Below are 110278 nucleotides of genomic sequence, written 5' to 3'. Positions count from 1 at the left end.
GATTAAAACTTTCATTGCTAGGCCGAATAGCTGCCATCAAGATGAATGTATTGCCAAAAATGTTATTTTTGTTTCAGACACTGCAGATTGTAGACAAGACAGAGTGTTTCCGGAAGTGGCAGAAAGATATCTCTAAATTTGTCTGGCAGGGCAAAAAGCCCAGAATCAAATTTAAAATATTAACAGATGCGAAAGAAAGAGGGGGCTTTGCCCTGCCAGACTTAAAGTTGTATTATGAAGCTGCAGCTTTCTGCTGGTTAAAAGATTGGTTACTTCTTGAAGATACGGATGTCTTGGATTTGGAAGGTTTTAATAATGCGTTTGGATGGCATGCATATTTATGGTATGATAAAGCTAAGATAAATAAGGCCTTCAAGAACCATATTGTCAGAAAATCAGTTTTTAATGTCTGGACAAAATATAAAGACTTACTGGAGAATAAAACTCCGAGGTGGCTGTCACCCCTGGAGGCTAAGGCTCGGAAAAGAGCCAATATGGAGGCCAATTGGCCAAAATATTGGGAGATAATAGAAAAGGATGGTGATAACTGGAAATTGCAGAGTTTAGAAAAGATGAGAGACAAAGTGCGAGACTGGTTACACTATGCTCAGATTAAAGAAGTGTTTAAAAACGACAAAAAGTTAGGATTCCAAGTGGAAAAGTCAAAGTTAGAAACTGAACTGTTAGAACCTAAGACTAAGGTACTTTCAAGAATGTATAACTTGCTGCTGAAATGGAACACACATGACGAAATGGTAAAATCAACAATGATAAAATGGGCGCAGGATATTGGGTATAATATTATGTTTGAAGATTGGGAAAGGTTGTGGACCTCTGGGCTGAACTTCACTGCATGTAATGCGTTGAAGGAAAATGTGATGAAAATGATGTATAGATGGTACATGACCCCTGTCAAACTGGCTAAAATATACCATTCGTCTGATAGCAAATGTTGGAAGTGTAAGGAAAATGAAGGAACATTTTTTCACCTCTGGTGGACCTGCCCTAGAGTGAAGGCCTTTTGGGAGAAAATATATAACGAATTAAAAAAGGTGTTTAAATACACCTTTACTAAGAAAGCAGAGGCCTTTCTCCTGGGTATTGTCGGCCAGAGTGTGTTAAAAGAGGACAGAACATTCTTTTTGTACGCAACAACAGCAGCAAGAATATTAATTGCCAAGAATTGGAAAACTCAGGAGCTACCCACTGTGGAAGAATGGCAGATGCAACTGATGGACTATATGCAACTAGCCGAGATGACCGGCAGAATTCGAGACCAGGGAGAAGAAAGGATGGAAGAAGACTGGAGGAAATTTAAGACTTATTTACAAAAATATTGTAATCTGGCTGAGTGCTGAATAGGATGCCAGTGCAGACAATTGTCTACCATTAAAATAGATTTAAAGTCGAATTATATGTCAAACCAAATTAAGATTATTAATTAAGATGAGTTAAATGATAATTTGCTTGAAAATAATTTAATAATGATGTAAGTGTATGCGGGAGGTGTGGGGGAGTCCCATGTAACAATTGAAAGATGTTAAATGGACAACGATAAGTGCTTATTTGATATATGTTTTATTTGAAAACTTTAATAAATATATTATAAAAAAAAAAAAAAACAAAACTATAACTAATGGCAATGGTCAGAGGGAAAAAGAAGAATTTACCCACATTGCATCTCATTGGTTTGGCCAACGATGTTATGGTAACACTCTGCACTGTGGAGTGATGGAGCAGACTGTTGGGATTGCCATTTCTTCTCTGGTTAGTGAGCGTGTTAGGTATTAAGCAAGAGCATTCAGTGGTAGTGTAGCAGAACTGGGGGGAAATGGACTAAGTGGACATGTTGCCTGGGTATGATGTCCTCAAACAAATCTGGGAACCAGGTTGGAAAATTGAATTCACCTAATAACAGGGATGGACAAATCTGCCAGTTTCTCATTTGTCTAACCTTAAATTCAGTTCACCACATTTTGCATCAGTTTGTGATTATTTTTAAAAGCACTAACAAAATTTTATCAGCACTTTAATGTGTTTTTCTTCTTATATATATGTTTTTACATGCAGTTTTGTGTATATACATATTTTTGCAAGCAGTGTGCATTTTTGTATGCTATTTTCCCCAATATATGGATTTCAATGCACATTTTCTTTTAATAAACATATTTGGTGTGGAAAAAAAAAAAAAAAAAAAAAAAAAAAAAACAAAATAATTTCCCTTGATATCTCTAGTTTTTATCCAACGTCCCTTCTTCTTGGTATCGGGTCATGTCAGTCCTTTCTGTCCATTACATCGAGTCCATCAATCTGGTGTTCTTATGTCCGAGGCCCTTAAGTCTCTTCTTGGCCCCCTCTGCACATTTTCTTGTCCTTGTTTGTGCTTGCACACTTCTTTGTCTATTGTTAGCTTCTTGGGGGTTTTATTAGTTGTAGATGCAGGAAATTTCCAACTTTAAAGCAGTTTTCCAGGCTGGTAGTTTGCAAGGTCTTTGCTTCAGTCTATATACAAAAAGCGGGAGGCAGACTTCCTGTTTAAACCTTCCCGCTTGTGCCTAATTCATAAATTTTCTTGATCCAATTCTCCGTTTTTACTCACGGGTACTTGATTTAGAGTCCAAATCTCATCAGGAAAAAGTCAGCACTCTCCGGCGATGGCTGCGCGGCTTCCCTCCATGGAAATAGCGATCGGTTCGCAGCACCGCGCTGCTCACCCCACTTCACTCCGGAGCCCCGAAAAGGGGTTTCCTCGTGAGTAGGGGAGGCGCTCTTGGTGCTCTGCCGAACCCCACGTTCCCAGGCTTCTCCGCTTGGGATTTCTAGCGGGCCCCCGCCTTCGCCGCGGCGGGAAGACCCAATTTCCACGGAGCCCGTTCCTCCGATCGGAGGAACTCCGCCATTCGTTGTTTGCGCTGACCCGGAAGCCTATATGATGTTTCATTTCCACCCATGTGTTCCCAGACGGAAACCCTATTTAACTTAGTGGATTTACTGGTGATGAAGCATGCTGAGGACATTTCCAGTTCAGGGGATTTTGACCTACTGAGGCTTACCGCATGTTGCCTTCTCATAGTTCATGCCACATTAATGTGAATGTATATCAGTGCTAGAACATAGTTTAAATACAAGATGTGTCTCTACACAATTGTGTGCACCCACAAATATTGGGGGGGGGGAGTAAGGGTTCTGTATTTGCAAGAGTGCCGGCAGAAAATATGGAGGTCATCATGGCATGTGTATGGGGTGTTCACAGGTGTTTCTATGGGCGAGTGAGAACTTACCTGTGTGCCAAAGGTATTTACGCACAATCTCTGTGTTAAGCATGCATAGCCTGCACATTGCACTGCACACAAAACCCCATAAGACACAGTTCAAACCCAGCTTGGGGGGAGGGTGCACAACCTCCAGCAAAATATAAGAAGAGATGTTGCTGAAATTGCCCCAGATTTGGAAGTCCCTCGGTTGTGTTTTTGTGATGTCTTTGATTGTTTTAAAATAAAAGGAGTCTGGTGTAGACCAAGACATCATAATCATCATCACTAAAATTTGGATACAGTGGTACCTCTGGTTATGTACTTAATTCGTTCTGGAGGTCCATTCTTAACCTGAAACTGTTCTTAACCTGAAGCACCACTTTAGCTAATGGGGCCTCCCGCTGACGCTGCGCTGCTGGTGCGCGTTTTCTGTTCTCATCCTGAAGCAAAGTTCTTAACCCAAGGTACTATTTCTGAGTTAGTGGAGTCTGTAATCTGAAGCATCTGTAACCCGAGGTTCCACTGTACTGTACTGCCCTTCATCCAAAGATCCCAGGGCGGTTCACAACATAGAAGTACAAAATGAGAATACACAATACATAATGAAACAAAAACAAACCAATAACCCTCTCCAATACATTTTAAAAGCCAGAGAATGCTAATCAACCAAAGGCCTGGCTGAAGAGGTACTATTTCGCTTGGCGTCTAAAGGTATCTAATGAAGGCACCAGGCAAACCTCTGTGGAGAGAGCATTTCACAAACAGGGAGCCACTGCAGAAAAGGCCCCATTCTCAAGTTGCCACCCTCCAGACCTCTCATGGGGGGGACACATGAAGATGGGCCTCAGATGATGAACACAGAGTTGGTTCATATGGGGATGCCTTGAGGCATTGCAGTCCTGAGCCACTTAAGGCTTATAGGTCAAAATCAGCACTTTGAATTGGGCCCAGAAACTATTTGGCAGCCAATGCAGTCGCACCAGGATCGGTGTAATATTCTCAAACCATCTTGTCTTGGTGAGCAACCTGACTGCCGAACTTTGCACTAGCTGAAGTTTCTGAACCATCTTCAGAGACAGCCCTATGCATAATGTGTTGAAGTACAGTAATCTAACCTAGTTACTGGAGCATAGATGGCAGTCTATCCCCGTCCAGATAGGGATGCAACAGGGCCATCAACTGAAATAGATGGAAGGCACTCGGTGCCACAGCCTCAAAAGCAACAACAAAGGATCCAGAATTACCTCCAAGCTACCTACCTTCTCTTTCAGAGGAGGCATTATTATATTTCCATATGGGAATTTTTCTCCCTTTGGATGTTGTGTGCAGCAGTGGTACTGCCTTAGTGAAAAGCACACATACCTCACTATACAAGGTCCCCATTTCCCTCCTGTATATAAAATCCTTGAAAATGGGTTGAGCTGTGCCTCTAATGGGATTACAGCACCCCCTGGTGCCCATGGGAGAAAGTGTCCCATTGCAGCACGTTTTAGTAATCCAATACTTTCACCAGTCACGTTGTTTTAAGCGACTTTCTACCATCTTAAGTTGGGAATAAAATACCTGACACTGGAGGGCCATGAACTCTATCCCCAGCTCTTTATGAGGAAGAAGGCAACACCTGTGAATCCAACTCTTTTACTGTGAACTATGATTTGGGTAAACTAGTTATCCAGACTCAGAATGCACTGGTTAAATCTTCAGAGTCAGACTCTCGTCAAGCCATTATGCATTATGTAAGCCAAGCAGCCCAAAGACAGAGAAACAGCAGCCACGGAATTAACACAGCAAACAGATGAGAGAGTTCCTGTTCATGTCCATATAGAATCCTTTACTACAGCTTGCTAACTTGTGGCCTGAGTTGTAGGTGGACTACAAGTCTGATCACTCCAGATCATTGGCCAAGCTGGCGAGTGTTATCCCAAGAGCCATAATTCTTTAGCTCTGCACCTCCTGCCCATATGAAGCTCTCTATGCCCATCCTCTCTCTCCCCCCTTCTCAGTCGCTTTTCCCCTTTCCTGCATTTTGTCCATGACAGAGACCCTACTGTCTGCTTCTCCTCTCTGTGACATTGCTGCAGCTCAGCCAATCAGTGTGAAGATGCTTCATAATCACCACCAACTACTCTCTGGGTGCAGCATAAATATAAATAACTTATTTTGGAAGTTGTCATTGCCTGGAAGCAACATGGCAACCAGGAAAAGTGAGGAAACACTAATGGCAATTCTTTAGTGACTGTTAGGATTCCAGGTCAAAAAGAACAGAAATGAGGGAAGATAGCTATACTTAGTCAAGGTGTAGCTTGATATTCACAATCACCCTCCAACTTGTAAAGATGGGCGTTACATGTGTTGTGTTTATTACACCAATACTTTTTGTTGTAAGTTTGTCTTGCGCCCTAGAATTGCAGTTATGTGAGAATTATGGAACACATTCCACCCTCTTGAAAGGAAAGCCTTACAGAAATCCAGTTATAAGATTTGCATGTGGGTTTTAAGTGTGATTTTGTAGTGCTGGCAGCCACGTTGGGTGGCGGGTGGGGAGTGCAGAGTCAAAAAGTGGGTTCAAAGTGAAGCAAGTAAATGACCCCTTGTGCCTTTAACAGAGTTTGAATATATAAAGTAGATACAGCTTCAGTAAGGCTTGAACACTGGTGCTTGCATGGTTGTCTGGGGTGAACAAGAACTGTTTGCAGGTAACTAGGAATGGAAACTATTATAAATTAGAAAGGAGTTTGTTCTGCCCCCACACCTTCCTTTTATATGTCAATATGTCTCTTTAACTGTTATTAGTATTTTTTGTATATTATTATTGTAGTTTTCTTCATTCTTTCCTCTTTAATTATTATTATTATTATTAATCTTTAATCTATATTTAATCTTTTTCTCCCTTGTTGAATTAAAAACAGATCAATACAACTCTGATGAGGGTGAGGCAATATATTTTCAGGCTAGCATCTTTTGTTACTTATTTTGCATCTTGGCCGTCAGTAGCATGAACCACTTGTTAGAGAAAATGAGAAATCAACTGACCAGGCCTGCATTAGAACCCACCCAGAGTCTGAAAGCAGATTCCAGCACTATCCCATGGCTCAAATGAAGTTTTGATCCGGCAGATTTGGCAGCCCTTGGCCACAAGTGGTACAACACAACACTTCATGTTTAGGTGAGGAAAAGTTTATTTCACCAAAGGCTGATACAGTTAGGGGTGAAGGTGCAGCTGCAGAGGTTGGAGGGCTGGAGTGGGATAAAGGAGAGATGCTGCAGCAGCTTCAGGAAGGCAGCCACGTATCACACCAAGAGAGGATCAGCAGCTTCATCTGTCCCTCAGCGGATCTGTGGGAAGGAAGAAGAGGGTGGGAGTTGTTCCAGTACCATGCTGCAGAAGTTTTGCCAGGAAGCACTGGGCACCGCTTGTAAAAACCACATGAACTGGGGCACCACTCCATAGCTAGGTCAGGTACCACAGTGGCATCTCTTTGCGCTTAGGGTGACTACAGAACAGCAGTGCCTCGTTCATTTACAACGGAATAATGCTAATGACCTCACAGACCACAGTGATAAACCACGAGTGAGGAAATTTGATGATGCAAAGGACAAGGCCATGGCCTTGTGGGTTAAGAATCATCATTTCTGCTAGCTGCTGGGAAAGCAACATGGCAGGAAACAGATTGTGTACGAGTCATCAATTGGATGAATCTGCAAGAGGAGGAGCTTGAATTTTAAGAATCTTTAATGCAAATATGACATCCACACACTAAAAAGAGGATGTTAAAGAGCACCAATCAGCTCGCAGTCTCCTCTATTCTTTGGGTACAGGCAAATTAATGTTGTTTATCATCCCTTCTTGATGTTATCTTAGTACTTGCCATGCTATATTCTCCTTTAAAATTATTTGCTTGTTTGTTAATTAAATTTACATACTGCCCTTCATCCGACAATCTCAGGGCGGTTCGCACAATGGGGTGATCAAACCTGATCGCTTTGCAGATGTGCTAAATAACTGCAGCACAGGGTGCTCAAGATTCTGGAATGAAGGAGTGAGCAATTCGAATGGAGGACACTAGGCCAAGCTACGCATTACACACATTGCAGCTGGTGAACCTGTGGGCCCTTCAGATGTTGGTGGACTCCCAATTCCCATTATCCCTGACCATTTACTGACTGGGGCTTATGGGAGTTTCAACAACAACTTCTTAAGGTCCACAGGTTCCCATCTCTGCTCTAAAGGCACTGAAACATTCTCCCCTCCTGCTTCTTCAAAACTTGAGGTGACTTACGATTATTAAAACACAATAAACAGCCCAGGCCCAACAAAAACCATGTCACAGCTATAAAAGACTGCTGCCAAAATGCCTCAAGGAATGGTGAGTTTAAAACGTCTACAACCACAAAGCAATTGCTCAGAAAACTACAACTAATCGAGAATGTGGCAGCTAAACTGATGACTGGGAGTGGCTGCTGTGACCATAGAAGACTGGTCCTAAAGGATCTACACTGACTTCCCGTACATTTCCAAGCACAATTCAAGGTGTTGGTGCTGACCCTAAACAGCTTCAACCCAATATATCTGAAAGAGTGCCTCCACCTCCATTGTCCAGCCTGGACACTGACGTTCACCTCTGTGGGCTTTCTGGTAGTTCCCTCACTGCGAGAAGTGGGGTTACAAAGAACCAGGCAGAGAGCCTTCTCGCCCTCCCAAAAGATGTCAAACAGGTGACTTTTTAGAGCCTTCCAGAGTGGCTGGGGCAACCCAGTCAGTTAGGCAGAATAGAAATAATAAAAGTTGTTATTGTTGTGGTTGTCACCATCATCATCAAGCAAAACCTCACAGGTTCAGTTAGACAGAGAAGATGAAGCAGAAGATAGAGAGCACCATCAGTAATTCCTTGGCAAGAGAGTTCCAGCAAGGGAGAATTTGTGAAGACAGACTGTTGAGTACTGTGATTGTTAAGGGAATGGAGTCATGAGCTAGAACAGTCCCAGTTCAAATCTGACCTCAGCTATATAAACTTGCTGCAAAGGTTTATGCAAGCCATTATCTCTCAATGATCCATTAGTAATAGGGATACTGATCGATCTTGGCCTACCTTACAGGGCAAGACATCACAGACATAGCATTTAGAGTACTCTGAAAAAAGCCCAATATAATTTCACAGGGATATACTCATACTGCCATAAATTCGCAAGGCAAGTCATTTGACACTCCCAGTATTTGAGACGCCTCTCCCCTGCTGAACGCTCCTTCCTTCAGAGCTCCCCCATCCTTATCACACCCTTTCCCCCAGCTCCCCCCACTCCCTACCGTGTACTTGTCCCACTTCTTCTCGGGGTCGTAGGGCTCCCACCGGCTTGCAGGGAAAATATGCTTGTTCTTTTCATACCAACTGCGAAGCACCACTTTGCCGGCGTGGGACTGGAGAGGGCGGACAAGAGGGGAATTGGGGTGGGGGAAACTATGGTCAGAAAAGCCCAACCAGCTCAGAATGGGGGTGGAAGCTTTATCTGAAGACAAGGATTGTTTGAGCACGTCCCCTCCTTCCCCAATGCAGACAGCAGAGTTGGTGGGAAGGGGTTCTTTGCATCAGCCATTCCCCAGTCAAGTGTTGTCCATGTTTTCTGGAGTGAAATGTACTCTATGCGGTGCTTCCCTTGCACTTGATCCAGAAGGAGCAGCAGGATTTCCCTTAGCTTTGGACCAGTTTACCTACAAGATAGCCTGTCCTCGCATGAGCCCACCAGACTACATCAATCAGCAGAATTGGTACTACTATAGAGGGAAAGGGACACCTGACCATTAGGTCCAGTTGTGGCCGACTCTGGGGTTGTGGCGCTCATCTCACTTTATTGGCCGAGGGAGCCGGCGTACAGCTTCCGGGTCATGTGGCCAGCATGACTAAGCCGCTTCTGGCGAACCAGAGCAGCGCATGGAAACGCTGTTTACCTTCCCGCCAGAGCGGTACCTATTTATCTACTTGCACTTTGATGTGCTTTTGGACTGCTAGGTTGGCAGGAGCAGGGACTGAGCAACGGGAGCTCACCCTGTCGCGGGGATTCAAACCGCCAACCTTCTGATCGGCAAGTCCTAGGCTTTGTGGTTTAACCCACAGCGCCACCCACGTCCCTGGCACTACTATAGGTGCCACCTAATACAGAACTTGATCATTCAGCATGGCAGTGGCTACACTTTGGAACTCCCTGCCTATTGAGACTAAGCAGGCGCCTTCACTGTGTTCTTTTCGGCGCTTGCTAAAAACATCCCTGTTTAGGCAAGCCAACTGTGATGTTTAGGAAGCTGGGGTAAATTAAATCTGTCTTAGTATTTTACATTTTGTTTGTTTTAAAGTATGGCAGTGAATTTCTTCTGATTTTACTGTTTTATCTTTTGTAAACTGCTTTGACTGTTTTTTTGCAACCAAGCAGTGCATAAATGCTATGAAATAAATAGCTCCCATCAGCCCCAGCAGGCATGGGAGGATGCTGGGAGCTGGAAGACCATCAGCATCTGGAGGGGGCTGGGCTGGGGAAAGGAAGGAGGGGTGGGGTGGGCTGCTGTGCAGGAAGATGAGTGCCTGCGGCAAGAGACAACCATGCTGGCTCTTATGTCAGGTGGAAGGATTTCTCAGTTGGGAGGCCTGTAAAGACCATGGACTTGGCAGCGCTGGGCCAGGTTCCCTCCTCCTCCTCCTCCTCACCTCATCTTTTTCCACCGTTGCATCACTCAGAAGCCGAACATCATCGTGTACATCAAAATTGAAGAGCGGCCCTGGATTGGGGAGCATCCCAAGGGAGAGAGAAACGGCTCATCCTGGAGCTTATCACTCCTACCCCCACAGCCCAAACCCCTCTCTTGAACCTTCAACCTCAGCCAAGTACTTTTATAACCCACAGGAAAGTCTGCATCCCCTTTTCAGCCTCTCCCTTTCCACCAATGCTTCAGTTGCTACCCCTTTGATTGTCGCCATGTCACAGGGGACAGTCTCATTGTGATTTGCCCATTGCTTCTCTGTTTATGCCCCTTTGCCTTTTCTCTTAGCCCAAGCAACCTTCTCTCTGCCAACATGCAACTGCAGCCCAATCTGACTCTGAACACCACTGTGTCTGTGCCACAGTAACTAGAACAGAACCCGCCCCCCGCATTACTTCCCCAGGTAGACTCAGAATGGAGGAAGGGCAGAAAAAACTCACCGCTTTTCCCCCGGGCCTTGGTGACGATGAAGTCATAGAAGCTGTGGTGCTAGACAGGCAGGAAGAAATGGGTTCAGGAAGGGATGTCTCAAAAATATTCCCAGCCCACACAGAGGAACGCAGCCAATGGACTTACTTACTTTATTTGTGGCAGAACTGGGACGGAAACAAAGGGCAGTGTTCCCCACAAAAAGAAAGTGTTAACTGGGGTTTGTTTCAGTGTTTGAAGAAGAATGGGGTGCCACCCCACTCAGACAGACCTAGAGCTATTCCACTTCTTTCCAGGGGGGACTTAATTGAATCTGGCTTAACCATCCCGCTTCACATGCTGATTGAGTCAAAGGAAGATCCTATGGGACTATTGGGGGAGATGAAGTTGGGGTCTCTTTAAATATTTCTCAAAGCAGGAAGTGGACTTCCCTAAAAGCAAGCACTGGCAGTCCCTGTGCACAACAAGTCAAGTGTTTTCTCCTAGTTTTGTTTGAACTTTTGTTGGGGACGGGAGGGAGGGAGAATCCTGCTTCACACACCCCTCTAATGCTCTGGAAAGTCTAAGTAAGGAAGTTCAGATCTTCTGGCTTTTAGATCACTAGGACAAGGATGAATTAGGTACAATTTGGATGCCTTCGCCCCATGCATAAAGGGGGCAGGGTGCTGAAAAGCAGAACAGGCTGGCCCAGGGCCATCCACTCACATGTGGGATGATCAGATCCTCCTTGATGTACATAAGTTGCTCCACACCAGCTGACCTGCAAGGGGAGCGAAGGAGAGACATACTCAAAGTCTAAACCCAACATCTTCCTCTGCCCAATAAGCCTCATACCCTCAGCAGCCAGTAACTCTGACTGAAACATGCTCCAGAAAAACATCCACTTTTCTCCTGCACTCTGCTTGCCTTGTGTTTGTGTACATGTAGTATGATGGCTGCATTACAAAGTCTGTGCTGTCAGCTCCTACTGTGACTTTGCATATTAATGAATCATCCTCATTTTACAGATGAAGATCTATGGCCAAGAGGTAGGGACTTTTAACTCACATCTACCACGGCCAGATCTTACACTCCCTACTAGACCACGATGACTTGGACTCTATGATCTTTCTCTTACGCTTTGGCCGTACCATTCCCGCCACCCTGGGTGAGCTACCTCAACTCTGCCAAGTCCTTTACCGGAGTTCACTGAAGTCCTTACGCAAGATCTCCAGGGCCTTTTGCAGGAACTGCTGGATGGTGTTGCCCTTCTTCATCTGCACTGCGGGGAAATGAAAGTCAGTCTGGAATGGATCTTCCTCATTTATATACCCCAGCCCAAAAATATAACCTGCAGAATCCTCAAAGGATACACACACGGCTAGTATGTGTGTGTGGGGGGGGGGTATTTATTACATTTACATCTTGTTATTCCTTCAAGGAGCTCAAGTTTCTCTATGCTTTTGTCCTCACCACAATCCTGTACAGCTAGGTTGAGAGAGGGACTGGTTCAAAGTCACTCAGCAAGTAAGCTTCATGGCTGAGTGGGGATTTTAACCAAATACATACACTGAAGCTCTAAACACTACAGCACACTGATGCACACCCTCTCTCACACTCAGTCACTCCACTGTGTGTGTGTGAATATGAATGAGAGAGGATTACCGAATTTTTCGCTCCATAGGACGCACCGCCCTATAGGACGCACCTAGTTTTTTTTTGGGGGGGGGGGGAAATAAAGAAAAAGAATTTATTTCCCCCCCAGGCACGGGGCTGGCGCGGGGGAAGCCCGAGCTTCCCCCGACCCCAGCCCCCAGAAGAGCCTGCTACCTGCAAGCCTAGGGAGCCGCGCCGGTCTCCCCAGGCTTGCGGACAGCTGTGCGAAGCCTGGGCGCGCTGAGGCTTCCTAATGCAGGCAGCTCTGCACAACCCTCTGGAGCCCGTCGTGGCTTGGTGCCGGGCTCCAGAGGGTCACGCAGAGCTGTGCGGACCCTGGGAGGGCAGGCAGCTCTGCGCGACCCTCCGGAGACTGGCGCGGCTTGGCGCCAGGCTCCGGAGGAATGCGCAGAGCTGCACGGAGCCCGGGAGGGCAGGCATCTCTGCGCATCGCTCCGGAGCCCAGCGCCAAGGCGCGCCGGGCTCCGGAGGGTCATGCAGAGCTGCGTGGAGCCCAGGAGGGCAGGCAGCTCTGCGCGACCCTCCGGAGGCCGGCGCGCCTTGGCGCCGGGCTCCGGAGCGATGCGCAGAGCTGCATGGAGCCTGGGAGGGCAGACAGCTCTCCGCGACCCTCCGGAGGCCGGCGCGGCTTAGCGCTGGGCTCCGGAGGGATGCACAGAGCTGCACGGACCCCGGGAGGGCAGGCAGCTCTGCGCAACCCTCCGGAAGCCGGTGCGGCTTGGCGCCAGACTCCGGAGGGTCGCGCAGAGCTGCGCGGACCCCGGGAGGGCAGGCAGCTCTGCGCAACCCTCCGGAAGCCGGTGCGGCTTGGCGCCAGACTCCGGAGGGTCGCGCAGAGCTGCGCGGACCCCGGGAGGGCAGGCAGCTCTGTGCGACCGTCCGGAGCCCAGCGCGGCTTGGTGCCGGGCTCCGGAGGGTTGCGCAGAGCTTCCTGAAGCCTGGAGAGCGAAAGCCTCTCGCTCTCCAGGCTTCAGCGAAAGCCTGTATTCGCCCCATAGGACTCACCCACATTTCCCCTTCATTTTTGGAGGGGAAAAAGTGCGTCCTATAGGGTGAAAAATACGGTATTTTACATACAAGATTAATGGCTTCAGGCCTTAATTGGTAGATTAGTAAACTAAAGCTGTGGATATTTTGGTGCAAGTAGCTATTAATTCATGGGGTAGAGAGCTAAGAGCAACGTTATCAGTCCATAGGTGGTCATATACTGGGGGTTTGTGCTCTGCAGGGGTTAGGATCCTCCAGCCTGTGTGCCAGCCTTTGCCTGCCAGGGGGTTCAATGTGGCCCCCAAGGGCAATTTCCCCAAACCGTGCTCACCCACCCATCAGCTGACATCACTGTTGACAGCAGCTGATGGGCAGGAGGACAGGGTTTAATCCTGTATTTGTTGTGTGTCCTGTTCCCATTTGGGGTGTTAGCTGACAGGCAGGTGCCCCCAGCCCTAGTCAGATTTGGCATGCAGGACAAAAAGGTTCACCACCGCTGGTGCACTGAATGGAAAAAGCCAACCATCTGGGCTCCTACCACCCCACACGCTAAGCCACCAACTCCTTTTCCAAAGCTAAGAACTGAGCCTAATGTCTCATGGAGCAAAGCTCACCTTGACAGTCCGGCGGTGCCCAGAGCCATCCCAGTAGCTGAAGGTGATTTCTATTTCTTCACCTGGTGGGAGAGGAAAATCGCAGAGGAGTCAAGAGAAGAGCAGAATAAAAACCTCTCTCATCAGAAGAAATATGAAAACCTCCAGCATCTTCCTGTAAACAATACCCCTCCCCTGCTATGACCACATGACAGGCTCTGATAACCAGTGGTCAAGGCCAGGCCACTGACACCACATTCCGTCACTCACTCTTTATTTTCTCCTGTTTGGCTTCCCACTCCTGGCGAAGTTCTTCTCGCAGGCGATTTTCTTCCTCCTGGAAACCGGAGGAGGAGAGGGCAAAAGCTGTCAAGGTGATGCCTTGGTGGGGCTGGGGAAACCCAGCACCTTCCCGATGTTTTTGGACTCCAACTCCCATCAGCCTCCAGCCAACATGGCCAGTGGGTCAGGGATGATGGGAGCTGGAGTCAGTCCAGTAACTTCAGGAGAGGCCACAGGATCCTTGCTCCTGCCTTAGCGCAGAAAGGAACAATCCACAGAGGGAAAGATGGGAGCAAAGTGCCTTACAAGATACAGCTGGCAAGGAGCATTGGGGACCCCTCCAGGGCACTTGAGGATGGAGCTGGGTGGGCGCCACAGAAGGCAGATAAGCAGCGTACCTCACGGTCACGGTCAGGCAGGAAGCTGGTGTCCACATCTGGGTTCTTCCCCAGTTTCTTCTTTTTGGGGGCCAGCTCTGAGGGAGGTGGTGCAATCAGACAAGAGTGAGGAGCTACCCTTGAAACTTCACAGCCATCCCTTCACAGCCCCACCTTGCTTCCAGCATCACCACTATCCAGGCCCACCTGGGCTTCCCTCTCCACCTGGGAGCCCCCAGCCTTCCAGTCCTCACCTTCCCGCTCCAGCTCTGCCTCTTCCTCTTCCTCCTCGATGCCATCATCTTCCTCCTCCTCATCCAGGGTGAAGGACAAGCTTGAGATCTTGCGCTTCTGCTCCTGCTTGCGTTCCCGCTCCCGCATGCGCTCCAGCTTCCTATGAGGAACAAGCCAACATCAGCTTCACAGGGCATGTCCCCTCACGGGGAGAGGGAAACAAAGCATTCCAAAGATGGTGGAGGAAAGCAGAGAGTTGAAAAGCAGCAAGTGACCTGAAGGGGAAAGAGGGGTTGATGTTAGAGTATCCCCAGACTGGTCATACTTCTCAGATTAGGGAGATGGGCAGGAAGGGAACTTAAGAGTCACAAAGCTGCTACACTAGAGGGAAGTGAGTAACAACATGTCCTTATTTATTTAGGATTATTTATATTCTGCCTTTCTTTTATCTTGGAACTTAAAGCAACTTTCATGGGGTTGTCAGGCAGCCTCCCATCCAGATCAGACCCAGACCCAGTGAGTGGCTGCATCTGTCAGGGAACTGTCATCTGAGACGAAGGAGGTGAAAGGGCTCATGGAGGGGGAGAGAGACCACTCAGCGGAGGAGGGGACCAGCAGGGGGAGAAGTGGAGTTACAAGGGAAAGTGAGTCGGAGGGAGGGCTCAGAGATACTTCAAGCGAGAACAGTGGAGAGGTTTCAGGACCTCCCGTAGGGACACCCACTCCTCGGCGGAAACTGTCACGCCGAGAGTCCAGAAGACGCGTTTCCGTTAAGGAGCTTTTATGCTGGAAGAAGTTCCGTAAACGCCCACTGTCCGATACAACGAGCGATTGATGGAGCCATGCTTAAGGAGCTCCATCACAGACAGAGGTTTGGGAACTTAGCCAAACTCTGAGGGATCAGGATTTTACGCACAACAGCTCACCATCCCATCACAGCAATCGGACAGTCCCTGAAAGCAGCTTGTGCAGAGAGGCATCATGAGCAACCCAGCCGGAGCCGAAGGAGCAGCAGGAGCTGGAGAAGGTCCAACTCTGGAAGAAAGGTACAGAGTTTTGGAACTCCAGCTAGCAATGCAAACGGCGAGGCTAGAAGAAAGGAGGGCACAGGATGCAGAAAAGGCAAAAGGCGCTACACTAGCAAGAAAGATGCCAGGAATGGTGCAGAAGTTTGGGGGGGACCCCAGGAACTACCAAGCCTTTAGGACAGAGATGCAGTATGCTCTTGAACTGCAGTTTAACGACTTTCCCGATGAGGCATCGCGAGTGGCGTTTGTGATTGGCCATCTCGAAGGGGGGGCGAGAGACTGGGTCCGGCCCCTGATGGCAGGGAATAGTGACATGCTGAAGGACGCGAGGAAGTTTTTTCGCGCCATGGATTTGATGTTTTCCAGCGAGATTGAACAGGGACTGGTGCGCAGACAATTGATGGCTTGCAAACAGGGGAGCCGATCGGTTCGTGAGTACTGGACTGAGTTTACAATGTTGATACATAAATTGGGGTGGGACCTATCGGCGGAACCCATTCAAATGCTCTTTGAAGAGGGGCTTTCTTCGGCGGTGAAAGACGAACTTTCCCGGGCGCCCAGGGCGGAGTCTATGGACCAGCTGACCAAATCAGCGCTGACCATTGGAGCGCGCCAGGAGGCAAGAGCCTTGGAGAAGCGGGAGGGGAAAGGAGAGCGTTGGAGGGATTTCCGCATTCCAGAGATTCCAGAACCCAGTTTCCCGCCCGGAGAGCCGATGGAAGTTGGAACAGCGCGCGCGCGCGCAGTTTCAAATCCCAGTGAAGGGAGGAAGAAGGAGGGAAAGAGCGCCAAGAAATGTTACCTCTGCCAGCAGCCAGGTCACTTTGCCAGAGTCTGCCCGCAAAGAAAGGAATGGCAAGGGATGGCGGGAGCTGTTGGGGGGAAGGAGGAGGAAGTCCAGGAGCCAGTAAAAGCCAACGCCTGTCTGCCACTGTCAGGGCACTGCAGACAGGCCAAGGAGCAGTAAAAGTGCCCACTCCGGAACCTCCAAGACCAGCTCTAGTAATAGAGGTGCTGCTAGAGCTGGCAAACGGATACCCACTAAAGACCAAGGCGCTGTTGGACTCAGGCAGCTCCTGTAATTTTATGAGCAAGGAGTTTGCAGCTGAACACCAGATACAGACACTCCCTTTAAGCAACCCCCTGCAGGTCACCACGATCGATGGGAGGGAGCTGTTGGGGGGAGAAGTTAGCCTACAGACCGTCCCAATGGTTATGAGGGTGGCAAGGCATACTGAAAGGATAGCGTTCAATGTAGCCACCCTGGGAGGGGCGCCAGTCATTTTGGGAATGAGCTGGCTAGCGTTGCATGACCCGCTAGTGGGCTGGCATCAGAGAGTGGTCTCCTTTGGGTCAGCACATTGCCTGGAACACTGCAAAGAGGGAAAGGTGCCAGAAGGGGCAAAAGCCTCCCTAGCAGGGATGGAAGTGGCTGACAAAGGGAAGGTGCCCAAACAATACGCTGACCTGAGCAAGGTCTTCAGCGAAAGGGAAGCAGATAAACTACCACCGCATAGAGACTTTGACTGCCAAATTAACCTGGTCCCTGGGGCCCAGCTGCCCGTGGGGAAGCTGTACGCCATGTCAGACAGGGAAATGCAGGAGTTGAGGGAGTTTATTGACAAAAACCTGAAGAGAGGTTTCATCAGAGAGTCCAGAGCGGTGGGGGGCAGCCCAGTGTTTTTTGTGGACAAAAAAAACACGGATAAACCGAGATTGATCGTGGACTACCGGCGGCTAAATGCCGTGTCAGAACCAGTGACTTTCCCCATGCCCAGGATTGATGACATTTTGACCAGGGTGAGGAAGGGAAAGATATTCACGAAACTGGACCTGAGAGGAGCGTACAACCTGATACGAATAAAGAAGGGGGATGAATGGAAGACAACGATGTTCACCCCCCTAGGGGCTTTCGAATATCTCGTTATGCCCTTTGGATTACAAGCAGGCTCCGCCTGTTTTCAATCGCTCATGAACCATGTACTGGGACCTTTGCTCTACAAGAATTGCGTGGCCTTCCTCGATGACGTGCTGATATATTCAGAGAATGAGGAGCAGCATGTAAAGGATGTCAGGGAAGTGCTGAGCCGGCTGCAAGCAAACCAGTTGTGGGTGAAATTGGAGAAGTGTCAGTTCCACGCCAAGGAGGTGGAATTCCTGGGGTACCGCTTATCAGACAAGGGATTAGCCATGGATCCAGGCAAGGTACAGGCGGTGCTGGAATGGAAGACACCGAAAACGAAAAAAGATGTGCAAAGGTTCTTAGGGTTTGGGAACTTTTACCGTAAATTCAACAAGAACTTTGCCCACTTAACGGCTCCCATCACGGACTGTCTAAGCAGCAAGAAGAAATTCGTTTGGATGGCGGAGGCGGAGCACGCTTTTGAGGAATTGAAAAAGGCATTCGCTTCGGAAGAACAGCTCCTGCATGTGGATTTACAAAAACCCATGAGAGTGGAAACTGATGCCTCAGACCGGGCGGTGGGGGCGGTGCTGCTTCAGCCAGGGAGCAATAAGTCGGAATGGAGACCGTGTGCCTTCTTTTCGCGTAAGCTGAACAAATCCGAGAGGAATTACACGGTATATGACCGAGAACTACTCGGCATTCACGAAGCGTTCCGGAGATGGAGACACTTACTAATTGGCGCACAGCATAAGGTGCAAGTGTGTACGGACCACAAAAATTTGGAGTATTGGAGAACGGCACGAGTGCTCAACCAACGACAAGTGAGATGGGCCCAGGAGTTCTCCAAATTCCATTTTGAAATCTGCTATGTGCCAGGTCCAGAAAACATCAGAGCGGACGCTCTCTCTCGCAAACCTGAATATTTAGAGGGGGAGGGAGCGCCAGAAGAGAGACATATTATCCCAGAGGACCACTGGGTGTGTGGTGCGGCCTGGGTGGGGCAAAGAGAACTGGTAGAGGGAACGGTAAATGATGAGTACGCCCAGGAGAAGCTCAGAGGTTTAAGGAGAGAGGGAGAAGACCCCGGAGGTTTTGAAGAAAGAAACGGGGCATTGTATTACAAAGGGGCGTTATATATACCCGAAGGGGAATTGAGGGGGAGAGTACTCAAACAGCTGCACGACAATCCCACAGCGGGGCATTTTGGGCAACACAAGACCATGTGGTTGGTGACCAGGGAGTTTTGGTGGCCCAAGGTGAGGGAGGATGTACGGGAGTATGTAAGAAGGTGTGACCAATGCCAGAGAGCCAAAGGAGAAAGGCGGGCACCAGCGGGGTTATTAGAACCGTTACCCACACCAGAACGACCGTGGGAGGCGGTGTCGATAGATTTTATGACTGATCTGCCCAAATCCCAGGGGAAAACCGCCATACTAGTCGTAGTAGACCAGTTAACTAAGATGGGTCACTTTGTAGCTTGCTCACATGCAGTCACGGCGGAAGAGACAGCAAAATTGTTTGTAGAACATATTTTTAGGCTGCATGGCGCCCCCTTGAGGCTGGTTTCCGACAGAGGGAAACAGTTCACGTCCAGATTCTGGAGGAAGCTTATGAGCTTGTTGCACGTAGAGGTCAACTTTTCGACTGCCAGGCACCCTGAGACCAATGGGCAGGCGGAGAGGGCAAACGGTATCCTTCAACAATACCTGAGGTGTTATGTCAATGACAGAGAAAACGATTGGGTCGAAAAGTTGGCACTAGCGGAATTTGCTTACAATAATGCAGAGAATGTGTCCACAGGGATGAGCCCCTTTTTGGCTAATTATGGGTGCCACCCCAGGGCGTTTCCAGGGGAAGGAGGAGAGAGATGGAGTGTTCCGGCCGCTGAACTTTTTGTAGAAGAAATGGAAGCGATCCATCGTCAACTCCAACACAACTTAGAAAGGGCCAAAGAAGAATATAAGAGGCAGGCAGACAAGAGCAGAAGGGAAGGTGAAACAATTAGGGTGGGGAGTCGGGTCTGGCTATCAACCCAAGGGTTGCCGTTCAAGGGGAGTTGCAAGAAATTGAGACCCAAAAGATTGGGACCATTTGAGGTCATCCAACAGGTCAACCCAGTGGCTTTCAGACTCCGGTTACCGAACCACATGAAACTGCACCCAGTATTCCACAGGTCATTACTGTCACCATACAGGGGGGAAGGTGAAGGGGTGTCCACACGGGGGCCAGCCATAGAAGAAAGGGAAAGCCGCAACTATGTGGCGGAAATCATCGACTCCAGGTGGAAGGGTAATCAGGTGGAGTATTTGGTCGCGTGGGAAGGGGAACCGGAGTCGGAAAACACCTGGGTGAAGGCAGAGGAGGTCCATGACGAGGTCTTGATCGAAACGTTCCACCAAAGGTTCCCCAGGAAACCTCAGACAGTAGCGAGGTTCCGGAGGGAGTACTTTGGCACCACCGACGATGAGGAGGAACTGGAGGGATTCAGGGAATCGGAGTTGGAAGGGGGTACAGACTCCGAGGAGGAGGAGTACTTGGAAACCGGGAACAGCAAAAGGTGGAGGGAAGTGTTCGAAACTTCGGAAGATGAGGGAGGTTCCTTCAGGGGTTTTGCTCCCTCGCCTCCCGCAGAGGAGGGGAGGGAAGGGGGTGAAGGGGGCCCTAGAGGGGAGGTGGATGTCAGGGAACTGTCATCTGAGACGAAGGAGGTGAAAGGGCTCATGGAGGGGGAGAGAGACCACTCAGCGGAGGAGGGGACCAGCAGGGGGAGAAGTGGAGTTACAAGGGAAAGTGAGTCGGAGGGAGGGCTCAGAGATACTTCAAGCGAGAACAGTGGAGAGGTTTCAGGACCTCCCGTAGGGACACCCACTCCTCGGCGGAAACTGTCACGCCGAGAGTCCAGAAGACGCGTTTCCGTTAAGGAGCTTTTATGCTGGAAGAAGTTCCGTAAACGCCCACTGTCCGATACAACGAGCGATTGATGGAGCCATGCTTAAGGAGCTCCATCACAGACAGAGGTTTGGGAACTTAGCCAAACTCTGAGGGATCAGGATTTTACGCACAAGCAGCTCACCATCCCATCACAGCATCATAAGCCTTCAGGCAATACCTGTGCTTAACAATGCTCAAAGTGTTTCACAAGCATTACTGCAGTAATCTTCACAACAACCTTGTAAGTTTGGCCAGTATTGTGCTGCCTGTACTGCAGGAGGAGGCACCAAGGCTGAGAGAAAATAGTGGCTTGCTCAAGGCCCTGCTGGATCAGATCAAGCACCCACACAGCCCAGCACCCTTGCTTCCAACCGTAGCCAGCGGTTGCCTTGGGAAGCTCATGAGAAAGGCATGAAGGCAATATTCTTCCTTGGTTTAGCTCCAGTTTTTTTCTTAATTTTGTGCAGATATAATGCCTCTGGACATAGAAGTTCCATTCTTCCATTTGGTTAGTGGACAGGCTAATTAACAGACAACAGATTTATCCCTTTTTTAAACTCACAAAGGCTTAGTGGATTTCAAAATTAGGCAATGCATGAAGAAGCACCTTGTTCTGCCTCACCTGAACATGACTGACTGCATGTCTTAGTGTTCTATAGTTTAAAACGGGGTGCTCTCACTGCACAGCCTACATCTGAATAGCCACCCACCAGGGATGCTGAAGGTACATTGTGCCAGATGAACTCCATGGCCCATCCAACTCTATGGTCTTAACCATATCGGTACTCCAGATCTTATACACCACCCTATAGTACAGGGGGAACATTCATGAAGGAAAGGAAAAAATTTCCTCATCCCAGTCTACCCAGAACACCCACAACTCACAGCTGCAGCTCTTTGGACTGCTCCTTCTTTGCCAGCTGCTTCTCCCGCTCCTTTACGAGAGCCTCTTGCTTGGCCTTCATGTCGTTGAGGGTCACCAGACCTATCAGAAGAAAATGTGCTGGGAATCAGGCCTCCCATGTGATGATTACCCAGCTCTGTGCAGGGAAGTAGAGTCTATTCATCCATTCAAGTCAAAGAATGGAGACTAGGACCCCGCAGCCTCATTCCCCAGCAGTGGGCTCCCTTCCCACACTCACCAACAGTGCTGGATTTCAGCTCAGCTTCCACTGCATCATAGTGAGCTGAGAATTTCTTGTCAATGTTTGACTTCATGATGTTCTCCTGCCATGGGAAAGAGGAGATCAAGTTTGCTGCTGCAAGAAGCTAGAGACTCAGCGATATTCCAGTTACTACTTCCAGCCCACCTTCTTAGACTAAATCTACAAAGATGTACAACTACCCCAAGAGGAGGAGGAACACAGATTAGGGGACATCAACCCATGTGCTGTTTGGGGTCAGGGCAGCCATAGGAAAACCTCACATGCCCTTAGTGTTCTCATCTCATCCTGCCCTTGGTTAAGATAAGCACTCACACTCTGTATCCCAACTATTTTAGATTCATAGCCTACCTTAATCCAAAGACTTGGGACGGATTATGTACATGTTCTACTGATTTTGATTGAAAGAAGTAAAGAAAAAGAGGAAAATCCTTTTCACCAAGGAAAGAAGTCAAGTTGGGGATGGAAAGGTCCTCAACCAAAATGTTTTGCTTCACAGGCAGTGCTGCCAGGAGGAATTCCATGTCTTCAAGGCTGAGAAGTCGGGCTCCACAAGAAAGGGCCAACACCCCAAACCGTATTTGTTTTATCAACATTGCCATTGCCTTGTCAATCCAATAAGTGATCTACAGCACACCCACCCTCTGGTATCCCCCAGATGTTTTGAACTCCAGCTCCCACCTGTCCCAGCCAGCATGGCCAATGGTCAAGAGTGACGGCAACTGTAATTCAAAACATCTGAAAAGTACCACACTGGGAAGGCTGATCTAAATGGTTGGGAGATGTGAGCCCAGAGAACAAAGTCCAAGGATCTGTAATCATTTTTGGAAGGAACAAGTGCCCTGCAGAAGCACAGGAAGGTCCAAGGCAAGAAGAGAGCTCATTTTCAAGCACACAGCATTTTTGTATACTAAGAGGGAACCCAGGGGAAGCAAGCAAGGTGAGCTAAACATTGTCAGAAGCAGTGGTACTGTTGGCAAGACTTGTTGGGGAAAGCTCTCAAGACTGAAGTGTCATTATTATTCAGGGGGTATAGCTTGTTATAAAAACACAGGGAAAGGGGGAAAGTAGTCTATAAACTCAATGCATTGCAGAAAAAGTATACGGTCACCCAGGTCCAAGATGAAGGGAATGGCAATACCTGTGAATGTATCTGGATGAAGGAAAAAGATAACACTGTGAATGTCTGCTTAGAGACCCGCAAAATCCATCAGAGTCGTTGAATGAGGAATTCTCTAATAAAGAATTAAATTGTTCTCTGGCACTAAATACACACTGCACAATCTAAGCTCTCCTGTTTCTAGTGAAACACCTTTCTGTTTGGTGAGCTTACCACTACAGAAAAAAGCAGTGTTGCAGCCCAGGCACTTCATACAAAACTTTGAATCTCCTAATAAAGCAGAAGAAAAGGAAGTTGTGTCTGCTCCCTCACTGGTCCTGTCATCCACTGCCCCCCTCAGGTACGACACACTTAGGATTCTTGCTTGTGACAGCAGGTAGAGGGAGGGAGATGCCAAGACTGGAGTAGGTAGAAGCAGCTGTGTTATGCCCTACTGCTCGGGGGATAGGGAGATTTCAAAGGCATGTGCTTGGTGTTCAAGTTGCAAAGCAGCAAACCAATATTCAAGATCAGGTGTTTGGCCCTCCGAATGCTGCTGAACTACAACTACCAACATCCTTCGCCATTTGCCATACTGATGGGAATTGCAGTTCACTGACATCTGGAGGCCCCAGTGCTTCCCACACCTGTTCAATATAATAAGGAACTAACTCAGAACTGGAAATATTTCATGTTTTGAGGCACATTTCTAAGCACCTATAATTTTTCTAAATTTGCTGCAATTACCATATTTGTTGGAGACAGAACCTATTTACGTACCGTATTTTTCGTCCCATAGGACGCTCCGTCCCATAGGACGCACCTAGTTTTTTGGGGGGGAAATAAAGGAAAAAATTTTTCCTTTATTCCCCCCCCCAAAAGCAGGTCGGGGAAACTGAACTAAGTTGAGGAACAGCGGGATGGCGGTGCTGCGCCTCCCTGCTGTCCCTTGAGCTTGTGGGGCTGGCCGATGTCTGCCTGGCGTGAGGGGCACTCTGCTTCAGGGCGCCCCGCCCACCAGACGGCAGGCTGCTATCCGCAGCGTGGGGAGCCCTGCGGGGAACTCCTGCAGGGCTCCCCACGCTGCGGATGTCTGTCCGGCGCGCGGGGCGCTCTGCTTCAGGGCGCCCCGCCCGCCGGGCGGCAGGCTGCTATCCGCAGCGTGGGGAGCCCTGCGGACAACTCCCGCAGGGCTCCCCACGCTGTGGATGTGTTCCTGGAGCGCCGGGCGCCCTAAAAGCAGAGCACCTGACGCTCCGGGAAGCAGGCTGCTATCCACAGCCTAGACAGCCCTGCGGGGCCTCCCGCAGGGCTGCCTAGGCTGCGGATGTCTTCCTGAAGCCTAGAGAGCGAGAGGGGTCGGTGCGCACCGACCCCTCTCGCTCTCCAAGCTTCAGCGAAAGCCTGCATTCGCCCCATAGGACGCACCCAGATTTCCCCTTCATTTTTGGAGGGGAAAAAAGTGCGTCCTATAGGGCGAAAAATACGGTAACTATGCAAGGGACCTTACATGCATTTGAGATTATTATTTTCTCTTTCAGCAGGTTAATAAAATGGTCAGAATCTCAATTCATTTAAATCTTAGTTCACTTTGACAGAGCAATACTAACAGACAATGTGATGGTGATGATCCTAACATGAAAGATGTGATTAGTCAAATAAAAGGAAAGAGAAAGGATAACAAAGTCCAAGTTTTAAAAGAGGTGGGGTGGAGGGAACATACTTCACTATACTCAGACAGTTAGAAAAGTATTTTGGAAAGATACGTTATGTGACAGACAAGTTGAGGAAGATGGGCAATTTCTGACAGTAATAAAAGAAGAAAACTGCAAACCATAGTCATGCAGGAAAACAAATATTCACAAAAAGGGATACAACCACACAGGAATTTTTTAATCTGGTAGCCAAAACTTACAAGAGGTGGGATGGACAAGTGACTGAAAAGGAGACGAGAATATACAGAATACATCAAGCCAGAAGAATAAAAACCTCTAAGAGAAATCTGGTGATAGAGAGATGGGGAACCTGTGACCCTCCAGTTGCTTTTGGACTACGACTCCTGTCATCCCTGATCATTGGCTATCCTAGTTAGGCTGATGGGAGCTGAAGGTCAACATTTGGAAGAACAGAGGTTCTCCATCCCTATGGTAAAACAACAAGTTGTGAAATCTTCCTAGAGAGGTTTGCAAGGAAAAACATTTAAGGTTGCTTAGGGCAGAGATTGAACTAACCCATTGTACACCTTCAACTCTATAATGGAAGAGAGTAGTGAGGTTAAAGAAAAAACAAAAAACCATGCCAAGGGCCAATTGAAATGTAGTGGGGGGGGGGGAAGGAATCATGAGGAAACTATCCACAACTATTGCCAAAAGATAGATACGTTGGTTTAAAGTATTTTTACTCAGCATGCTCAGCTTCACCATGGGCTAGGGGGTTGTATTACCTGCAACCATAATTTGAATACACTGTTAAATATTTATTAGAACATCTGCTTGATTTTTAAATGCCTCAGTTTGGTTTCTTATACTGTATGAACACTACAGATTGCAGAAAAATGGCTTAAAGGTGCATTTGAAAAGCATCACATATGAAAAGCATTGCAACTTTTTAGATGACTCTCGTGGTCCCTTCCAACTCTACAAAATTCTATGATCATTTTGAAAACACCTTTCTGTAGTTTGCACTGGCTCTTCCTGACAACCTGGCAACAAAGGACAGACAATTCCATGCTGCTCCCTTCTTTCCCATTCCCTGCATTCAGAGTCCTCCAATGCTTCTGCACCACACCCTCATGGTAATACCTCTCTCAGCAACCAAATACCACCCCCCTCATCTTGCCCCTTAGGACCTTCTGCTTCCTTTCACCTCAGCAATCCGTTGCCTCATCTGTTCCATATGTTCCCGCTGCCTCTCCCTCTTCTTCATCAGTTGGAGTGCCCGGCCAGCCTCGCTGGCAGCTCCTTTGTATTGCGCCATGGCTGTAGATGGACCTGTGAGGCAAAAATAAAAATCCCCACAGAGACATGAATGTATGAAGCAGCAGCTTTATAACAAGCAACCATTGGCCCGTCTGGCTCAGTTCTGTCTGCTCTTGACTATTTACGGTATTTATTATTTATTCATTTCGTAAGATTTATACACCGCTTGCTTATAAAACAAAAACAAAACAACAACCACCTCAAAGCGGTTTACAGGAAGACAAAACAATAAAATTAAGAAAAATTTACAACACTACTTTAAAACCTACATAAGTTGAAATAGCAAGAGATTAAAGCTACTTTAGCCTGGCTCTCCTTCCTTGAAGGTTTTTAAACAGAGGTTGGTTAGCCCTCTGTCATGGATGCTTTAGCTGAGATTCCTGCATTGCAGGGGGTTGGAATAGAATCAGGGGTGGCCAACTCCCAAGAGACAGCGATCTACTCACAGAGTTAAAAACTGGCAGTGATCCACCCCCTTTTGGGGAGTTCAGGTCAAAGTTGTTGAGCTTTTTTAGGGAGCCAAAGTTGTTGAGGTTCTTTGGGGGAAGCCAGTGATCTACCACAGACGTCCAGTGATCTACCAGTAGATCACAATCTACCTGTTGAACGTGCCTGGACTAGATGATGGTCCCTTCTAACTCTCTATGGATAGCTCAGTTGGTTAGAGCCTGGAGCTGATAACGCCAAGGTTGCAGGTTCGATCCCCGTCTGGGACAGCTGCACAGGAGGCTGGACTAGATGCTACTGTCTACAATATGATTCTGCTGCAACTTTCTAACCATCTGGGCAGGGTTAGGGAATGTTTCTAAGCAGGCGCCGAAGAGAGTACAGCGAAGACGCCTGCTTGATCAATAATAATAATAATACAATTTTATTTATACCCCACCCTCCCCAGCTAAGACTGGGCTCAGGGCGGCTAACAACCAATAATAAAAACAAATTGATTAAAATACAATTTAAAAGATTAAGATACAACATTAAAACATTAAGATGCAGCCTCTTCATAGGAGGAGAAAGGAAAAAGAAAGAGGGGGAGGGAACCAAACTGATTCTAAGCCAAAGGCCAGATGGAACAACTCTGTCTTACAGGCCCTGTGGAAAGAAATCAGATCCCGCAGGGCCCTGGTCTCATGAAACAGAGCATTCCACCAGGTCGGAGCCGGTGTTGAGAAGGCCCTGGCTCTGGTTGAGGCTAATCTAACTTCCTTAGGACCCGGAACCACTAGGGTGTTGCTATTTATGGACATTAAGGTCCTCCGTGGGGAATACTGGGAGAGGCGGTACGAGGGTCCTAGGCTGTGAAGGGCTTTAAAGGTCAAAACCAGCACCTTAAATCTGACCCTGTACTCCACCGGGAGCCAGTGCAGTTGGAAAAGCACTGGGTGAATATGCTCCCATGGCAGAGACCCCGTGAGGAGCCTCGCTGCAGCATTCTGCACCTGCTGGAGTTTCTGGGACAGCTTCAAGGGCAGCCCCGCGTTGAGCGAATTACAGTAGTCAAGCCTGGAGATGACCGTTGCATGGATCACTGTGGCCAGGTCAGGGCGAGAAAGGGAAGGGACCAACTGCTTGATGCGGCGAAGGTGGAAAAATGTCGCCTTGGCTATTGCTGTAAGCTGCGCCTCCATGGAAAGGGAGGCGTCAAGGATTACACCCAAACTCTTAAGGGAAGGCAATGGCACTAATTGGGCCCCCGCAAGAGAAGGGAGTTGGTCCCTCATCCCCATGCCATCCCGACCTAGCCATAGGACCTCTGTCTTCAAAGGATTTAGTTTCAATCGGCAGGGAGTTCCAAAGTGCGGGCTCTGCCCGCACTAACCGGCCGGGATGTTGCGCCTGCGGGCTCACAGCGTCCCTAAAGAGATTTCCCGGCCTCATTAGCCAGAATCCTCCCAAGCGGGCTCGTGTCGGGGCTTGTGGGGCTGGCTCTACCACAGACCCCCCAGCTCGGCCCCTCAAAGGCTGCTGCCCGGAGAGCAGGAGCAGACGAGGGGGAAGAACCTGGACGGCTGAGGGCCTCGGATCCGGCCGGGGAAACAGGGGCGCGCAAATGGACGGGCCCGGTGTGAGGAAGCTCTGCGGCCTTGCCTGGTCAGGCGAAGGAGCACCCGCTGATTTCGCCTCTCCTCTCTCCAGCCGCAGATCCCACCAGCTGCCTTACCTACGTCGCTCGCGAGCGGAACTTCCGGCAGGGGGAAAAACCGGAGCCGCCCGCTATTGGCTAAGTTCCGCTCTGGCCCGCGGCATCACTATGGTGGAAGCCCTGTCGCGGTGAAGCGTCTTCCGGAAACTCGCTCAGGGAGGAGTCAGTGCGCAGGACCCATTTCCGGTTCCGCGATTGGCGACGACGCCGAGTCAGCGCCCCCTAGAGGGCCGCCGCCGAGCGGACGGAAACAAACGTGGGTTATTGATCCCTTGCGTCTCTGGAGGACTCGGAGGAACGCGCTTGAAACGAAGGCGTGCAGTGCGAGCCTGTAAACACATCTACTCAGAAGTAAGCCCCATTGAACTCAGTGAGGCTTATCCCAGGTGTATAAGATCGTAGCCTGTATAGTCTTTCCCCCATTGTCCTCCCCCCATCATCCCTGATCACTGGTCCTGCTGGCTAGGGGTGAGAGAAGTTGGAGTCCAACAACAGCTGGAACATCCTCCCTCCCCAAGGTTGGGAAAGGCTGGTTTAGGCAGTCAGCCTGCAGAAAGCTCCGTTTTCTTTTGTAGTTTGCAGGGGGAAACAAAGCATCCCTTATTGCATCTTTGTCCACACTAGCTGCAGTTATTTTATGCCCTTCAGATTTGTCACACATATCTGTTAATCGCTTTTCTTGCAAAGATGGAAGTGACAAATATAAAAATCAATGAAAATCAATAATAAAAACACAACTTGGGACAAGCTTTTTGGGGCGTGGGGGAAGGCAACATGATGCTTCCAGTTCTTCCAGAGTGCTACAGGAAAGAAGACTTGCAAATCCTGTGCCCTCAAAACTTATTACATGGTGTAGAAATTAAACAAGTTAAATCTTTCCCTGCGCATCTCAAGTCTGTTGAATTTTTGTCTTTTAAAGGTACAGACATCCCAACAGAAAAGGGATTTGAACCTTGCAGGATCTGTTATCTTACCTTAATTTAAAAACAAAAAACAAAAAATAGAATGTACTTTTCAGAGTATTGCAATGAAAACGTCAACCTTCTCTATACCTGGAAACTATACCCTTCAGAGACTTACAATTTCCAGCACCCTTAAACTTCTCAGGATTCTTTCAGGGAAGCCATGTGCTTTAAATGGATGGTGTAGATGTGACCAGTTTTATTTAAATGTTCTGACTGCATTTACAGTGATTCCTGCGTACTTCTACCACACTTGCCCAGATGTGGAGAATTCTGCAATTGGCAGCTGAGAGTGAGACCTGTGTGGATATCCTTTTTAAAAGATCCTAGTTTGAAACCTCTTCTGTTTAGAATTTCCCACCTTTCTAAATATTGTAAACAATATTTTCATTCTACTTAAGTTGGCTCTGCAGCTCAACAGGAAATAAGTGGTGCCCTCTAAATTCTTCAATATGTAAATTTCACAGTATCTGCCCAAAAGGTTTATCCATATATGAACTGACCCAGACCCTGCAATCCTCATCTGAGGCTCTTCTTCATGTCCCTACTCCACAAGAGTCAGAGATTTCTTCTAGAGCCTTTTAATGATCATTGCTCTAGTATGGCAGAAGCACTGTGCCAGAGGGAGAATAAAAACCAGCACTCTTACTGTAAAGAGAGGCTCCCTGAGCGCAGAATTGCAGAGAAGGCCTAAGAACTCTTCACCAGTTCTCCCCTGCAAGTACTGCTCCTGTCCCCATATTATCTTGGCAAACAGGGTTTCTGCTCCAAGAGGAAAGGGTCATAAACTAACTGGGCCAAAAGGTCTTAGCTCAAGGTAGATGAGAGGTAAATGCATAAGTTTGAATAATCTGATCAATTCCAACAGTTGGCTCCCTAAAACAGCCATTCTTCATTTCCTTGCTTAACTCTAAATTCTTGAAAAAATGACACTGAGCAGTAAAAAAAAAGCAGATGAGATGGAAGTCTGTAACCAGAGTTAAGCTGTACAGGTTAAAACAAAATTCAAGTTTCATGGTTCACATGGCGCTGGGCTCTACATTGGAATTCCTTTCCAAAAAGATTAAGCCACAAAGGCAAGGCTGTGGGACTTCTCCAACATTCTCCTTATGCCATGTCTCACATGAGATTTTTCATCCATCTCCTGAGTTTAACGTGGTCTTTCTCTACAAAAAGCCTCCCTTCTCTACTTAGGAGACGGCCTAAACGTGACCTGCCCTCCCCTCTCATTCCCGCGGTGGTGGTACCAGACAAGAGCCAGAGCTAGACTAAGTGAATTTATTACTTTGAGACAATTGAGCAGCTGTGGGGTGGAGGGAGGTGACCCCTCATATCCCACTAGAGTTACAGACAGATTGTTAACCATAAAGCCAGCTTTGGCAGGAAGGAAGCCTCTGACACAAAACAGACCCCAGGCCTTTTTGCTCATGCCAGGGCCTAACCGCCCCCATCCAAACCTCGTTAATTATCAGGTGTGTCAACAAAAGTTTGACCTGCTTCATTAATAAGTTACAATAAGTTACAGCAGGTGGCAGCAAGTGGAAGGGGACAGAACCACCACCCTGTCCCTATGTCCAGCACACGAGAGACACATACACACACACGCACGCACACACAAATCTTCCCCCACTGTAGGCTAAAGTAACTAAGAGGGAATTGAGGGGACAAAATGGACACAAGACAAACAAAGAGGCCTGTGAGAACCTGAAGTGGCAAGGTGGGGGAGGGGAGGGACTGGCCAGAGGGACAGCATGTGTGGAAAGAGGCGGTTCAGAGGGGCTCTTCACGCCCCCCCCCCCCCCAAATCCTGTAGTGCTAGTCATTCCAGCCTCTTCTCAGCATACAGAAATGAAGATTCACACCATGATCATGATAAATATGGGAAGGAAGGAGGGCTGCGTTATATGTAAGCGAGGGGAGGAATGTCTGTCACAAGTGAAGCAAGCAAGCCAATTCACTGGGATCAGAACTGGAAAGGGGGGGAGGATTGTGAGGCACAGAAAATAACATGGGAGCTGAGAGGAGAGAGGAGGGCAAAGTGGAAGAGATGAGGAAAGTTTGAGATTAGCAGCAGGAACAAAGGCCAAACTGCATGCTCCATGGAATTACATGCCTTTAAACCCCTGGTGTCTGCTGCTTCTAGGAACAGGTTTGTGATGGGGCAACTTGAAGTGGAAAAGTGACTAGTGTGCTTACTTCTGCCCGCTTTCAGATGTGTGTTTATCCTTACAAACATGCAGAGGGAAGGAGCTGCGGCAGAAGAGTGTGCCAAATCACCCAAGCCTGCTTTTTCCTAGAAGTTGGTAGCCAGCAGAGGTTAAATGCATGCAATTGAATACAATACAAATCCCTGTTCTGTAAGAGAATGGGTCCCCAAAGAATTTCAGCTGCACCAACTCTGATGCAATCTCAGTTGTTGGGAGGGGGGGAGGGATCTTTCTCTTGTGAGCAGAAAGATACGAGATGGAGTGTAAAAATAAACTAGGAATGTCTTTTCTCCCTGCAGATTAAGGGGAATGGTCACAATTAAGAGAAATCAATCATAGCTGAATGAATATCTGGAAGAGCTAGTCTCAGATGAGGTGTGGGGTAAAGCCAGTCCCTAGTGGGAGTATGGTCCCTTGCATGGGGAAAACCCAGGGGGAGGGAGGATGGGGAGGGGAGGGGAGAGAAAGAGAAGGTGAGTAGTCACTGCTCATCCTCGCCGAAGACATCATTCTGGCGCCGTTTCATGCTCTCAAAGTCAAAGGGAGCCCCTGCCATGCGCCGGTAAATGTCTTTGATGTCGTCGCATGTTGTCTCAAAGTGGGTAGTGGCATCATATGACCGTGAGCAGAATACCTGCAGGGGAAACAGAGGCAAGAAAAACCACAGATGCATGAGATGGGCAATGGAAGATAAAGACGCCAGGATCTTTTTTAAAGCCAGCTATGGGCCATGCAGTAATCCTCTCCCTTCTCTAAACACTTCGGAACACCAAATACATTGCAGAATCTCACCTGACTTTCAGTTCCATCATCGGTAGGCTCATATATGTCACTGATGGCCACAAACCTATTAAAAAGGAAAGATGCTTATGAAAGCCTGAAGGGTTTGAAATATGTTTGAGACAGGCTTCACGCCCCACACACTGCTTTTGCCATTTCTGGCCAAACAGGCTTTGAAAGTTTTTGAAATAATAAGAGAGTAACCTGCAAACTCTGTTTACCACAGGCAAAAATGAGATTCACACACACCAGCAGCAATCCCTCTCTCAAAGCCGTTTCTCTGTTCCTTGCTACTGAGTTTCTGACTCAACCCTGCAGCTTGAAGAGCCATGAACGGGAGGGCCTCGCTAGCCCAAAGTCTCTAGCCCCAAAGGCTTTGTTTCCACGGTCTCAGCATCCTTCAGCAGGCTCTCTTCTATTAATTTATCTGAGCTTTTATCAGATCCAGCATAAACCTGTTTTAAACTTTCTATGTAATCTTGCATCTCCCTGCCCCTTGTTTCCTTCTATCTCATTATAGCCTCATTTATTTTTCTTTTGTTAAACTGTTTTCTTATTCTATTCAGAGGCCTGATTGTGCCACTTCAGACTGCAAGTAGGGCTTGCATGAGGGAACATGCCCACGCATCGAAAACTAGCATGTTAGGGAGTGACTAGGCTAGAATCTTCCTGCCATCATTTTTAAAAATATGGAACAGCAGCCACTCACTCACAGTCCAGATATTAGTGATTGCTGCATCTCTTGTCCTTGGATGATCCTTCTTTACCCTATGTGGAAAATCTCCTAGAAATTACCATCTTTAGCTACCTTGAATGAAATGCAGCTGTGCCCAAGTATTGGAAGGCCCTTGTTATATATGTCCCCATTCCCTATCCTTTTAGGTTGTGAACTGTAGGCAGGAAGTTCTGTGTCCTAAAGCAGAAATTGTGTCCTACGGCAATCATATCAACATCATAATCCTAGAGACTAGTTCTGTTCCTCATGTTTTCCCCTGGCCCACTCACTTTTGGTCGACAGGCTCAAGAAGTTCCAGGGCTGGCTGCACTTCATTCTCAGGAGAGTCCGTCTCCACAGTAGTGCTGGCAATCGCAATGTACTTGCCCTGCGCAGCCACATTGTGGGCGGAGGAGATCAGGCAGACATAGATATCTGGGTAGGGAGGCAAACAAAAGGGTCACAAGTCTGGTGGAAAATAGCCCAAGCGAAGCAGCCCCCACCCCAACACATACGTCGTACCGACATTATCTTATACAGGATGCCAGAGGGTAAATGTGTGTGTTTTTGTAACGAAGGAAAGGACGGTAGCTCAGTGGCTGTAAAGTCCCCTGCCTGAAACCCTGGAGAGTTAGCCCTAGTCATTGTTGAAATCCCGAGCCCACCATGAAGTTCACTTGGGCCATCCTAGTCCACAGAATTGTTATAAGATACAGAACTGGAAAAAATGTGAGCATTATAATGCCCTTGGTACACTTCATATTGGGGATAGGGCAGGGGTTGGCAAACTAAGGCCCACGGGCCATATCCGGCCCAATTGCCATCAGGATCTGGCCTGCAAACAGTTCTGCAATCACCACTTGGATCAGCGCAATCACTATTTTTCCCCAGGTACCACTCTTTTGGTTTTTCCCCCTCCCTCCCTCCCTCCCCGCAGCTGCGTCTCCTCCCTCCTCCCTCCCTCTTCCTGGCTTCTCCCTGCCCTGTGGAGGAAGGGGGCTGGGCTTTGATAGGAAGCCTCGCTGCCCGCCTGCCGGCCTCTCCCTATGGCCATGCTGTGAGCTGGAGCTTGGCGCACCTGCTGGCCCCGCGCCTGGGAAAGCTGGCCCGAAAAGGAGAGGCGTCACCACTGCCACCGGCTCCCAACCACAGGCAGAGCGGCAGAGGAGGTAGGCAGGAGGAGGGGAGGGGCTGGGGGAGAGAGGGGGAGAGAGAGAAGCCCCCTCTAGCGCGTGTGTGCTCCCCCGCACACAGTCTGGCCCGTCACTAGGTCTGGGGGACGGTGAACTGGCCCCCTCCCAAAAAAGTCTGCTGACCCCTGGGATGTTGCTGGACTCCCCACTCCCATCCATCCCAATGGTCAGGGATGATGGGCCACTGGTCCTGAAGAGCCACTGGTCCCCTGTGCCAGCTGTATATGATACTGTGGAAGAAGCCCCCAAACATTAAATCCTGCTTCCCCTTCCCCCAACTCTACCCAGAGCCCCATCTCCACCTGTACTCACCAGATTTGCGCCCCACTTGGTTCTGGGGGATGATGATTTGACAGGAGTTAGAGTCATTGGTGCCACGGATAGGGTGGCTCAGGATGCAGATGACACGCACCACCTTCCCTGCAGGGCGCACCCGATCTGGCACATAGCTGGGGTCGCAGATCAACTGCTTGCAGCGTGCCACCTGGAGTGGGGGAGTAAACATTATGTAGAGGGACACTGGCAGACTTCCTTGGATGTTACTCCATGCAGTTAAAGGTTCGAAAGGCCCAAGCATGTAACTAAGAAGCTTGGCAGAAAGATGGCATATAAATTCCAAACAAATAAATAAAACAGAACAAAATGCTCCCTCCCCAAAGTATGCTCCTGAAATGAAAGGGGGTGGGGAACTTGAGAAGCCAGAATCGGATTTTGGTATGAAATGACTTTAAGATCACTTCTGATGCTGAAAATAAATTCCAAAGTGCTCAGAGGCATCTTGTTCTATTCTAACACTACGCTCACCTCTGAGGCACTGTTTTGCACTGCTAGCTCTGTTTGGTGGACCTCTGGGATTTTAGTAATCTTCCTTATGTTTTCCCATCTCTGACCTTGCCCATATCGCTTGTCCTGGTTCGAGCCGGCAAAGTATGCAGCAGAAGTGCCATGCAGCACAAGTGCTTGCTAGGCTGTGCTGCCTTAGACTGCATTGGGAGGAATCACTTGTTTGAATTTGTCCCCATATCAAAAGCAACCAGCCAAAGATAAGGCTAGACTAGGTTCATCTCATAAGCCACATACTCAGGCAGGAGAAAGGATGATGATTTCCCATTCCAATTGCTGCCAATTCACATGGAATAACAGAATCAGCTTGCAGGCAGAGAAGGTGGGGGGAAAGTGGACCCTGGATGCAGATGAACAACGGTAACTCAAGCCTCTTGAAACAGGTAGTACCTCTTTAAAAGCCAGGTACTTCACTTACGGAACAGTCTTCCAAACACCATTGCTCCCAGGATGTAACTTGAGACATCCCTTCCCAGCCTTTCTACCATAGGGGGTGAAAGGTCAGCTTCCCATTCTCACCTCGCCTTCAGATTTGACCCCGATGACCTTGCCACCTTCCATGACAATCTCATCCACTGGCTTGTTGAGCATGTAGGTGCCACCATAGATGGCGCTGAGCCTGAGGACATGAGATGGGTGGGTGGTGAAGGGCACTGATCAAAACAGACCTCAACCCTAACACACACCTCATGCAGTTCAGCTACAAGGGCAGAACTACTTTGCCAAAAGATGTAAGCAATCCTTTCCCCATTACTTTCATCCCTCTGTTAATTAACAAGTCAAACACTAATATCAGAATTGCTTGTTTTCTGTGACTGTGATAAAATATAATTGAGTTTCTTTAAAATCTTTACATTTTTAAGGTATTACATAGTCCCTTATGCTTGTGAAAGCATGCAGATGGGATCTATGAAAAAGCGATCCAGGGGTTCAAGTTTCTGTGCTCCTCACATGCATTTGTTTCTCTCTTAGAGTAACATTCATGTTTCCTTGTACAGAATGTAAATGTGTCCATCACCCCAGAAAACCAGAGAACTCTGCAAAATCTTAGATACCAAGTTCAGAATAAAGCATACACATTTCTGCAGATTTTGCATATAACCTATTTGAAAGCTCACATGTAAAAGTTCAGAGTCTCAATATCCTGGAACAGAACTGGGTGGTGGTGATGGTGGAAATAGTAACTGTGACTGGACTCAATGCCCTTTCTTTCTACTAGTCTAAGGACCAAGGCAGGAGTTGCCCCATGTACTTGGAGCCCTAGGAGATGGCATACCTGGCAAAGCCCTGGGGTAGTTCACCCAGACCATAAAGTGGGTAGAGATAGGGACTCTTCCCATAGCGGGCTAGGGATTCACTGTACAGCTTGATGCGATTGATGGTCTCCAAGCAGGGCTGATCCAAGTAGCTGTGAAAAGAGAAAACAGCCTGCCTCAGTCCCACCAAGAATGAACAACAGGAAGCAGAGGACAAGACAATTGGGAGTTTCCTAAGGGAAAGGTCAGGGCTGTCTTGTGGGCCTGAGGGAGCCAATGACCAATTTCCCCTTTTTGCAGAGAAGGGGGAGTCCATAATTTTTCATAGGCGTTTTCCTTGGGCATCTCCCCCTGCCCACCCTGTTTCTAACAAGCCAACGTTGGACATCAGACTGTCCTCCCGGTCACTCTCAGCTGACAAGGAGCTACTAAAATAACCACAGGATGTGGCACAGCTACATAGCCAGGGGACATAGAAAAAGCTGCACTCCCTGTTAGAAGGAGGGTTTAGGATCAGCTACTCACTCATCGGTGCGGTAGAGTGCCAGCGCATGACCTGTGAAGTCAATGACATCCTGGCCCAGGTCAAAGCGTCGATAGACCTCGCGCATTGTGGTGCCGTGAGGATCCACCCCTTCCAATGTCTTCGAGTCGTTCTCATCAAAGTTTGCCACAAACACCAGGAACTTACGGAAGCGCCGCTTCTCAAACATGCCCATGAGATCTAAAGGAGGAAGATGGGTTGGACTAGAGACAGCACACTGGAGAGTCACATTGAATTACCAGGGCCCTGGCTCAATGGAAGAGCATGTTTTGCACTAGGAAGGTACCAAGTTGAAATGCTTTGTCTGCTTCCTTGAGATTCCATTATCTACTATATATTTTGAAAAGTTGTTTGTCAGTTTGCTATGTGTTTAGATATCTCTTATGGTATTGTAACTAAATTTTGCATGATGGTTCCTGAGATCAAGGAGCACGTTCTTGTTTGTGTTTGAATACAACTGGATGCCACTTTTAATCAAGATGGTGGAATGAGGTTTTCCAAACTACACTGATCCTTTAGTTTCTTAAATTTCTGAGCAGTATTAGCAATGAGGCTGCTAGTTGCATTATAAAGCAGGAAATTTATTTTAAAGTAAAATTAATGCAGGTAAGTATAGATATGAAGGTAAATACAACAAACACTGAGGATCTGAGTTTGTTTGTTAATGAATGTTTTGTTGCACATTACTTTTTTGTACATCAGTAATATATATTTGCCACAAAAGGAATACAAAGGTCCCTGTGAGCCAGACACAGTACAGTTTTGCAAGAAATAGGCTTACTGGATGCCAGAGCCTCTGTCTCGGTTGACGGCACTTTGTAGATCTTTCCTGCCTTGTAGACAAAACTGCCTTCCACCACTTTGAAGTCTAGATAGCGTGTCACTTCCGTATACAGCAGCATTTTCACCAGCTGTCCTGCGTGGGGGAAGGAAAACCTCATTTAGAGCCCTTCTACCTGGCACCATAGATAAGGAGTGCATTATATAGAGAGCCAGGATGAAGGTACGTGAGACCTGCCACTTTCTTGACGGTAAAGAGGTTTGGGTCTGACCAGTGTTTGGACAGGCGACCTCTGAGAAGCATTTGTATACCACCTTAGGTTCCATAAAGAAAGAAATCCAGGATAGAAAAGTAAAGTAAATAAAATGCACCCAGTACAAAGGTTAACAGCAAATGATAGGTGAATAAGAGGGGAAATGCTTGCCAGATAAATGTGTGTAGCGCATACAGGTAGAGCTGTGAGGTGTGAGGGACAGAGCTCCATCAACTGCAGAGGGCCACTTTTGGCTGCTTGTTCTTCAGTGCCCGCCAATGATATGCAAAGTCCTGCCCCACTTCAATGAGCCAAGACGTCTCACGATACTATTATGTGGGCCTGTCCTGTGCCATTACAGACTGTCCTTCTAAAGTGATTCTTCAAGCTCATCTCACCCCTTTTTGAGTAAAACGAATGAAATCTCTGGCAAATAGACCAAGGGACAACAAGGGCATGGACTTACCATTGGCCATGAGGAATTTGGGGATAAGGTCAACATTCCAGTCCCGGCCACGCCCCATAGATTCAGGGGGGCCATCACCAATCTCAAAGCGCTTGTAGAGCTGGTAGTTGAGGAAAAACAGTACATCACACACACTCATTCAGACAGGGCACTTCAATTAGAATATACACATTAGCCTAATACAAATATATCAGTGCAACCAAAATGCAGGAGGAGAATCTATCTCAGCTGTATCAGTCAGAGAAGCGTCAATTCAAAAAGGAGACCAGGATACTGCAGGAAGCAGCCCATCACCCCAAACCACTTCTCCTATCTTCCAGGCTCCCTGGTGCAAGTTATCTATGAAACACTAGAACCAGCATGCAAACATTTACTTTGCCGTTTCACGCAGCTGAAAGGTGTATAGCTGGAAAGATTCTGGGAAGTGAAAAGATGCTGAATAGGATATTTATATGCTTTTCCTGAGCATTGTTCAGGGTGGATTTGATTTAAACCAGGCATAGGCAAACTTGGCCCTCCAGATGTTTTGGGACTACAACTCCCATCATCCCTGACCACTGGTCCTGTTAGCTAGGGATAATGGGAGTTGTAGTTCCAAAACACTAGGAGGGCCAAGTTTGCCTATACCTGATTTAAATCAAATCGATTTAAATCACAACTTAAACAACAATTTAAATCACTAGGCAGTAAGACTTGATTTAATCATTATTTTTTATAGAAAGACTCATTCTTACTGGTACAATCTTTATATTTACAACCAATTTCATTTTTGGAATAATAAATTTTCAGAATAGTTTTTATAGTTATATAAAAAATGACCAATTTGGTTACACTATTAGAAATACATTGACAGATAATTATGAAATTACGCTGAGGTTCAATAAGTTAACTGTTTATATTTGGACAACTTTTCTGCTGTACTTTATTGGAAGGAGAAAAATAATCATTTCCTTAATAGCAATTTAAACATTTTATTTAACTAAAACAATAACATTATAGCATATGTACCCATGTTTGTTAACTGATGTGGTTTAACAATTTTTTTTAAAAAAACAACTTGAATCCTTATTTCCTGATGAATAGCCTTTGGACTATAATGTAAGTTAAACAGAAAACTATCTTTATAAAGATTTTTCCTCCAAAAGCATTTTATTTTAAAAATCCAATTTAAATAATTTTTTTTTGATTTTTTTATATTTTAAAAAATAAATCATTGATTTTTATCCACCCTGGCATTGTTCAAAGCACTTTGCATACATTATCACAGAAAACCTTACAAGAATGGGTGAATTACACCCTTATCACAGGTAAGGGAGTGGGATCAACAGGGAATGCCTTGGCTCAAGCCAACTATTGAGTTCAGGGCTGAGGTGAGATTTTAAATGGGAGATTTCCCACCTTAGCCATCAGAGCACACTTTCTCTTAGATCTAATCCAACAGAGATATAAACACGCCCTATGTTCCTGGTTCCTTACCTCTTCCAGGGGGGTAATTGATGAGCTCTCGCCCCCGTAGTACGGATTCCGGTCCATGTGCAGGACCTTCTTGCCGTTCACAGACATGATGCCAGAAAGGATACATTCCTAGGACAGAAGGTGAGCAGGGTTATGGATGCCCTACAACATGATTAGTTCAAAGTATGTCCCCACAGCGGATGCGGGTGGTGCTGTGGGTTAAACCACAGAGCTTAGGGCTTGTCGATCAGAAGGTCGGCGGTTCGAATCCCCACAACGACAGGTTGAGCTCCCGTTGATCGGTCCCTGCTCCTGCCAACCTAGCAGTTTCAAAGCATGAAGTACAAGTAGATAAATAGGTACCGCTCCGGTGGGAAGGTAAACAGCGTTTCCGTGCGCTGCTCTGGTTCTCCAGAAGCGGCTTAGTCATGCTGGCCACATGACCCGGAAGCTGTACGCCGGCTCCCTCGGCCAATGAAGCGAGATGAGCGCCGCAACCCCAGAGTCGTCCGTGACTGAACCTAATGGTCAGGAGTCCCTTTACCTATGTCCCCACAGCATGGTAGCTTTCACAGTGCAGGGTTGGGGAACCTGTGGCTCTCCCAATGCTGTTGCCCTCCAACTCTCAACAGCCGTAGCCAGCACAGCCAATTGTCCCAACCACACCAGGACCAACGAGAACAAGCAACCAGATTTTAATTCTTTATTGGTGAAGCAGTAGGTTACATCAGCAAGAGATATCCAGGAACACTCCCCGCTAACTAGATGTTTAGGCAACCTACGACTGCAGTCCTATGCTCTGTCTCAGATAGATAGCTCTTTCTTGAGGAGGGGGGATTCCAGGGGATTTCGAAGCCATGACCCCTTCTGGGAGCTTTGCAGGCTCTCTAGGTTCCAGGACCTCCTTTGGCTGTTCTCTTGTCTCCTGCTCCTTTCCCCCTTGCTCTGGCTGCCCAGTCTCCCTCTCCTGACCCCCTTCTTTCTCTTCTGCTGGCAGCTGCCTCACAGGTGCTACAGAACCCCACAACCCACTAGTCCCTTCCCCTGGAGCCTCCTCCTCCCATTCTGTCTCGTCTGCCTGCACATCCCCCCACTCCTACCCATCACTGCCACCACTGCCCTATGCGGCCTAGGACCCACATACCAATGGGACCGCCTCTCCTGGTATGCCCTGCAGAAAACCTTAAGATCCACAAATGGCAACATTTTGGAGGTCTCAGGTCACAAGGTGGTTAGATTGGTCTCAACTAGGGCCAGGGTCTTTTCAGTACTGGCCCCGACTTGGTGGAACACTCTGTCACAAGAGACTAGGGCCCTGCGGGACTTGACATCTTTCCACAGGGCCTGCAAGACAGAGCTGTTCCGCCTGGCCTTTGGTTTGGACTCAGTCTGACCCTTATGTTGCCCTCCCCTTATGGTCTTGATCTATTGGCTACTTTTAAAATGAGACTGCATTTTAAATATACCCCGCCCCCCCCATTATGTTTTTACTGTGATTTTATTGGTGTTAGCCACCCTGAGCCCGGCTTTGGCTGGGGAGGGCGGGGTATAAATACAATTTATTATTTTTATTATTATTATTAATGCTCAGAGATGTTGAGAGATGTTGTCCCAGAACACCAGGAGGATCACAGATTTCTCCACCCATTTTACATAGAGTCCTGGCATATCAAAATCAACACAAAAAGGAGGATAAGAAGTACACATGTGTATGTGAAGAAGGGGAATAAGCCTGAGGTTATTTTCCCATGCCATGCCACTGCGTGCTCCAAACCAGTGTACAGGGGTGCTCAGTTACGAACAGTGGAGCTGGCACCAGGCAGAAACTGGTCTCAAGGAAGTTTGGGGCAATGACAAGGGTTTCTGCACAAACAGAATCTACGGCAAGACTTGTACTGGGATTTTAGGGGTAGACAGCTACGGTGAAACTTACAAGGACCTAGGAGCCAAAGCTAAGGTCTGTAGAATGCTCTTGTTAGTTTCACCTTAGCAGCTTATAGCTATAATAAATACTCAAGGCAAAGTCTAAAGTCTAGCTGCTGTTGGGCGGGTAGATTTATGGATGGGCGAGAGAGAAAAGGAAGCTCAAAAGGGAGATTATCTACTCTCCCTGGCTGGATTCCACACCACCGCGGTAACATGTGGATACCTGAAATCACCAACTCCTTTGTGAAGCACATAGCAACATGCAAATTCCTATATAATCCATCCCACACACATAATTTCAACCAATTAAAGTTATTTGTTTTCAGTTTTCAGAGTGGCAGGATATTTGGCCACATGAAGGTGGCAATCACACTGCTCCTGCAATGCAGGTGGTAGACAATCTGTGGCCTAATTTCATGTAGTAACTGGTCCCTCCCCCAGCAGCCTACTGGAAGGGGGAGGGGAGAGAAAGAGAGGGGGTGGGGTGGCAGAGAGGGAAACACTGTAATGCAAGCACAAGCCTTATCATTTCAGCTCTGTGAAAGTTCCCAAAGCAATTGCATAATGTATTATTAGTGATGTCACAGGCACTATTCAATAGGCTCCTGGGACATTCATGCAACTCCATTCCACAATCATCCCTGCTAGCTGTAGAAGAAATTACATTTCATTATAAGAATGAAATTGGTCTTTGAGTGCAAGGGAAATAGTGGATGATCCCTAAAACAGAAATGCTTCCATAAGTAGGATAGCTGGATACCACTCCCTGGATGAATACTAACTGCATGTTTGCTGTATCCTGAACTGGTCATTTGAAAAGGTGCATCTGTACTACAGACTTAAAACTGGCTGAACAGTTATTTCCTCCCCTTCAGAAAACCATGGTTCTATCAGGATGACCAAACACTAACAAAGAATACTTTAGGAAACACTCTCACTTAAGCTACAGCTCCATGGCAGTAAAAATAAGTTTGTGTGAATTTGCTGTTAATGAATTACAAGTGGTGAAAGAGAGAGCAGCTTGCTTGCTTGCTACAAGAGGATGAAGGGCTTCTCATGGGATATGAGTTCGGATTCATCTAAGGACAAGCCTGGTTTGTGAGGCTAAGGTGGGAGGAGGAGCGGAAAAGATTTTTCTCCTTAACAGATTCTGTCTGAATTGCTGCTCCATAACACGAGATAGGCTGGTTCCATAGTGAAGGGTCAGAGTTTAATGGAAGAACATGTCTTTTGCATACAAGAGGTTCCGGATTCAATCCCTGGCATCTCCACTTAAGAGCTAGAAACCAGAACTAGACAATTAGTAAGCTAGACAATCCAATCGCCAGACCCATTATAGGGCTGTTTTCTATGTTCCAGAAACATGGGAAATTCAGTTTAGCCCCCTACCAGACAGGGCTGCATGCAGAAGATTGAGAAAAAGATGTGTGTGTGATGAATCAGAAAACATCATCCTTCTAAATTATAATTTCGGGGGGGGGGGGATGGAGCATGAACAGGGCAGAGTAGACAGTGCTCTCCACACTAAGGCCAGGAAACCACAAGAAAAAGAAGGGAGGGAGCTTGGAAAGATGCCAAACTGAGAGCTGCATCCCTTTGATGTTCCTGGGGAGAGGAGAGATAGAACAGAAGTTAAGTTCTGCAAAGTGCAATTAATATGTAGAAAAACACATGAATTACACAAAAAGAGGTGTCCAGCCACTTGTTGAGGGCAGGAAGAGGTGCCTACATTGGTTTCCAGAACAGGAAATCCCATCTTGCATTAATGTGTAAAGAGGGACAAGTCAGTATTGAGGGGTGATGGTTAACGTTCCCCTGACAGGAGTAGGAGCAGGGAGGAAGTTTTTTTTAACTCTGGGGAGAGAGAGAAGTTCATTCAGTTCTACTGAAAACCACAGATGGCCCAAAGCCAAGCTGATACAGTAAGAAGACACAGGGCTGCTAAGGAGCCTTGAAAGATAAAAGACCAGGAAAGAAACCTTAAAATCATGGAGACTGCAAGGGTCAAACAGTATGTGCTTCCTAGACTGCAAGGAATTGCAAGGGGAGATGCAGACTAACCACCTAAGAAGGAGAAGCATTTACTTTACTGGAGCAGATTTCTTTTTTTATAAATAAGCGTAAAAGTTCAGAATGGGGAAAACACTGGCAGGGGGCTGCATTAATGAGAAAAACCAGGAAAGTGCATACAGTACATGCAAGGTTTACCTCTGCACTTCAACCACATCTGCAGTAGGTACAGGGGCGCTCAGGACCAGGCGTAGAACACCCTGTGCTTCAGCCCCTTCAACCTTGGGTGCTGAAGGGGCAGCCAGTTTACACGGAGACTGCAGGATTTGGAAGTATAGTTAAAGGGCTGCAATGGAAGAGCTTGAAGGGATGAAGGGTTGAGGGGGGGGCATAAGGAGCATGGGAACTGCAGCAGCGCCCCTTCCTCCCCCTATTGAGATGTAAAAGAGGGCAGGGTTGCTAACCGACCAGAAAACACACACAACTGGCCTGCCCCTCGAAGACCCTGTAGCTCGATCTCCACAAGTCGCACTAAATACGGTTTTCCTGCATTGTCACAGGGCGCTGCTAGATGCACAGCAGCCGCAGCCAGCTGATGGCTTGGCAACCCCCGAACGAAGGAGGGGCGCTGGGTGGGAGAAAGGGCCGGGAAAGGGCGCGGGCAAATGGGCGCCCATCGCTTTCAGAGGACAGCTGATGGCGGCGCGTTGCATCAGAAGAGTTGCAAGCGGGGGCTCAAAGGCGCCTGCCGTCCAAGGCGGAGGGGAAACGGGGCGGTGCAAACGAGGCGGGCGCACCTCGGGGAGCAGCAGCTGCTAATCCGGGGACAGGTGCAATAATGGTCCGGAATACGGAGGGGACGAGGCAGCAGCAGCACGGAAGCAGAGGGAAAAGGTGCAATTATTATGTGCGGAGGGGGTCGGCTGCTTCTGCTTCTGGAGCTGCTTTGCTGCAGCGAGAAAGGCCTCGTGGGCTGCGGGGAATTGCAAACCCCGCCCGGACATGGCAGGGATGCTGCTGCTGCTGCTGCTGCTGGCGAGGGATGCAGGAGCTGCAGCGGGAGAGCACGGGATGCAAGAGCAGCGAGGCGGGGCGGGCAGGGGTGCAAAGCCGGGGGGCCGGGCGCGCGGGCGGGCGGGCGGGGTGGACACTCACGGTCAGGCCGGTGCCCAGCACGATCACGTCGTAGGCCTCGTCCATGGTGCCGGGTGCGGAGCCGCCGCCGCCGCCCCCCCCGCCCCGAGCGGAGCCAAGATGGGGCCGCAGCACGGGCAGCCCGGAGGAGGATCCCTCCGCCGCAAACGAGTCCCGGCAGAGGGATCCCTCCGCTACCGGGAACCGCCCCGCCGAGGTCCTTCTCCAGAAGCGCTATGTCGGGAACGGGGGGTGGGCGAGAGATGCGCGAGCACCTCTCCTTGCTCGGCCTCTTCTCTGCCTCCGCGAGAGAGAGGAGGCACGCAACAAAACGAGTTCCGGCTCTGCTGCTGCTCTTTCTTTTTCTGCCATTGCGGGGGGGGGGGGGGAGGAAGAAGCTCGCAAACCCAGCGACCCCCCCATCTCTCGTCCCCATGGCAACCGTGACAGCACCGTCGGTTCTTGCGTCCGCCTCAGATAAACAAAAGCCGTATTGCTGAGAGGAAAACTCCCTCAGTCAGTGGAGTTTTATCTGTCGCGGCGTGAAAAGTCATCCTCCTCGCCCCCCCCCCCGCCCTGAAACGTCCCCAGATGAAGGCAATCCCTTCGAAACTTATTCTCGGGGCTTGGAGGGGCTACTCCCGCTAAGGCAAAGAGTTCTGTGCCTCATGAAACCTCTTGGTCAGGGTGGGCGCCCATTGCTGAGGGGGATGAAGGTGCCAACTTGAGGGGCTGCCAACTTGAATAAAATATGGGGGGCCAGGTAGGCCCCGTCCATTGGATCACATGACGCAATGCACGCACACTATTTGAATGGCAATGCTCATCAACTTGGGGAGGGATAAAAGGCCCCCTCAAATATTTTATGGGGGGCCGGGGTTGACGCCCCCACGACCCTAGGAGTTGACTCCTATGCGTCCAAGTGTTGCGTGCTATTTCAGTGTCTTCTCGCTGCTATCCTTTATGGATCTGGGTCTGCGACGGGGAAATCCTGTCGTGAAAACGGGCCCAGCTGCTCTACTTTCCTGGCTTTGACGGCCCGCTAAACCGCCCCCCCCCCATGAGGTGTGCAATGGAGAATAGAGATCTTGTTACTTTTCCACGGTATTGTTAACAAAGGAATTTAGGGCAGGGTAGTTAGGATCGTCTCACAGCTTTGCAAAAGTGAGGAAAGTTATATTGTCATAATTCTTCCTTCTGAATCAACACAAACAGAAAGGGACAACAGCCGAATTCTTCTTGGCATTCAATCATTTTCCTAGCCAGGTCCACCTTCAAATAAGCATCCTGGGGGCTCCAGCACTCTACTCCCTGCCAATAGAGGCTATCACAGGTATTAGATAAGTGGACCTTCCTTGTAGCTCACCATGCCATTTATTATACTGTGGAATCTTTCATTTGGAAAATGGTAAGGTACACAGACCACTTACATACCCAAAATATATTTAGGGTTTCAGTGATTCATAAGAGTCCACTCTTCTTATGTCAATGTTGGCATTGCTTGTAAAACTGCTATAGGGTTGCATTTAAATAATACACAGCACTCCACTTTATATCATGAGTAAACTTTATCCTTTCTATACTGGTAAGGAAGATAACCTTTTCCTACCTTCTGTAAAAGCCCACAGCCATACCTAAACTGAAGGAGCATGCCTTGTTAGTCTAGTTCTTTACATTTATTGATACCGGTTGGGTATCATGACGATGCAAAAGTTTAGAGGCACCAAGCTTATGCTAGTTGCTGAACAATATATTTATACTTTTGAAGATCTGAAACATATAGAAGACAAACACATTCTTATTGTGTGTGTGTGTGTGTTTGTGTGTATGTATCTATTATGATACCTTAAAGCACCCCCAAAATCACTATGCCCGTGTGCCTGCCCAGTAATGTTAATCATTTATCACTGGACTACGACACTGGTTGCAGGAAGGGGGAGAAAAGATAGGAAGATTACACACTGAGTAGCAAGACATTTCTAGTGGTCAACCCCAAAAGAAAGCTTCTTTGGGATCTCTTCGCTTGCAGAGTTTCCTAGAGGAGCTAGACACAGACAGACAGACACACACCAGAACTCTCTTTTATTCACATCGTTCAAGTTGACTAAACAGCAAGGGGTCACAGGAAGGAAGCCCCCACCCACCCTGATCAAGAACAGCATGGTGTCCCAAATACTGAGTCACTGTAAACAGAATTAATCACAGATACCACATAAATAAATAAGGAGGGGAGCACTTATAATACAGCTGCAAACAAGGATTTGGGAAGGGGGTAAGGTAAGGAAACTTTTAAACATCACCACAACAGAGGATGTACATCAGAAAGCAGGCCTGATTCTGTCCCGCTGGACAGAACTGAAGGGGAATGGCAGTGCATCCTTGAAGATATTTACCTTCAAGCAAAGTTCAGTGCAGACAGCCTTGATGCTGCAATAGACATAGGATTTGCACTTCCATACAATAGTAAAACTACACCTCCCCTCTTGTTTACATCATGTCCCTTGGGATGTTTTAGGCTGGAGAAGCTAGAAAGAATCAAAGGAGAGAAAAGAAGTGACCAAGGAATGTCAGTGGAGAAGCAGCTATTGGGCAAAAGGAAATAGAAGGAAGAAAGGCTAAGGGACTGGGACCAGTAGGGTTTAATGCATTGTGCTGGGCAGGTGGGGGGAAGGAGATGTGACAACAGATGGAATGAACAGAACAAACCCAGCCCTGTAAGAATGATCCCAGGGCAGGGAGTACATCAACTGGCCCCTACTCCGTCTGGGGCACAGATATGGTAGGTCCCTTGGGGTCATCAAAACGGTCCATAGTCTTGAGACTCATGACCATGTGGAGGCCATAGGTGAAAATGGCAACAAGAAGCAGGGAGGTCAGCAACCCCATCCAGATTCCATGAGAGAAGAAGCCGGCACAGTCACTGGCGTAAGAAAATCTTTCACCTGTCACATTATAGCTCTGGATCTAAAAGGAAAGAGAGTTCATGCGTTAGTCATGGAGGCTGATTTGTGGTCCCCCACCTCAACACATTCTGTTAACACAGCGTAGGATGAAACCTAGTTCTACTTTAGAGGCTGTGGGAGGGGGTATAAGAGTCCCTTAGGGTTTGCTCAGAGAAAGGAAGTGATGCCCATACATCTCCCATTGCTAGAAGAGCTTGTATTGCCTTGATCCAAGGTTGAGGTCACAAAACAGTACAGCACAGGGAGACTGTCAATGAGCTGTCTTTCTAAAGGATCTAAAACAGGAGCAGTGGAAAAAACTATTGACAAAGTCTACTATAGTATACGCTCCCACTGCAACATACCTGAAAATTCACCATGAGCACCTTCCACTGGCTAGCAAAACTGTTGTTAGGTATTAACATGGCTTCCGAGGCTGTTGGATGACTGGTCACATAGGTGCAGGCAAAAGAATAATCACTGGGTGCCACAATCTGGGTGGCATTGAAGAGTGCTGGGGGGTTCTGAGGCCTGACCAGCTCCACATTGTGGAGGGTAAACCAGTACCGTGCAGAAACTGGGTACAGCATGTTCGTCATGCGGAACCTGAGAGGAGAATGGGTGCAAAGAAAGTGAAGACCAACAGCTGGTAAGGTCACCTGGAGCAGATCTCTAAAATCCAGTTAGACTCCCCCATCACCCCACCCCAAATCATGAAGTATTTCTCAAACTTCAATTGCAGAATCTCTTTGGAATGGCAGGGCTCTGTCATCTTACTCCCTGAAATAGTTCCCATCTCCTTTTACTGGGGACTTCTAAGCCCCTCTTAAAGTTTTGACTAAATGTTGCCCACCTGGCTGCTTATGGCCTTAGACTCAAAAAGGGAGGCATAAATTGCTAAGTGATTATATATGTCATAAAAACAAAACTCTGAGGAGCTGTGTCCATCATACTTACGTGATTTTCAATGGAAACCCACCCACATTTGAGTATTTCAGTACCAACCTACAACGTGGAAAGAAAACAGAAGCGTTAAAACCCGCAATATACATCCCCCTCAAGTCTGCATAGCCCTGGGAAAACATTTTCCCTCCCACCCATCATTTCTATAGCTTTGCCTCAGCCCTTAACCAATTTTGTGAGAAGAGGGAGTAGTTTAAGCCCAGTTTCTAGTTCGTAAGACCACAGAGAGTCAAGTTGCAGGGAAATGCAGGCATTCTGAGATCTCGTCCAGGAACCCAGAGACAGTGGTGAGCAGGACTCCTCATGGATTGGAGACAGGACTTCCATGCCCCCCCCCCATCATGGCTAGAGAAGCAAAACTTTGCCAGTCAGTAATTATATGGAGATTTGTTTGCAAGTGGTTAGATTTAGACAAGCCACCACAAAGTGCACACACATTTGGTCCTCTTCAGCACCACTGGCAGCTAACATCCTTAATGAATCCACCTGCTTTCCCCAACTGTCCCAGCCTCTGCTTTTGCCTCAAGCCCTCTCTTCTTCATTCCTACCATCCATCATGCACCTGATCTCAGATCCCTTGCCCAGCCCTCAACTCACTCAGAAGCATTAGGCGTCCACTTGGACTCGTCCACATTGACAGAGCGTTGCTCTCCAAATGTGAGGTTAGTAAGATCATGCCATGTTGTGCCATTAAAAGCCACGGAGAAGTTGCTGGCCCAGAAGAGTATCTGTGGGGTTCCAGTGACAGGGAACCGAAGTGGTGCAGCCGCAGTTTCCTTCTGGAGCAGCTGCCGACCCAGCCTCTCAGGAACCATATCAGAGATATCTCGAACAACCTGGAGAGGGAGAAAATAGGGCAGAAGGGGAGTAAAATGGGATTGAGAGGCTTCAGAGAACTGCCTATGCTTCAAATTGTAAGTGCCTCCCCCAAATGAGCCTCCCTTCCCCACCACCTCTTGCTTTGCTTAGAAAAGATCAGGATGCGTTGCTTTAAGAGCCATGGCTATCCGTAGTCATTGTGGTAGCCAAACACAGCAGGGCCCGCTCAGTAATGGCACCGGTTCCCTGGAAAACTTGCCCTAAAAGCTTACCAAGTTCCTATAGTGTTGGCGGACAAGATATAAAGACCTGCTGGAAAGTAAAACCCCAAGGTGGTTGTCACCTATGGAAGCTAAGGCTCAGAAAAAGCTCAATATGGAGGCTAAATGGCCAAAATATTGGGAAATTTTGGAACAAGAAGGTGACAGATTGAAACTGCAGAGTTTTGAAAAATTAAAAGACAAAGTGCGAGATTGGCTTCATTACTATCAAATAAGAGAGGCCTATAATTTGGATAGAAAAATTGGCTTCCAGGTGGATAAATCGAAATTGGAAACAGAACTGTTAGAACCAAAAACTAAGATTTTGTCAAAGATGTATAACTTGCTGTTGAAATGGAACACGCAGGATGAAACGGTCAAATCAGCAATGATCAAATGGGCGCAGGATCTAGGTCATAATATTATGTTTGCTGATTGGGAGCAGTTGTGGACCACCGGTATGAAATTTACGGCATGTATTGCCTTAAAGGAGAACATTATGAAAATGATTTACAGGTGGTACATGACCCCAGTCAAGCTTGCTAAAATTTATCACCTGCCTGACAATAAATGTTGGAAATGTAAAGAAGCTGAGGGAACATTTTTTCACCTCTGGTGGACTTGCCCAAGAGTTAAGGCTTACTGGGAAATGATATATAATGAACTTAAGAAAGTATTTAAAAGTACCTTCCCTAAGAAACCAGAGGCCTTTCTCTTGGGCATAGTTGGCCAATGGGTGCCAAAGAAAGATAGAACATTCTTTATGTATGCAACAACAGCAGCAAGAATACTTTTAGCTAAATATTGGAAGACACAGGATCTACCCACCGTGGAGGAATGGCAGATGCAAGTGATAGACTACATGGAGATGGCTGAAATGACTGGCAGAATCCGTGACCAGGGAGAAGAATCGATGGAACAGGACTGGAAAAAGTTTAAGGACTATCTACAAAAACACTGTAAAATCTTTGAGTGTCAATAGGATGTGGGAAGTAAAAGCAACAGGGTTTGTGTGACTTTGGTCAAAGGTGTGTGAAAAGAAGAATCTAAGAAAAAAAGGATAAGGGGTTATGAACAGAACAATATTATGTCATATTTTATAAGATGAGGTACGGATTAAAAAAATGGAAAATGGGGACATAATAATTAGAATATAACATTAAGTATGGTTGAAACAAGGTTTTGAATTTGCTGAATCTGATTGGAGTAAAGTGGAACACAAAAAAGGGGGATGTGAGGAGGTCAAGACAGAGGGGCATGGAACTTTATAAATTTAAGAAAGAGTGTTTTTCTTTTTTCTGTTTTTCTATTTTTCTTCTTTTCTTTTTTTCTGTCATATATTTTTGTTTTTCTTGAGCTTTATGTATGGAAACGATACATTTTGAAATGATGAATTCTTTGTTTTGTAAAACCTTAATAAATATGTATTTTTTTAAAAAAAAAAGTTCCTATAGTGTTGGCTTTCTTAGCAAAAGACACAAAACAAAAAACACTATGTTTTTAAAGAGTGTTTGGATAATCCTGCTGGTTTTAGAACTATCTTAATGTATTTTTAGTTTACTGTATTTTAATTGTTCTTAAATGCTTGCATCCTATTAATGTGCCTGTCTTGGGAACAATATTTGGGGGCCTAAAGGCAGGGCATAAATGGAAGTTAATGAGATGAAAGGACATTCCCAGGAATGGAGGAACACTCAGAGCAGGTATCTAACCAAGGTAGGCTAGGAATCTAAAGAGTCATGTACCCGTGAGGGCCGCAAAGCAGTCAGGATGGCCGTGTAGGGGATGTCCTCTGACTGAAGAGCACTCAAAACTTGTCCAAGGATTTCATCTGCAAGGAGAAATCTTGTTTTAGAAAGAGAAACTCTCCAAAGGCTAGAGACTCCCACTTACGAAAGCACAAGCCCATGAAAAAACTTCAGTCCTAAGCAGCACTATTTGTAACCTAAGAATCCAGCCTCATTTATAAATGCACCAAACTTCCTGGCTTTCCTATAAGACTGGTGTCCCTTCTCAGAGAACAACAGTCACTTTACAGCTATGGCTCATTTGTATGCATTAATTCACAGAGAAATACGCAGATTGTAGTTGCTCCCCCACTCCTTATTTACTGAACTTATATCCTGCCCTTCTTCCTGAGGGAGCCCAAGACCTCAAACCGCGAGGCAACAAATACCCACCCAGAAAGCTAAATGCAAGGCCAGACCTTCCAAGCAGCGACCTCTCAACCCAAACCCCATCCTAAAAGATTCCAAACAACCCTGCTCCACAATGCTCACCATTGCTGGTTAGAACTTCCTTTGGGGCCATGAGACTAGAGCTGGAAGGTGGGGGATGAGGGGAGAGAGAGAGAAATAAGTTCTGTTATCTTCTGTATATAGGAAATGTCATCAATGCCATCCTAGCCGGTGGGACAGGTTTCTGTCATTAGTTCAATGGCATCTGTGACCATATTGCCTCGCCATGTACAATTATCTGGGATAGAAGAGAGTCCACAACCTTGGCAACTGAACGTACATTTTAAGACCATGCAGCGGACTGATGGGTTTGTTTGGAACACCAGGGCAGCCATCCTTGACTTGATGCCCTCCAGATGTTTTAGGCTACAATCCCCATCAGCCCCAGCCAGCATGGCTAATCAGGCATGGTGGGAGGGCAGCAGGATGGAGAAGGCTGTTCTAAGGGAAGTATAATATACACTTGGGAACAGGGAGATGTGTCCACATACCCTATAAGAACAGGAAAGTACAAGTGCCAAGACACAATGGCAGGCTAGAAGACATTAAGATCTTGGGGTGCCAAGGGGTGTCAACCGTGAGAGGTGGAAACTTGCTCTTTCAAAGTTAAAATAAGGTTTCTCAGAATGTTAAATTTCATGCTAAACAGCATGCTCTGTTCTTTGGAAGTTAACCTCACGGACACAGGAATACACCAAGGCAGCTCATGCATTAGGGGAGGTAAAGCAAGTTGCTTCAGTTGTAAGATCCACTCACATCGCTGTGTTGCTGCCAGCCCCACCAGGGCTTCATCTGCACTGCTAACATGGCCCCAATGCCTTCACCATTGCACCCTTACCGCTGCTGTTGCATTGTGGCAGCAACGCAGCCACGGGTACAGTTGTGGTGATGGGGCTGGCAGTAGCGCAGGCATGATAGTGGGGGCATGGAGGGGGCCCAGACCTGTTGGGGGGGTCATTGTCGTGGGGCCGGGCAGAAGATTCCACTTTGCATCCAGTGCCATGGGGCCCCTTGGCAACGTAAGGAAATGTACTATGGAGCTGGTTACAAACCCCGTGGCATACGGCAGTCGTATCAACAGCAGGGCTGGCAGGCTGGCGTTGAGCCGCAGCTCCTGCAGGGTGTTCTGATCAACGTGAAGAGGAGATATGCCCAGCTTGGCCTTCAAGAAGGCGGGGACAGCACTGGCTGCAAACCAATCCACAGATGGAAGCACCAAGGACGATGGAGCGGCACCAAGCGCATTCTGTCAAAAAGACAGGGTTAAGAGTTAGAGCCAGTGCCACAGGATTTCCTAAGGCAAACAGCATGCCTCCCCCAGCCTGGTGCTTTCCAGATAATGTCAGACACCCATCATCAATTGCCACACAGCTGTGGATGGAATTCAGAGCTCATTCTGAGACTCACAACTTTCTTAAAATGTACAATGTGTTGAACAAGAAAGTTGTGTGTTGAGAAGGCTTATTGTCAATGCCCCCCACTTGCAAGGCATCTAAAATTCTGTGTGGCCACAAGAGGTACACTAATGAACCACAGATAGTTTGCAGTAAAGACACAGATATACGTTTGCATTGCATAAGAAATCCAGCAGTCATTTAAATCCAGACATGTCCATCTTGCTTGATGAAAAGGGCTGGACTTTCCAGAATGAACTTAGTCCATGTTCTGAACATATAGTTGAAAACATACACACTGCTTCTCCTTTGATCAAGTTTGTGCACCCTGCTAAGAATGCTTCCAGGCGGCTTCTTCCCCCAGCAACAGCAGTTTAAAAACATAAAAACAGCGGGCAGGTTGGTAAGGGAGACAGAGGTGTTATTTCATAGAAGTAGTACATGTAGGATGAGAATTTGGCACCAACACTGCTGGCATCACACTGCAGATTTGCAGTATTTTTATCCTGCTCTCCATCATAAAGGAAAAGGAAAGGAATCCTAGGGGGGCTTATATATCTTAATAATAAGACAGTCCCTGCCTTCAGGCTTACAATTTAGAAGTCACAACACAAAAGGAAAAAGGGATTGGCGAGTGGGAGAAGCAAATTTAGGCACTAGTTCTTAGTTACAGAATTTTTTGAAACAACTAGCTAGACTGGAACGAGCTCAAGCAGAGAAGGAGCCAGAAACTGCTAAGTCTTTCAGCCGAGTCAATGGAGAGGCCCTGCATTCCCATCTCTCCCTCTACTGTTGTCTGATAGAACGGCTGCTGCTAGATGACCATGGAGGCAGGAGGCAGGTGAACTACTAAAGGCCAGCCAGTATGACAATCTTCTGATTCCTAGCATAAAGTAATTTTTAAAACTGTTTCTAAGAAGAAGGTAGTGTTTCCCTGACCAATGCATGTGACGCTCAGTTCATGCACTGGGTGTTTCACTGTTTCCAAGGACATCATTCCATACGACTGTGAATCATTTCCATCTCTAGTAAGAACTTCTCTAAAGCCAGGAGTTAGGTTTTGTGCAACACACTTTTGAAGCATTTCAGAATCCTACCCTGATGAAAAATATTGAGCATCTTCAGCAGGGTATTCTATGTTTTATATTTCAATTTGTAATTTCCTTTCCAAAAACGTAATTTATTTAGGTTTCTCACACACCCTGGGTTCTTTGGAAGAGCCAATATCCAGCAAAGCCTCTGACAGCTTAGAAACAAGTTATTGTTGTGTTATCTTTTATTCAGAAGAGAGGTACAGAGAGGAAATGTACATGTATTTAATTATTTCTCAGACCTACACCCAACTGTTGGCATCTTCCAATTCTAGCCAATACAAAACTTGGTTACAGCTTGATAACACTGTAGCTAGAATAAAGTATAATCAAAGTTTTATTCCACACTTTGCTCAAGGATGCAAGTTGCTCCCCCACCTCCCAGCTTAAGTTATTTTTCTTCACTTTATCCTCTAATCCAGCCTTTCTCAACCTTGGGTCCCATGATGTTGCTGTACTACAACCCCCATCTTCCCTAACCACTGGTCCTGCTGGCTAGGGATGAGAGTTGGGGACATTTGGGGACCCAAAGTTGATAAAGATTGCTGCAACCTAAGGAAGTGGAACATGTGTCCCTTAACATGTTGATCCCTCACTACTGGCCATGCTGGCTGGAGCTGATGGCAGCTGGAGCCTAACAACATCTGAAGGGCCAACAGAGGATCAAACAGCAGGAGCGAGATGCTCCATCTTAGACTGCAGACCATGGAAAGAGGAGGAATGGGAAAAGCACAACCCTAGTTAGCTGTACCAGAACTTGAATTTACAATTGTTCTTAAAGTTCCTCTTTTTTATTTATATTCTTGACACAGCACTGCAGTGCAGTGGCCCATCAAAAGTATAGACATATATATAAAAACAGGGAGAGACACCGGCAACTTGCCTAAAGTATAGTACCCCATTTCTCACTTACCTCCAGATTGGGGAAGGCACTGTCTGGCTTGTTTCCAAAAACCCCTCCATAGGCTGTGAAATCCTCAACACTGAGCTGGGAGAGAAGATTGATTTTTTTAAACTTTTTAAAAGTACAATTTTTAATGTTTCACAGTGATGCTTTTGTATTGTGTTTAAAAATATTTTTTCATTCCGATTGTTGTTCAAACACACAGAATAAAGAAAAAACTAGGAGCAGCTTTTGACAGCAAGCACTCTGCAGGCTCCCAAACCCTCCAGATTAGAAGCAGCCTAGCTTCTCCAGCCTCCATCTTATATTTCCCCCCAATCATGTTAACAAACAGTAGATGCAAAAAACAGCCTAGCCACAATTCATCATCAGAGGAACTAGCAAAGAGAAGGGGGGGGTGATAAATGGAATGAGGAAGTGATAAATAGAGAGTCATGAGACGCCCAATTCACATGACCAGCAGAAAAAAGTTTCTTCTCCTTTATGTTGTGCAAGCTCTGAAAAGACTACAAGCACCCTCTTTCTGCTCAAGCACCAAATGGATGAAAACAGCCCTTTGGACAACTATTGAATTATGCAGTTGAAAAAAAGGCCATTTCCAGAAGATAATTCCGACCTCTGAAATGAGAACTAGATTAAGTGGGGGAGAGGTGGCTGAAGGGTATGCCTGCAGTAAAAAGTGAATTAATTGAAAACTGCCAAGCCAGAGATAAAGTGCGAGATTGGCTTCATTATTATCAAATAAGGGAGGCTTACAATTTGGACAAAAAAATTGGCTTCCAGGTGGAAAAATCAAAATTGGAAACAGAACTGCTAGACCCCAAAACTAAGATACTTTCAAGAATGTATAACTTGCTGTTAAAATGGAACACTCAGGATGAAACGGTTAAATCTGCTATGATTAAATGGGCACAAGATGTTGGACATAACATTATGTTTGCTGACTGGGAACAGTTGTGGACCACAGGTATGAAATTCACGGCATGTAATGCCTTAAGAGAGAATATTATGAAAATGATATACAGGTGGTACATGACACCAGTCAAGCTTGCAAAAATCTATCATTTGCCCGACAATAAATGTTGGAAATGTAAAGAGACCGAAGGTACATTCTTTCACCTTTGGTGGACGTGCCCAAGGATTAAGGCTTTCTGGGAGATGATATATAACAAAATGAAAAAGGTATTTAAATATACCTTCTTGAAGAAACCAGAGGCCTTTCTCCTGGGCATGGTCGGCCAGCTGGTGTTAAAGAAGGATAGAACATTTTTTATGTACGCTACAACAGCAGCAAGAATACTTATTGCAAAGTATTGGAAGACACAAGATTTACCCACTCTGGAAGAATGGCAGATGAAAGTGATGGACTATATGGAATTGGTGGAAATGACTGGCAGAATCTGAGACCAGGGAGAAGAGTTGGTGGAAGAAGACTGGAAGAAATTTAAGGACTATCTACAGAAACATTGTAAAATTAATGAATGTTAAAATGATGTTGGAATGAAATGAAGCGGTTTTAGCAACAATGTTAAAAAGGAGTATGTAAAAATGGCTTGTTAAATAGATGAAAATATAAGGTTATAATATGTTAAGACAAAGAACTAAGATAAAAACAAAGAGGGAAAGGATTTGCTGAATTAAACATTCGAAATGGAATACAAAAAGGGGAGGTGTGAGGAGGTCAGGGAAATAAGTGAATGAAAAGTAAGAAATTGAAAGATGGACTTATCTTTTTCTTTACTGTTTTTTCTACTTTCTTTTTTTTCTATTTTGTATTTTCTATTGTTTGTTTTCTTTTTATTATTTTATTACTTTTGTAATCTGTTTTTGAAATTTGAATAAAATATCATTTAAAAAAAAAGAAAAGAAAACTGCCAAGCCAGTTAATGGCTCCCAACCATAAAAGAGCCAAGCGTGTTTAGTTTGGAGAAGAGTAGATTAAGGGGAAACATGACAGTGGTCTCCAAATATCTGAAGGGGTGTCATGCAGAAGATGAAGCAAACTTGTTCTCTGCTGTCAAGAGAACAGGACTAGAAGATATGGGCGGAAATTGCAGGGAAGCAGATTTTGACTAAATAGCAGAAGAAACTTCCTATTGGTGAGAGCTATTTACGCAGAAGCTGGATGGCCAAATGCCAGGGATGCTGCCATTGCCCCCTGCACTGCACAGCCTACACTGAGCACAGGTTTGAGCTAAATGACCTCCATAATTTTACAAACTCTCAGCACTGTCACAACAAACCCCAGGGTTCCTTAGGAAGGAAAACTTTTCACTGAAGATCTGCATCTGTGGTGCATTTGTGTCCTCAGCAAGGAGTTCTGACAGGGGCCAGACTCACTTTCTCCTGAAGGAACAGCAGCACGTTGTGAGGTCCACCGTCTAGTGCAGAGTCCAGTAAAGCTGCAAGCTGAGTTTCTGTCACCACATGGCCCTCATGTGGTACTGCCAAGGGAGACCATAAGGAGCTGTATTCACAAAAGGAAGAGAGACACACACAGTGAGAAAGGGATAAGACACAGAAACCGGGTCATAAAAAGAGCAGTTGTGATTACGTAGATGGTCTTTTATTTCACAGGTGCCATCTCCCTACTCTTAGACTAGCAGATAGGAATACAGTCGTACCTTGGACTCCCAAAACGTTCGAAAACCAAATCACAGCTTCTGATTGGCTGCACGAAGCTCAATCAATGCAACTCAATGCATCCAATCAGAAGCCATGGAAGCCCTATCAGATGTTTGGATTCCAAAAGAGTGTTCACAAACCGGAACAATCACTTCCGGGTTTGCAGCATTCAGGAGCCAAAACATCCGAGTTCCAGGGCGTTCGGGATCTAAGGTACGACTGTATATTTGTCTGTTTTATGAGGACTGAAGGGCTACTTCACCCATTAGAAAACAAAGGGCAGAGAAACCCAATGAAGGTTTGTGTTCACTATATGGCTGCTGATGAGGGCAACTCAGGTCCCATCTACACTCTGCTGTACATTTAAAGCAATATCATACTGCTTTAAACAGTCATGGCGTCCCCCCCAAAGCATCCTAGGAAATGTTTACAGAGTTCTCCGAAAAGAGGGATTGACTGCTAAACCACTTTGATAACTGGAGCTCTGTAAAAGAAATGCGGGTTTGTGTGTGTCTCCAAACAACTCTCAACATGCTTTACAAACTGCAGCTCCCAGGATGCTTCGTGACAAACCCCAATGGTTTTGATGATGCTTTAAATGAATAGTGCGGATGGGGCCTTAGTGTTCAAAGTTATGTACCACGTGCTGGCTGGGTTCAACCCCAACTCAACGATATTCTCAGTGGGGAAATCACCATTGTTAGCTTCTACAACGGAAAAATGAGAACAAACCACATAATTCTGAGGAGGAGCAAGACAGTGCAGTATCAAATATCTTCTCTAAAACCTGGATGCTACTTTAAAAAAGGGGGGTGGTGGTAGGAAAACCAAATGCCGATCCTTCTCACACCCACACCATGTTGGTTACTAAATGTTTCAAGGACACAAACACTTCTGCACGTGCACAGTCTTAATCAGACTCTGGCCAACTGACCAAGGGTTTTTCATCTAAGGCAGACTTCCGCAGTCTAGTGCCTTCCAAATGATTTGGAGTGCAATACCCATGTTGGCTGGGGCTGATAGGAGTTGTAGTCCATAATATCTGGAGAGCACCACACTGAGCTCAGGGCAGTCCAAAGAAGCCTTTTTTAATTCTCAATTCCACCTCCAATACAATTTCTCACTTTAGAACTGTAGCTCCCCCTTGCCAGGGAAAAGAGTCAGAAAATATCAAAGATATAGGTGTCAGAAGGAGAAAATGAAGCGAAACAGGGAAATATTAAATCAGCATTGTGTGAAATGAGGAGGGACACCAAGGAAAACAAATTTACCTTTAGGTGCTAAGTAGGAGTATTATACCAAAGCTGTAGCCCTATACCCACTTATCTGCAACTAAGCCACACTCAACTCAATGGGACTTGCTTTCATGTATATAAAGCTCAGCTGTATAGTACTACTTTGGGAAAGCAAACACATCACATGCGAACCAATACCCTGCCAATCCAGTGTCAAAGATGCCACAGCTCAGGTAGCCTCTTTGCCACCTTTGAGGCAAGACATGATTTATGAACGACTTACCCCAAAGGTGGGAGCCTGCCATTATCTGTACATTGCTCTTTCCTGTCCCTTCCATACTTTGACAATTCAAGTATTTTGTTTTGTGGTACACACCTTTTTATTGAATTTATACAATAAATTTTGTTACATTTGGAAAGGTTTTACTTGTTTTATCGTTGTAACTGTTTTATCTGTTTTCATAATTGTATATTGTATTGTCATTAGAGGTCTTGGGATCTTGCGGTGAAAGGCAGATAAGAAATCTTTAAAATAACAGTAATAGTCATCATCATCATCATCATCATCATTATTGTGAGCCTACAGTGCCAAATGAAGACCAATCTGCCGCTGTTTTTCTAACTATGAGTTGCTCAATTGCCCCATTTTATAAAGCATTTGCTACATTATGCTTTTGGAGTGTGTGAGGGAATAGCAATATGCTCAAATACAATTATGATTTTTAATTACAAATGTGTCTAGAGACTTTAAAATCTGGGATTCTCTACAATCCCTGGCTACACGTATTTAGAACTGGCAAACATTTTTGCCACTATAAAGCAGTTGTGAGACTGACAGCCTTCTCCAGATGGCCAAAGGATGAACTAGGGAGCAAATTAGAATTGGCTCTTTCTCCTTTTAGCATTTAATCTGTGCTTGTCCCTGTGGCTGGGCTGATAAGAACACACTTCAAGGAACAAGGCAACCCAATGGGCCACCCTAGTTCCTCACTGCCATGCCAAGAGCCCTAGAACCAGCCTTCCACCCTACCCTAGGAGTGTGCATTTCTACTCTTACTCTCCAGTAGACATCACAGTACCCAGCAACCTATTGAATTCACTATATTGCAAGGCTAGTTTCATAACCCACTACATACACAGAAGAAAGCCCCAACCTGTCATTCTTGAGTTACAAACTCAGACATCAACCACCCCTCTCTGTGATGAGAACAGAAGAATGTGTCATGCTGTCCAGTACCAGAAACTTTATTGTTGGCTAACTCTGGTTTTGCAATGCATTTATGTACCTAAACCTAGATTTGGGTGCAGCTCATTATGGGAAAGCGGCATATAAGTGAACCAATCAATCAGAAAGGCCACCAAACTCTGCACTCAACGCAGCTCATGAACAAACCTGCCAGACAACAACACCTTTGCAAACATGCATTTGGTGTTGTGTTTCCAAGTGCAGTGCAGCACATTTTCAATATCTGAAGCCACTAGTGTGAACAAGGGCAACCCAGAGCAACTGAAGAGACATTGGGTCAGTGGTTCTCAAGCTTTTCTTGCCTGGGTAATACTTTCAGAATAAAAATTTGCTTGTGGCACACCGAATACATTGGAAAACAAAAGGAAACAACTCCCGGCAGTGCTCGATTTATAACACAGAACACAACTGCTTTATAATATGATCATGCGACATCTAGAGAGTACAAAACAACGCAGCTACATAAGAACATGAATCATTACATTCAGCAGAGCATGAGACGCTTCAACTCAGGGTTTGTGGGCAAAAGATTCCTGCACTGCAGGAGGCTGGACTAGATGACCCTCGCGGTCCCTTCCAACTCTACAATTCCATGATTCCCAAAATATAGTGTTTGCCCTTGAATCTTTCCCCCTTGGAGAACCACTACATTCAGAGAAACAGGCGAGTTGCCCGTGCGCATCACGCCGTCTGCGGATCTGCCCCCGGCCGAGGCGAGCCTCACCGCGCCCCCCCCCCGCCCAGGGCCGCCCACCTACCTGCGGCTGGACCAAGCCACCAAGGGCACCTGCCCTGTCTGCGCGGACACCAGACCCAGCAGCGCCAGCAGAAGCAGCCCGGCCGCCTCCCGCACCGCCATCTTGCCTGCCCTGCTTCCTCGCTCCTTCCAGCAGCAACGCTTCCCCTGCGCGTCCCAGCCAATCAGGACGCCGGGGGAAGCGAGGCCGGGGAGGTAGCCAGTCAGGGCGCGAGGCGGGACCAGCGGCAGCCAATGGGAGCCTCCTGCTCCGCGCTGTTTCCTCCTCCGCCACCCGGCCTCCCACTTCCTGCCCTTCCTGCCCCTGCTCTGCAAAACCCGCAGCTCCGGGGATTCAGTCCCGTCCGCTGTCGCGCCTTTGGCTTGGCCCACCCTCAGGCCGGCGCAGGCCGGGGAAGCCGAGCATCGTGGCGCTTCGCCAGCTTTGGCCGCAATGACGCAGGCCTCGGCCACGTCCCAGCTTGACTACTGCAGCGCCCTCGGTGTGGGGCTGCCCTTGGCGAGCGCGCTGACTGCTAAAAGGAAAAAACTGCTCCTTTTCCCCTCATGGGGTATCCAAGAGCCCGTATACAGTAGGTTCTCTGTCGGTAGGAGAAAATACCAGAGACCAACCAGAGAATACTGAGAAGCAAAACAGCTAGTAAGCCTGATCTTTATTAAACTGTTGCAACAGACTCCGCCACTCGCTCCACACTGGGAGGGAGTCAAGGAACCCAGAACATTGGTGTGCAAGCTCTTATATAGACTTTTGAAACTGCCTACCCTGCAGCTCAAGACCACCCCCCAAAACATCATACAGTAGTACCTCCGGATGTGAACGGGATCCGTTCCGGAGCCCCGTTCGCATCCTGAAGCAAACGCAACCCGCGTGTGCAGGTTATGATTCGCCACTTCTGCACATGCATGTGATGTCACTTTGAGTGAATGCCCGAGCGGCGAAACCCAGAAGTAATGCGCTCCGTTACTTCCGGGTCGCCGCGGAGCACAACCCAAAAAGGCTTAACCTGAAGCGACTTCAACCCGAGGTATGACTGTATCAGGTATCCTGGCAGACAGGAGAAAAGCAACACACTCCTGTGATGCACGTACAGTCATACCTCGGGTTGAAGTAGCTTCGGGTTAAGCATTTTCGGGTTGCACTCCGCAGCGACCCAGAAGTAACAGAGCGCGTTACTTCCGGGTTTTGCTGCTCGCGCATGCACAGGCGCTCAAAATGACCGTCACGTGCATGTGCGGAAGCGGCGAATCGCAACCCGTGCACACGGATTGTGTTCGCTTCAGGATGCAAACGGGGCTCTGGAACGGATCCCGTTCGCATCCAGAGGTACCAATGTAATGCCTTATCTGATTGCCTTTTCTGGGTAGCCTGGCCATTCTTTTAAGATGGTAAATACAGTACTTAGTTCTGTAGAGAGCTGTACAGAGATGATATAAAACAGGGGTCAGCAACCTTTTTCAGCCGTGGGCCAGTCCACTGTCCTTCAGACCATGTGGTGGGCCAAACTATATTTTTGGGGGGGAAATGAACAAATTCCTATGCCCACAAATAACCCAGAGATGCATTTTAAATAAAAGGACACATTCTACTCATGTAAAAACATGCTGATTCCCAGCTCGGATTGAGAAGGTGATTGGGCCACATCCGGCCCATGGGCCTTAGGTTGCCTACCCCTGTGTTACACATATTGATAGTTTGCTCAGCTTAACAGATACTTGCCAGACTGTTTTTGCAGGGAGGTGTCAGCCCCTACAGTCCAAACACAATTGGAAAGCTTTTCCCATTTCCTTCCTCCTTGCAGAGAAATATTTGAGGTCAATTTGGGAGAGTCAAAATGGCTTCAGGATTGTTCTCCTGTACTATTTCAGACACGTGGTTTATATACTTGTGTATGTGTTTGCCATGTACATTTATGAATATGACCTTAGAATTCCTGTAACACTGACCAAACTGGTTATCTGGGGAGAACACAGCTCCCTTGCTAGAAAACTCTCCTCAGAGAGGCTCGCTTGGCACCTTCATTACATTTATTTAGGTGCCAGGTGAATACATCTCTTCGAACAAGCCTTTGGCTCATTAACATCCTACGACCTTTAACTGTCTGTGGGAGGGGGGTTATTAGGGGTTGTTGTTTTTGTTTACTTTCGCTTTTATTGTATTATGTTTTTTGTGTTTTCATCTGTATTTTAATGTTGTGAACTGTGATCTTCAGATCAGGGGCAGTATATAAATTTAATCAGTAAAATAATAACAATAATAGAACATCTCCACTGCCTCCTGGTCTGTTTCCACTTATAATTCAAAGTGCTGGTTATGACCTATAGAGCCCCATACAGCTTGAAGTCCAGACTACTGAAAGGCCGTATTCCCTCACACAAACCTGCCTAGGTTCTGAGATCTTCGGGGAAGGCCCTTCACTCGGTCCCACCACCCTCACAGACACACTTGGCGGTAAGTCAAGGTAAGTCAAGTGATAAGTCAAGGTAACATTGCAATGGGTATGTTCTGTGTGGCACTTAAATCACCACACACACAGAGAGAGAGAGAGAGAGAGAGAGAGGGATGCAAGTGAAGAGAGAAGCCTTGACAACTTTCTAGCACAATGTCTCCTCTGGTCAGCAGGAGGGAGGCATTTTCCTTGACACTGTAAACCACAGCTTTCCTCAGCCTAAAAAGGTAAAGGTATCCCTGACCGTTAGGTCCAGTCGCGGACGACTCTGGGGTCGCGGCGCACATCTCGCTCTATAGGCCAAGGGAGCCGGCGTTTGTCCGCAGACAGCTTCTGGGTCATGTGGCCAGCAGGACTAAGCCACTTCTGGCGAACCAGAGCAGCGCACAGAAACACCGTTTACCTTCCCGCCAGAGCGGTACCTACTTACTTGCACTTTGACGTGCTTTCGAACTTCTAGGTTGGCAGGAGCAGGGACCGAGCAACGGGAGCTCACCCCGTCGCGGGGATTCGAACTGCCGACCTTCTGATCAGCAAGCCCTAGGCTCTGTGGTTTAGACCACAGCACCACCTGCATCCCTTCCTCAGCCTGGCATCCTCTAAATGTTTTACACTACAAATCCCATCAGCCACCTGGCTGGGAAAGGCTCCTATAAATAGAGACGAACTGATATAAACAGATGAGGCATCCTTTGCATGTGTCTCTTTCTGAACAAAGAACAGCATGTGCAGAGAGCCATCGCCAGTCCTACCCTCCTCCCAGCCACCAGAAGAACTCAGCACAGGCTGCAGCAGGGTTTAAAATCATTTACTGGAAAATTGCCAAGTATAAAATCCACATTGGGGCCAATATTCTACAAAAAAGGAGAGAACTGACGGAATCAATCACCGATCCTTTCCAGCCCCCACTAAGCAATGCAGGCTGGTGCAAAAAGGGGGTCACTGCAAGGAGGGGCGGAGCCTGCTTTACCGTCCCCTCCCTAGCTCCTCCCCTTGGTCCTGTACACCCATCACCCACAGCTGCCAGTCTGGGCCCAAGCTCCTTCCAGCACCTCTGCTTCTGGTCACAGGGAACTCCACAGTCAATAGTCTTTCTGTGTTTCTCCCCTCCCTTTGGGAGGAAGCACAACAACAGAGCGTGAGACACACGGGTGGGGGTGGGGCTCCATGAGGTACGCAGAGAGCCTTCATCCATCTTTCTACATGCAATGCCAGTCCACTTGTGGCGTGGCATGGGCAACAGGTGGCAAAGTGGGAACGTCAGAGGTAGTCCATGCATTGTGTCGCACAGGACTGCACAATCCATGCTTTGGTGGAAGAGCTTCTGATGCTCATCCTGTTCACATCGCTAGCCCTGAAGCTTGAAAGTCTGATGCAGTCTCTCGGCCTGGTCCTTCAGTGCCTGGATCTCCTCCTGAATGAAATCAGTCAACGCTTTCCGCATCTCCATCTGCAAGCACAAGGAGCCATAGTCAGCAAGTCCACGCAACACACGCCAGCTCTCCGCCTATGTGCGGATGGGGACACCAAGAGCAGGTGTATCCCAAGAACCATTCCCACCTCCAGTTCAAACAAATTCACAAGCCTGGGGTCCAACCTAATCCATCGTTTGGGATCTCAAAGACTCCTGACGCATAAATCATCATGCAGCTAAGGTGGACCAATTTATAAACCAGCCAGGTAGGCAAAGCTTGAGCCCCCCCACATCTCTCCAATTCCCATCAATGCCAGCCTGAACTCATCATACCTTCGACAGCTGATAAATACTTCTGCTTCTCTTAGCAGATCAGTCTTACTTATTCCCATCATCATTCTCCTAGAAAGATGGCTGTTGGTTTCCAATTGTATTATAAAAAGGAATAGTCCCATGTTTCAGGGAATTATATAACAGGCACAATGGCTGTGTTTTGCCTCCAGTGCCAGATGTTGTTGAGAATGGCAGGTGGGCAGAGTCCTGTTGCACTCATGGCATCTGGCCACCCACTGTGAGAACAGAACGGTGCCCTAGATGGGCCACTAGGCTCTTTTATGTTCTTATGAAAGGCTAACATAAGAAGCAGGCTTGGCACACAGTCTTTCCTCATTGGGGGGAAATTTGTAACTGCTCATCCCTGCAAGGCCCCCTGTTTTACTAGTGCCCAACTCTATAGAGAATGAACCTTAAGTATGAATCCAGCTCTGAACCCATCAGTGCAGTATGTCAAGCCCTTAACGATTAGCCATCCTATTTCTTCCCTACTTTGCACTCACTGCTGATTTGTTCTCTGCCCGCAGGTGCTCCAGCAGCGGACGGGCACTGAATGGCTTCCCAATTAGCACGGTGATCTTCTGTAGCAAGAAGAAAAGGCAGCATGAGCAAACCGGTAACAAGCGAGGCAAATTGCTTCACTTGCACAAGTCTTCAACTTGCTGGTGACTTAGAATCCCCTGCCACTCCCGTCTGCAATGCTAGGAGCGCTCTTCCCATCTCCAACACTCACCTGCCCAGCACGGGGCACATATGGGGGTGCATTGGGGAGTACATCATTCATTCCTAGGGAGATGGGGGGAAACAACAACACAAACAGTTAGTCTTGATCCCAGCCCCATCATAAGCCATATATATAAAAAATGACAAAATGGAATAGGATTCCTGTGTATTTAAGAGCTGTACAGAAGGGATCATTTTAGCAGGAGCTGAAAAGAGCGTCCACTACTAAATTCATAGCATTCCATGTGGATTATGCAAGTAGGTTAGACATACAACCTATCCAGACAAAGTAGAAATTGGCATGTGTTTAAATTCTATTTTGATTTTTTTTAAAAAAAATACCTGACTTTAACATTTTTTATGTTTGTAAGATTTTACCAAAAATAAAAAATAAAAATCATGTGCTAGATAAATGTTGGAATTGTGTGTGGAGCCCCGGCTCACTCAGCAGAAAACTGGGTGAGGCTCCTCCCACTTCAGAGAACAAGGTTTAAATAGAGCTACCTCTGGAAGTAGATGGGAGGAGTTACTTGTTCCAGGGTACCCTCCAGCATCAAGTGAGAAGAAAAGGTCATGCTGGTTTTTCAAAACCCATTCCCGCATCCTGAATCTCAATATTCTCACTAAACTACTTCTGAAATACAAAATGTTGGTTTCAAAAGTAAGATGGAGAGTTAGTTTGTGTCACATTCTGCCAGCCTTCCTTGTGCACACTTTGGGCATTGCCTTTGGAAATCTGGTCCCTGCCAAAATCAACCTTTCTGCACAGATCTTAAAGGAAGACAAGTGTCCTATTCCACCAGAAATCTGAGAACCCTTATATCTTCTACCTATGCCATTGCCACCTGCCTAACATCAGACCTCGTCCCTCTCCTGATTCAGGTCTCACCTACATGCCAGAGTGGCAGTATAATGGGGTGAAGGCGGCATTCAGCCAGAAGACGCCCAATGCCTGGAAGAAATAAGAGGAAGGGGAGTTAGAGAGGATGAAATGGTCCCAGAATGCTCCTCTCCTACTAAAAAATACCTACCCCATTTGAAGCGCATGAATTCCTGAGTCATGTTTACTTTGCCTGAAAGAGGAAGATGGAGAACAGTTAGGGCAGTTGGTGGGCAGTGTAGGTTAGCCTCTGAAGCAAACAATACAACCACCACACCTATATCTATCTGCCACCCCCAGCCCCAGTATGCTCACAGAACCACTTCCAAGCACTGCTACCTACCTTCTGGGAACATGTGAACCCAGTCTCCATGGTTGAGTTTCTCAAGAATGTAGTCCATGCCTTTCTGATAGACTCCATCTCCTGCAGGAAGAATGAACAGATTAATGGCAGTTCAATCCCGCATGGAGGGCTCATGCAGCCCTAACCAGAACATTCTCTCACCATTCCAAGACAAGTCATAAGCATTGAAAAGAAAACAGATTTTTGCCTTTAAGAGTGATGCTTACTTAGAACCCTTTCCATTTGCAAAGCAATTAAAAATCTCTTTCTTCACGGCGTCCTTGTTGATAAGCCACTATTATTCCCATTTTACACTTGTCAGCTGGAAAACAGAGGCTGGGAGAAATGGAGGCACAAGGCTTCAAACTGAGTAAGTGAATTACTTCTCAGGCCTGGATTTGGTACAGCTGTCCACGGCCCAAGCCTTGTCTGGGTAACCACCCCATTTATAACCCAAGAGCTGCTTGCCTGCCCCATGTCTATTAAGCAAACCATCTGCTTACCACGACAGACAGGTACACATCGCCCAAGGCTGAAGAAACGGGAATGCAGCTCCTTGGTGAAGCAGATGTCCGCAGCTGTTGGGGTCCTGGGAGAGCACAGAGACTGTTAAAACCACGTCACAACATGCTCAGCCAAGTTTTCATCTGGGCTCTCCAAAACCTTGGGAGCTCAAACTGAATATGATGGGCAGTCCTACAAACACCCAGGAACGTTTATTTTTATTTATTCAATCTGTATACCGCCCTATCCCTGTAGATCTCAGCTCATTCCTTCCTCACAGGGAATAACCACCTTTCCCAATACTTACCAGCGCATTTTCTGCAAGTTCCAGACGTGCCGTAATTTCAGGATCCCTGGGGGAGGCACAACCACATTAATACAGGGAACAATCCAAATTAAATCTACCATAGCTAATACAGGAAAATGCTGCACGCACAGGGGTCAGGCTTGGGATTCATCCTTAAGGTTAAGCCTCATTCATGAAGGTCCTAAGGGAGGGGGGGGAGCACCCATTCTTGCCCACTGTGCTCCAGACCTCAGGAAGGTGATTGGCCTGGTCTCTCAAAACAGAAGAAAAGAGCAATACCTTCCCCTTCCCACCCACCAGGTGGCAGCACTTCCCTTCTAGTACCCTACCCCACAGATGTGGATCATCCATGCAGGACTGGTGGTTGCAGACCGTCAAAAGAGGGATGCCTTCCTGGCGCTTCTCAATAAGCTCATACAGTACTTCTTTGTTATGGACATTCAGCTGGTTCATATACCCTGAAAGCGGGAGAGCAAAATGACAGCTCACTGACAGCAAAGAGAGTGTAGAGAGAAAGGCTGAGGAGTTCTTAGGCGCAAATTCAGACTGGAACAAGATAGATTGCTCTGTCTAGGTTCCCAGTGCTCTATCTAGCCATTAATAACAATGGGTAGCGGCAATAATTTGTGGTTTTCCATATTTAGCAGTCATAGGGCAGTTTTGAGCAAAGCATTAGGTAAATGTAAAGGTAAAGGACCCCGGGATGGTTAAGTCCAGTCAAGGCATTACACACAGTTCACATAGGAAGCTGCCTTGGTATTGGCTACACGGCCTGGCAGCAGAACTGTCTGGTTCCTGGGTTCAGGGGTCTTTCCCAGACATGCCTGGAGATGCCAAGGATTGAATGTGGGACACTCTGCACTCAAAGTGCAAGCTGCCCCACTGAGATCCACACATTGTTTTGCTGCAACCACCTTGAAACAACCTTGCAAGGCCAATATTGTTACATCCGCCATTGCCAGAGTGCTAGTAGTGGATGGGTTGCCTAAAGATACCTAGCAAGCTCTTGGCAGAGAAGAACTACAACAGCTCTCATTAGGGGCATGGGATGGGGAGAAATAGGGAAAACAGAAGACCTAGCTTAATACAAGGTTCTGGGTTCTGGTGGCCCTCAGGCAAGACTGAGTGGCTATAAAGCAGAGGGAGAGCCCAAGATATGTAAACAAGTGGAGCACACAGACAGCTCCCTCACTGGCTTTGCATTCACCAGGTCCTCTCTCTTCTCCCATAACAAGTCCAGGGCCAGATTGTGGCCTTCCAGGTCTCCCTATCTGGCCTCAAAACTCTCCTCTGGGTGTACCACTTCTGAGCCCTGTTTTCACCCTGCTTCTTGAGAGATTTTGTCTCTTGCTTGCCTCTGGCTCCTGCTCAGGTGAAACGTAACCTATTACACAAAGGCAAGAGTCCTCTCTTGTTCCACCCACTTTTGCTTCTGGCTCCACCCACCACTGGCATATGGCCCCCAGAAGTTTGCCCAAGAGACAATTTGGCCCTCAGGTGGAAATAGGTTCCCCACCCTATGCCCACCCCTGTCACTAATCTAGTTCTGACTCCAAGAGCTCAGTCTTCATTTCCCTGCCCAGCAGAAGTGAGTCAAAACCTCGGGATCCCTTCCACTTCTACAATATTAAGATTCTAAGGAATCTCCACATGTCTTCCTGAGCTCCAGGAACAGCATGAGTCTCTTGCAGTCTTCCAGGGAGCCTAAATGGCAATGCCGTCAAGCATTTCTGCACACCCTGCCATGAACTCTTTTTGTCCCTTTTGTGAAACTAGCTGTGTAGGGACAGAAGTTACAGGTACTCACTGGTCCAGAAGCAGCTGTAGGTGCCCACCAAGCCCATGACCACCCTGCTGGCCAAGGTCCAGGGCAGATGTGGGGCTGGGGGAAAGGGCCATTTCACCTCAAGGGGCATCTTCCCATCCCTGGCAATCCTTGAGGTAAGAGTGTCAGCTGTCCCTGCCAAAGAGAACAGCAGATTGCTTTGCAACCTATCACATTTGCCTACGGCTCTTGGTATGTAGTCCTCTCCCCTGCCCAGGTTGTGTTGCAACTTGCAGGTGGAGCCACCACATCCTGCCGTCTCACCTCTGCCTGAGGGCTGTCACCACATTTAAAAAAAGAAAAAAGTGATGAGGCTAAACAACAGGATTAAGCAGAACAGTGCAATTACAGAGAGGCTGTAACTGAAGTTATGTGGGCCAACCCTGGGTCCACACCCAGCAAAAACGATTACTAAAGCACCTCTGTTGTGTTGTTTCACCCCAGATCTAGAAAAATTAGTTTTGAGGTAGGGGTGTGAAAGGGTGGCAAAGATCACTAGTTAGTGGTGCAGGGATTTTACTATACGCATTAAATACAAATATACTGTGAATGAAAGCTTGGAGAGAAGTGGTAATTTTGAGAAGTATTTTGAGGAAATGCCTTCTTTCCACCCGTCATCCCTGATGCACCCATTCTTTTTTAAATTGGTCCTCTAATCAGAGGAGCAATCTGAGCAACACAAACTCAGGAAGTGGCTCTCAAATGTTTTAGGTGGATATTTATTGCAATTTTGGTCATATTTATTTATTTCACTTCTTCAGTATAGAAAAACCTTGAAGTGGTTTACAAAAAGAACAGTACAATAAAGCTATTTTTTTAAGAAAATAAAACATTCAAAAAATAAAAACCAGGAATAAACTAAAAACACATCAGAATTCTAGAAATCTTGGTAATTTCTTTTGTGAGCCGAATCTTCTTCCCGTGTGCATTCAGAGGTGTAAGGAAAGATGCACCGAATCCCTCAGTCCTCTTCTCCCTTTCTACCAGCCTTCACCTCCTTTTCTTGCAGCAAGCAGGCAGGCAGCCACCAGGTGCTCTCCATCCCCAAGCCCACTGCTCCCCACCTGCGCCCCAATACCCTCCCACATCTCTCCCGTGGAAAGAGGGACATCCTAAGGCAGCATGTCCAGAGTCCATTTTGGGGGCCTAATCCGGCCTGCCGGTCGGTTTCATCCGGTCCCTGTGGCAGTTCATCTCCTAAATCCTAAAAAAACCTCAACAACTTCAATCTTAAAAACAACTTTGGTCGAGCCTCACGCATGTTCACTTTATCAAATCTGGCCGTCTATGAAAAAAGTTTGGGCCCCCCCGTCCTAAGGGAACATTCCTAAGGGACGTTCCGGGATGAAATCGGAAGCCCAGGTCGGCTTCTCTCCGTCAGGGGCGCCCCTGGAAAAGAGGGAGGGTCCGCGCGCCCCTTTCCGACTTTGCCTTGGCGCCTCTCTCCGGGAGCCCCTTTCCCTCGCCCTTCTCTTCCAAGCAGCCTCTGCCGCCCGCTTTCCGCAAGGCCCAGAAACCCAGCAGGGGCAGCTTCCCCACCTCGGCGCCGGGGGAGGCGGGTGCCAGACGGAGACGAAGCGGGAGGCAAGCGGCGCCTCCGTCCGCCCCCCGCGCCTCCCCATTGCACCCCACTCACCTCCTGCTCCTCCTGCTAGCTGCCTTCAAACTCCTCTTCTTTCTTATCGCGGCGAGAAAGAAGCAGCTCGGCCCCAAAGCGCCCCAGTTTTGCAAACTCTCTTCCCACGTAAATATTTTTTAATTATTTATTTATTTTTATTTTAATAAGAGAGGCGTAATCAGAAACAGAGGGTCGTAAAGCGTTCTCGGACACTTAGCGGTCGTGAACTGTCGCAAAAGGCTACTCGACTGACGCGCGCGCTTTCCGGCAAGGCCTCGGAACCGGATGACGGTCGGAGCTTCCGCTAAATGTTGAAGGCGGCCCATCGCGCAGCAATGTCGCTCTACCCCGTGGCATCTCTATGGTGGAATTCTTATTCGCCTCGCCTTGCGAGTTAAAAGTGGGAAATACAGTATCCTGCTTTAATTTAGAGAGGAATAATCACGAATAATGAGCCTCCTCCCGCCTTGTTTTATGATACGAGTGGAGAACTCCGACTTTTTGAAAGACAAACAGAAACAGACAGGACAGGCTTTTGTTCTTAGATTAGGAACTTCCTTATGAGTTAAAAAAGAGCTGACTGAGCTCGCTTAAAACATGTTGCCCCCTTTCACATAAGCATATTGTATTCCTTATCTCTCTCTGTGTGATGCACATATATTTTAAATGGGAGCAAACACAATATTCCATGTGCAATATTTGGCGCCCTTTAACAGCGCGATCCTATACGTTTTACTCAAAGTGACTTGCTTTGTTGCAGGAGACTCGCGGCGCAATCCTGGTGCACGTTTTCAAAGAAGTCCTACTGAGCTACTCCCACAAAAGCGTGCATAGAATTGCAACCTTTATTTAATGTAATAGATCATTGAATATTACTTTGTTCTGTATCTTGTTTATTTCAAGTCATAACTTTGACTTACTTGTATCGGATCGGATTTGTTATAAGATGCGCGACCTTTGCGGTATATGTTGTTGCTTCTTCAGCTTGTAAAGCCCCTTGTGTTTAGCAATACAGAAAGGTGATATGCAAATAAAAAGTGATGATGGCGATTTATAACTGAATCTCATCTCGCCACGTGCAAATCCTTTTCCCTATGGAAATGCGTTGAAGCCGAAAGCGTGACTGGATGTAGCTCGTGAGCATCCAAACGGCAGCCAGTCCTAAAGCAAAGAATGGTTCTTTCTTATTGTGAAGGTGAAAAACAAACGCACCGGCGGGAAACGTTTGGCAAAGGACTACATTTCCCAGCAGCCGCATTAGGGTTGACGCATGCCCTCGCGGGGCTAGAAGCCGTCTCCAGGTGTCCGAAGGCTCCCCCGTGCCCCGGTTCCCATTCATCAGTCCCGGAGCCGTGCACGACCTCGGGAGCCGCCGGCATGTCTTCTTCTGCAGCGGCGGAACCCGAGAGCAAAGCGCTGCCCATCGTCGTGAGAACGTACTTCTCCGAGGTTGTGGAAGACGATGGGAACTTCATCCAGGCGGTTTGCAGCCTGTGCAGGCACAAGAGGAAGACCATCCGAGGGCAGCACAAGGCGCCATCCAATTTCACCAAACACGTGCAGGTACAGAATGGCAGCAAAGGGCCACTACGCATTCGCACGTGAGCCAGCCCGATTTGCAGATAGGTTTAAGATTAGCGATCCGGGAGCCCCCGTGGGCACGACCAGCATGCAAACTCCCCGTGCAAAAGGGATGGTGGCTCAGGTGCTGCGTGCGCTTCAGGGCCGCTTATTATGCTCAGGAGCGCTTTGCCGTTATTAGCCACCCACGCCTGCGGCAGCATCTTGTTTCGGACCTCGATGTCGCCTGGTTCAATGCACGCGTTCAAGCAACCTTGGTCGTCCTCAATAGATCAGATTCAGGCCATGGCCCTCCTGCAGTTGCTGATCTCTACCCTTAGGGCTGGAACAGGGATGTGGCTCTCCAGGTGGTGTTGGACTACTTTCATCATCCCCAAGCCAACATGACCAGTGAGTGGTCAAGCATGGCGGGAGCTGTAATCCAGCAAGATCTGGAGAGCCACAACTTCCCTGCCCCCAAGCTAAACAAAGACTACTCTGCATTGCAAGGAGTGGAGTCTGGACTCTTGCATCACCTGATTCCACAAATTGTGGTTGACCTCTCCAGTCCTCAAGGATCCTAGTCTTGGACTGGAGAAGGGATAGCACATCACGTTGGAGAACCACATCAAAATATTTTCAGTGCGTATTTTCATACACATCAAATGCCAAACTACAGCAGATAAATTTATTGCCTTTAGGATGATCTTACTTTAAAATAATAATAATGAAATAGGAGATGCTTAGAACATAAGAATAATTTTTCAGGGATAGGGAAGCTGTGGACCTCCAAGTGTTGTTGAACTACAGCTCCCATCATCCCTGACCACCGGCCATGATGGCTGAGGGTGATGAGAGTCCGACGTCCTCTGGAGGGTCACCGGTCCCGTCATCACGTGTTTTAGTAGCTCCAGCCAAAGTTCCATAGGAAACCATCATTCTGTTTGGGAAGGCCTGCCAGATGCTTCAGGAAAGGTCATAAGATGAGTGGAAAAGTACCCACCCCCAATTTTTTATGCCCAGCATTTGGTATTCAGAGATATACTGCCTCTGAATATGTTGATTCTAATCGGTTGTCATAGCTAAGAGACTTTCCAAAAAGATAGCTTAAAATCAGAGGTATTATAAAAAGAAATTATTTTTACTTAAAATTAATTTTTAGCATGGTTAGTGGATGCTTTTGCTTCTTTGCTTTTTCTGTTTAGCAATTTGGCAGCACTCTTGCAAATTTCTCAGTAAGGGTATGGAGACTGGATATTTTAAAATAAAAATAAAGGGGCTGGATTCAGCTAATGAGTGGACATCCACATAAGGACTTTTGCTAGTGCAATGGGACTTTCCTCCCCACTGCAACCCCCATTGGCTTATGTTGGGATTGGGAGAATCCCCAGAACAGCACATGGGGTGTGATGGGAGGAGAGGGGAGTTGATTCCATCAAGCAAGCAGAATTGTTTGTGCTGATGAAGCAATCTCCTTAGTGCTAAGTTGAATTCCTCCCAATATCTGTGAGATCCTGACTCCACAGGCAACTGAGCAAATCATCAGGTCTGTCAGTACTTTTGCATGTGACAAGCATTTATAAATTTCTGTTTGATTCCCAAAAATAATTTCTATATCCTATTGCACTGACTGAAATAGTTCTCCTCTGTTGTAGAGAATCCATGGAGAAAAATATCTGAAGCTGATGCACAAAAGGAAAAATATCCATTGCAAACAAATTGGTAGTGGCATGTTAAAAATTTCTGAGAAAATTCCAAAATACAGTGAGCCTCATTGGGACCCTTACTCACAGTATCAGCTCTGTGATCAGTCTTTATCCAAAGAAAACCTGGATCAACTAATTCTCAATTTTCTCATCACTGATATGCTTCCCTTGTCGATTGTTGACGGAAGTGGCTTCCACACTTTGATTAAAGGGATTATTCCCAGTGCCGCAGTCACTTCTACAGAAACCTTACGGAACAACCTTGCAAGACAGTATTCCTTGGTTCTTGAAAAAATTAAAAGGAAATTGGACTCAGTTTCTTATGTTTGTACAACTGCAGATGTGTGGATGCATCAGGGGCAAAGTTATGTGGGTGTCACATGCCACTGGATCAATTCAGCTACCTTGACAAGAGAATCTGCTGCCTTGAGCTTCCGACGCTTTCCTGGGCCGTGTTCATACAGCAAGCTTGCTTCTGTGCTGACTGAGATCCATTCGCAGTATGATTTGGACTCCACAAAAATAACGCACATTGTCACAGACAACAGGAACCATTTCCAGAAAACCTTTCAGCTGTTCTCTGGACCCAAAGAGCAGCTGGAGGACAGCTTGGACCAGCAAGAGGGGAATGATGTGAAGAAGCAAGTGAATCCCCCGGATGCTGATGCCTGTGTCCACGTGCGCATTTATGAAGCCTTGTCAAGTGACACTGTTGATTCTTCTGACCTCTTCTACTTGCCACCCCGCGTGGCCTGCTTTTCCTGCACACTCAGCTTTGTGGCTGCGACAGCTGCTTCCAGAGCACTGGCCACCAACCCTCCATACAGGCACCTTTTCCAAAGCGTGGCAAGCAAATGCTGTGCTTTAAGGAATGTTTCCCAAGATAGCCTGAAAAATGCAGAGCTTGTTAATTACGCCCTCGGAAAGTCTCTCCCCAAACCGGCCTCCATATGGAATTCTGAGTTTGACAGCTTTTGCCGCATATACGACATGCGGGGCACGGTGAATCTCATAATGGCCTGCCTCCAGCTTCCAAAATTTACCAACCTGGAGCTGGAGTTCTTAGGGGAGTGGTTGGAGGTGATGTCTCCGATTGCTACAGCACTTGACAAACTTCAGACAGAAGAGGCCATCGAGTCTTTCTGCGGTGCTGTCCTGCCCATGGTGCTCGTGTTAAACAGCCGACTTGAGTCGGTGTCTCCAAAATACACTTCTTGCCTGGCAGATGCACTGAAGGGGGAGCTTCAGAAGCAGTTTGGGCACATGCTGACCTTTGACACAGCCGTAAGTAGTAAAAAGACAAAGCCACTAGTCATTGCTTCTGTATCACATCCATTTTTTAAATTGCGTTGGCTGCAAAGTCAAGATGATAAGAAGATTGCTCAGGAGCTTTTCTTACGAGAGCTGCTCCGCTGTGACACTCTGTTGTCGAAGGCTGACAGTCAAGCCGCAGCAATGAAAGCTGCCGATGATTTTTATGGCTTTGATGATCCGGGGGTTAATGCAGCTGAGTCTGCATTAAGGAATATTGGGATACAGTTCCTCAACGATCCATCGCATGAGCTGAGGCAACTGAAAAGATACCCAGCCATCGCCAAGCTTTTTATCAAGTTCAACACCACTCTGCCAAATTCTGCTCCTGTAGAAAAACTGTTCTGCCAAAATGGACAAATCCTGGGGCCCAACATGGCCTCCCTTCAGGATTATGTGTTAGAGATGATGATGTTGTTGCAGAAAAATTCCCAGTTTCTTGTATGATATATGTCCATAGAGCAGTGGCCTAGAGTCAACATGGTGCCCTCCATATGTTGTTGGACGGCAACTCTCATACTCATCTCTAACCATTGGTCATACTGGCTGGAGCTGAAGGAGTCCCAACAATGTCTGGAGTGCCACAGGCTCCCACACCACTGCTCTGCAGACCAGTTTTTCCACATGTTCCACCTTCAGAAAAACTCTTTCCATGTTGCTCCTTCTGCTGAGGCACCAATGAAACTGTCACATCTCTCCTGTGCATTGCAGAGTGTTTTGGGGCATGTTCTAGGGCGCATACTCAGGGATGGCTCAAGAAAGGCGCTGATGTTGTTGTTGCTGCTGCTGCTGCTGCTGTATTAAGCAGCGTAGGTGTGATGGGCTACATTGGCTCCCAGTACGTTTCCGAGCACAATTCAAAGTGCTGGTGTTGACCTTTAAAGCCCTAAACAGCCTCGGCCCAGTATACCTGAAGGAGCGTCTCCACCCCCATCGTTCTGCCCGGATGCTGAGGTCCAGCGCCGAGGGCCTTCTGGCGGTTCCCTCATTGCGAGAAGCAAAGCTACAGGGAACCAGGCAGAGGGTCTTCTCGGTAGTGGCGCCTGCCCTGTGGAACGCCCTCCCATCAGATGTCAAAGCGATAAATAACTACCTGACATTCAGAAGACATCTTAAGGCAGCCCTGTTCAGGGAAGTTTTTAATCTGTGATATTTTAGTGTATTTTTGGTTTTCTATGGAAGCCGCCCAGAGTGGCTGGGGAAACCCAACCAGATGGGCGGGGTACAAATAATAAATTATTATTATTATTATTATTATTATTATTATTATTATTATTATTACAGGGACTCGCCAGTAACTTGCCAGTACCTTGCCCTTAAGTAGACCCCAGTCCCTACCACCAAGCAACAACAGGGCAATGAATCCTGAGGAGGCCGTGTTTGGCGTCCTTGCCTGGAGGCTCCACTTGTGCTAGAAGGGGCATGGTAGCTCTCGTTCATCTGCTTGATGGGAGAGAAGGAGTACCTGGAGGATACAAAGCCAGAGGGAGAGGGAGGAGGGGCAGTGGAAGGCCAGAGAACAGGCTGGACTACCTAGGCATCTAAGAGGGCTCTCACACAAATAAGGGTGGCTTGGGCCATACTCCCCTGCCAGATGCCTTCTGCAATCTTGCTGAGTTTTCCTCAGACAGTTGCCCAGTGCGCCTGCATGGTGAGGGCCAGACCTGTGTCCACTCAGTTCATGCTGAGCACTGGACAAGCTTGTTGGCTTTCGTATAAACTTGGTTTGAAATTTGCTGCTTTGAACTGTATTCTTTTGATAAATATTTTACACTCTGTTTTACGTAAAGCGTAGCATTGATTAAGTGACGTATACATTTTGTTAAAATAAAAGAAAACATTTCCATGGTCATGAACTGACAATGCACCCTGAAATCCCCTCTGACTGTGTATTGCACAGGAAGATCATCAGCAATAAGGAAGTTTCCTTTCTCGGCAGCTTGTCCACCCTTCCTGATCTTACCAAGGACCCCTTCTGAGAGGAACTCAGAAGCTTGAGACTGCCATTCAGGAGTCTGGCTTCTCAAATGCAGCCAAAGTGACTCCATGAGGTTACAAGGAGCTTTAGATGTGGTGACACCTAGTTTGCTCAGTTGATATTGTGGCATGTTACTTTAGTGTGGGGCCTCCCCTCTGGCGGCAAGTAAAGGCCAGTCTGAGAACTGCTGCTGTAGAGAGATGATATAGAACAGGGGTCAGCAACCTTTTTCAGCCGTGGGCCGGTCCACCGTTCCTCAGACCATGTGGTGGGCCAGACTATTTTTTTTTGGGGGGGGGGGAATGAACGAATTCTTATGCCCCACAAATAACCCAGAGATGCATTTTAAATAAAAGGACACATTCTACTCATGTAAAAACACCAGGCAGGCCCCACAAATAGCTCAGAGATGCATTTTAAATAAAACATTCTACTCATGTAAAAACAAGCTGATTCCCGGACCATCCATGGACCGGATTGAGAAGGCTATTAGGCCGCATCCGGCCCCCGGGCCTTGGGTTGCCTGCCCCTGATATACAGTGGTACATCAGGTTACATACGCTTCAGGTTACATACGCTTCAGGTTACAGACTCCGCTAACCCAGAAATAGTACCTCGGGTTAAGAACTTTGCTTCAGGATGAGAACAGAAATCATGTGGCAGCAGCGCGGCGGCAGCAGGAGGCCCCATTAGCTAAAGTGGTGCTTCAGGTTAAGAACAGTTTCAGGTTAAGAACAGACCTCCAGAAAGAACTAAGTACTTAACCCGAGATACCACTGTAGAATCTTTCCTAAGAAAGTGAGCTGGCAAATCCCCTGGTTCAAATCTCCCCTCAGTTATGACCCCATTAGATTGCCTCAGGCAAGTCACTCTGGTAGCTCAGTTGAAGACTGCCTCTTTGCACGCAGAAGGATCCAGGTTCAATTCTTGGCCTCTCCAATTAAAAAAGCACATTGAGTAGCAGTTAGTTAATTGGGCAGTATCCAACTAACTTGTTCCATCAGCGCAAGGATTTCACTTATCCTCTGGCGCACATCTGCAATAAAGACGTAATAACGGTGACCTACCTCACAGAACTGTTGTAAGGAGTATTGAGAGAATATATATCAAGAGCTTTCAACAATTGGGTTAAGCACTATATAAATGCTAGATATTATTGTTGGATGATTTATATAATGTAGTAGATATGTCAGAACACCCGCATTTTCATGGTTCACTGTACTTTTTTTGTCAAAATGCGTTTATAACATTTAAATTTCAGAAAGCCACTATTATATGATACTTTTTAAAAGTGCAAATGAAAAAACTGATCATTGAAATTCTTCATAACTCATCAAGCAACAGGCGAAAGCCAAAACAGATAACTTTCCTGTGGAGAAAGACTGTACTCAGAGCTGGCCTACCCATGAAGCAAGTTGAGGCGACCACCTCAGGTGGCAGGATTCATCACCTGAATTGACAGCAGACCCTGATGTTGAACTTCCTCCCCCCCCCCACTTGTTCCTGATGGGGAGCAGGGCACCATTTTGGGGTCTGCCTCAGGTGCCAAAATGTCTTGGGCCGGCCCTGCCTATACTCAGTTGGTGAAACTCCTGCATAGGATTGCACCTTCTAGCTAGGAAGTTTTGATTAAAGCAATGAGGAGGATGTAAGGATGTTTAAGATTCTCTTGTGTTCTTTGCTTATCAGATTTTCCACAGAAATTGTAAATTTGGATTAAATGGAGAAATAACATGGGGTGGCATTTTGACAAGGGTGATGTCCTGCAGATACGGCACAAAACATGCACGCATGAGCAGCTCTGAGTGCACGATAAACTGCTGTGGAGGCGCCCACAAGGTGCTTCTTCAAGTATACATGGCACAGACCACTGAGGGCTGGGGTAGGTAAAAGTATATATAATTAGCAGACCTAGAAGTTAACTGGCAACCATGTATTTAAGCTGTTATGGTTCTTGGTGTCTGCCCCCCAACCCCCACCATGTATATGATCTAACCTGTTATCCTGGTATGTCCAACAAGCAGTAACACACATCGCATTGAAAATGCTTTTGCTTTCTCAGATGTTGTGCTTGATACTTAATGAGCTCTTATTAGTGAAGACATACTGCATAATAGATTGCCGTAGTATTACCACATCAGTTTTAAGCAAGTTGCCCCATACTTTCACTGAATGTGATGACATTGTGGTTGGTTGTATATTCAGTTGTTGCTGGATATAGTTTCACTCATGGGCGTAGCCAGGATTTTTGTTAGTGGGGGGCAGGCCTTTGTTGGGGGGGGCAGAACCTCAGTTACCTATGTATTTTTATTTTTATTTAATTTTATTTATTTGGGGGGACAGCTGCCCCTTCCTGCCCCCCCTTGACTACGCCCATGGTTGCACTGACCATACATGGTTGTGATGACAAAACCAGCTGGAAGTACAGTTTACCCTTCATTAAACAAGGTTTTATGTCACCTCTTGGCACATATTAGTGCTTAGAGCTGTTTTTGCGTATGTGCTGAGTTTCTGTGTTCAAATGTCTATTGATTTTTTTGTTTCAGTGTGCTGATGTACACGTTTGATTTTGAGTCACTTGAGATAGGGGAATGTGCCCTGGGGAACAGTGAAACCTGTGGGATTCCTGAAACAAAGAAATGTGGGGGCGGATGGAGATAGGAGTATGGTGAGTAGTCAGTAGAACAATAATGGCACTTGTTTTACTGGTTTGGGATCTGATCAGAGAGAGGGAGGAGAGAATGAATATGGGAATTCCTGTATGAATTGCAAACTAGTTGCAACATAGGGTATGGGATAAGAAAGGCAAATCCTGCACCTTTCCAGACAAAAAAATAATACTCGAAACTTTTATTAAACTATATCCATTTTGTGCAGTATCCATCCTATCACCATTGACTGGAACTGGAGTTAATATGCTTGCAGGAATTATTGCTGCTCCCCCGCTTTAGTAACAAGAAAGGATGGTAGATGTACACCACTGTGCTAAAGGATAGTGTGATGTATCTGTCTGTCCACAGCGCCACCCGCGTCCCTTTACTGACACCTTAATGTGGCAGCTACACATACCACATGATCTATGTATATCTCGGGCCAAACTAGGCATGATAAACACCAGGGGTAAGTCACTGAGCTCTCTAAGTGTATTTCCACAGAAGCCCCATAACACTGAAATGCACTCAGTATATGTGCTGATCTCCGAAGAATTGATGCTTTTGAATTCTGGTGCTGGAGGAGACTCTTGAGAGTCCCATGGACTGCAAGAAGATCCAACCTCTCCATTCTGAAGGAAATCAGCCCTGAGTGCTCACTGGAAGGACAGATCCTGAAGCTGAGGCTCCAATACTTTGGCCAGCTCATGAGAAGAGAAGACTCCCTGGAAAATACCCTGATGTTGGGAAAGATGGAGGAGAAGGGGACGACAGAGGACAAGATGGTTAGACAGTGTTCTCGAAGCTACCACCATGAGTTTGATCAAGCTGTGGGAGGCAGTGGAAGACAGGAGTGCCTGGCGTGCTCTGGTCCAGGGGTCACGAAGAGTCGGACACGACTAAACAACAACAACATGTGTGGAATATATTAGCCATGCCAGCCACCTGCCCCTCTTGTCAGTCATTGGCACGGAAACACAATACCCAAATAGGCTGATATGTGGGGTACCCCGGGATGGGAGCCCACGAGTGGGTGCCCTACGAGGGGGAGAGGGGGGAAGCGAAACGAAGCCAGCCTCCCTTGTCTGTTTTATCCCTTTTTAAAAGTTCTGCCCCGTTTTCTGAGGAGCTTCCTGCACAAAGCGGCTTACAGTTTTATTTAAAACTGAAGAGTTGCACAATGCTATGACCAATACAGTGGTACCTCGGGTTAAGTACTTAATTCGTTCTGGAGGTCCGTTCTTAACCTGAAACTGTTCGTAACCTGAAGCACCACTTTAGCTAATGGGGCCTCCCGCTGACGCCACGCCGCCGGAGCACGATTTCTGTTCTCATCCTGAAGCATAGTTCTTAACCCGAGGTACTAATGCCGGGTTAGCGGAGTCTGTAACCTGAAGCGTCTGTAACCCGAGGTACCACTGTATAGGCCAGGCGTGTTCGCAAGGGAGGCGCCCCTCCCTCGAAAGCGGGCTCGGGGAGAAGCGGCGACTGGCCAGGGGGCCGAGCGCTCCCTTCTCCCGCCCAGCTGCGCCTCCGCCCTCCTCGGAGCTCCCCGAGCGGCGCCTCCTTCGAGCGCCGGGCTGGACTGTCCCGCCCGCTCCGTCTGGCTGTTCTGCTGCTGCCGCCCGACGGCGCGAGGAAACGGGCACGGCGCTTCCCAGCGCGCCGCGATGCGGGTGAGAGGAGCGAGGCGAGGCCGTGGGGTCGGAGGGCGGGGAAGGGCTGGGGGGCGGCAGAAGGGCAAATGCAGGAAACAGTTGCAGGAACGGGCGCAACGGGAGGAGCAGCAGCCGCTGCATCGGATCCGCCCTTCCCTTTTTGCCTTGACCGCGGCGGACGCAAATATGTTCAGCTGCTGGATGGCTCCTCAGCGGAGTGTCTCAGGATCGGGAGCACCAAGGTCCTTCCCGACAAATTAAAGGACAGTCCGAGACAGGGAGGAAACTTCCTCTTCCTTGGAAATAGACAGGTTAACTTGGAATTAACCCGTTTCCGGATAAGCAGGGTTGGTGCATCAGAGCTCTCAGCCAGGAACACACGAGATCTGATTATTGATGATGGTGGTGATGATGATGATTGAGCAGGAAGGCTGTTCTGTCAATAGATTTTGGTACCTACCTTGCACATCGCATGAATCAGGAGTGGTGGCTGGACTCAAACTCCCATCAGCCATAGCCAACCTAGCCAATGGTCAGGGATGATGGGAGTTGTAGTCCAGCAACATCTGTGGTGCCACAGGTTGTCCACACCTGCCATAAACAACTGTGCAGATCTGGCTTAACTGAGAAAATAATTTGGCATTCGCTCTTACTTTACACACAGTGGGTTCAACACCTGTTATTAATTTATGCAAATTACAGTGGTACCTCTGGTTACGTACTTAATTCGTTCCACAGGTCTGTTCTTAACCTGAAACTGTTCTTAACCTGAAGCACCACTTTAGCTAATGGGGCCTCCTGCTGCTGCCGCGCCGCCGGAGCACTATTTCTGTTCTTATCCTGAAGCAAAGTTCTTAACCCGAGGTACTACAGTATTTCTGGGTTAGCGGAGTCTGTAACCTGAAGCGTCTGTAACCAAGGTACCACTGTAAAGCTTTTACTGGTACAGTCAACACAATAGGAAGCCACACCTCGGTTGTTGAACATTTTGGAAGCCAAACGGGCTTCCGGAACAGATTAAGTTTGACAACCGAGGTCTGGCTGTACTAATAATTCTGCCTGACATTATAAACAGCTAGGAATACAGACGACTGGTTATGCAGTAATTTTTACTCTGCAGTTTTGGTCCACACAATTACAGGCTGGTCCTTCTGATGTCGCAGAACACACACCCTGGGCACCCACAGTGTAGGGCCCAAGTTGTCACCACTGCACTGTTGACTTAAGTTCAGCTTGTGGTCTACTAAGACAAGCCAGGTGTCCTCCATCTTATATTTGTACTGCTGATTATTACTGCCTAAGTGTAGAACCTTACATTGAATGAATTTATTATTTCGGTCACAAACCAGTTCCAGCTCACATACAAAATCAGGGAAGTCATGAAACACAATAGAACCTTACATTTGTCTCTACTGAAATTCATTTTGTTGGTTTGGGCCCAGTTTTCCAATCTGTTAAGGTCCTCTTGAATCCTAATTACCGTATGTCTTCTGCAGTATTAGACACCCTCCCAGTTTGTTGTCATCTGCAAATTTTATGAGCATCCCCTCAGTTACTTCATGCAAGTTGTTTATAAAGACAGTGAACAACAACGGGCCCACGACAGAACCCTGTGGTACCCCACTTGTCTCTTCCCCCTGAACTACAATTCCCATAATCTCCAGTCATTGGCTATGTCTGCTGGGGCTGATGAAAGTTGTAGTTTAACAGCATCTGGAGTGCCAAAGTTTCCCCACCCCAGTTGTAGACATCATGAAAGAGGAACTTAGATGTGCAGTTGCTGCTCTGGGCAACACCCACACAACAAGTGTGGTACTCCTGTGGTCAGACTTAGGACTGAGGAGATCCGAGTTCAAATCCCCACTCAGCCATGAAGCTCACTGGGTGCCTTTGGGGCAGTTAGGGGCAGTTAGTATCTCTCAGTCAAACCTATCTCATCAAGTTGTTGTATAGATAAAATGGGGGAAAGAAGATGAGAGAACCATAGACTAGCCTGAGAAACTTAAATATCAATGTAATAATATTGTCCAAATGTAAAGTAATGTCTAATTTAATCCTTAATGCAACTTATGAAAATGCTGTTGGTCTATTCTTGGTCTATATGAATACCTTTCATATTTCTGTGCTTGGCACTGGAGAATGAGACATTAAAAACTGAATATATGATATCTTCTGTAAAAGCTGAGTCACTGAAAAGAAAGAGCGTGAGAAGCCTCTGTGGGCCAGTGTGGCCTAGTGATTAGAGTCCTAGATTAGAACCTGGGAGACCAGGGTTTAAATCCCTACTTGGCCCTGAATTTCACTGGTTGACTCAGCCTCTACCTCACATGGCTGCTGTGAGCATTAAATGAGGAGCGGAGAACCATATCTCCCCCCTTGATCTCCTCTAAGGAAAGGTGAGATGTGAAGCAAAAAGGAATAAACAAGAGTATTTATTTGTTTGGTCACATTATTTGTATGCCACGTTTCATTGAACAGGAATACCAGAAGAAGAGCCCAAAGGCCAATCTCACCCAGCAGCCTTTTGCCAGAGTAGCTAACCAGAGTCCTGTGGGAACTCCATAAACAGGGCATGAGCGCAGGAGTCCCCTCCATTCATGGATTGTTTTGGGGTAGCAAATTCCTTAGTTTTACTCTGCACCATGTGAAGGACTTCCTTTCGTCTGAACTGAATTTTCCAACGTTCAGCTTCCCTGGATGCTGAGTTATGCCTGCATGGAAGCTGTACCTTCTAACTTGGAAGCCCCACTCCCTAATTTCAGATAGGAAGCTTGTGAGAGATGCATATAGCCTGCCTTTTCTCAGGAGGCCCTCACCGCATGTTCTAGAGCTGATGCTGGAGCTCAAGGCAAGTTTTTAGCATCAAAGCAGAAGATAGGTTAAAGGTGTGAATACATTCAACAGATCTTCGTATTTGAAAATAATGCCGCAAAGGAGCCTGACCAACTTCATGACTGCAGTCTGCGGGGGGGGGGGGTGGAGTCTTTCTCTCTGCACCATGATCCTGTTTAAAATTGGCACAGCAGCTGCCCCCTCCAAGAGGAAAACTGCCTCTGTGCCAGTGCCCCCTGGCTCAGACCAAGCCTTGCCTAGGAGGAGTCTGTTGGCATAAGAATCATGAACTAACACGCTGCTGCTTTCTGCTCTTTAGTTTGTGTTGGTCTTTATTTAGTAGCACTCATCTCTATATTTAGATTTGTCCCAGAAGATTCATGAGTGGCCACTATTGCAGGAGTGATTCCCTCGACAGGCTCCCAGCCACTGCCACCTCCTCCATCGGCCTGCTTTTACGTCTTTCTCTGATTCACTTTTATCTTGCACAGAATCCGTCTGTAGAAGGAACCTGACTGGATTCCCAAGGATGGAGCCCTCCTGCTTTCTGCGCTTCTTGCCGCTCTTGTTGCTGTGCCCAGCAGGAGCCCCCTTCCGGATCTGTGCCTTCAACACTCAGCGCTTTGCCCAAGGGAAGGCAAGCAAGACCAGTGTCATGGACACACTTGTCAAGGTGGGGACTTCAAGGCAACCCCCGGCGGGTGCCCTGATTCTTCTGGATGCATGTCGCTTCTGTGGGTTGAATTCCTTCTTTAGACAGGATTTGCTCACATGAACAACGTGTATTAACAAGTTCTAATGGGTGTGGAAAGACTAGGAAGGACAGGTTAGGAAGAGAAGCCACTAAAGTGAGGTGTAGGGGTGGATCTGCTATGAAACCACCCCTGGTTCAAAGCGCCTAATTCCAGAGGAGCCCTAGAAGTGACTTTAGTCTACAGTGCTTTAAAAAATTGGGTCCAGTAGATCCAATTTGAGTTGCATGACTCAAATTGATTAATTTTTTGTTGTACATATTTTGATAATCCGAAAGTTTTTGAGTAAAGTTGTTGTAAAGGTGTGGCAATCTGTTGTGGAACAACCCCATTGAAGAAAATAACAGTGGTTGGTTACCCAGACCTTTTTGCTGGTTGCGAATGGGCCCCCATGGCAGTTCGAGTTTCATGGCCCCCAAAACGTAGGTCCGTCACTGGTTAGGAACTCCAGGGGAGAGCCAAAGTTCAGTGGTAAGAAGACATGCTTTGCAGGCAGAAGGTTCACCTTTAAATGTGAACTGAATCAGAATTCTCTCCCATTCCCTAGGTATAGCCCAGACACAGATTTACCACCTTATTTAGGACTAACATGTTGGAGTCCAACAACATTTGGTCTCTCTACCCCTGATATACAGGCTAATGTGTCTCTGTTCCCTCCCACAGATCCTCTCTCGTTGTGATATCGCTGTCCTACAAGAGGTGATGGATGCAAAGGGAAAAGCAGTTCCTGCCTTGGTGGCTGCCCTGAATCGGTGAGTGTGAGTAATATGGGAGAAATGCAACCAGAGGGAGAGGAATCCATGAAGAGATAGTGGAGAAGGAGACAACAGGGCCTTTGGAAAAAATATGGATTGGGAAAGAGAAATGAATGGGAGGAAAGCTGGACAGTTGCATGATGAGAGCAGAGCTGGCCCAGATATTTTGGTGCTTGAGGTGGAAAAACCCTTCCCCCTAAATTGTGTTGGGCATAATTCCCCAGGCTGTTCTGCATGAGTCTCACAGGAACGAGAGGGAGATCTGTGCAAGATTAGCAATACCATTTATTTCAATGAGGCTTGTGCAGGAAAATTGCCAGTGTGCTGTGCTTTGTCTCATGGCAGGACTGTGTCAGAATGGGGAGGAATCTTGGATATGGTGATGGTGTGTGTGTGTGTGTGTGTGTGTGTGTGTGTGTGCGCGTGTGTGTGCGTGTGTGTGCGTGTGTGTACACTAACCCCCAGCCAGTCAGTAAACAGAATACAGTGGTACCTCTGGTTACAAACTTAATTCGTTCCGGAGGTCTGTTCTTAACCTGAAACTGTTCTTAACCTGAGGTACCACTTTAGCTAATGGGGCCTCCCGCTGCTGCCGCGCTGCTGGTGCACGATTTCTGTTCTCATCCTGAGGTAACATTCTTAACCCGAGGTACTACTTCCAGGTTAGCAGAGTCTGTAACCCGAAGTGTTTGTAACTGGAAGTGTTTGTAACCCGAGGTACCACTGTACCAGCTAAGGAGCCCCACTGGGTTCTTAACTCTGAGGCTCATGCTGGTAGTCAGGGGAACTACTGAACCCAAGGCCAGCCAGCAGGAGCTCATTGAACCTGATGCACAGCACCAGGGCACATAAAACCAGCACCAGGACTCTCCACAGCAGCACAGTGACCATACTGAGGGAGAACACTGGATCTGGGAGCTTTATTGTTGGCAGCAGCAGAGGATTGGTTCTCCCGAATTACCCTACTCCCAGCACCAAGAGGATTCTGGACTGTAATGATGGTGTCCTGGCCTGAACTGCCTGGTGCTCCCTCCTCTGACCTGGGTGGTGCAGGAAGCGAGTGTCTGACTTTCAAAACTCCCACATTGCCTTATAGTAGGGCTGGAGAACCTGTGGTCCTCCAGATGTTGTTGGAATTAACTCCCATCAGCCCCAGCCAACAAAGGCCAATGATCAGGGATGGTAGTTGTAGTTCAGTAGCTAGAGGAATACAGGTTTTCCATTCCTACTTTACAGTGAGACTTTTTCTCTATTTATCCACTCACTGGCTGAAGTGCTTTTTATATATCCACGTATATCTTCAATGCAACTGAATTCTCTTTTCCTGTCAGGTATCATAGTTCTAGTCCCTATACCTACCTCACCAGCCCTCTGCTGGGCCGGAACAACTACCAAGAACGCTATGTATTCATATACAGGTGAGTGTCATGAGTGTGAGTGTGCATTTAGATGACGATGGTGATGAATTAACGTTTATATGGTGATTTTTAGTACATATATAGCTTTTAACTACATTATCTCAGATATCCTTTACAATGCTGTAAGATATGGAGAAAATAATACTGACCTATCACAAATGGGAGATTGGAGGCTGATAGAATAGAAGCTTGGGGTATGTCACACTTTTAAATTGTGTCTTACTCCCTATCTTCAGAGGATGAGGCTGTGGGTTCAGAGGAGACACCAGACTGCCCTGGAAGCTCTGGCACAAGAGGAGCCTGTTTTTGCCAGCACCTTTCTAGCAATTATTGCCTTGTTCTGCTTTGACTTACCGTACCTTCCTTTGCTTTGCCAGAGCCTGGACTTTGCTTTATCTTCCCTTGCTTTGCTTGACTCTGTGCTGCCTTGGCCGAACCCTGGACTTTACCCTGCTCTGCTGGACCTTGAACTCTTGTCCTGCTTCTGCCAGAGCTTTCATGCTGCTGTGGCCATCGCTTGGAACGGAACCAGGTTATTTGAGGGAGGGCCTTCTCCGGTACAAACCATCCAGGTCACTGTGGTCTCTCGGTGGGGCTTTCATGACTGTGCCACATTTTTAAAATGCAGAAATAATGAGACCCTTTTATTGTGAGAAAAAAGCTACTGTTGGTGCCCAATCTAGGATGTGCTATTGACCTTGATGAGGGCTCTGTGTCAATTTCCTGCCCCACATATTGTCCTTAATTGTAATCCCCACAGATGCAAGGAGTCAAGTTTCTCTCTTAGCAAATATCCACCGCTTATTTCACCCTTATTCACTAGAATAATGTGAAATAAATTATTCCTTTTGTTGCTCACACAGCACTGTCTCTGTAGGTACAATCTAGCCTTCAGCTTCACCCTGGGCACTTCCAAACTGTTGTTGTGTAGGACTCAATCGCATATCGGCCACTTCAGGTTGCACAATTGCAGTTGATTGGAAAGTGTTGTACAACAAACCCACATCCCTAAAAGATTTGACTCTTTATGATCAGAAAACTGATACGGAAATGTACTGGAAAGTGTGCTTTAACACAATGTCATCTAATCTCCCTGTAAACAAATCAGCCTTAATTAAAATGCCATTTGGAAGCAGCCCATGTGTTTTCCCTGCTGCATGCCTGTGATGGGAGCCTTGCCAGGGAGTAATAATAATAACTACTACTACTAATATTTATATGAATCCCTACTGAGACAATCCACAAAAAGCAATTGTATCATAATGAATTACTGTTGAAGCAAGAAATATTTGGGGGGGAGAGTGCCAAATTTTGTCCTTGCTCAGAGCACCACATTAAAGTCCACCCCTGCATACTTTCACCTCTTCCCTGGGGCCAGAGTCTGCATTTTTTCTGTGTTCTCCCCTCCCCTAGGGAACAGAAGACTCGGATGCTAGACTTCTACTCCTACGAGGACAGACATCCAGACCGGCCTGATGTCTTCGCTCGTGAGCCCTTCATTGTCCGCGTCAGCGTTCCAAACAAAAGTAAGGGGCCTAGGACATCTCAGGAGTTCTCTTTCTGCGTGTGGGAGAGTGGGGAGCCTGAACTTCTAGAGGGTGATATCTGGGTTTGAAGACTGAAAAAAATGTTGTTTTATGGAAAGTAGAAGAGTTGGATGCTATTCTGGAGCAAGAGTTTTGCATAAGTCTATGAAGCTGATTAGGTGCAGAATCAGAAGTCTTTTTTCTTTTTTCTTTATTTCCTCTCTTTTAGTTTTTAATATTAAAAATGCCTGGTATTTGATGTTAACTTTGGTGTATTATTTTTTCTCTGAGAGTTATTAGGAGACTCCTATTCCCCTTACAGGGACGCGGGTGGCGCTGTGGGTAAAACCTCAGCGTCTAGGACTTGCCATCGTCAGGTCGGCGGTTCGAATCCCCGCGGCGGGGTGCGCTCCCGTTGCTCGGTCCCAGCGCCTGCCAACCTAGCAGTTCGAAAGCACCCCCGGGTGCAAGTAGATAAATAGGGACCGCTTACCAGCGGGAAGGTAAACGGTGTTTCCGTGTGCTGCGCTGGCTCGCCAGATGCAGCTTGTCATGCTGGCCACGTGACCCGGAAGTGTCTGCGGACAGCGCTGGCCCCCGGCCTCTTAAGTGAGATGGGCGCACAACCCTAGAGTCAGACACGACTGGCCCATATGGGCAGGGGTACCTTTACCTTTTTATTCCCCTTACAGAGCTACAGTTTCCAGAGTTCCCTGGAAAGAAGGATTGACTGTTAAACAACTCTGAGAATTGTAGCTCTGTGAGGATATTGGGGGGGGTCTCCTCTTAGCACCCTTAGCAGACTTAGCACCCTTAGCAGGATGATTGGGGGGTGTTGAAAGCCATGACTATTTAAAGTGGCATGATACTGCTTTAAACCTATAGTGTAGATGCAGTCTAAGAGATCACCTACTTTCCTTCTGCATTTTCTCAGATCATCCAAACAAACATCTGTTGACAATAGCATTCATACAGCATGACTAGTTGGACGTAATAGAAAACCATGGGTTTTTGTTATGTGAACAAGCTGCAACAAACCTTGTTTTTGTGCATTCCACATTCTCCTTTATCATATGCTAGAGTAGGAAATCAGAAGTATCCAGACAAACCATAGTTCCTATGATGTATGAACTCAGGGAAATGTGATTTGCTCAAATTATGTTTAGTGAGAACAAGCCAGGATCAAAATGGTGGTTTCGGATCTTGTTTTGTTTTCAAACCGTAGGGGCTATATTGAGTTGGAATTCCAAGTTGCCTAGATTACTCTGTACCTTGTGGTTACCTTTTTCTCCATTTCCATTCTCGAGAACTCAAGGAGCTGGTGTTGATCCCACAGCACACAATGCCCAAGGCAGCTGAAACTGAAATAGATGCTCTCTATGATGTTTTCCTGAGTGTGAAGGAACGCTGGGGCACAGAGGTAAGGAATGGGGACTTGCAAGGGAGCTGAGGTTTAAGAGAATGGCAGGGGATTTGCTGTCTCACCGTGCATCTACATGGGAAATTTTTCTGCTGCTTCACTGCTGCAGCTACTGCTGACCATGTCCAGCCATTGTAATGTTTGCAGTCTTGTTGACCATTGGTAGATATCATGGACTGGCTGGAAGCAGAGGAGTCATGGGAAGCAGCAGCTGGGGAGCCCCAAGGGGAAGAAGGCTCAGAGCCAGGGGAGTGGTGGCGGGATGGCGATGAGTGGTCAGAGGGAGCAGTCTGGGAGGAGGTATCAGAAGCTTAAGAGGTCACAGGGTTTGGTAAGCAGGAAGAGGCTGTGGCAGAGAGCAGTCCGAAAGCAGAGGTATAAGTGGAAGTTGGGGAGGGGGGAGAGGCAGAGTTCAGGCAGGCTGCTGAAGAAGCCAAGGACTTTCCCCCTCAAACTACAACCAGCCCCCCTTTCCCCTGGTCTCCCAGAAAACAAAGAGGGCAGAGCAAAGACAGACAAGGCAAAAAAGTCTCAGATTGCTTGGGAAGGACCGGGGGTGGGGGTGGGATGAGAGACTTAGAGAGCAGTGGGAAGGCAGGGATCTTCAGTCCTCACAACTGCCCCATTGGGGCAAGACCTAGTTGGAAGAATTGCTGTGCTCATTAGGCCTGAGCTGTTTTGTTTCTTTGAATAAAGAGTTGACTTCACTGACACCTTGTAAGTTATTGCTGACTGGCAAACGGCTTCCACCTTGACAGTAGATTCTGTCATATTGGAAATATGTCTGGATGAAGCCTGTGATGCCACCACAACCAATGCAGCTTGCTTCTCAGACAGAGCACAAGGCAAGTTCTCTGATGTTGAGCCAAGTATATGAGATGGCACATATTGGAGAAGCTGGTCCTTTAGGTAACCAGGCCCCAGGCGGTTAGGTTTCCTGTCCTGTTCCTTGACATAAAAAGTTCCTCTCCCCTAATTTGAAGGACAAACACCATCTCTGCTTGAGAACCTGGCAACTGCTTATTTTCCAGCCAGCATCTCTTTTCTGCTTTCACTAATCCCGTTGCTTACTTAACGAATCTTGGCGAGCTGATTTTTTCTCCTTCTTATTCCTCCCCAGGATATGATTTTCTTGGGTGATTTCAATGCTGACTGTGGCTATGTGGCAAAGAAACGCTGGGGACAAATCCGCCTACGCCAGGACCCTGGCTTTCATTGGCTCATCGGTGACAATGCCGACACCACCGTTCGGGACACAACCCACTGTGCCTATGACAGGTGAGATCCCGGAACCAGCCTTACCGGTCAGGGGATGAATTGCATGATCCACTCTATTTTAACCCATGCCTCACTCTTCCTTACACCTAAACAGGATTGTGGTCCATGGAGAACGCTGCCTGGCTGCTGTGGTGCCTGGATCTGCTCAGCCGTTCAACTTTGCCAAAGAATTTGGGCTCTCAGAAGCAGAGGTACCTGGAAATTCCTGTTGGGAGGGGGAAATTGCTTGCTGATAAGCACATAGTACGGTATGTTTCCGCATGCACCGGGCCGGTGACATGTTGGGACAGCCCCATCGTCATCATGGCAGCCATGAAGTCCTGAGCCAGTTGCTTTGGCATGAATGTTGAAGTTCCACAGAACCAGCAGCCTGTGACTCCTCAGCACCACCTCTGAGACCAGCTCTGTCAATTCAGGCAGGGAGACTGCTGGGTGGCGAGGTGGGCAGTAAACCAGCAGAATCCCTAATCTGTCCTGATTGCCCAGTGCCAGGATCCCCCAACTGGACAGAAAGCCTGGAGAGAGAGATGAAATCTCTATAGACCACAGCAACTCCCCTCCCTGACCCTCAAGTCTGCCCTGATGTTGCACCAAGTACCCAGGTTGGCATAGCTGGGTGAGACCAACTCCACCCTGCACACCCACCCAGGTTTCAGTGATAGAGAGTGGGTTGGCCTCTGCCTCTGCCGTGTGCCCCTTACCTGCCCTGTCCCCCCCCCACACCCAGAGCCACTGTGATTGGGGTCACCTCTGCCTTCCCCAGCTCCTCTTTACCTAGAACACATTCTACATTCCTTATTTTAAAACAACAAACCCCCCCAAATTTCAAAACACATGTTAGTAGCAGTTAAAAACAATTTAAAACATTTTAAACAATTAGGGCAATAATAACAGCAGTGCAAACCCCCAACAAATGCCCCTAACAATATCCGAACCCAAGAGTCTGTTCAACCATCTCAGCTTTGCTGCTGGAGTCAGTCAGGGCTCAGCCATTCCAGGCCAGGTGGAAAAGCCCTGCAAGGCAGGGAGTAGGTCTTCCAGGACTCACAGCCAAGATGGTTGATGCTTCTTGCTTACCTGGAATGGAGGGAGTGTGATTGTATGTAGAAACTCTCCTAAAGTACAAAAAGTTACATTATTCATTCTTGCATTTCCCCCTACCTTTTCCTCCAAGGGGGCATATATAGTTCTCCCTCTCAACCCCCACAACATCCCTGTGAGGTCGGTTAGGCTAAGATGCAGTGATTGACCCAAGGTCACCCAGTGAGCTTCATGGCCAAGTGGGGATTTGAACCCTGGTCTCCCAGGTCCTAGTCCGACCCTCTAACTGCTACACCATACTAGCGTTCAGTTGTTCCTCTCACTTCTGCTTCTGCCCACCAGCCCTCAAGCTGAAGAAGGTTCCCCACTCCTGATATAGAGGGTTACAGGGTTGCCCATGCCTGCATTAAAGCACTGCTATGGAAAGGAACCCTTTTTTTGTACAGGGGATAGAAACCAGATCTCTTGTTGCCCAGCTCCTCATTTTCTCTTTACCTGCTGTTTCAGGCTTTGGAGATCAGCGACCATTATCCTGTAGAGGTGGAACTGAACAGAGCCCATTGGAGATGCCAGCAAGCCAGTCCAGCTGGCCTTGTGTTGCTGGCCTTAGTCATGCTGGCTGGCTCACGATATGGCATCTAAAGCTGTTCTGATGCCAGGGGTCCAAATGCTGGTGGCTGCCTTGACTCTACAGTTACGGAAGTGTTGAACTGCCAAGAGGATTCCCTTTTTTTACATGAGAATGGATGGCTTGCCTGTGGCCACCCATGGAGTGAGTGGGACTTTCACAGTTCACACTTGGTCAGCCAGCATATTATGTTTTTGTTGCCCCTGCAGTCCAGTACAAGCAGATTTTAAACACTGAAGGAAGCACTATATTGATGCAGTCGGAGCCCCCTCTGCAGCAGAAGGGAACGTGGATCTTTCAGCACAACTGGACCACTTATAGGAAGGTGAATTCTGTCTGGCAACTGCACCAAAGAAGATTTGCATGGATTTTCAGGCACCCTCATTCTCTTGCAGAGTCCAGGCTTCCCAGGACCAGATCTGGGTACTGTTTCAGGCTGCTTCGGAAATTTGCAAAAAGGGAATCAGCCGGCTGCTGCTGAAAGTTTGTGTCACTTCTCAGTTACAATCAAAGAATTGGGATGGGCCTTGAAAAGGGCCAATGAATCATCTGACCTTTTGCCAGAAGGACCTATCCACACACAGTACAGACATGGGACTGTCCCGTTCTGGACTACAGGTGGGGTTCATTGAAACTGAATGCTGCTCTGTGTCAAAACTGTCTCTCTGTGAAAAGCGGGCATATCAGAGAGAAGGAGGCCCCATCTGCACCATTTAAAGCAGGATCACAGCACCTTAATCAGCCATGGTTTCCCTCAAAGCATCCTAAGGAGAGTAGTAAGTTAAGGCTGTCGAGAGTTGCTAGGAAGCCCCTGTTCCTCTCACAGAGCTACAGTTCCCAGAGTTCCCTGGGCAGAGGGATTGACTGTGAAACTAGTCTGAAAATTGTAGCTCTGGAAGAAGAATGGGGGTTGCTCCTTGTACTTCTCAGCACCCTTAAGAAACTAGAGCTCCCGGGAGTGTTTGGGGAAAGCCATGGTTATTTCAAGTGGCATGAAACTACTTTAAATGGGTGGTGCAGCCAGAGCCAGAAGCTGCTCTCATTCTCCCTGTTGTCTTAATTCCCAGGGTGCAGGGAGGGGTTTTTTATAGGAGGCGGAGCCTGCCTGCATTTTGAAGTAGCACAGTCCCAATAAAGCTTCACAGAGGACTTTTTCAATGTGGGTAAATCTCAATACCCAACCTAAAAAAAGTCTTCCAAGCAGAGGCGTATGAAGGGGGGCAGACCACCCCAGGTGCCCTCACTGAGGGGGGTGACATTCGGTGTGCTCATGACTCCCAAGCCTATCACAAGCAGTTGGGGTAAGGGGGGAGCTGTGCCGCTTTTCTGGGGGCATTCCCCCCTTCCCCCTTCATTTTGACAGCTTAGGGGAGGCTTGGGAGTCACGGGCAGGCAGCGTGCTGAATGTCCACCATGGACAGCTTGCTCCACCCCCATGAGTGGCTCGCTCCGTGCAGGGCACATGCGCTCTCCAGGCACCCTCCACGCCATGCCCCCTTCGGGAGTGCACCCGCCCTGGGCAGAGTGGGCATATGCTGTGCCACTGCTTCCAAGCCAAAAAACATAAGCAGAACTTCACCACCTTTCTAATCCTCCTCCTACTGCTGAAGTTCTCTTTAGGAAGAACTATTAATGAAGTGCAGCCGAGATCTACCTCTCAGTCGCTTAAATAATTTACCTCTTGTACTTCTTCCTCAACCACAATTGATAGGGTGATCTAGCAGCAGGTCAGCGTGCTCACTGATCAGGCTTTTCCCTCCCTGCCTTTTTTAAAAATAAGAACAGGCCATATGTGCTATTCTTCCTGACAAACAGGGCAATCTAGGTGAAAGAGAAAATGGTAAAGGACACACAAAGAGGAACCGTGTTCTCAGAATGGGAAGTAGCACTGAAACTTCTTGCCATTTTTGACTCAGGGAACATTCTGCTAGGCAACAATATGACAAAGCTCTCTCCCCCCCCCCTCTTGTGTGTGTGTGTGACAGAGAGAGCACATTGTGTAATCTCATCCTTTTACGCTATAGGAATCAGTAGATGCCTATTTTATCCTGTATAAAGAGGTGCACAGTAACATAGGAAGATGCTTTAATGATGACTCAAACCACTTGTCTGTCAGTCTTCTCTACACTGACTGGTTGTGGCTCTGTAGGGCTTCAGGCAGGGGTCTGGCCTATTCCTGCCTGGAGATGCTGGGGACTGAACATGGGAATTTTGCATGTACAGTGGTACCTCGGGTTACATACGCTTCAGGTTACAGACTCCACTAACCCAGAAATAGTCCCTCGCGTTAAGAACTTTGCTTCGGGATGAGAACAGAAATTGCGCGGTGGAGGCGCAGCGGCAGCAGGAGGCCCCATTAGCTAAAATGGTGCTTCAGGTTAAGAACAGTTTCAGGTTCAGAACAGACCTCCGGAACGAATTAAGTACATAACCAGAGGTACCACTGTAAAGCATGTGCTCTGCCACTGAGCCATAACCCTCCCCTATCATTCTGATTTCTAAGATGCATTAAAGGACAGCTTTGAAGCTGACAAGACCAAACACACAGTTTAGAAGGCTGTGCCATAAATCAGGTGCTATGGATGTTTCAGTTGCTTTGTTTTCAGTTGTGGGTCGGTTCCCTCTCTTTCTAGGAAGAGACGTATAAAGAGGGTTGGATATAGATTATATATGTTAGTATAATTTTCATGCAGTAGAAACTCTAAACTCAATGATAAAAAGCAAATGCTTTTTGTGGTGTTCTATAATGGTTTTCTGTAGCCTATAAAATCTTGGGTCATGATTCAACTAAACTTCTGAAGATAATTGGTTTAAATAAGGAATATTTTCCAGGGGGGTAGTCATGTTAGTCTGCTGCTGCGGCAACAACAAAAAGACTTGTGGCACCTTAAAGATGTAATACCTTTTATTACAGCAAAACCTTTCATGGGGTGTAATATTCACGTATATATACACATGGGCAACAAATGTAAGGATGGAAGTGAACTGCAATGGAATACAAAAAGTACAGTCTGACAATTCAACTAGAGCTTGAATGTATGCAAAATGAGGAATATTTAATCCATGCCAAAATGATGCAGCTTGGTTTCAGTGGTCCTCAGCAAGGTTCTTGGTTCGTAATGAGAAGCACAGGGTCTTCTGCAAAACAACTTTATGCTCTTTTCCCATTCATTATTGTTCCTGTTATTTGTGGGTTAGCTCTCACTGCCATACTTTTAAAAAGCTGATTGTATTTACTCTACCTCTGCAATCCGTCTTCCTTTAATGCATAGATTTGTTAAAAAAATCCATCAACAGATCGACCTTCTCACCTTGACCATTTCTAATGAAGACCCTCCAAAGGATTTGTCCTGATAGGACAGTATCAAATTTAAAAATGTTTATACACATAGCAGTGCGACCTCTGTATACCATGCACCTGTGCTTCAATTATACCTATAGAAAAATCTGAAATGATCAATAAAATAATGAATTAATAAAAGATAACTGCTAGATGTGATTTAATCAGAGAGAAAGTGCAAAAAGCAGGTATCAGATCACACAGAATAAGTGAAATCTTTCTTAGAAGAAACAAGGTCTGCTCATCTACTTGGTAGATCTTGCCTCTATGAGGCAATTGTGGGACTGAAGGTCCCTGCCTTCCCCCAGCTGCCTAATTCTCTTCCTCTCCCACAATTTGAGACTATGCTAGTGTGCCTGCCTTTCTTTCTCCCACTTCATCCTCCTTCTAGTCCTGGGAGGTCAGGGAAGAAGGTAGCTTGTCACACCAAGAGCAGGAGAACTCCTGGCTTCTTCAACAGCCTGACTCATCTCTGCCTCTCTGGCCTCCCCTCTTGCTTCTGCACATCTCTCTGCCACAGACTCCCTGCTCACATAATCTTCCCAGGCTTCTCCCTTTTCTCCCTCTGACTACTCATCATCATCCCACCACCGAGCCCTAGGTTCTGAGCCTTAGTTCCTTGGGGGTTTCCTAGCTGGTACCTTCCACCATTCCTCTGAGTCCAACCAACCCATGACACAGAGAGACAGGAGAGAGAGGTGTTATATGGACAAAGGGATCATTTATGGACAATCCCTGAGGCTGCATATACTGTTCAGCTTATTCTGAATGGTTGCTGGTTCTGGAAGGACAGTGGCAGCAAGTGAGGAGTAGGGAGGAGAAAGTGGGAACCTGACTTCTGGGATGCCCCCTCTCTCAGCGAGTAATCATGCTGGTGTGGCCCAGCACTTTCTCTGCAAGGTTGTCATATGTCAAACACAACAGTCAGTACAAAGGCCTTTTCCCTCCCCTGCCTGGATGCTGATGCAGCAATACAGTCCTCTGGGCTATCATCACCCTCCAGCATCAGCTCAGTACATACATCAAGGAACACCAGTGCTATGGGACAGAGCTTCACCCTTCTGCTCATCTTTCTGGGCGTGCAGGTTGTGACAGAAGCCTTCAAAATCTGTGCTTTCAACATACGCAGTTTTGGGAGAGCCAAGGCAGCAAACCGGAGGGTCATGGGAGCTCTTGTCCAGGTGAGTTTGTGATTGATTTGGACCAAGGGCAATGGTGATAACAGTGCTTCATTAGTTTAATGAGCAATTCTTGCTCTCAGCCCTGCTTAGAAATAATAATAATAATAATAATAATAATAATAATAATAATAATAAATAGAATAATAATAATAATTTATTTATACCCCACAGCTTTCAACAAAATATTAAAATACAGTAATGCATCAAACATTAAAAGCTTCCCTAAACAGGGCTGCCTTCAGATAACTTCTAAAAGTCTGGTAGTTGTTTTTCTCTTTGACATCTGGTGGGAGGGTGTTCCACAGGGAGGGCGCCACTACTGAGAAAGACCTGGTTCCCTGTAGCTTTGCTTCTCACAGTGAGGGAACCACCAGAAGGCCCTTGGTGCTGGACCTCAGTGTCTGGGTAGAACGGTGGGGGTGGAGACGCTCCTTCAGATATACTGGACCAAGGCTGTTTAGGGCTTTAAAGGTCAGCACCAACACTTTGAATTGTGCTCGGAAACGTTCTGGGAGCCAGTGTAGGTCTTTCAAGACTGGTGTTATATGGTCTCGGCGGCCACTCCCAGTCACCAGTCTAGCTGCTGCATTCTGGATTAGTTGTAGTTTCAGGGTCACATTCAAAGGTAGCCCCACGTAGAGTGCATTGCAATAGTCCAAGTGAGAGATAACCAGAGCATGTATCACTCTGGCGAGTCTGCGGGCAGGGAGGGTCTCAGCCTGCATCCCAGATGGAGCTGGTAAACAGCTGCCCTGGACACAGAATTGACCTGTGCCTCCATGGACAGCTGTGAGTCCAAAATGACTCTCAGGCTGCGCACCTGGTCCTTCAGGGGCACAGTTACCTCATTCAGGACCAGGGAGAAACCATGAACTGTATCCCTAACCCTAGAGATCTGGGGGCAGCTGCGATTATGGCAGAGGTAAAAACATTGTGGATGACAGGTTGCAAATGTATTCTTGCTACAGCGATAAGCAAATAGAATCATAGAATTGTAATGGACCTGAAGGGTAGTCTAGTCAAACCCTCTGCAATGCAGGAATCTCAACTAAAGCATCCATGGCAGATGGCCATGATCAAAGAGCAGAGAGAAAAATGTACCAGCTACTCCACAAGCTGGCAGATTTAAGACCATGTAACAAAAATGAATTCTGAGCAGGAGGTCTTTCAGCTGAAGCAGTCTGACAAGCAGCTAAGTTCAAAGGCCTGCTCTTGCATGTATTAAAGTTGGGTTTAATTGCAAACATAAGAATTTTAAGAGCATGTATCTCATAACTATAGCAGTGTTAAGGGAAGGGCTCAAGTTCAGTGATAGAGCATCCGCTTTGCATGCAAAAGGTCCCATGTTCAAATACTGGCATCGCTAAGACTGTTGCCTGAAAACAAACATTGACAAACATTGGCCCACTTGATTTTTTATAATGTCAATGCAATGTGTAGAAACCACACATTGGTCAGCTTCACACTGACTGGAGTGCTTAAGCAATTCCTAATTCATCTCTAGGCAAGACCTGGAAACCTTTGCATGGAATCTTAGAGACAGAATTGTAGAGTTGGAAGGGATCCTGAGGGTCATCTAGTCCAACCCCCTGCAATGCAGAAATCTCAGCTAAAGCTCTCTGCTTAAAAACCTCCAAGGATGGAGAATTCACCACCTACTTATGGAGTCCATTCCACTGACAAACAGCTCTTACTGTCAGAAAGTTATTTTTGATGTTTAGTCAGAATCTCCTTTCTTATAATTTGATGCCATCACTTTGGGTTCTATCCTCAACAGCAGAAGAAAACAAGTTTGCTCCATCTTCTATGTGACATCCCTTTGGAGTCGGCTATCATAGTCTCCTCTTTTCCAGTCTAAACATACCCAACTCCCACAACCGTTCCACATAAGTCTTGGTTCCCAGGGCCTTGTCCATCCCCACCATGTCAACGTCCCCAGTCACTGCAGCTAAGGCAGTGATATGAACAAATGCTGCATCTGGTTACCTTTGATCATTCTTTCCAATCTGTTTACTTAAGAGTTTGGCAAGATCTTGTGAGATCTGGCAGATGTTGATGCTGCTTTTCCACCAGGGCAGAGGTAGAAGGGCTGCTGCTTCACTCTGCTCATGAGTGGAGGGGGCCTGGTGCCTACATTCCTTTCTGTTACTAATTAATTCATCCAAGACGTCAATGGATTTCCCCATCACTTCCTGCACCACAAACTGGTTACTGTTGTTTTTAAAAAGCGGGCAACAAAGCACTCTAATCCACTATGAAGTTCTGCAGAACAGTGGCAATGCAGAAGCAACCAGGACCAAGAGAAAGGGGGAAACATGTGTGACAGTGACAATGCCCAGAGCACCTCATTGCCCTGACCACCGACTCTTCTCCCACTGCCAGATCCTCTCTCGCTGTGATATTTCTGCCATCCAAGAGGTGCGAGACTCCAGGGGTGCAGCTATTCAGACGTTGCTGCGGGAGCTGAACAGGTAGTACCAGCAGAGGCTGCTAATCATAGACCTAGTCAAAATATGCAGTAGAAGGAGGGGGTATAATCTGAATGGTACCATTTCAGGTTACAGGTGGTGTGGGGAGATCACACAGTTAGTTTATTTTTATTCACAGGGAGATTTCTTTTTTAATTGTGGGGGAGCATTCTAACAAGGCTTCCCCGCCCCCCATTGCTCCATTCTTCATCTGAGAATCCTGCACCACCCCATTCTGTTATTAGGCAAAGTGGCATCTTGAACTCTTTATCCCTGGCAGGTATGATCCCTCTCATCACTACAGCCGCCTGGAGAGCAAGAGGCTGGGGCGAGGCAGCTACAAGGAGCAGAATATCTTTGTGTATCGGTAATGTCTGGGGGAGCTGGGAACATGACTAAATCAGAGCCCCAGGAACCAAACTCCCCCTCTCCCAGGATAGTGTTTTACAGGGATGGCCATTTTGTTACCCAAGGTGAAGGACAAAATGATACCTGCCTTCCTCAATTTCAAGCACCAAAGCTGAGCAGTGTGAGAATTTATTTATTTATTACTTATTTCAGTAATAAACACCCAAGTCACTAGGCAGTAAGGCTAAAAAGATACAGTGAATATGAAATCAGTTAAAACTAACCAAAAAATCAGAAAACGTAGCTAAAATGCCTGCTGATTTTTAAAGAAAGAAAACATTTTCACTAGATGTCAAAACTTCAAGGGGGGGCAGCTATCTGATCTCAGCTGTGGGTTCCACAGAAATGGATCCACAGTGTTGAACATACAATATGTGCTGGAAGCTGTCCAGAATGGCTGGGTGAGGTATAACAGCTACAACAACAATTTCCTTGCACTGCTGTTCCCCTCCTGTCCACCCACCTAGCTACGGCATCTACCAGCTGAGGCAGCCACCTCACTGCCTAACGGTAGGGCCAATTCTGGTATTTTAATTGCCAATCAATTATAACACATTTTAACAATATGCATTTCCATATTTGTTACCCCTATAATCCCACCCTTCCTCCAGAACTATTTTTTAGCCTCAGAAAAATGTATTTGGGCAAACTGGGGTATGAGACAATAATTTTCCAGTGAACTTTATTTTGGCTGAGCAGCGATTTCAGTCTGGATTTGCCACATATAAAGCTGGACTTAAGTGTCCATCCACTACTCCACACCTGCTCATTAGGGTTGGGTCTCACAGCTCTGGTTTGTAGTTGGGGAACCAAGGCCTGGATCTCCTGAGGATATAAACCTGTGTTTGGGCTGAGACTTTGGCCTGCTGACAGAGGCTTACCTGATTGAATCATAATAATGACCCCTTCACAAAGACAGATTGCAAATCGGGGTGAAAGGGAGCATCAGGGTGCTGACATCTATATATATATATTTTAGAAAGGATAGAGGAACATTCAGTCATGAGAGCTTCCACTTGCAGGCTCTGTATTGGAACAAAACCAGACACAGGTTTACTTGGATAAGAACTCACTCAAAGGCGCACAGACCCAAATCTCCCAGATCCAAGTTCACCCTCATATTCAACAGTCGAGAGAGATTATGCATACTTTAACCCTTTGAGGAATGAAGGCTCCTTGGATGCATCTTCCCTCTGATGCCTACTTTTTTTACCTTGACAGAATGGATGTTGTGTCAGTTACTGATTGGTGCCAGTTTGGGGATGAGGATGCCAGAGATTACAAGGCATTTGCCCGGGGGCCCTTTGCTGCTCGCTTTCACTCTCCATACACAGGTAACACCCAGTTTCTCCACACAGAGGTCTCAATTGTTCTGGATACTTGTCCACAGATTCTTGGTGATCCAGGAGCTGTTATCTCCAAGGCAGTTATGGAAGATTACCTCGGTTTTAGGACTGAAAGCCTGGCATTTCTTATGGTCCGTTCTTAACCTGAAACAGTTCTTAACCTGAAGCACCACTTTAGCTAATAGGGTTTCCTGCTGCTGCCGCCGTGCAATTTCTGTTCTCATCCTGAAGCAAAGTTATTAACCCCAGGTACTTTTTCTGAGTTAGCGAAGTCTGTAACCTGAAGCGTATGTAACCTGAAGCGTATGTAACCCGAGGTACCACTGTATAGCCCTAGTTGGATGGTTCAGTGGTGCTTAGGGTAGATGAGGAAACAGAAGAAATGGAATGTATTGAGAAGCTGAGGTAAAGGAGCTAGCTCTTGTTATTGTGCATGTGTGTGTAAAAACAGCCACTATAAGGAAAGATTAGGGAGATCAGTAGTGAAACCTCTCCCATCATCTGAACTGCTGTCTTCCACCCCACAGCTATCCTAGATTTTGTGCTACTTTTACACCACACCAGTCCTCGGGAAGCTGCCCAAGAGCTTGATCTGCTGTTTGGAGTGTGCACAGAACTGATGCAACGGTGGAAAACTGAGGTATATTATGGGGCAGATGTTGTAAACTCAGCAAGTCACTAAGAACATAAAAGCCCTGCAGGATCAGAAGACCAATCTAGTCCAGCACCCTGTTCTCACAGTGGCTGACCAGATGTGTAACAGGACTTTCTCCTTCTCCCGATTCCCAGCAACTAGCTTTCAGTCTCATGCCACCTCCTCTAGTGGAAATGCTACTCACATACAACCCTTTCCTTGTGATCTGAATAGAATGTGATGCTGCTGGGAGATCTGAATGCTGCTGGTGCCTACATCCCAGCAAGTGCTTGGGCTGGGATCCGCCTGCGCAATCACCTTGCTTTCCACTGGCTCATTGGTGATGGAGAGGACACCACAGTCAGCCACCGGACCTGCTGTGCCTATGACAGGTACCAGAGGACACTTTTCAGCTCCACTCACCCATTCTCAACATGCTTCCTCTTACTCCCAAAAACAATCCAGTATTTGCCAACCTTTCAAGCAAGCATGCCAGACAGAAAGTAAGCCCTGAGATTGTGTCACTTACAGTGTATACCATATGCCCTTTTTTGGTGTGGTTTTGCTTCTGGTCTGTTGAGCTGGAGAGCAGACAACACTAGAGGCAGAGACTACTCCTGATCTGTACCATAGCCAGGCCACGAACTTAAGAGCTAACCTGGCACACTAGACTCCTGCTTTGTCTCACGTAAATTGGCCATGCTTTTTTTGTTGGGGGCAGAGCAGAGACCCATCACACTCCACTTTTGTACTCTCTCCTCCCATGCTAGGATTATAGTTCATGGAGAAGAGCTGCTTGGCGCCATTGTACCCAGATCTGCCAAGCCCTTCAACTTCACACAAGCACTTGGACTATCGGAGGAAGAGGTGGGTGTAATTGGGCTCCTTTCTTAACTGGCTGCTAGTTTGAATGTGATGTAGAGACCTGAATAATCCACACCATCTCATTCCTACAGGCCCTAGCAGTCAGCGACCACTATCCTGTAGAGGTGAATCTTCGGCTTGCTCCGAAAGCCCAGCGAGAGCTCTAAACCGTCAACCATCCTTCTGGCTATAGAAGCAAGGGCAATGGCAGGGCAAAAGAAACTAACTTCTCTGACTATTCCATTCAGCAAGATCCATCTAGGGCAGCAGTGGAATCCCCATACAGTAAAAGCAGTCTAATGCACATACACTCCCCCCCCCCCCGCACCTTGCCTCCAACATGAAAATCAAGGTGACAGAAGAGCCCCATCTACGTTGTAGCTAGGACTTGCAAGCCTTCATGCAGGCGTATCCAGGTGTTGCCACAAAATTCACCACCTAAGCTTAGGGCTGGGTGAATTTAAATATCCTACATGGGTTGTAGGAATTAGGCGCAGCATTCAGCTTCCTTAGAAATTACGTTTTTAAAAAAAGTAGTATCTTCTGAAAATAGCACTTCCTTTCTTTCATTCAGTTGTCATCTATATCCCATCCTTTACCCCCAGAAACTCCCAACATTGTTTATCCTAGATAATCCTATTTTTGTTTCAGTTGAACCAACCAACCCTGATGAAGCAGGATACTGCCTCAGTAAGCCATACATCTATAATGCACACTGAAATGGCACCCTTCCCAATCTGCTCTGAATTACAGGGCAACCTTTTCCTGTTTACTTTGCCCTGGAAGTCTTGCAGGTTTTTTTGCCCCATCCTTAGGAATGCTTATGGGAGACCAGCCTGAGGGATTCACTACTGTGAGAATTGTCTTGTGTGACACTGACAAAGGAATACTGATATTCAAATTCATTACTATGTTCACTTGTTTCCAAAAGCGGGTGAAGGTATGTTTGATGTTATATCAAACTCACAGTAACATTAACGTAACAGTAAACAAAGCAGCTCAATAGACATTTTTTATTTCCATTCATCTTCCTTCAAGAATTGAGGAAAGCAGCTTGTGGATAAACACCAAGCACTTATGCTGCATGCAATGCACGCCACTTGTCCAGAGGGCCTCTGTTGGGGATGTATTTCACTCCACAGCCATCAGGGATAAGGCGCTTCTCAGCCACCATGTCCTCAAATTCATCAGCATTGAATTTGGTGAAGCCCCATTTCTTGGAAATGTGGATCTAGGTGAGAGAGAAGACATCAGAAGCTTGCCTCAGACTTCCCAGCTATTATGCATCTACTACTGAGTATCAGCCTGTCTTTGTTAGCGAGCTGAGAAGCAACACTACAGGTCAACTGGCCTGTCCCTCCATACCAACTTACAGTCAGTCATTGTAGATGAAAGTCATATGACAAAGTTCATTCTGGGCAAAAGGTTGTAAGAGCAGCAAACTAAAGCTTATGATCTCACTAGCTATACTGAGAGATTTATCTCGTTTTGCACCCTATTTTTAGTTGTGCAACGCCTGTATACTTCTGGACTGACAGTATTCTTCCGCCACCAACACACATATTACCTTCTGGCGACCAGGGAACTTGAACTTGGCTCTGCGCAGTGCTTCAATGACATGTTCCTTGTTCTGCACCTTGGTACGGATGGACATGATGACCTGGCCAATATGCACACGGGCCACAGTGCCCTGAGGCTTACCAAAGGCTCCACGCATTCCTGTCTGGAGTCTAATAAGAAACAAAAAACCAAATCTTAGGGTGTTATCCTCAAGGACTATACCATGCTGCTACACCCACCACCAGTCAAGCCCTCTTGGCAAATGTAGATGCCAAGAGCTTCAGCCAGTCATGCACCTCACCAGGACTCAAGTGTTCCCAGGGTCCCTTAAGGTGCACTGTACAAGGAACAGAGCACGTACACAACCAAGGGAGTTACTGTGCGCAGTCAGTGCACACCACCCCCCGATAACAGCAGGGGCTGGTCGGCTTAATTGACTGCAAGGTCAATTTTAACACCAGAACTGGGTCTCTACCCATTCCTCACCTATCAGCTCCAGCACATGACAACATCTTGTTGATGCGGATGACATGGAAGGGGTGCAGGCGCACACGGATGTGAAATCCATCCTTACCACAACTTTTCACCATGTATTTATTGGCACAGATACGGGCGGCCTCTAGAGCTGCAGAAAGAGAGACAGGGTGAATGGGACAGACCGTTGAAGCACAGCAAAAAGAGTGGTTTGAGTGGTCCGTTGGTGCTCTGTACCTTCTGATGAAAGCTGCTCATATTCATCTGACACCATGTGCCCACAGAGTGGGAACTCATCAACCTTGGCCTTCTTCCTGCCCAGGTCAAAAATCCTGATCTTGGGATCTGGAGAACAGAAACTAATATTATCAGCCAGTTCACTAAAACTCGGATTTCCTAATAGGCCAAATTAGGTGCAATCCACTCTGACCAGGCAATTAAGTCTCATCAGGCTATCCTCTGTTGAATTAAATTCTACATTCCTATCTGAATGCATGCAGTTCAATTTAACAGTTCATCAGGCAAAAATAAATATCTTACTTACCAGGAACACCTCTACAGAAACGGGACTTGGGGTAGGGCTTGTTCTTGCAGTATCGATAACTAGAAGAAAGAGACAGATAAAGTAATCAGAAACAATTTTTTGAAATTAAAGTCACAATTGCTGAATATGTTAAACCAGCAATAGGGAACCTATAGCCTTGCATAGGTTGTTGAACTACAGTTCCCATCAACCCTTCTCTTTGGCCATTCACATCTGATTGGGGGTTGGTGGTTAGAAACTGGTCCAAGATGCAGTCCCAGATATTAGCCTTTTAAACCAATTTACTAGCCTAATGGAGTTTAGCAGTGGAAGGATGAAGAGCTCCAACCTTCCTTCAGCAGCTCTATGCTGGGCAAACATAAGGAAGAGAATCCTTCTTCCATGTTGCTAGTCTGCTCACTTGCCACATTCAGTTTCTTGCTGCTCTATGGCTACCAAGCAAGTGCTAAATTAAAAATATGTCTCATACAATTAATAAAGAACATGTAGACACTTATCTGTATTTATTGGCTTTTATTTCCATACTAGTACTGTTTCTTAACAGTAAGGGAAGTTCTGTGAACCCAAGAACTTCTACTTTCCCTATCGAAAGCAAGGTGTTTAACTGGAATTTACATTTGGCTGACAGATCTGGCTCCCATCCCAAGATCAATAGTAATTTCTGCAGCAATGTTTACCACAAAGTTACACTTGTCCCTAAACCTGGTATACTAGTATCTGAAAGACTGATATATAAATCAGAACATCCAAGGTTTTTAGCTACTCAACAGCACTGTTTGGACAATCGTTTTCGGCTCAACAAACCATGGCTTTTGAAGCTTGGAATGGGGCACTTGTGAGAAGCACGTCTCCTATTCCTTGTCAGTTTCTATGCAAAGATCTTGGCTTGTATCAGGAAATCTGGATTTATGCTGGCCTGCTGGGGGTGGTGTGTGACAGAATGGTGAAATGGGGGAACGCTCAGCCCCAGTGCTAGTTCCTGGCTTCATAAACGTTTATGAGGCTTTGAATGAAAGTCTGAACCAGGCCATTAGGTGGTCTCAGGCAAAGCCACTCTCAGTATCAACTCTCTAAGCTTAGTTACAGATAGGTAGCCGTGTTGGTCTGCCATAGTCAAAACAAAAAATTTTTTATAGCTCTCTATATTGGACAAACAGGCCAAACCTTACGCCAAAGAATAAACGGACATAAATTGGACATAACTAACTTAGTTGGTCTTTAAGGTGCTACTGGAAGGAAATTTTTTTTGTTTTGACTATGGCAGACCAACACGGCTACCTATCTGTAACTGGAACTCTCTAAGCTTAGTATCTAATGCTTAGTGTCGTAAGAATAAAATAAAGAATATTTATATGCCATACTGTACTCAACTACATCCTACTCAAGAGTGCATCCACTGAAATTAGTGAACCTGTTAGTCATACCTGCTTGCTTCAGTGGGCTTACTCTGAGTACAACTAGCAGTGACTGGGGAGGCTTCAGCCTTCACGTCCCGCTTAAGGGTTTCTGATGCATGCATGCAACTGGCCACTGCCAGGAGGCAGGATGCAAAATTAGGCAGGCAGCCCCTTGATCAAATCTAGCAGAAATTTCTTGTTTTTATGCTAAACTCACGGGGGATGTTTGTGCGTGTGCGTGCTTGGGTCTAATATCCATGCCACGAAAGCAACCTTGCTGCTAAGAACCACCACAGGCGGCAACGCAGAAGGGTCCGCGGGCCACAAGCAAGCCGGGAAAGCCCAGAGCCCCCAAGGCGGGGCCCGTTTCGGTCGCCCACCCTCGTCCTCCACGATCGCGGCCCCCGCCAGAAGAGGAAAGCGGGAGATGCGGCTGCCAGGAGAGACCCCTTTGGGCCTCCGCCCTCCCGCTCCTGGCAGAGCCGCCTCGCCGCGCCCTCGCCAGCCCCCGACGGAGCGGCCACGCGGCCTCCTCCCGGCCTTGCCCGTCCTCCGGGTGGCCCAACTCACCAGCGCGCGGGTCGGCGGCCCATGGCTGCAGGTCTGAGAGGCAAAGAGAAACAGAGAGAGAGTCAGTCCGGGGCCGTAAAGGGAAGCGGGCCGAGCGCAGGGCCTGCTTCTGGCTCTCGGGCCCAAGCCGCGCCGCAGCCGCCTCACCCGCGTACTCACCTCGCCGAGCGGAAAGAGAGCGGGGAGCGCGCCTGCGCGCTGCTTATCAACGCTGCCGCTCTAGGACGGCCGCGGACACAGAGGTTGGGCCTTGTCTGGACCGGAAGCAGCGGAAGCTTAACGTATCCGAAGGTCGCCGCGACACATTAGCTTCCGGGTTGATTTTAGGGGAAACGTTCTTCTGACTCCATTTGCGTGGATGTTTAAACCTTTAACTGAGGGATAGAAGGGCGAAGGATGTTGCTGTTGTTGTTGTTTAGTCGTTTAGTCGTGTCCGCCTCTTCGTGACCCCCTGGACCAGAGCACGCCAGGCACTCCTGTCTTCCACTGCCTCCCGCAGTTTGTTCAGACTCATGTTTGTAGCTTCGAAGACACTATCCAACCATCTCGTCCTCTGTCGTCCCCTTCTCCTGGTGCCCTCCATCTTTCCCAACATCAGGGTCTTTTCCAGGGAGGCTTCTCTTCTCATGAGGTGGCCAAAGTCTTGGAGCCTCAGCTTCACGATCTGTCCTTCCAGTGAGCACTCAGGGCTGATTTCCTTAAGAATGGATAGGTTTGATCTTCTTGCAGTCCATGGGAGTCTCCTCCAGCACCAGAATTCAAAAGCATCAATTCTTCGGCGATCAGCCTTCTTTATGGTCCAGCTCTCACTTCCATACATCACTACTGGGAAAACCATAGCTTTTACTATACGGACCTTTGTTGGCAAGGTGATGTCTCTACTTTTTAAGATGCTGTCTAGGTTGGTCATTGCTTTTCTCCCAAGAAGCAGGCGTCTTTTAATTTCGTGGCTGCTGTCACCATCTGCAGTGATCATGGAGCCCAAGAAAGTAAAATCTCTCACTGCCTCCATTTCTTCCCCTTCTATTTGCCAGGAGGTGATGGGACCAGTTGCCATGATCTTTGTTTTTTTGATGTTGAGCTTCAGACCATATTTTGCGCTCTCCTCTTTTACCCTCAATAAAAGGTTCTTTAATTCCTCCTCACTTTCTGCCATCAAGGTTGTGTCATCCGCATATCTGAGGTTTTGATATTTCTTCCAGCAATCTTAATTCCGGCTAGGGATTCATCCAGCCCAGCCTTTTGCATGATGAATTCTGCATATAAGTTAAATAACCAGGGAGACAATATACAGCCTTGTCGTACTCCTTTCCCAATTTTGAACCAATCAGTTGTTCCACATCCAGTTCTAACTGTAGCTTCTTGTCCCACATAGAGATTTCTCAGGAGACAGATGAGGTGATCAGGCACTCCCATTTCTTTAAGAACTTGCCATAGTTTGCTGTGGTCGACACAGTCAAAGGCTTTTGCATAGTCAATGAAGCAGAAGTAGATGTCTTTCTGGAACTCTCTGGCTTTCTCCATAATCCAGCGCATGTTTGCAATTTGGTCTCTGGTTCCTCTGCCTCTTCTAAATCCAGCTTGCACTTCTGGGAGTTCTCGGTCCACATACTGCTTGAGCCTTCCTTGTAGAATTTTAAGCATAACCTTGCTAGCGTGTGAAATGAGTGCAATTGTGCGGTAGTTGGAGCATTCTTTAGCACTGCCCTTCTTTGGGATTGGGATGTAGACTGATCTTCTCCAATCCTCTGGCCACTGCTGAGTTTTCCAAACTTGCT

General features: G+C 47.1%; 8 protein-coding genes and 1 long non-coding RNA gene across 15 annotated transcripts; 4 read left to right on the top strand and 5 right to left on the bottom strand.

Moving 5' to 3' along the window:
• Positions 1–6415: 6415 nt before the first annotated feature.
• On the bottom strand, positions 6416–27949 carry FAM50A (family with sequence similarity 50 member A). Of its 3 annotated transcripts, none has more exons than XM_083592525.1 (14): positions 27827–27949; positions 25553–25677; positions 21568–21652; positions 21311–21410; positions 14581–14720; positions 14348–14424; positions 13938–14004; positions 13689–13750; positions 11611–11687; positions 11137–11191; positions 10443–10491; positions 9950–10020; positions 8560–8670; positions 6416–6590 (listed from the first exon to the last, which is right to left on the bottom strand). In XM_083592525.1, exons 2-14 carry the CDS (start codon positions 25661–25663, stop codon positions 6582–6584), a joined length of 1014 nt encoding a protein of 337 aa, XP_083448651.1. In that variant the 5' UTR covers positions 25664–25677; positions 27827–27949; the 3' UTR covers positions 6416–6581. The 3 variants fall into 3 exon arrangements, with proteins under 3 accessions (XP_083448651.1, XP_083448650.1, XP_083448652.1); XM_083592524.1 differs by having other exon boundaries at positions 27754–27873; XM_083592526.1 differs by having other exon boundaries at positions 21568–23455; positions 24175–25677; positions 27754–27839.
• A 72-nt stretch (positions 27950–28021) lies between these two features.
• On the top strand, positions 28022–29165 carry LOC310752414. Its single transcript, XR_014542946.1, has 2 exons — positions 28022–28159; positions 28999–29165. It is a non-coding gene; the product is annotated as an uncharacterized lncRNA (long non-coding RNA).
• An 869-nt stretch (positions 29166–30034) lies between these two features.
• GDI1 (GDP dissociation inhibitor 1) lies at positions 30035–44607 on the bottom strand. The gene is made up of 11 exons (XM_083592522.1): positions 44355–44607; positions 39285–39392; positions 37809–37908; positions 37090–37224; positions 36290–36488; positions 35785–35916; positions 35028–35127; positions 33978–34149; positions 32763–32907; positions 31770–31824; positions 30035–31611 (listed from the first exon to the last, which is right to left on the bottom strand). The coding sequence occupies exons 1-11, from the start codon at positions 44397–44399 to the stop codon at positions 31459–31461; spliced, it is 1344 nt and encodes a 447-aa protein (XP_083448648.1). The 5' UTR covers positions 44400–44607; the 3' UTR covers positions 30035–31458.
• Positions 44608–46400: 1793 nt separating this feature from the next.
• ATP6AP1 (ATPase H+ transporting accessory protein 1) lies at positions 46401–60966 on the bottom strand. Its single transcript, XM_083592521.1, has 10 exons — positions 60808–60966; positions 57284–57410; positions 54953–55027; positions 52607–52800; positions 51597–51637; positions 51063–51148; positions 48836–49074; positions 48233–48280; positions 47641–47881; positions 46401–47297 (listed from the first exon to the last, which is right to left on the bottom strand). Exons 1-10 carry the CDS (start codon positions 60906–60908, stop codon positions 47088–47090), a joined length of 1362 nt encoding a protein of 453 aa, XP_083448647.1. The 5' UTR covers positions 60909–60966; the 3' UTR covers positions 46401–47087.
• Positions 60967–64045: 3079 nt separating this feature from the next.
• Positions 64046–72240, bottom strand: TAFAZZIN (tafazzin, phospholipid-lysophospholipid transacylase). 3 transcript variants are annotated; one of them, XM_083592540.1, is made up of 11 exons: positions 72121–72240; positions 69565–69717; positions 68087–68215; positions 67758–67803; positions 67450–67535; positions 66947–67027; positions 66755–66796; positions 66613–66675; positions 65734–65786; positions 65504–65581; positions 64046–64703 (listed from the first exon to the last, which is right to left on the bottom strand). In XM_083592540.1, the coding sequence occupies exons 2-11, from the start codon at positions 69671–69673 to the stop codon at positions 64602–64604; spliced, it is 789 nt and encodes a 262-aa protein (XP_083448666.1). In that variant the 5' UTR covers positions 69674–69717; positions 72121–72240; the 3' UTR covers positions 64046–64601. The 3 variants fall into 3 exon arrangements, with proteins under 3 accessions (XP_083448666.1, XP_083448664.1, XP_083448665.1); XM_083592538.1 differs by lacking the exon at positions 72121–72240 and adding an exon at positions 71219–71437; XM_083592539.1 differs by lacking the exon at positions 72121–72240 and adding an exon at positions 71230–71420 and having other exon boundaries at positions 69565–69719.
• A 133-nt stretch (positions 72241–72373) lies between these two features.
• Positions 72374–76615, top strand: LOC310752396 (uncharacterized protein; the record flags this gene model as incomplete). The annotated part of the gene is made up of 2 exons (XM_083592516.1): positions 72374–72763; positions 74416–76615. 2 exons carry the CDS (start codon positions 72374–72376, stop codon positions 76222–76224), a joined length of 2199 nt encoding a protein of 732 aa, XP_083448642.1. The 3' UTR covers positions 76225–76615.
• Positions 76616–81838: 5223 nt separating this feature from the next.
• DNASE1L1 (deoxyribonuclease 1 like 1) lies at positions 81839–97195 on the top strand. Of its 2 annotated transcripts, XM_083592530.1 has the most exons (10): positions 81839–82082; positions 85388–85569; positions 86312–86400; positions 87735–87821; positions 89235–89347; positions 90655–90767; positions 91888–92045; positions 92140–92236; positions 93594–96819; positions 96987–97195. In XM_083592530.1, the coding sequence occupies exons 2-9, from the start codon at positions 85426–85428 to the stop codon at positions 93726–93728; spliced, it is 936 nt and encodes a 311-aa protein (XP_083448656.1). In that variant the 5' UTR covers positions 81839–82082; positions 85388–85425; the 3' UTR covers positions 93729–96819; positions 96987–97195. The 2 variants fall into 2 exon arrangements, with proteins under 2 accessions (XP_083448656.1, XP_083448655.1); XM_083592529.1 differs by having other exon boundaries at positions 81990–82082; positions 93594–97195.
• Positions 97196–97807: 612 nt separating this feature from the next.
• Positions 97808–105546, top strand: LOC310752402 (deoxyribonuclease-1-like; the record flags this gene model as incomplete). 2 transcript variants are annotated; one of them, XM_083592527.1, is made up of 8 exons in its annotated part: positions 97808–98235; positions 100618–100706; positions 100984–101070; positions 102333–102445; positions 102985–103097; positions 103326–103483; positions 103862–103958; positions 104048–105546. In XM_083592527.1, the coding sequence occupies 8 exons, from the start codon at positions 97963–97965 to the stop codon at positions 104120–104122; spliced, it is 1005 nt and encodes a 334-aa protein (XP_083448653.1). In that variant the 3' UTR covers positions 104123–105546. The 2 variants fall into 2 exon arrangements, with proteins under 2 accessions (XP_083448653.1, XP_083448654.1); XM_083592528.1 differs by lacking the exons at positions 97808–98235; positions 100984–101070 and having other exon boundaries at positions 100408–100706.
• Positions 104955–108721, bottom strand: RPL10 (ribosomal protein L10). Its single transcript, XM_083592541.1, has 6 exons — positions 108501–108721; positions 106534–106592; positions 106227–106334; positions 106002–106140; positions 105523–105685; positions 104955–105186 (listed from the first exon to the last, which is right to left on the bottom strand). The coding sequence occupies exons 1-6, from the start codon at positions 108521–108523 to the stop codon at positions 105031–105033; spliced, it is 648 nt and encodes a 215-aa protein (XP_083448667.1). The 5' UTR covers positions 108524–108721; the 3' UTR covers positions 104955–105030.
• Positions 108722–110278: the final 1557 nt, after the last annotated feature.

The sequence above is a fragment of the Podarcis filfolensis genome (assembly GCF_964270895.1).
Source record: "Podarcis filfolensis genome assembly, chromosome: 17".
NCBI lineage: Eukaryota > Metazoa > Chordata > Lepidosauria > Squamata > Lacertidae > Podarcis > Podarcis filfolensis.
Note: the sequence above shows the minus strand (reverse complement) of the source record. Positions and strands in the feature narration are given on the sequence as shown.

Excerpts from the sequence above, each read along its gene's own strand:
- TAFAZZIN (XM_083592540.1), bottom strand. The coding sequence starts at position 69,673 with ATGCCCCTTGAGGTGAAATGGCCCTTTCCCCCAGCCCCACATCTGCCC. Across the intron at positions 67,536-67,757 it reads AACTTGCAGAAAATGCGCTG|GACCCCAACAGCTGCGGACA; the intron begins GTAAGTATTGGG and ends GTGCTCTCCCAG. Across the intron at positions 64,704-65,503 it reads GGGCAGAGAACAAATCAGCA|ATGGAGATGCGGAAAGCGTT; the intron begins GTGAGTGCAAAG and ends TTGTGCTTGCAG.
- GDI1 (XM_083592522.1), bottom strand. The coding sequence starts at position 44,399 with ATGGACGAGGCCTACGACGTGATCGTGCTGGGCACCGGCCTGACC. Across the intron at positions 35,128-35,784 it reads CTACCCCAGGGCTTTGCCAG|GCTCAGCGCCATCTATGGTG; the intron begins GTATGCCATCTC and ends TCATGTCCTCAG. Across the intron at positions 31,825-32,762 it reads CTTGAGCCTGTCGACCAAAA|GTTTGTGGCCATCAGTGACA; the intron begins GTGAGTGGGCCA and ends CCTTTTTAATAG.
- DNASE1L1 (XM_083592530.1), top strand. The coding sequence starts at position 85,426 with ATGGAGCCCTCCTGCTTTCTGCGCTTCTTGCCGCTCTTGTTGCTGTGC. Across the intron at positions 86,401-87,734 it reads TTGGTGGCTGCCCTGAATCG|GTATCATAGTTCTAGTCCCT; the intron begins GTGAGTGTGAGT and ends TTTTCCTGTCAG. Across the intron at positions 87,822-89,234 it reads CGCTATGTATTCATATACAG|GGAACAGAAGACTCGGATGC; the intron begins GTGAGTGTCATG and ends CCCCTCCCCTAG.
- ATP6AP1 (XM_083592521.1), bottom strand. The coding sequence starts at position 60,908 with ATGGCGGTGCGGGAGGCGGCCGGGCTGCTTCTGCTGGCGCTGCTGGGT. Across the intron at positions 57,411-60,807 it reads GTGGCTTGGTCCAGCCGCAG|CTCCTTATGGTCTCCCTTGG; the intron begins GTAGGTGGGCGG and ends TTGTGAATACAG. Across the intron at positions 51,149-51,596 it reads GGAAGTTCTAACCAGCAATG|ATGAAATCCTTGGACAAGTT; the intron begins GTGAGCATTGTG and ends TTCTCCTTGCAG.
- RPL10 (XM_083592541.1), bottom strand. The coding sequence starts at position 108,523 with ATGGGCCGCCGACCCGCGCGCTG. Across the intron at positions 105,686-106,001 it reads TCATGTGCTGGAGCTGATAG|ACTCCAGACAGGAATGCGTG; the intron begins GTGAGGAATGGG and ends GTTTCTTATTAG. Across the intron at positions 105,187-105,522 it reads AGTTCCCTGGTCGCCAGAAG|ATCCACATTTCCAAGAAATG; the intron begins GTAATATGTGTG and ends TCTCTCACCTAG.
- FAM50A (XM_083592525.1), bottom strand. The coding sequence starts at position 25,663 with ATGGCGCAATACAAAGGAGCTGCCAGCGAGGCTGGCCGGGCACTCCAA. Across the intron at positions 14,425-14,580 it reads GGCAGAGCTGGAGCGGGAAG|AGCTGGCCCCCAAAAAGAAG; the intron begins GTGAGGACTGGA and ends CACCTCCCTCAG. Across the intron at positions 13,751-13,937 it reads CAAACAGGAGAAAATAAAGA|GTGAAGAAATAGAAATCACC; the intron begins GTGAGTGACGGA and ends CTCTCCCACCAG.